We start from the raw sequence: 121,896 nt of genomic DNA, 5'->3' as shown, positions 1-121,896 counted from the left end.
CTGAATGTGCTATACAACTCAGCTATGATCCTTCTTCCTTTAGACTGCAATTTGATTGATAGCAGTTTCAGGATTGAGGAAACCTCATTATAGGACCTCTTAGGATCCCTTAGATTAGAAGGCTATTACATTTTTTGTCTCCTCCCTCAAAGGTTATTTTTTTTCTTGTAACTCAGGTCACAGTGCACCACATCCTGGAATATGTATTTGACTGGCAGTGATGATTCCGATAAGCTTCTGCTTGTTAAATAACTTATGTCCAGATGAGGGCAAAACACCCTCCCCACACACACCCTACTCAATTCAATTAGCAAAAATCTAGCTTGATATTTATTAAACACCAGCACTTAACTGCATCAGAATAGAGTTGGAAAATAGGACACCAGGTGATCCCTCCTCTATTCTGCATAATGAAAGAAATAATTGGTGGAAAGCAATAATATGTTCAACAAAAGAGACCTCATCTCATACACCAAATGACAAACTGGCTAACTGGGTGGATACTTGCAGCATCATGATTAGGAGAAAAATATCTCTAAAAGAAGTTATGCATGCTTTGGAATGATTTTCTTTTTACTAGTAGACTAGACAACCTGTGATTCTTTGGGTCATTCTTCTTTCCACATATTATAATACGGGCTTGTGCTGTTTCTCCTCTCCTCACGACTTCGGGAGAAGCTGCTTCCTCCTTCTCCTTAGCTGACTGTGGAAATGCCTGCCACTTCACTAAGGGAAGTGGAAACAAAGGGAGTGATGAACCATGAGAATAAGTGCACCCCCCCCACTCTCTATTTTGGTATGTCCCCATAGTTCTGTCTCTGAAGGGAAGAAGAAGGCTTACTTGTCACTGGCACTTCCTAGTCAGTCTTCCTTCTCTGTCTCACAGTACTGCATACCACTTTGTGGTGAGCTAGGGGAACAAAAGAGAACAGCAGACTGTGAAGATAACTGCATCCTCACACACACACACACCCATTCCTATGTATCCCAAGGACTTCCTACTGGGAGGAAGAGAGCTCACCCATCAACTGATGGTACCAGCCAGCCAACCCTCCCTATGTTGCTACCCAAGTCACTCCCTGCTTCTCTCCTCACCAGCCATCACCATTAATATATTTTGAATTTTGGCCTCAGTCCAAAGCAGCCAATGGCTGTTTGCCCATAGAGCCTTGCCATCAGCTGATTGGATTGATTGGATTCTGACTGAGTCAGAATGTGGGGATATGCACCACCCATTTTTCCTTACACCATACAGCTTACAGGTTTCTGGGAAGTGTAATCAGAAGATGCGGTTGCGGTGAAGCGGCTACAACTTTGCCAAATTTCAATCCTATAGGAGTCATGGGCCCAGATTTTGGACACATTCTGTAAGTTAGCTCAATTGAGATACATTGATTCAAACATTATTGTTCTATGACACACCATTTTGCCCAACTGAAGGTTACAAAGTATCATACGGACACAAGGGTTTTAGTAGTTTAAAGATAACATATGCAGCTAAGGATCGAGCTGTTGAGCCTTGGTGTTCTCTGAGCTTAGTTGTTTTCCTGCAAACATTTCATTACTCAGCTGAAGATTCTTCTTTTCTCTGCATGAGCCTAGAAGAACTCATACTGACTGGTGCTATCTCTGTGGTAGTACTTCTAAAGTCTTCTATTTGTTAAAAAAGAAAAGCAAGAAAGGGGAAAATAGCTACTTGGACAAAGCCTGAACAGTGTGTGAATGGTTACTGACACAAGTGAGAAACCTGACTACCAATGAATGAATGGAAAGATCAGGAAGCCACTCTATGTTGAAATCCCTATTCCTGGCAGCTGCAGTGCATGCTCTGGATGGAATCTGCTGTCTTCTGTCCTTCACATTTTCCAGAAATGTTCTGATTTTAAACTTGCACTTGTCCAAACATCTCTTCTGTTTCATCTCTGCTTCCTGTCCCCTCCCTTTCCAGCCCCTTGGTGATGCCAAACCTGTTGTGCTGAATGGTCTATTTAGAGCTATTCCAATTGTATAACAAATGTTTCAGAATAAACTTTTCTTGCTGTTTGGAAGCAATGACTTGAATAACATGGAATTCTTTGGCCCCTTGAGTAACATGTCACTTTTGGAAATGTTTGCTTACATACAATAAGTAACAATGACAGAGGCAAGCCAATCACTATGTTAAGAGATCTGCTCAGTGTCAACACTTAGGCACTTAACTGTCCTTGCTGACCCCAACATTTAAGTCAAATGTTAACCAAACTTTAGGCCTGAAATCATCTGCAGATTCTCCAGTCTGCCCTGACACAGCTGAATTTCCTGATGTACTCTTAGGGAATTATAACACCCCAACCCAAGAACTCCTACAGCATTTAACTGTTTAATAATGCACCCCCAAAGCAACAACAACATTAATCCAAACCAAGGTTTGATAAGGACTGTATTAATGCAAACAAAGCTCTTGCTATCAGTTACCAGACTTACGTATCCAATACTACGCCAAGGGCTTCACAGGACCTCCAGCAGAAAAGATATTATAAACAATTGCTGGCATGCAAGAAAAAGAAAGCCATGGAAAACAACTGGACACGACTCATTCAGGCAATCAAATCTAATGATTAGTCAACATATAGGTAGTCCTTGACTTACGATCACAATTAAGCCCAAAATTTATCTTGCTAAGCAAGGCAGTTGTTAAATGGATTTTGCCCCATTTTACAACCTTTCTTTCCACAGTTGTTAAATTAAGCACTTCAGTTGTTAAGTTAGTAACATAGTTGTTAAGTGAATCTGGCTTCCCCATTGACGTTGCTTGTCAGAAGGTCACAAGAGGTGAGCACATGACCCGGTGACCCTGCAAACATCATAAATATGAATCAGTTGTCAAACATCTGATCCATGTGACCCTGGAAATGCTGCAATGGTTGTAAATGTGAAAAACAGTCATAAGTCACTTTTTCAGTGCTAAATGAACTGTTGTAAGTCGGGGGCTACCAATGTGGGCACCAGTGACAAAGATCAAGAATCATGTTGTGAACATCCTTGTCATATAGGACTCATACCAAGCATGAGAGTTTTGGTCAAGCAATCTCCACGAAATTAATTAACAAGTCTCTATCATTTATAAACACACACATGAACACATTAAAAAAATACACATACACAAATATATATTTAAAACGTTTCTTTTAAGAATCATGTATCGATATAAATTGTAGAAAACATTTGCAAAGAAAGCATTTACAACAATAAAAGCCTTTTGGTTATAATAGGTACTTTCTTGTGCTTTCCTAGCTGGGTGGGAACTGGAATGACAACCATTTTTCTGTATTCACAAGTAGCTTCTAAGTTATATGTTTATAACTAGTTAAACCTGATAGAAAGAACAGAAGTTGTCAGTGCTTTCAATCACATAGCATCTAAACTGATGAAGCCAGACATCCTGGCCTCTGTGCAAGGGGATCAGTTCCACAGATCACCAGAGGAGGCCATAGATTGGAATCATTTTGCACCTGCATAGATTATTGCCAATTGGACTGAATCAAGACAGGCAGAAATGGCAAAAGCAATAGGAGAAAGAGGTGAAGCTATTGAAAAAGAGAGCAGTTGAAGCCATTTTGTATATGCTTCATCCCAACATTGAAGCAAACATTGCTTCTAATGCACTGCTGCTCCTAATAAAAATCCTGCATTCAGTAAGCATTTTAGTAGTTTAAACTATTTTTTCCAGGTTGGGGAAAGAGGTAAGAATGGCAGTGTGTGTTTGTGTGTCTGTTTTGTGTGAGCATACATCCATGTGCGTGAGATGCATATATCAATTTTCTCAGGATCTTCTTATATTCTACCTCAAGCTGCCTTTTGATCTTGATTGTGCAAATAGCATAAGTGACCCACCTGTCCTAGCCTGTCTGAACTCAGAAGGTAGACAGTTACAGGCGTAGTTAGTACTTGGATGGAAAACCACCAAGGAATAATACCAAACCTGTAGACTATCCTAAGAGTTAAAAAAAAAGTGTCCCAGAGGAAAACAATGGCCAACTGCTCCCATATTGTCAAGAAAATTAGTAATTAGGAACCGGATTTGAGCTGAGATCATCTATACCAGTGTTTCCCAATCTCAGCAACTTTAAGATGGGTGGACTTCAAACTTTCTGGGAGCTGAAGTCCACCCCCCTTAACGTTGCTGAGGCTGAGGAACACTGATTTATACTGTTTAAAGAGCAGTTTGTAGTTTTTGTTGGCTACATACATTTGAATAAAAAACAAATTCTAGGAAGAGAAGACTAGATTCGCAAACAGGACATATGTACATTTTCCCCTGCACCCATTCTGACTTCTCAAATCCAGACAATTACTATTTCCAAATGATTTTGAAAAATGCACAGTGTGAGAGCCTCAGATTTCATTTAAGAAGTGGATTCTCACACATCCAACAGCAACATGACAATGCAACCTGAGAGCATATTTGGATTATTCTTCATTTATAAAAGGACGACAAGAATAGTACATGAATGACTTTGTATTCTATGCCATCTATTTCAAAGGTATTGCTGTGCATTCAGTTTGGAAAGACTGAATTGAAACACTGGTCTTCTACATGTGTCAACATGGTCAGCTGCTAAAAATGTCTAAACATTATTTTGTGTGTTTCAAGTTCAATCATCAATATTCATACTGGGATTTACTATCTGCTGCAAACAAATATCTGCTGCGAACTCCACGTAGGCATCAGGAAGGGCATCCAGCTAGTAAATGCTCAGCTGTATCCAGTCACTCTGACTCTACCCTGAATTAAGGAACTACAGCAGGGGTGTCAAACTGCCAGCCTGCGGGCTGGATGTATCATGCCAAAACCATGCCCACCCTAGCTCCGGTAATGGGGAAAAAGTCGCGATATGTTGCAACATGTCATGTGATGTGGCGAGTTTGACACCCCTGAACTACAGGGTCACAAAAAGAAAAAAAAAATGGGATTTACTAATTTCTTCCTGTGGGTTGCTAATAACAAAACCTGTTCTTTTTGAAACAGTTACAGGATTAGGATCCTTAGATCTTTTTTCACTTCCAGGTGCATCATGGATTCTGACCATATCAAGAATTTCTAAAGTTTTTTTCTTTTATCTGCTGGCTAAGCAGAGAGAAGTTATCTCAACATGAACTTGTATCTACAGATGCGTAGTGATAAAAAAACAAACAAACAAACAGGGCATGAAAAGTAAACAAAGTTGCATTTGAGAGGAATCACAGATTAGGAGGAATCACTTTATAAAGTAGTTTTTTTTTTCCTGGTCATGTCCCTCTGTGCAGGATTGGACTATTAACTGGCAACTCTGGTCCATTTTGAACTCCAGGAATCATAGAACTGAACAGCAGCCGCAACACTTGGCACAAAGTTTCTTCTTTCTCTTGGGATTGAATATAGTGAGGATTGCTTCATCAAAGACAGCTTTCAGGCCTTTCTGGGTCAAAGCTGAACACTCCAGGTAGCACTGGGCTCCAATCTTGAATGAAAGAGAAAGAGCAAGAATGCTGACAATGAGAAGTAGAAGAAGAGACCTTGCTGGATCAGACTGAAGGCCCACTTAGTCCAGCATCCTGTACCAAATGCCTCTGGGAACCTAGGAGCAAGCCAGGAGGGTGTTACCCCCCACCCCCTTTTTTCCTAATTACGTTTACGTTTACGTTTTACGTTTACGTTTTATTTAATTTATATACCGCCCTTCTCCCTGGGGACTCAGGGCGGTTCACAGGGCATATAAATAAAAATACAATACTATACAAAAGTTAAAACAGAGATTAAATCAATGCCCAATTAAAAAACAATAATACAATCTAAAATAACAATTTAAAACCCAGCTCCCCCATCAGGCCAGACCAGCCAATTCAAACAAATGGGTCTTCAGACCACGACGGAAAGTTCGGAGGTCCGATGCCGTCCGGAGCTCCACCGGCAGTTGGTTCCACAAAGCCGGGGCACCCACAGAGAAGGCTCTCCCCCTGGGGGCCGCCAGTCGGCATTCCCTGACCGGAGGCACCCTGAGGAGGCCCTCTCTGTGGGAACGCACAGGGCGGAGGGGAGTTGAAGCCGGCAGCAGGTGGTCCCCGAGGTACCCCGGACCCATGCCATGTAGGGACTTAAAGATCATAACCAAGACCTTGAACCTCACCCGGAAGACAACTGGTAACCAATGCAGCTCGCGGAGCAAAGGTGTAACATGGGAGTACCGGGAAACTCCCAAGACAACTCTCGCGGCCGCATTCTGTACCAGTTGGAGCCTCCGAGTGGTCTTCAAGGGAAGCCCCATGTAGAGAGCATTACAGTAGTCAAGGCGAGAGGTCACGAGCGCATGAGTGACCGTGCACAGGGCATCCCGGTCCAGATAGGGCCGCAACTGGCGCACCAGGCGAACCTGGGCAAAAGCCCCCCTAGTCACGGCCACTACATGATCTTCTAGGGTAAGCCGTGAATCTAGGAGGACTCCCAAGTTGCGAGCCCTATCCACGGGGGGTAAGAGCTCACCCCCCATAGAAAGAGATGGAACATTTTGAATGTCCCGGGATGCCGGAATGCACAGCCACTCAGTCTTGTCAGGGTTGAGCTGAAGTCTGTTCCTCCCCATCCAGACCCGAACCGCCTCCAGGCAACGGGACATCACAGCGAGGGCATCACTGGGGTGGTTTGGGGTCGAAAAGAAAAGTTGGGTATCATCGGCATATTGATGATACCCAACTCCAAAACCACGAATGATCTCACCCAGCGGTTTCATGTAGATGTTGAACAGGAGAGGCGAGAGAACCGATCCCTGAGGAACTCCACAAACGAGAGACCTAGGGGCCGATCTCTGCCCCCCTGCCAACACCGACTGCGAACGTCCCAGGAGATAGGAGGAGAACCACCGAAGAACCGTGCCTCCCACTCCCAATCCCCTGAGACGCCGCAGCAAGATACCATGGTCGATGGTATCGAAAGCCGCCGAGAGGTCTAATAGGACTAGGACAGAGGAATATCCCCTGTCTCGAGCCCTCCAGAGATCATTCACCAGAGCGACCAATGCCGTCTCCGTGCTGTACCCGGGCCTGAAACCCGATTGGTAGGGGTCCAGATAATCCGCTTCATCCAGGACCAGAGGGAGCCACCACACTCTCAACAACCTTCGCAAGAAAGCGAAGGTTGGAGACTGGACGAAAGTTGTTCAATACAGCTGGGTCCAAGGCAGGCTTCTTGAGGAGAGGTCTCACCACCGCCTCCTTCAAGACGGTGGGGAAATAACCCTCACTCAAAGAAGCAGATATAACCGCCTGGAGCCAGCCTCGTGTCCTCTCCCTAGCTGCATAAACCAGCCAGGAAGGGCACGGATCCAACAAACATGTGGAGGAGCTCAGCCTCCCCATAATCCTGTCCACTTCATCAGGGGTCACAGAATCAAACTCTTCCCAGATAACATTGACAAGACCGTCCGTGTCCTGATCGCCTGACTCTGCCCAGCTGGAGTCCAAACCGGTCCGAATCCGAGCGATTTTATCCGACAGATGTTGACTAAATTCCTCAGCACGACCCTGCAAGGGATCCTCCCTCACCTCCTGATTAAGGAGCGAGCGAGTCACCCTAAACAGGGCGGCCGGGCGATTATCTGCGGACGCAATGAGGGTAGAGAAGTAATTACACCTCGCCACCCTCATCGCTGCGAGATAAGACCTAATATAGGTTCTTAACCGCAACCGGTCGGGTTCGGATCGGCTCGACCTCCAACAGCTCTCTAGGCCCCGTTTCCGATGCTTCATCTCCCGGAGCTCTGCGGAGAACCATGGAGCTCGCTGGGATCTGCGCCGGGTCAGGGGCCGCAAGGGTACAACCCGGTCAAGTGCCTCAGTGGCTGCCCTTTCCCAGGTTTCCACTAAGGCATCCGCCGAGCTGTGAGCAATGGAGGCAGGTGGGGACCCCAGCGCCGCTTGGAATCTATCAGGATCCATTAAGCGTCTGGGACGGTACCATCTAATTGGTTCCGTATCCCCACGGCGGGGGGTGGCAAAACGGAAGACCATCCGCAGGAGATGATGATCGGTCCATGACAGGGGCATAATAAATGGAGAGCCCCCACCAAGATCATCCAACCACCGTCTAGATAAAAAAATCAGGTCAAGAGTGTGGCCTCCCTCATGAGTTGGTTCAGAAATCATCAAAATGTAACTAAGAAATCATCAAAATGTAACTAAGATGTACACAGTGCTGGCTGGGTTTAAATTGACCAGACTACTGAATTTTACTTAACCATGGGCAATAGGAGCACACGCCCCATAGCATCCGAGAATGCAGGCACTTACTCTAGCAGTAGGAATCTCTTCTTCTCATTTGCCCTTTTGAGCCCAGGTTCCTGGGTCTTCATCATTATCCAAGGCTTCCCTGCCTCCTCCCTGTCCCCTGAGGATGTCTTCTACAGAGATCATGGCCAACACAGGAGAGTAATTCTTAGAATGCCACACACTGTACAGTTAAAAATATAGGCATTGTATCAGTGGGTTAGGACGCTGAGCTTGTCGATCGGAAGGTCGGCAGTTTGGCGGGTCGAATCCCGAGTGCCGCGTAACAGAGTGAGTGCCTGTTACTCGTCCCAGCTTCTGCCCACCTAGCAGTTCGAAAGAACGTAAAAATGCAAGTAGAAAAATAGGGACCACTCCGGTGGGAAGGTAACAGTGTTCCGTGGCGCCTTTGGCGTCTAGTCATGCTGGCCACATGACCACGAAGACGTCCTCGGACAAGCGCTGGCTCTTCGGCTTTGAAACGGAGATGAGCACCGGCCCCTAGAGTCGGAAACGACTAGCACGCATGTGCGGGGGAACCTTTACCTTTACCTTTTATTTTAAGGGTCTGTCATAGTTTGTGGTGCTGCCCAACTATCTTAGCCCCAAAGATGCTTTTTCATGAGGCAACTGGATTTTTTTGTTTTTCTTTGAAGACCTTTCGCTTGTCATCCAAGAAACTTCTTCAGCTCTGAGCTGAAGAAGCTTCCTGGATGAGAAGCAAAACATCTTAAAAAACAACAACAAGAAAATCCAACGGCCTCATGAAAAAGCATCTTTTGGACAACTATGACCTGGATGACTGAGAATCTCCATAGATAACTAGCTCAGTGTTTCTAAACTGGTTCCATCCATTTCTTAAACGGAAGAAATGTAACAAAGTAAAATAATTAAAATGTGTGTATCTCTGAAGCTGGGAACCAAGTCTAAAACATAATTGAAATAAATGAGAGGACAATGCTAAAAGTAGGGAAGTTTTTTAAAACTTTCCTCCATATATATTGAGATAACAACAACCCAAATTCCATTGACCAATGTCTAGGAATGCTAAAACTTATTTCTGAAGGCTACCAGTTTGGGGAAGGTTTTCTTAAGGGCCAGCATAGTAAAGACTTTAGATGATGAAAATAAATTATATTATACATTGAATTAAATCAAGATCTGCAAAGACAATGCCCTTAGATATATCTATTGTTTCATATTTCTTAGGGGGCAATGGTGATTGAATGAAATCTCTGGTGTGCTTAGCCCTGAGAAAAAGAGAAAGGCCTTTAGCTTAACTCTGCTGATATCAATTTGGCTACTATTACTGTTGTTGAAGGAAAACAGTACCTCTTTGGCCAATTTGATGCCATGTTCATAAGTCAGGGGCTTCTCTTTCATGTATAATAACCGAGCCAAAGTTCTGGGGTCATCTCGAAGGTCAATCTAGAAATGTATAGACAAACATAAAATGTAAATATCCTTAGAACCCCTGTCTCTAATTCTCAAACAATAAACTTCAGCAGCAAAATGCCCAGAGCTATTTGAGCACATCTCGTAGGTGATATGCTTTTCTTCCATACTGATTTCTACACAAATTTAGGTGCCTCATTTTCAGTACCTCTGAAGGACGCTGAGCTTGTCGATCAGAAGGTCGGCAGTTTGGCCGGTCGAATCCCGAGTGCTGCGTAACAGAGTGAGCGCCTGTTACTCGTCCCAGCTTCTGCCAACCTAGCAGTTCGAAAGCACGTAAAAAATGCAAGTAGAAAAATAGGGACCACTACGGTGGGAAGGTAACAGCGTTCCATGCGCCTTTGGCGTCTAGTCATGCCGGCCACATGACCATGGAGACGTCCTCGGACAAGCGCTGGCTCTTCGGCTTTGAAACGGAGATGAGCACCGGCCCCTAGAGTCGGAAACGACTAGCACGCATGTGCGGGGGAACCTTTACCTTTACCTTTAATATGAGACAAACCACTCAACTCCTTTCATTTTTGGAAGCCTTTGGATACTTTTGTGATGAAATACAATTCATTGTTGGAAAGTTTCCCCAGGTATTGCCCAACTAGTTTGTGTTTCACAGAGTACCCTGGTTTACCGTTGACAAACATTTCCATTGTTTCTTTTTGGTCATTTACCTGTGTTCCTATCAGAACATAAGGCACATGTGGCATGCAGACTTTCAATTCCGGAACCCATTCCTCTTGGACATTGTGATAGGAAGCAGGGTTTACCACAGAGAAACAGATCAAAAACACATCTGTGTTGGCGTAGGAGAGGGGTCTCAGTTGATTGTAGTCCTCCTGTCAGAGCAAACAAGTACACAGGATGAAACCGTGAATTGCTACTCGGTCTTGGTTGCAGTAACTGCTGGGAATTCACTTCTTATTTCAAATATATGAAAGGAAAAGATAGGAAGACTTCAGCATCTTTGAAGATGATCCAAAGCTCCTCAGGCTGTTCAGAAATACTAATATTATGAGGAACATAGCTTTAGAAACAGTCTCTTAAATTAACCAGAAGGTGGTGCTAGTTGCCAGTGTAAACCATGAGACTGGCTCTTTCATATTTTCAAATTGCTACTATTCCATGAGGCAAAAATTGAAATCAATTTAAAAATGTCAGAAACAAAGCTGGCAGGATAAAGTAAGACAATCCATGGCATTGAGATAGTTGTTTTTAATGATATAAGAGGATGACCTCATCAAAGTTTTATTCCAAGCGAAACTTGCAAATCTTTGAGATGTGGGAAACTGGATTTTCTCTAATTATTCATCACATTTGGTATTGTAAGTTTAGGGTGGCAATTATATGACTTTTTTGTAGAATTGTATATATTTCTATAGTTTTACAGAAATGAAAAATGTCTATTTCAGAATGTCATACGGAAAGAAAAACAGCTTTGTGTTTCATGATTGAAAAGTTATGGCCTGAAAATAAATAAACTGGAGATGTATTACCTGTCCGGCTGTGTCATAAAGTCCAAGCAAATGTTGCCTACCTCCGACTGTCACAGTAACTGTAAAAGAAGGAAGAGAAGAAGAGAAAACTATTATTATTTATTAAATTTGTATACTGCCTGACTCCCAATTACTCTAGGTAGTTTAAATATCATTTAAAACATTAAAACAAGATATTAAAATAACAATATACAGGGTAAAAGTGGCAGAGATAGCAAACCCAGATGGGAACAAAGAAAAAGAAGAAAAAGGGGATTCAATCAGCTCATCAAAGGCTTGGGTGAAGAGCCAGGTCTTCAGGGTTTGTCAGGCTAGCCCCCCAAATAACATGAAACAATTCAACCTGAGTTCAGTTTTTTATTTGCTTAGAGGCAACAGATGGAATCTTGCCAGACCAAACACCTAATGGATATAACCTGGGAGATTCTATGGTGTGGCTATATGAAAACTCTTTCTCTGTCTCTTATCCGTCTTCATGCTGTTCTTCCTATTGTCTGTCCTCCCCGCTTTCTAGAATGTACCCTCTCCTTCCTGAGAAACTGTCACCTCACTGTAGTCCTTCACATCAGCTCCCCCTCTATGGCATCATCTCTCACAGGGCCCTTTGAAACACCAGCTGGATGGAGCCATCAGATCTTGAGGTGAACCTCATTTCTCAGTCAGGAACTGCTCCAGAGAAGATACATTTCTGGAGTCTCAATTGTTAGCATTGAATTGATAAGCAAATACGCATCTAGCTGGTGGTCTCTCCCTCTTTTTCCTCCTTATTTTTGGTCGATTTGCAAACTACAGATTTTCCCAAACCAATTTCTTGCTCCTGACTTTGGCTAGATAAGCAAAAACATTGAGTGATGCTGCTTCTGAACATAGATATTCTATCTACAACGTAGCTGTAGAGATCACGAATCTTTATGAATCTACCTATAGAGATCCTATAGAGATTTAACTGTGATGGTTATTAGCAGATTTGTTGTCCAACATAGTTGAAACATAATGTTTGAGGAAAGCCATACATAGAGATATATAGAGTAACACTATGTAAGATTAAGGCAATAGTTGGATATTAACACTTTCTAATGGTCACACACGATCTTTGTTAGAATTTAGTTTAAATAAATGTATCAGATTAGTTTTATTTCTTCCTGGTTTCAATAGCTGATTTAAATGGCCTTGACTGATATTTATTCTGTGATACACCCTTTAGAGCAGTGAGCTGGCTTCAGAGATGTGAGCTATTGTTTTGTCTAACTAGATGTAGTACACGGAGATGTCATTATGAATCAAGGGGAACAGGGCACAGATAAGCCCTTAGATACAAAGCTTGTGAACAAGAGGCTCAAGGTTCAGGTCCTTATCACTCAGCCACTCACACATCATTTCCTTATTTCAGCCAACAGTAGGTGGGAAGAAGACCCTTTTATGGATATTAGTAGGAACTGAGGATGTTACTTTATTCCAGATCGGACTATTTGTTCATTAATGTCTGCAGTTTTCATTCTGACTTGGAATAGTAAAGACTCTTTTCTAGAGCTGAGCTGCAGTGCTATTTTCTACCCATCCTTGAGTTGGCAGGAACCCCCCCCCATATTAGAACCTTATTTATTTCTTCATCATGTCACCTTGGGTGGTCTACAATAAATCCTGCCTCTATTTCTGTTTCTATTCACTGCACTCCTCGGACTTCCTTCCTAAGCCAAAGATTTTCCATGCTTATAGAGGATACCCAAGGGTAGAATTAGAATAAGGAGGAAAACACAATTTTAACAGTGATACAGCTTAAGAATGATTTAAGAATGACTTATGTCTACCTTAGTCTTGGGCTGAGGATGAAATGGAGGCAGCATCATGGGGACACAGCAGACATGGATGTTGCCAAAGCATTTTTGTGCCACGCTTAGGTGCAAAAGAATGTGATTGATTAGCAGCAACCCAGCTGTTGCTATGGTGATATAAAGCCTAGTGCTGTTTTATCACAACATTGGCTAAATGATATCATAAATGGCTAATGTGAATGTTCAGGTTCTTTCTGTTTCATGATCTATTTTTAACTGGGTAGTAAGGACTGAACTTGGGCAGGTGCTTTATTACTGCCCCTTAGGAATTACCTGGGAATCAGGTACTTTTGCTCAACTGCTACAAATCAATCAAACATTTAACAGTCAGGTCCAACTTTCTGCTAAGTTAGAAGTGGGCTTTCTGCCAATTATGAACTTGGGGCGATGGGTTACAGTGGCAAACAGATTAACTGCTCAGCAGGATTCCTGTAGGAATCTGGTAGACAACCCCGGGGCTTTGGCATTTATTTTGCCATCTTGCGAACTGGTATTAGGCCTGCATAAATATTCTTTCTACAGTATAGTAAATTCTGTTCTTCTGCTGGCAGACTAACAAATTGTATTACAAACATGCAACTATTTCCAGTAGAAGAACCCCCAAATTTGCTGCTTCATCCATCTTTAAATTTCATCAACAACAGCTAAAGAGAGAGAGAGAGAGAGATATTGAATGCTTCACAGACTTTTTCCCGCTCACATAGGTCTCTGAAAGTGTGGCTGAAGTTAGTAGAGAAGGAAACAACTCCCTCTCTGTAAAAAAAATAATAATAAAGATTTGTAAGATGTCAAACTCTATTCATCTGTCTCTGGCATGACCAACCAATTCTTGATTATTATTTTTTTTTAAAAAAATATCTCTTGCCATTTTACACTTTCCTCATCTTTACAAAATGATGTCTTGTGTAAATGATCTTTTTTCTCCCCTGCCCCTTTCACCTTTCTTAGCTATGTACAATGGTCCTCAAGAAAGAATTGATCTCTACTTCTGAGCTTTGTTGTCACAAAAATATCTTTATCCTTCATCATCTTGTCTACATTTATCACTCCTTCCTCTCTAGAATAAATCTTCCCTTTGCTTCTCCAGTGCATAGTCCTTATTTATCCATTCTTGACATCCCAAAACAAAACTATCTGCCATTTTGATTCTTCACAATCAACTATAAGTGCACTAAGTGTGCTTAATTGGTGTTAATCTTCTTAATATTTACCACTAATCCAGATTTTTGATTTTCCATTTTTTAATTTCATAATAAGCTCTTCTAGGTTAATTTTGCTTTCATGTAACAATGAAGAGTAATCTGCATATCACAGGTTGTTTCTTGTTTCTGTCAGGCTCCCCAGCTTGAATTGAGCAGAAGTTATCCAGTCAGCTGATCTAGCATGGCTAAGTCTTTTGCATGCTCTAATTCTATAATAAAGTCATTTTAAGAAATTCAGGGTTGTCACATGTGTGTTTGTGTGTATTCTTTTGGGTTTGAAGAAGGCATGTTGTTGTGCAATTTATCTGTTGAAACAAAGGTGGTTTTGTAGACCCAGTCTGGAAGCGCAGAGTCTAGCACAATGGGGATTCTGGAAGTCCATTGTTATAATAAGTGGATGTTATTCTTGATATTGTTCAGGCTTTGGTGGTAGCTGTCTTCAAAGCCTTTGTAGCCTAGGGCTCTCCAGTGAGTTCTGTCATCAGCTTCAGCTTCTAGTTCCTTTGGCCGGATGTCACAATGGCATATGGTTTCCTTCACAGCATCTTTGTATAACTTGCGTGGATGACCTCAAGGTCACTTTTCAGTCTCCAGTACATGCTGGAGGAATTGTGAGACATAGGGTGGTTGGCTATTCTGATGATGTGTCCCACCTATGGTTCTGATAATAAGAGTCTCAATGCTCATGGTCTTTGTGTGATCCAAGACTTCCTGGTTGGAGACACAGTCTTGCCAACAAATAGTGAGGATGGAGTGGGGAAAGCACATGTGAAATTTCTCCAGTTGTTTAATGTGACATTGGTACAGAGTACAGGACATACATCTTTATAAGAGAGAAGGGATAACAACAGCTCTCTGACTTTCAGCTTTGTGGAGATATGCACCAGGACTTCTTGAGAGGGAAGCAGAACTATGTAGTACATTCATTTATTCCAGTAGGTGAGATGTTTTTCAACAGAACATTATGATTCCAAAACCTACTCTGTGAATCTTGTCACTCTGTATTTCCCATTTCCAAATAGCATATATCTACTTGCTGCATCCTGTAACGAACTGTCATCTGAAAGCTTGGTCTGAGCGCAGTAATGTCACTGCTATAATGATGAAGTTTAGCTACTATGCGTGGTGTTTGTCTTTCAAGCCTTGATGCCTTGTCTCTATCCAGCAATCTGTTGATATTCCGGGTTTTGATAATGAGTTTTTTGTGATTTGTTTTTTTTTCTTGATACTCAACTGCTAAGGAGATTATCTACCAGTCACAGTTAGCTAGCCAGATGTTGTAGGGCAAGCAATGTTTAAGGTATCTTTTCTAATCCCCTTCATCATGTGAGGGTGGGCAGTACTATCCTAAAAATGGTTGCCCAGGCACTCTGGATGCTGCTGGATGCTTTTGCTACCATGGGTACTGAGGTAAACAAACATTGATTCAAAGGCAGCCCATGACTGTGAGTACAACTACTCATAGTCATTTTCACTGTTGTTTCATCATTCATCCCCCATAACTGCAGGACTCAATAAATTAAGTTTGGAACTGAAGTGAATTGCAGATGGTTTGTAAATGAAGATGAATTGCACAATAGAAAAAAAGTGCATGGTGGAGTCTTATGTAGAGCAGCCATAGCTCTATGGACTGTCCCACACTCAGGAGAAGAGACCACAAATCCAGGTATAAAGACAACCATTACATCTGGACATCTCTTCTGCTACAGTGGATTACCAGGATGTCTAAGTATCTTGTCACAGAACATCTGCTGGGTCTGGCTTCTTGACTGTTGGAATGTTGATTAGTCTCTCCCATTCAATCTGTCAGGGTCAGACTTCACATGCTGCAATAGAGAGATCTTCTACCTCACTGAAGGTTGAAGACCTGTTGGCAACTCGCACCTGATTTGACTCTTCTGCCAAGATGGTTTACAAGAGAGTGGCTGCTGCATGTGTTATAACTACTTGGAGCCACAGGTAAAAGCTGAGTGCCAAGTAGGGAACAAAGATGAATGAACAGTGCTTCAAACCTACTGTTGTGGCCATCCTGACTTTTTTGACCATACTGTGTGTGAACAACTCTGAAGCAATTGTTTGCCCTCCTATCAATGGGAGATTACAAATGTGTGCAAGACTCAGAGCAGAATCTATAACTCCTTCTTCATTCTTTTCCCTTTCTCAGGTTTAATCCTGAGTGGCACTGGATTATTAACATAACTCCCAAATTAGTTCCAATTCCCCATGTAATTCCTACTACTTTGATAATGTATTTGCTGAAAATAAGACAATCAGATATAAGATAATGTGCATCCTTACTTCCCTTTTTTTTCTTCTATCCTACCCCCTTTCTCCAATTGGGGAAAGCTCCCCAAAAGACTAATCTAATGTTCTGGCACACCCATTAACCTTAGTATGTTCCATGTCCTGGCATGAGTTTTATAACCAAAGGCTTTGCTGTAGTCAGTAAAGTTAATCTGCTTATGTTATCATATACTCTTCCTTTAGCCATTTTTATATCCTTCTTTCTGATCCTTCTCTGCCTTTTCTTTGAAATCTAAGTCTTCATTGTCATTTCATTGCCTTGATCACTCTATTCATCTTTGTAAGATTGTGAGTGTAACTTTGGTTGGGTGAGGAATATGTGCAATAGTTCCATACTTTGTGTATTCTCCATTGTCTTTTCATTTTTCTTTAACCTCCTTTGCTTCTATTAAACTTCTACTGTGTTTATTCTTGATTATAATAAAATTGCTCTTCTATGGACTGGAGTGAAGGAGTGTCCGTTAAATTTGAAGGTTAGTTTTGGACATATGTAATGAATTCAAATTCATGCAGCTTCATGACCGCTATATAAATTTGATGTAATATATGCATGAATTTCATAAAATGTATGAATGCTGATTCATCAAAGAGGGAACTTCATTGTTTAGCAAAATATCTATATTCAGATTTTATTTGTTGCATTCTAAGTCTGTTGATTGTGCCATAATTTTTCTGGTCTTAAAAATCTGTTAAATGTTCTTGTTATTTGCCCACATTTCTTGATACTCAACCTGGATGTCTCATCATTTGGGATCCAAACATGCCTAAATATTTCAGTCTGTCCATGCAGTTGTTTGCAGGTTTAATTGTGGAGTTCCTTCTCTTAGGTGGGTTGGTATCAGCCCTTCAAACTGTCGGAATACCACACAAACTCTTGGAACTCAACTTTATTGTTAAAGGATGTAATAAGCAAAGGCTGACAGATCTTTTCCGCTCCATCTGTTTGATATCAAAGAAAGTCAAGGCAAAGTAATCTCAATTTTTTTTTCATCCTCTCCCATCTTTTGGGGCTAAGTTCATGTTTTCTTAGCAATTGCCCCATACCTTCACCAAGACTATCTCTGTAGTCCTCTACATGTGATTTGCTCAGGCACCTGCCCTTAACCTCACTGTGGATTACTCTTACCTCATTTATTCATGAAGATAGCCTCCTTTCGTCAGATCTTTCTTTCTTTCCTTCTTTCTTTCTTTCTTTCTTTCTTTCTTTCTTTCTTTCTTTCTTTCTTTCTTTCTTTCTTTCTTTCTTTCTTATTTCACAAATAGCTCAAGGCAGCAAATATATCCAACATCCTCTCCCTATTTTCCCCACAACAACCCTGTGAGGTGGGTTTGGCTGAGAGAGTGTAGCTGGCCCAAATTCACCCAATTGATTTTAATGGCTAAGGCAGGACTTGAACTCATGGTCTCCCGCTTTCTAACCTGATGCCTTAATCACTAGACCAAACTGGCTCTGAAGGTCACTCAACTTTACTGTACTTAACTCTGCCATCATTTTCAGAGGAACTGGGAGGAACTCAGTTCCTATCTATTTTGAAATGAATACCAATAATTATTTATTTACACATTTAGGCTGCTTCGCAGTGAAGACTGCCAGTGTGTATCCATCAGCAGTTGCCAATTGTTTACACTTCTTACTTGAATCACTGGACTTTAAACAATTACATGATTTGGTTTGTATTGATCAAATCCACAAAATGTTATCAAAGCATTGCAGGAAGAGAATAGCTTGTCTTACAATTTCAGATAGTTTGCGAACTAGGTGAAGGGGGGGGAAGGGGGGCTCCAGCAAGATGGGGAAACTTGTAAGCCATGAAACAAGTCAATAGTGTGGGAGGGAGATCAATGAGTCTGATATTTCTGCCTCTTATTAAAATGGTCTGGCAATAAATCTAGTTACCAACAATGACCTCTGCTCTTCCAAGAGCCAATGTAAACAGGTTCTAATAAAGATGCCTATGACTTTGTGATAGGCAATTAATGAGCAACCTGTCCCCAGAGAAAGGATTCTTCCTAACTTTAATCAGCTGGAGGTTGACAAGCTGGTAATAGGAATACCACGTACAATGAGTCTGTTCTTTAAATGGTGAAAAAAGGTGAGGGAGGAAGATAAACAGAACAACAGCCCTCTGACATCTTCTTGCGCAAGGTGGAAGAATAATCTTGATTTGTTAAAGGCCTGGAGCAATGCTGATTGACAGGGTTAGTTAGATGTATAGTCCTGTATCTCTGTAAAAAGCTGCCTTTGATTTTGTCTTAGCAGCTGTTCCTCCATTCCAGCAGGCAGTTGCTTACACAGGCCTCACCAGACAGGGCGGCCGGGGGTGGGAGTGTTTATTATTTTAATCTGTCAACTTCAGCATGGATCAGAGATTTTTTTTTCTTTCCTTCCCCCAACAATTCCACTGTTTTGAAAGAGAAAGGCTTACACATGAGCCAAGAAGATGGTCCAGGTTAGCTTTCCTCTGCAGTCGGCCATGAAGAAATAAATAAGCTGCCCCTTTTTGAAGAGGGTTATTTTTCTGTTCTGATGCAGATTTTACTTCAGCAGAAACCAGTGTGGAGGGCATGATATTTCATGTAGCAAGGATACAGTTTTATTTTTTAGCAACTCTGATTAAGAAATAAGCCTGGAAGGACTTTAAGTAAGGGTGAGGCCTAGCATTTCTAACTTAGTTTTGCAGGAAGAGAGCTTCGCTTAAGGGTCTTCATTTAAGGAATAGGCTGGAAAGTCTACTGATACAAAATACATATCTCTCACACAAAGCTTGGGGAATAAAGTTAAATAAAACCTTGGGAGCTGCCTTCCTCTATCACCTTGTATTGTGAACATCTCATGCAAAAATGAGTGGCTTTTGTCAGAGTGATGAAAGCAATATTGCAACATCACACCACAAGTTCTGTACCTTTTGGATATGCCCATGACATCGTGACCGTCATAGGAAAGTGCTAGACTTGCCACAATGCCTGCTTACATCACTCTGACTCCAAATGTTTTCCCTCCCCCATTCAAATGGAAGCTGCTGAATCTAGGGCTCCAAAGGGCATGGCTAAATGTCTCTCTCAATCATCCATGTCATGGTTTGTCCCAAAGATGCTTTTTCTAAAACACAACTGGACTTTCTTGGTTTTTTTTAAATGTTTTGCTTCTCATCCAAGAATCTTCTTCAGTTCATGAAGAAGTTTCTTGGATGAGGAGCAAAATGTTTTCAAAGAAAACACTAAGAAAGTCCAGTTGCCTTTTGGAAAAGAACCCTTTGGGCAGTGCCCCAAAGCCCCCTTGTTGTGATCTTAGCTGACTTCATAATTCTTTGGATCTTAACTTCAATGCCTCCAGCAAAGCATGCCATGCCATACTAAGTTGGCTTCACGTAGAACATACTTAGGAAACAGGTAAGTCTGGGAAGGGCACAAGCAAAAGTTTCTACATTGTTTTAATGTTTTGAAAATTGTTCCTCTTGTCATGAATATCAATTCTTCCCATTCTTCTAAAAAATATTGGTTGCACACAAGACATATTTCTGATCTTCTAAACATTGGACCATGCAGGTCTTCATGTAAAACAAAAATATGAATACATTGTATACAGTTTTTCTTGAGAGTTATGGGCACTCCATAAAAAGGAAATCTGGACAAAGGGGCATTATTATGCTTAACTGAACTATTTTCTTAAGAGTGACATAAATCTTGATACCATGATTGATGCTCTTTACAAAAAGGGATAACATTTGGCAGTTTCTTACTATGAAGATGGAAAATAACAAAAGCTGCTCATTTTACCTGTTATACTTTTCAAATTATAGATAAGTGAGCATACAATGATTTGCAAAGAATTGGGGAAAAGCTGAGCATATTTCAAGAAGTTAATATGGACTCCAAGCTAAGATGATTAAGTTGAAATTCTGGGGCATGTTAGAGGACTTAGCCCTAGACTGCAGATTGTAGGGCTACATAGGCTCATCAATCAGTAAAGGATCCATCCAATTGTGTCCTACCAGAAGCAGAAGCCAGAATATGTTTTGCTTCTCCTCAGCAAAATTAGTCTAGTAAAATTGGCAAAATTAGTCTAGTAAAATTGGCAATTTTACTAGACTAAGCAGAGAAGGTAAAAACCCTGCAGATTAATCCATTAAATAAAATTAGGAAAATTTAAGCTAAACTAATAATTATTAGCAACACAGAAGCAATTAGGCTTAAACCTAAACTCCATTCATGTCCCATGATTAAAACTTTGCTCCAGTTCATTAATCTGCTATCTATTTCCTGATCTGATTAAATTTGGAAGACAGAAAGAATATCTTGAACAAATGTCAGTTGTGCAGGATCTGAAACTGTAATGAAATGTACAACAGATTCCATAAACATGAAGGACAGAGCAGGAATGGAGGGAGTTGGACTATTACAAAAAAGACTTCTTGGTCCTGGGAAGGAAAAAATATGAGAAAGAAAAAGGTATATGTTGAGCAAGAGAATTGTTGGGATAGATTTTCAAGGTTCATTTGGTTACCCTAATAGCAACAAAGTTCTTTCCAGAAATCCAAGTAGGTCTTTTTTTCTGAGTTTGGCAGGACTTGATAGAAATAAAAGGCAGCCCATTGGGCGAGGGTGAAGCTTTTATGAGATTTTCCATTTCATAGCACATATTGTCTTCATTAGGTTATTGCATCAAACATTTAAAGCTGCCTTGATGCAATATACCGAAAAGCTTGGGTCAAGAGCATTAATATGCAGTGTGATAAAATGAAACCGCAGAGTGTAACAGGGTCAAGGAGCCAACTGGCTCAAACCCAGTAACCTTTGCAGTGTATGCCTCCCAGCATACACAAAGGGACAGCACAGCAGGAGGCTGATGGTGCAGATCAGCAGAGGGGCTGGACAGCTCCGGGCGATAACTGCTCACTCAGGATAAGCCTAATGACTTAAGCTGTTGACAGCCCCAGGCATGGTCAGCCTGGTGGGAAGCCAGGATCTACACCCATTGTCACCTGCACTGGCAGGAAGCCCAGGTTTGAACTGATTGGATGCCATCCACCTGGGCAGGTACAAATAGACGCCAGGCTTCCCTGTTTCCCCAGTTCGTTCTGTTCAGAATAAACTCATCTTCACCCCAGCTCTGTGTCCGTCTCTATGTGAAGCACGCGACTTTACAACCTTGATGAGTCTGGTGGATTCACAGAACTTCCCTAGGTAACATGAACTGAAGGAGAAGCCAGAGAGTTCAATTTAAGAGATAAAGTTGTAGGGGGAGGATGGTTTGTTTTCCCTAAGAACAGGAGTTTATATGAGAAAGTTCTGTTAAGTGCAATATGAGCAGTCAACTGTTTAGAGCAGTGGGATTGCAAATTCTGTGCCTGATATTGCTTGTCCAAACTTGTGAAGAGTGGCAAAAATGGGATTAAAATAGATGCTTCAGAAATGGATAAATGTGGACTGGTTGGGTGGCGTTTCTTCCTTCTGAAGAGCTCTATGAGACACAGTACAGGAGAAAACAAGCCATATTATATTGTTTGATTGTATTTAAAAATGGGAATAGGAACAAGAGGCTTTTGAAAGCAAACTGCTACCATTTTTGTCCTTAAATTCCTTAAAATTATCACCTGCCAAAGGGACCATGGCTCATGTGGTTAGAATGCTGAGTGAGAAGACCATTGAGAGGTCAACAGTTCAGCAGTTCAAAACCTGAGAGTGAGCCACATAATGGAATGAGTTCCTGTCAATTTGTCCCAGCTCCTGCCCACCTAGAAGTTTGAAAGCATGCAAATGCAAGTAGATAAATAGGTACCACTCTGGTGGGAAAATACCAGGGACACGAAAGAAGCTTCTTTGGGCATCCCCTAGGCAATGGTGATATCACTGGCTAATCCTTTCAACCTGAAAGGATTACCTCAGTGTCTTTCCACACAAATGGAGTAGTATCACCTGGCCACTTGCTCAACATTGTCTTCAAAATTAATCTATTTTGCTACTAAATTTCAGTATCACAATTTGGGATGCAAACTCAGGATGCTAGAGAAGGGTACAAATGGAAGGTTGATGTGGCTATGGCCCCCAGAGTTTCCACTTGGAACACATTATGGAAATGACTTTTAAACAATAACAATACCAAAACTGACTTCTTATGGCAACATGTTTTATCTGCTGTGTCCCTAAATCACTGCTTTCATTTTGTCCCCAACCTTTGAATGAGGCTGATGTCATTTTGACTGAAGATGGACAGTTGGTAGTTTTTTGAAAGAAATCTTAGGCCAATAACAATTTCTTCTAAAATTCTGCTTAAATGATAAATGCTTTCATTTGAAATCTTGTCCTCAGTACTTATACCACATCAATCATAGTAACACTTTTGGGAGTAAACAACATGTCAGATGCAAAAGAGGAGTCAGAAACTGTAAACCAAAGAAATTAAAAGCATGAGATAAGAAAAAAAGAAAAGAAAACATAGCTAAGTAGTATGATTCTACTACCTCTTTATGCTGCTTTAAATATTTATTTTTATTCTTTAGAATTCACTTTTCTCTTTTTTGAGGATCTCATCAGCTCCTTCCATTACTTTTTTGGTCCTTCCCTTCTTCTGAATCCTTCACTCTTTCTTCAAAATTTTGTTTTGTAACTTAACCCCCATTTATTAAGATAGAGGGGTGTGGAATATTTTTTCAGTCTTAGCGATAACAATAGCCACTGCATCATTCCTAGCTAACTGAAAGGACAGTATCCTAGTGAGTCTGACTCCATTTTAATTGCAATAAGCAATTAAAGCCAGATTTTTCTACAAGCATGTTCTATGCAAGCTAGGATTGTTAACTACTATAGATTACCTATAATAGGTAGACAACAATACTGTTGTCCTCATTCCACAATTAAGATATGCCTGTGGTATACTCATATCCATTCAGATACTATACATGGTGATTACAAAATCCAAAAATAATTATTAATTTAATGTTGCTTTTCTATCACCATATCCTTTAATAAAGGCAGAAAAAAATCAGAATATACAGTAGTGTTGCCCATTGGCCATGTGTCAGTCAGTATGTACTCAGTTTATGCATGTGTGTGCATCTATGTGCCTGTATTGTGGGTATGAATGTAAAACAGTATACTCTGTGTCAAGTAGTTCTTTTAAAGAAATTAAGCCATAGATAAATTGCATCCCTGAATGCCTATTGCTTAGAGGTAAGATGTTTGCACATAAAGCACTGTGCTGACAGTAATTATTATAACTTGTATTCATCTTCATATAAATATTAGCCTACATAAGTGGCCATCTTAGGTTCTTAAGATTGTATGCCTCACATCAGAAATTACCTCATTTTTATTGATTCTTAAGTTAATTTTGAAGCTTTTTCAGTTGATGAATGAATGACAAACACTTTAGACAAGCAAAGCAGCAAATAAACCAGGAAAAGAATAGGGCTTTGGAACAGGATTCAGCTCCAAGCATTACAGTGAACCAGCTCTTGATTTTTTTCATTCTCAAATATGTCTAAATAAATAAATAAAGGAACAAAGAAACAAATTCCTGATTAATATACATTACGGTATGCATTATATTAGTTATTTTGATATATATATTAAGTAACACATATTAGAATTACTGGCACAGAAAGTGGTGAATCAGATACTGTAATAAATATTGTTCTTATGTTGAAAGAAGCTTTGATCTTTGTTTTTAATCTTCTATTGTTGTAAGAGTTTCAAGAATTCAAATCAATTTATGGATATATTATTCTTAATCTGTGTCTGTTCTTTCTCAGTTCTGCGTTTCCAATTTAGGCCAACAACAAATTGCAAGTTGTTGCATGTTCTAAAGATTTAACATCATTTGATACTTGGTTAAATGGAATAAGAATTATGAGAAGAGTAGAAACCCCATTCCTATCATTTGGGCTACACAGAGTATTTTATTTAGGGAAACTGGTCAGTTTCATATTCATGGAAGAAAATAATAGGGTTTTTTTTTGAAATATATTCTGGTCTGAAATATATTCCTGCTACTTATTTTCCTAGCAGGTAATCTGAATTGAAGGAAATCATTTGTATTTGTGAATTAAAAGAAAGGAGATGAAGCCACCTTATATCTGATAAAACTGATATAACTATCTCAGATTAATAAGCCATAATGACTAAATCTTTTGTAAGCAAACCACCCAAAAATATCTTCAATATAGTTCTAGTTCCAAGAAGGGACAAAGGAGGAAACTGTTTATTTTCCACTAAAGATTTTACAGTATATCAGAAATAAAGGGTGCAAGCAGCAATATGATTTGGAGTCTGAGGTTAAATATTTGGCCCATTTGCAGCACAAATAAAAGCAAAAAAACTCCCATAGTACATTCATTCATTCATTCATTCATTCATTCATTCATTCATTCATTCATTCATTCATCTTATTTAGTTGAGATGTAATAATCCAATCTAGCTCAATGTGTGCATGTGGACGTATGTATATGTGGTAGATCTCCTTAAGATGAATCTGGCTTTTCAAAAAAAAGTTTTTGACTCAGTGCAAATTATATGAAAGAAAACATGTTCAGTATTTCCTTCTTTGAGAATTCCAAAAAAGAAGACTGTTGGTAGTTTTCTCATTCATGCTGGCTGGAGAATACTGGAAGATAAAATCCAAATTTCTTAGCATTGTTCAAAAACACTGCTTTAGAACAATCTTCTTTATTGTGGCAGCCCCCAGTGGTGTCGGCTAACTTCCAGCTTCCAGTTGAATAAAGCAGAAATTAAGACTGGGGATAGATGGATGAAGGGTGGGGGTTTTTTTGGTACACCTACTTCCAAGCGAAGTAAGCACACATGCTTTCTCAATATCTCTCAACCAAATGACAAAGCAGCCAATCAATAACCATGAAAAAGTCTAAGCACACAAAAGTAGCGTGATAGAGGATTGAAAGAAATGTAAAATTACCTCAAATTAAGCCAACACCACCTAAAGGAAATAAAAGTTCTCTCATATCATGAATTAGACACTCCAAGATCATCCAAGGGTAAATAAATAAATAAAATTAAAGATGGCAACTGCACCCATGTGATACAACCCCATCCCTTATTTATTTTCATTGTGGTGGGCTTGATTGTATGGTTTTGGTTGCCACCCTGACTTTTTGACATCCCTCTTCCTTGTAGGCAACCCTGAGAGAGTTACTACTTCTAGTTTTCTCCATGACTTTTTAAACTCTTTAGACCAGAATTCTCATCTCAGAAGAGACCAATGGCTTTGTTCTGGAATACTTATTCGTCCCCTAGCTAGCCAGCAGGTCACCCAAAATTAAGAATTTCCTTATCATGGTTTTATCTGTGGTCTCCTTGGAAATAAGGCACAATACTTCTGTACTCTGAACAGATGACATTATTATCTAGACCCGTACCAATCGGGTTTCAGGCCCGGGCACAGCACGAAGATGGCATTGGTCGCGCTGGTGAATGATCTCTGGAGGGCTCGGGACAGGGGTCATTCCTCTGTTCTAGTCCTATTAGACCTCTCAGCGGCTTTCGATACCATCAACCATGGTATCCTGCTGCGGCGTCTCAGGGGATTGGGAGTGGGAGGCACGGTCTTACAGTGGTTCTCCTCCTATCTCCAGGGACACTCGCAGTCGGTGTTGACAGGAGGGCAGAGGTCGACCACGAGGTCTCTCGTTTGTGGAGTTCCTCAGGGGTCGGTCCTCTCGCCTCTCCTGTTCAACATCTACATGAAACCGCTGGGTGAGATCATTCGTGGCTTTGGAGTTGGGTATCATCAGTATGCTGATGATACCCAGCTTTTTCTTTCTACCCCAAACCACCCCAGTGATGCCCTCAACGTGATGTCCCGTTGCCTGGAGGCGGTTCGGGCCTGGATGGGGAGGAACAGACTTCAACTCAACCCCGACAAGACCGAGTGGCTTTGCATACCTTCATCCCGGGTCTATTCGGATATTCCATCTCTTTCTATGGGGGGTGAATTATTACCCCCCGTAGATAGGGCTCGCAACTTGGGAGTCCTCCTAGATTCACGGCTCACCTTGGAAGATCACATGGTGGCTGTGACTAGGGGGGCTTTCGCCCAGGTTCACCTGGTGCGCCAGTTGCGGCCCTATCTAAGCCGGGATGATTTATGCACGGTCACTCATGCGCTTGTGACCTCTCGTCTAGACTACTGCAACGCTCTCTACATGGGGCTTCCCTTGAGGACCACCCGGAGGCTCCAACTGGTACAGAATGCAGCTGCGAGAGTTGTGTTGGGAGTCTCCCGATACTCCCATGTCACACCTCTGCTCCGTGAGCTGCATTGGTTACCAGTTGTCTTCCGGGTGAGAATCAAGGTACTAGTAATGGTGTTTAAAGCCCTACATGGCAGGGGTCCGGAGTACCTTAGGGAACACCTGCTGCCGGCGTCTACTTCCCTCCGCCCTGTGCGTTCCCACAGAGAGGGCCTCCTCAGGGTGCCACCGGTCAGAGAATGTCGACTGGTGGCCCCCAGGGGGAGATCCTTCTCTGTGGGCGCCCCGGAGCTATGGAACCAGTTACCGGTTGAGCTCCAGACGGCGCCTGATCTTAGCTCCTTTCACCGCGATCTAAAAACATACTTGTTCGAGCAAGCCGGCCTGGCCTGAGGGGGGATTGGTGGGGTTTTTATTATTTTTATTGGGTTTTTTAGTAGTATTAATTGTATTTTTTAATTGGGCATGTATTTAATTACTTTTTATCTTTTGTAATTTCTGTGTTTTATTCTTGCCCTGTACACCGCCCTGAGTCCTTCGGGAGAAGGGCGGTATAGAAATATTAATAAATTAAATTAAATTAAATTATTTATTTTGCCTACAAAGCCACTGAACCTTCAAATATCTCTGTAGGACTGCTGGGCTACTTTTTATGATGATGGATACATTTAAGTTTTTTGGAGGTCCAGAAGTCCAGATGCAGGATTGGTTTAGCCCCCTTGGGGCAAATGTTGTAGAATAAAAGCCCCATGGCAATCCATGGAGATGGTGGCCCTGTTACTTTCCTCCATTCGGTCTCTCTCTCTCCATTCAGTCATTGTCTCCTTAAAACCATGGCCAGAGAAATAGATCCTATTGCAATACAAAACAAGAGAGAAGAAACAGGAAGGGCAAGACTTCCATAATTCTTTTCAACTTTTTCCCAAGGAGTGGCCATAGGAAGCCTCTGTGTGGTTTTTCCCCCCCTGTGTAATGAGGTAGCATGTGGTATTTCTGTATGTTTCCACTGTCTCTTTATGTTACCACTTTGTCTATATGTGTACACAGTGAAACTCAGAGCAGCCTGCATATAGTCTTCTTTGGGTCACGTGACCCAGAGGGAAGAGGAAGGGGACTTAGAATGGAGGATTTGGGGGGAGAATTTTTTAGGATCTGTTTTTCTCTGCAACCTCAAGCAGGATCTGGCCCATTTTCAAGCTCAATATTTCTGTTGCTGGCATCTATAAACAAGGATCTATTAACAAAATTAGCAAGAAGGAGGAGGATTTACTGAGGACATTCTGTGCAAATGCCCCTCCAAATATAAAATGAAAGCTGGCCGAAAGTCCTCCCGTTGCTCTTTTATGACTTTCCGATCAGTGGATTATCTCAGTCTGCCAAACGTGCAGCCCCTGCATACAACTTTGCATGGCTGCCTTTTGCCACCTTAATAGAAGCATTGGTTTTGCAATCTATAATATTTTTATTATAGTACAGTGTATACACCTGTGGACTCAGGGTCGATGGATAGTAAATAATCAGGTTTATGTTTATTTTCAGAACTCTATGGAACAAATTGTCTGGTTCTCTTCCTACTACTGGCACAGTTCCAGACAGCTTTGTTAGCAGGAAAATATGTTGTTCTTTCAATCTATTTGCCTCCTCTTAGTCATGGTCAGAGAGCTTTATTGTAAAACGGATCTGCACAAAATATAATCTTCATTAGGTCATACCGGTTAGCAGTATCTATAGCTGTGGATATGCTTTCACATCTTCCTTGCCAAGAAAGATCAGTTTCTACACGCTAAATAAATAAAATTAAATGCATTAGTTTTTGATGGATTTACTAGCCACTGGATCTCTAAGTAGAATGGTGGTACTATAGAATTCTGAAGCTTTCCAGTCCTTTGGAAACATTCCAAAGCTGCCTTTCATGTCAGAAATTTCTCTAAGTGCTGTCAGCTTCTTTCCAGGCTCCTTTCTGAAATGAGGACTAGACACTTGTCCCTGCCTTTTAAAGCTGACTTCTGAATTCAGTTGAGCAGCCTGCAGAGCAGCTTCACAATAGAAAAAGTTCTTGTTTTAAGATGAGTATAATATGGAAGGACTGGAAGAAGTTATGATGTTTCTTAAGTGTTCAGATCCTTCCATGTTTGCGCAAAAGCCTATTCTCTGTTCAGCGAGTAATAATATAGGATATAGTCTTAATATTTTTTGAATGTAATGCATATTAGCATTAGTGTGTGCAAGTCTGTGTACATATGTTTGCTGTGGATGCATTTATACTGGCTTTAGGCCAAAGATCCTGAGCAACCCAACCCAATTTTTCTTTAGGGGAAAAAAATAAATATTGGAGACAAATATGCACCTTTATCAGATTGGACTATTGCAGACAGCTTCCTAACTTCAACAATTTAAAGTTATATAGATTGCACCTCCCAGATTTCCTTAGCCAGCCTGACCATTATAAGAATTCTAGGAGCTGAAGTCCGCACATTTCGAAGTTGCTCAAGTTAGGAAGCATTCTAGTCTAACCTGATAGGAAGTACATTTAAAAACCACTCATGGCTCCAAGGATTACAATCTTTTATATACTTGTTACACCTGCCTTTCCAAGTATAAGTTAGGAAGAGCTCAAGACAGCTTCCATAGAGAACTCTTTTCATTTCATTCCCTCAGCCACAGCAGGCTGAAGTTGGTTGGGCTGAGAGATACAACTAATGAGTTCCCATAATTAAGAATGAACTTCATCCTAGTCTCTCTGATAATTCAACATCTAATCAGTTCACTACACAGGCTCTCCTCCTTACAAAAATCCATTATCAATCAATATTGTCATATGCTGCAATGAGGTTTTATGGTTATGATAAAACAGCTGGCTCATGTTCTTTAGTGCACAAACAGCTTTTTTAATATATAATAAGATACTGCTTTCTTGCCAAGAATAACTTAAATCAATGCATGAATTTATTTGACCTGAAGGATTAGTGAAAGATTTATCCATCAAACTTTGGAGAGCTGAAGGAACTGGGAACATACTCTATTCTTTCATCTTGCATGCTTTATCTTTACAACTTGATCCAGTTTTATTTTGGGGTATGCAAAAGATTGTCAAAGGGGAACTGGCCCTCACATATAGAGGGATGAAATCTTTTTTATCAGAGACTGATAAAGAGAGGGATCTTGAGTCAGGGCAGGCAGCAAAATGAGAAAATAGACCCTGTTACAAAGGAGCTGAATTAGACTATAGTTATATTAAACATTTTATCTCAGTCTATGAATAGATAATGTTTTGGGACAGGCAGGAATAGAATCATGCCCAAAGCATTGGCTGACCCATATCTTACATCAGGTGCTTGATGTAAAGCAACCTCTGGCAGTCCCAGTCATTGAGACTAATGTTGAGGGATTTGCAGGCTAAAGACAGCTGTTATCTAAACGTACTGCAACTGCCTCTGAAAAATCATCCAAATATTTGGCAAATCCAACTAAGCACTGGATAAGAAATTACATATCAGGAGAGCTGTGTCTTAGTCTTGAGTAAAACAGTTGAGTTCTGGTGTAAAATGGAAGAAAAAATAATAATTCAGCCATGATTGGGAGCCATGGGCATGATTCTCTCCTACCTGACTCCTTCCTCAATCAGAGGAAATTCAGCATTGGGGAGTGTTTTAAAAACTTCAAGAACAATTTGGATTATTTCAATCATTTCCTCAGTGGCTTATTTTCTTTTCCACATTCTATTTAGTTAAGGATTCTCAGTGAAGCCAGGGCTTCCAAGCCTGTAGTAAAGGAACTACTTCTCTTTAGCTTTCATCAGACTAATAATGCCAATTTCCCTGGGAGCAATGGCACTTCAGTTATCAAAGTAACCCACGCTCCAGGAAAATATTTCTTTTTCTCTACCTGGTTTACCCACAGATATGTTTACCAAATTACTTAATTTTCTCTTTCCCTCTCTAATCCAGAATTCTGGGGAATCCTGGAAGCTGGAAAACTGATTTAACTCAAATTGGATTTAAATGCATAATTGGGTGCTTTCTTCATATTTAGCACTGAGGTCCACCTTTCCACTTTTCCCCTTAAAATTAACTCTGTTTGATTAGCCTGTTGTTTCTCCAAGGAACTTTTAGTATCAATCTCAGTTTGTAACATTTCATCCATTTTTGTTGTTTTGCAATAAAACCATATGTTCTAGACCAGCATTTCTCAACCTTGGAGAGTTTATGATGTATGGATTTCAACCTCCAGAATTCCCTAGCCAGGATTCAACTCTAGGAGCTGAAGTTCACAGGTCTTAAAAGTTGCCTGGGTTGAGAAACGTCCATGATTCTGTGTTGGACCACACTGACTGTTGACCTCTCCTTGTATAATATAACTTGCATGCTGTAATGATTAGTTTAAAACACCTCCCCCACAACATACATGTATCTATGCATGTACGTGTAAAGAAATGCTACAATAATCTAGGTGTGATGGTTAGAAATATAAAATTCATCCTAAGAATCTTGAGAAGAGATGAAAACATAACTACCAACATCACAATATTTTTCTACAAATTGATCCTCCAGACACACAATGATATTGGACTTTCTGCAAAACAGGCATGATTTGTTATGTCTTTATCCAGGGGTTGGGGACCCCTGATCTGGTGGAATTCCCCTATAAGGGAAGGGTTAACCATTTGAACCTTTTTGGTTTGAAAAAGCCAGTAATAAAAATATTTGTGAGTAATAGGATAAAGACATAACAAATCATGCCTGGTGTGCAGAAAGTGAATAGAGGTTTCCCCACCCTTCTGCATAATTTTTCCTATGATTTTAACCAAGTAGGAATGGAACCATTTTTTTGCATTCATCAGTAATGAATGTGGAGTGTGGGTTCAATGCCTGTGAATGTTTTTCCAGGTAGCTAAAATATTATCTTTTCCAGAAAGAGACAGATTACTTGCTCCTTCTGAATATTTTGATGAGCCCAAAGAATAAATAGTGTCCAGCAATAACAGTTTCTACCAAAAAGATAAAATCCAAAGCAAAATACATAGAGCCTGACTAGATGGGAGAGTGGGCTTAATAATAAACTTTATGCTGCACTGGGGGGAGGGGACAGGGGCTCCATTTTATTGTCTAGGGAAGTGATGGCCTCTCCATCACTGGATGTCTCAAAGTGGAGACAGCCTTCTGCGTAAGATGCCTCAGTACTAAAAAGGGAATTGCACTGATGGTCTCATAGCCCTTTGCAACTTCATCGTTCTTTGAGATGTGACAGGAAACAAGGGAATAAAACTTTTTCTCTCTTGGCATTTTGTGGAGCTATTTCTATAAAGGAGGCAATATCCATCAGTTCTTTGTTGCTTCAAAAAACTGCATTTTATCCCCATTCATGCTTCAGAACAATTCTGGGTCATCCCAAAGCATATTTAAATGCACAGATGTGTGTGTGTGTGTGTGTGTATGTGTAAATGGCATCCCTCTACTGCTAGCTTCCATCTGAGGCATCTGCCAATGAAGGACGTCTTCTCTCCTACTGTTTTTTTTTAAAAATAAAATTACACTGTTACACCACAGAGTTTTTACAGAACACCACAGAAGCAGCACACTCACACTGTGTGTGTGTGTGTGGCAGATGTCAGGCAGGCTTAGAGGCACTGATGCACCAAAGGTCTCTTGACTTATCTCTTGGCAAACTGATTGCATTATGCAAAACAAACTAATCTGACTTGGTACATCTTGACAGAAATGTCTGGTTTTTGTGGTTCTGTAAGATAAATGGGGACACCCATGTTCTTCTTCTTCTGACTGCAGTTACCAAGTCCAGCTAAGAGAAAGGGTTTTTTTTTGGTGTGTGTTCCCATCTTGCCAATAGAGATAACAAAGGAAACAGACTGTGGAGACCGATAGTTAGGGAGTAAGAAGGAGGGGATGGGAGGGGAACATAAATGTTTTCCACAGTTCCATCATAATGAAAGAGACTAATGCCAGAAGAATGTGGAATATGGAAAAATAACTTCCAGTCAACCCCACAGACATAGAACATCAGACTTCTACATACAAACCATTATTTTTCAGTGAGCCCACTGAAGACAAATGATTAATTTTTTGTTGCCCGTGTTTGTTTGGCAGTGATCTCAGAAATCCAATCTATATCTCCAACTGATATCTTTGCAACAACATAAAATAGGCTGCCTTAGAATTGGTCCAAAGCATTTTGCTGTCAGACAGGAAGAGCTTATTTCTTCCTGTTATTTTTTATATATGAATGGATGGAAGGGTCATAAGTTATTTTTTTTCAATGCTATCATGACTTTGAATGTCACTGTACAAATGGTTGTAAGTTGAAGATTATCTGTAGTGAGTTATCTCTAATCATGGAGATAGCAAAAGACCCATCAATTATTCTAACCTCTTTGAATATATCTAGCCTCCCTTTAAAATTGGTGGCCATCACTACATCTTATGATGGAGGATTCCATTGTGTTGAAATATGAAAGATATAAGATATGAAAGGTATCAACAACTAATGGAATTTTTTTTAAGCAACACACACACACATACATATAACAAAAGGCCAAAAGTTAAAAAACGTAGTTTTATATTTCTATAAATCACCTTTAGTCTTAATTGCTCGTACTCTCCAAGGTCATACACAAACCCAACAAACAGGGCTGGATAGTGGAAATGAAGGAAGGAGATATGTTTTCAGCTTCCCTCCTCTAGGATACTAGATATAAAAAAATAAATAAATTGCTAAGGATGATGGATGGCAATCAGTTATACGCAATAAGGAACAATGTTATGGAATAAATTGTAGCTCCTTTTTGTTTCATTCAGAATTTATATGTAGCTGCTTCATTCAGGATTTCTTTTGTTATGTAGCAACTTTCCCCTTGAACCTTGTTCTTTATGATCTCTTGATTTTGTTCTTTATGATCTCTTGATTTCAGCATTAGTAGGAGTGATTCTTATACTGTATATTATATTTATAAATGCTAAGTAAAAAAAACACTTTTCTCTAGAGGTTATTTCTGATTACTCTGTCAGAAGTTCAGTCATCCAAATAAATAGCATCATAAAATATCTGATCTGCTTGGATTGTTTTGTGTTGTGCAATTGAATATAATTTCTTTCTCATCCAATCTTCTGGAATCTGTTTGCAAGCCGGAATTTTTACTGAAACAGCCCCTTTAGCAAAGTAAGTCTATGAAACATACCTTCCCACTTCAGGTAATTTTAAGTTTAATTGCAAATTTCTCAGATTGCAGTAACAGTCAGCAGATTGTGATGGCAACTGCAATCTAAGGAGCACATGGGAAAAATATAAAGGGATGGAGGATTTTTTTCTCCATTTCCCTTCACTCACTGCTCTCTTGCGTTTGAAGCAGTGAAAATGGTGAGACTTCATATATGCCTATATTGCTAAGGGCATTTCCATATCAGCCGATCCTTGTTTTAACTTGTAATTACTTTACCAAAGTTTAGAAATTGTGTTTCAAGTCTAATGCTAGATTTTTATCATGAATTAATTGATAACATTTATTGCTACATATGCCTCCAGGTAATCATTACAATATCTGGAAATCCAGAGGAACTGCCTTTCTTTTCTACAGTGGAAGAATCTCCATAACATTTACAGTAAACCAAGTTGTCCTTAAAAAAAAAGAAGATATCAACCAAAGTGTTATTACCTATGTGGGCCACAACCTGTCTCTAAGTAAATTAAAGATGAAGCAAACGGAGCAGCAGAAGATGGGTGTTGTGTATTTACTTATTATTGTTATATATTCACACATTGTGTTATAATAGAGATTTAACAGGGCTGAGGTAAAAGCCGCGGCAGCTTTTGACAGCTGTCAAAAGCTGCCGGACAGAACTACGCAGGCGCCAACCGACTGACAGCTCGACACGCGCTACCGCTGACAGCTCCGAGCTGTCAAAACCTGCTGGCTCCGATTGGCGGAAACGAATGGCGCGGGAACTGGCTCACCCCTGATTGGCTAAACTGTTGACAGCTGCCAGTATAAATAGATGTCATGTTCTTCTGTTGTTTGCCTGGTTCGGAATAAAAGTTAAGCCGTTTAACTCGCTGTCTCGCCTGCTTCTTAATTAAAGCACTGGCGACGAAGGTGGGATGCCTGCTTGCCTAAGCTGAAGTCACTACCTAAGGGGAGAAGAGATTTTTTCCCTTAGCCCGAGCTAGTCACTCGCTGAAGTCACTCGGAAGCCGAACTTCCATTCAACGCAAGCAGCTGCACCCACAGTTTACAGACAGCATGACGAACCATGGCCACATTCGAGAGTTCAATACCCGCCACCCAGAAGGCTGGGAATCTCATCTGGGCCAGGTAGAAGGATACCTGGTGGTAAAGAAGATTACGGACGACCGGGCCAAGGCAGCCGCCCTCCTCTGGCTCAGCGGGCCCGCTGTCTATGATGCCGCTGTGGGAATCTTCACTCCTGAACCGATCGCCACTATCTCCTACGCCGATCTTACCGAGGGGCTGAGCAAATACTTCATGCCCATCAAGTCAGAACTCTTCTGGAGAGTAAATTTCGCCCGAAAACTACAGCTTCCTGACGAGCCAGCAAATGACTTCATAACCCGGGTCAGACACGCCGCACAATGGTGTCGGTTCCCGGACTTAGAAGACCGAATCCAGGACCAGATCGTCATAGGGCTCAAAGACGAGCGGCTGAGGAAGAAGCTGATTGCCAAGCCAGAAATGACAATGACCGATGTGGCGAGGGAAGTCATTGCATACGAGGACTGCCACGGTGACAACCGACGTTCACCTGACAGCGGGCCCAGTGGGTCCGTGCACCAGGAGGACGGCGGGTTCAGCGGTCCCGAAGATGACGACGTCTCCATGGACATCGATGCGGTACAGCGGCGGTTCGAAAAGCTCAGGCTGCAACGCAACTACAGAGGGGGGCCTGCCAACAATCAGAGGGGCGCTAACTTCCAGCCAAACAGGGCTAAGTGTGCCAGCTGCGGCGGAAGCCACCCGAGAGCAACGTGCCGGTTCCGCAGTGCCAAATGCCATGGGTGCGGAAAGACAGGTCACCTCAAAGTCGTGTGCCGCAGCCGAAGCCGAGAAAATCTGCATGAACTGGAGGTGACACCCGCAGGTATGAGCCAACACACACCCAGAGCCAGGCACAGTCCCAAACCCCTAGTGCTTAATGTGAGGGGAAGGGCGGGGGAATACACAGTCCACAGCACTCTTAAGCCCAAAATCAAGGTGGACGTTCTGATTCAGGGAATCCCCTGTGAGATGGAAGTGGACTCTGGGTCCTCCGTCTCACTCATTTCGTGGCAAACCTACAGGGACATTTGTAACCAAAGTAGAAAACGGCCCGCCCTTCGACCCACCAAACTCCGCCTAGCTGACTTTCAGAAAATGCCCATTAAACTCCGGGGAAAGGCTTCTGTCCCCGTGGAGTTCAAACAATTTAAAGGATCCCTCCCTATACTAGTGACCCAGGAAAACAGAATCAGCCTGCTAGGACTAGACTGGTTCGAGGCACTAGGGATAGCGTTGACAGGCGTCAACGCCATTCAGCTGTCAAACTTAGAATCCGTCTGCCTTCAATTCGCGGACGTCTTTGACAACTCGCTAGTGAAGTACACTGGACCGCCCGTATCGCTTAAACTAAACCCTAATGTAATGCCTGTCAGAATCAAGGCAAGAAGAGTTCCCTTCGCCTTGAGGGAAAAAATAGAAACTGAGCTAGACCGATTAACTAACTTAGGAGTCCTAGAACCAGTAGAAGGGGCAGAGTGGGAGACACCCATAGTGACCCCAATTAAGCCAAATGGCCAAATAAGATTATGTGCCGATTATAAAGCGACCCTCAACCGCGCATTAAATGCACATGCCTACCCGCTCCCTGCTGTCAAAGACATCCTCGCGGCCATTAAGTCAGGCGCCATTTTTGCCAAGCTAGACTTGGCGCAGGCGTATTTACAGCTGCCTGTCACCCCTGACACCGCCTTAGCTCAGACAATCGTCACCCACAAAGGAGCATTTAAAATTAACCGCCTTCAATTCGGCATCTCTGCAGCCCCGGGGATCTTTCAAGAAATCATGGAAAAAACACTTAAAGGGATCCCCGGGGTCTGTCCATATTTTGACGACATCCTAATTGCAGGGGAATCAGAAAAAGACCTAGCTGACAAATTAACAAAGGTGCTCCTTAGATTCAGGGAGGCTGGCCTCAAATTAAAACGAGACAAATGCTCCATCGGGGTGCCTTCAACAGAGTTTTTAGGATTTAAAATTGATGCTAAGGGAATTCACCCCACTGACACAAAAATTAAAGCCATTAAAACAGCACCAACCCCTAAAAATAAACAAGAACTTCAAGCCTTCCTAGGGTTAGTTAACTTTTATCATACCTTCCTGCCTCATAAAGCCTCCATTGCTGAACCCTTACACAGGCTATTAGATAAAGGCAAATCCTGGAACTGGTCATCTGAGCATGATAAAAGTTTTAATCTATTAAAAAACTTACTCACCAGCAATGCAACAGTAGCCCTGTTTAACAAACAGCTGCCCTTATGTCTGGCTTGTGATGCCTCCCCCTACGGCATCGGAGCGGTCCTAAGCCACTTAACTAAGGAAGGAATGCAGACCCCTGTAGCGTTCTATTCCAGAACGCTGTCAAAACCTGAGCGCAATTACGCTCAGATTGACAAAGAGGCTTTAGCTATAGTGGCTAGCGTAAAAAAGTTTCATGACTACCTATACGGCCGACCCTTTACCATTTTTATGGACCATAAGCCCCTATTAGGACTTTTTACAGTAAACAAACTAACCCCACAAATATTATCTCCCCGCATCCTGAGATGGTCTACCTTTCTGTCAGCCTATTCATATAACTTAGAATACAAGCCAGGGAAATCCATGGGCCATGCTGATGGCCTTAGCAGACTGCCCCAACCGATAGTCGACCCAGACCCAGCACCAGCTGGAAGGATACTGGCTATCTCAGACCTGCCAGAATGCCCATTATCTGTTAAAGACATGTCTGCAGCTATGGCTGCAGACAAAATTTTAGGCAGAGTCTTAGGCTATGTCACGTCTGGCTGGCAATGCACACCCCCAGACCCAGAATTCCAACCTTATATTTTAAAGCAAAAGGAATTATCCACCCATCAGGGGTGTCTATTATGGGGCAGCAGGGTAATCATACCCGACAAACACAGACTCAAGGTGTTAGAGAGCCTCCACGAAGGTCACCCTGGGACCGTCAAAATGAAGGCTCTGGCCAGAAGCTATGTCTGGTGGCCAGGATTAGACAAGCAAATTGAAACACATGTAGCCGGCTGCTATTCCTGCCAACTTGTTAGAGCCGCCCAGCCACAGGCTCCCATACACAGATGGGAAACTACAAAGACACCCTGGTCTCGCATCCACATAGATTATGCAGGTCCATTCCAGGGACAATCATTCTTAATAGTCGTGGATAGCTATTCGAAATGGCTAGAGGTGGCACCAGTGACTAGCACAACTTCAACAGCCACAATACAAGTTTTAAGGGGGTTGTTCGCAACACATGGGCTTCCAGATGTTATAGTTTCCGATAACGGCCCCCAATTTACTTCCTACGAATTCCAGAGTTTCACAACGGCGAACTCTATTAGGCACACCACCACGGCTCCATTTCACCCATCCATGAACGGCTTGGCAGAGGTGATGGTGAAATCAACCAAAGAGGCACTGCGGAAAATCATCTCCGGCAACTGGCACCGAAGACTGGCTCAATTCCTTTTATCACAACACACCACCCCATGCACAACTACTGGAAAGTCTCCAGAAGAGCTTCGCTGGGGCAAAAGATTAACTACCAGACTAGACCGTCTACATCCTGACAGATCCCCTCCAGACCCAGAACTACCCCTCCAGCATAGAACTCTCAGCACAGGGCAAGCTGTCTGGGCAAGGAACTACGGGGGGGGCAACAAATGGACACAGGGGGTGATCATTGAACAAACGGGCCCCCTATCATACATCATAGACACTGGACATAATACCCATATCCGCAGACACATCGACCAACTTCGGCGTCGCAGTCCTCAAAACATAGGGGAGAGGGGGAACGACGAAATGCTGACAGAAGCACCGCCGCAAATACTTGCACGCCAAAATCCCCCCAATCTTAATGTACCACTTCAACACCCCGCTCCAAACGACGCTGAACCCTCGGAGCCATGCCCCATGACCCCTGAGCCAGACCTAGAATCGCCTGGGGGAAGGGAACAACCGACCGAGACAACCCCCCGGCGCTCCGAAAGAATAAAAAGACCCCCGGCCTACTTAAAAGACTTCGAATGGGGAAACCCGAAAAAGAAACAGTTGGGGAAACATCAACTCAATCAGAGGGAGGGGTAAGGGGTGTTGTGTATTTACTTATTATTGTTATATATTCACACATTGTGTTATAATAGAGATTTAACAGGGCTGAGGTAAAAGCCGCGGCAGCTTTTGACAGCTGTCAAAAGCTGCCGGACAGAACTACACAGGCGCCAACCGACTGACAGCTCGACACGCGCTACCGCTGACAGCTCCGATCTGTCAAAACCTGCCGGCTCCGATTGGCGGAAACGAACGGCGCGGGAACTGGCTCACCCCTGATTGGCTAAACTGTTGACAGCTGCCAGTATAAATAGATGTCATGTTCTTCTGTTGTTTGCCTGGTTCGGAATAAAAGTTAAGCCGTTTAACTCGCTGTCTCGCCTGCTTCTTAATTAAAGCAATGGATAAGTGGGAATATGCTGAAAATCATCTATCATCTGCTTATTCCAGAAGGCAACTGGACTTTCTTGGGTTTTTTCCTTTGAAAATATTTTGCTTCTCATCCAAGAGGTTTCTTCAGTTCTAACTGAAGAACTGAAGAAACTTCTTGGAAGAGAAATGAAACCCAAGAAAATCCAGTTGCCTTTGGAAAAAGCACCTTTGGGACAACTATAACCTGAATGATAGAGAATCAAAATAATCTAACTCAGGGGTTTGCAACCTTGACAACTTTAAGACTTTAAGCCGTGAAAGTTCGGGACGTCTTGGCCTGCCTTTCCTCTTCTGCCCGCTCGCCGTGGATACCCTCTGCTTGTTCGGAGGGGCAGCGGCGACAATCCCACTGGTTGGAGATTTACCTACAACCATCAGCTGGCAGGCGCCATTTTCGGCGCTGCGGAGCCTTCTTCTCCTCCCGGATGGCGGTAGCGGACTGTGGGCCTGGTCATCGGCCTCGGCGGACATGCTGGCGAATGCCCGGACTCGAGTCAGCTGCTGGGAATGCCTCTCTCCGCCACCGGAAGATCGCTTGGACTGGCGGACGGGCGTTGGGGAGAGAATGCTTTTGCCCTCCCCCCCAGACTGGCGGCGTTGGCCGGCGACGCGAGGATCGACAGAGGCCTGACCTGCCTGTTCTTTGCTTTCTCTGCTGACAGGCAGGCATTATGGCTAGCTCCATGCCTGATGGGAATTAAGACCCCCCTATCGACAGTCCAGTTTGGCTGGGACTTGACCGTGGTGGGAGGACGGTTTTGGACTGGTCAGCGACCACCTCACTGTTGTGAGAGACCAGCTGGGGTGGGCTTGGCTCAGGACCCCCCCTTTTCTCTCTATTCCAGATTGGACTCCTCAGCCGGAGTGAGAGGACGACTGAGGCTGTCCCTTGGACTGCCATCTCAGGTGAGAGCTGAGATGGCCTTGTGGACTAGGAGATATGCCTACTGGACTTCTTTTTCCATCTATATACCATCATTGAGCGACCCTTTGGACATATTTATAACATCTGCCCTAAGAGACTATCCTAGTGCTGTATGGTTTACCTTCGTTACTCCGAAGCGGACCTGTATGCCCTCAGGGGGGTTCCTGCCTCCTGGGTGCGACCTTCCGCCTGTTTCCATACTCCCCTTAATGACGAGCCCAAGCGCTGGGACTCCGAGAGGTGGCTGGGCTTAGATAGGGGCCTCGAGTTGAGACGTGCTAAGAGGCCCCTGATAAAATTTTTAGCCGGTTATTTTAAAAGGTTAGGGAGGGGGAGGGATAGGGGGGTAGGGAGGGAATCTTTAACCGGCACTCAGTCTGGACCTGTTAGGGGTCCTGACGGGACGGGGTCGGGGGAGGTGGCTGCTGGTTCTGGGAATGTGGGGGTGGGGCTTCAAATCCCCACGGCGATAGGGAATGGCAGCAGGTATTTGCGCGGAGGGCCATATCAACACCCGGGATCGCGCCCCCGCTATCTCCGAGCGGTGGCACGCTCCGACCCTCCGGTTAGCACCCTCTTACCCGGGGATGAGGGTGATCAGGTCCCTGAGCTCAGGTTGGTCTATTTTAACGCTAGATCCGTAGTTAACAAAGCTCCCCTCATCCATGATCTGATCGAGGAGGAATGTGCGGATCTAGCGTGTGTCAAAACTCGTCCTGCAACAAGCAGGGCAGGTGCCGAACACAGGAACGAGAGACTTCTGCTGCAGTCAAGAAGCACTTTATTCTTCAGAGCAACAGCCGCAACAAGAAACAAAGCCAGCGTTGGCTGCTACCTGCAACCAACGCTGCTATATACACACCCGAAAACCCCACCCAAACTCCACCCAAACATGCCTCCGCCCTCCCACTCTCTATAACTTCCCCACCCCTCCCCTACAAGGCCTTTCGCCCGTCGCTCAGTCAGGTAAGCCCCCTCCAACGTGTCGCCACCACCGTGCCCTTTCCCCTCACCCACTCCCTGCTGCGCCCACCCCCGAACCCCCCTGTCATCGTCCATGCCCGAAGGCCCCAGCCACCCGGTCACCGCAGCGGGGAGGGACCCATCCCCTAACGGCGTTGCCATACAGTCCTGCGCAGGCATGGCGTCGGAGTCTGACGCAGTCCACCGCGAGGCCGAAGCTCTCGAAGCCTCCCAGGCCGCAGAGACGCTGAGCCGGCTCGGGCCTCCACCGGGCAAGCCGCAGGCCGGGGAACTTCGTGCAAACATGCCACTGGGCGAGCACAGCAGCCGCGGCGCGTCCGGAGGCGGCAGAAGCCGCGGCTCGAGTCCCGGAGCTGCCCGAGCAGAGGAGCCGCGCGCAGACGCGCCGCCGGCCGAGGTCAGCAGCTGCGGCGCGTCCAGAGGCGGCAGAAGAGGCGGCGCGAGTCCTGGAGCCTTCCAAGCCGGGGAGCCGTGTGACGACGCGCCGCCGGGCGAGCACAGCAGCCGCGGCGCGTGTGGAGGCGGCGGGAGAAGCGGCACGGGCCTCAGAACGTTCCGAGCCGCTCTGGAGCCGGGTGAGGTTGGCGGGAGGGAAGCAGGGTGTGCCAGGGGGGTGGAGGGGCCCCCCTTCGAGTGTCGGGCTTCCGAGGCCCGACATGCTGCCCCTTCTACCAAGGCCCCACCTGGAATGCAAGGAGAGAGAGGTGAGCAGTCCGTAACATGATCAGCAGTTCCTCCCTGGGTCTCCCCCAGCTTCCCCGGGTGTTTCCGGTGGAAAGCGCGGAGAAGGCGTGGTGCACACACATCCCCATCCCGTACCCAGGTGGCCTCCTCCATGGGGTACCCCTTCCAGAGCACCAAGTATTGCACCCGCCCCCTCCGTTTCCGGGAGTCCAGGATCTCCTGTACCTCATAGTGGTCACCGTGCACAGGCCCTGGGCTGCCCTCCCCCGCCGCCACAGAGGCAGTTGTAGCAGGCTTCAGCAGGCTACTGTGAAAGACGGGGTGTATCTTCCCAAGTAGGGGGGGTAGCCGAAGTCTGACGGTGACAGGATTCACTACCTGTATAACCCGGAAGGGTCCGAGATATTTGGGCCCTAGCTTTCTACATGGCACTTGTAGCCGCAGGTATTTCGTGGAGAGGTAGACAAGATCACCTACTTTAGGAGGTGCAAACGGCCGTCTCTTCCTGTCTGCTTGCTCTTTGTAAGACCCTGCAGCTCGCTCTAACGCTTTCTTAGCTATCCCCCACACCTCCTCCAACCGGTGCATCCACTCCCCAGGTGTGCAGGATGCCGGGGCCCCCTGGTCGCACCCCGCGATAGGAACGAACTCGTAACCAGAGACCACTTTAAAGGGGGAGAATCCGGTGCTGCTATGTACTGCGTTGTTGTAGGCCACTTCCGCGAAGGATAACAGATCCACCCATTCGGACTGTTGGTATGATACATAACAATGCAGGTATCGCTCCACCGCCGCGTTTGCACGTTCCGCAGCTCCATTTGTGCTTGGGTGGTACGCCGAGCTCAGGCCCTGTGTTGCTCCAATATAACGCACGAAATCCCTCCAGAACCGGGCCGTGAACTGCACGCCACGGTCGGAGATGATACGTCGTGGCACCCCGTGGAGACGATATATATGTTGGACAAACAGCCTGGCCAGCTGACGGGCTGAAGGCAACCCCTTGCAGGGGATAAAGTGGGCTTGTTTCGAGAACAAATCTACTACTGTCCACAAAACGTTATATCCCCTGCTTTCCGGTAGCTCGACCACAAAGTCCATGGCAATGTCCTGCCAAGGTCGTACGGGGTCTGCCACCTGTTGCAGAAGGCCTGCCGGTTTATTAGTAGAGGGCTTGGTGGTTGCGCAAATGCGGCACTTCTGCACGTAGTTTTCAATGTCTCGTCTCATGGTCGGCCACCAGAACTGGCGGCGGGCCAGATGCAGGGTTTTCACGAACCCGTAATGACCTGCCTGCCTAGCGTCATGGCATTGATAGAGTGCTTGATCCCGTGCCGCTGCAGGCACATACAGCCTGGCCCCGTGCCAAGCTAAGCCGTCCCGCAACGAGAGGGTGTCGGGGTGTGCCTGCACCCATTCATCAGTCGCCAATGCTCCCTTACAGGTCCGCAGGAAACCGTCTGTCACGGCGTTGGCCCTGTGCTCCGTCTCCTCCACCGGGCGGGGCGGCGGTACCAATGCCTGTACTACCTCCTCTTTCCGACAATCGTATTGTGGTAGCCGAGACAAGGCGTCCGCCAGGAAATTTCTACCCCCGGGCACATACTTGAGGCGGAACCGGAAGCGTTGAAAATATTGGGCCCACCGTACGTGTTTCGGGGACAGACGGCGAGGTGTTTGCAGGGCTTCCAAGTTTTTATGGTCCGTCCAAACCTCGAACTCCTGGCTAGCCCCCTCCAGAAGGTGTCTCCAAGTCCCCAAGGCCCAGCGGACCGCGAAGGCCTCTTTCTCCCAGATAGCCCAAGCCCTCTCCGCGGTCGTTAGCTTCTTAGAGGCGTAAACGCAGGGCCGCAATCCTCCCATTGCATGCCGTTGCAGAAGGACAGCTCCAACAGCCACGTCGCTCGCATCAGCCTGTACGACGTAGGGCAGGTCAGGGTTCGGGTGTTGCAGGACGGGCTCCTTAGCAAATTGCGCCTTGAGCGCCTCAAAGGCCCGCTGGCATGTAGTGGTCCACGCAAGCTTCTGCCCTGGCCGCGGCAATGTTGCCATCTGTTTAGTCCGCAGTAGATCCGTGAGCGGCAGGGCAATGGAAGCGAAGTGTGGAATAAATTGTCGATAGAAGTTAGCGAAGCCCAGAAAGCTCTGCAACTGTTTCCGGGTCCGCGGGGCCTGCCACTGTTGGATAGCCTCCACCTTCCCCGGGTCCATCTCCACCCCGTTGGAGGACACCCGATATCCCAAATAGTCCAGCCGGGGCTTGTGAAACTCACATTTGGAGAGCTTCACGTATAACTGGGCATCCCTCAGCTTGGTCAGCACACTCTGAACTAAGACGACATGCTCCTCCAGCGTGGGCGTATATATGAGGATGTCATCAAGATAGACTAGGACCCCCCGGTACAAATGGTCATGCAGGACTTCGTTAATCAACTGCATGAAGACTGCGGGGGCTCCTTGCAGTCCAAACGGCATGACCCTAAACTGAAAGCTCCCCAATGGGCAGTTGAAAGCCGTCTTCCATTCATCACCAGCTTTAATCCGGACACGGTAGTACGCCTCCCTGAGGTCTAACTTGGTGAACACCCGGCCCGTAGCCAAATGAGCTAAAAGGTCCTTCACCAAAGGGAGGGGGTACAAGTGCTCTACACATACCGCGTTAACCCCCCGATAATCAACGCACAGTCTTAGGGTCCCGTCTTTCTTCTCCCTGAACAAGACAGGGGCCGCCATCTTAGATCGAGCAGGCTGGATGAACCCCCTCCGCAGGTTCTTGTCTATGTATTGACGAAGCTCCTGCATCTCCCGGGGTGCCATTGCGTACATGCGGGGTTTCGGCAGTTTTGCCCCTGGCTCCAATTCAATAGCGCAGTCCGTGGGGCGGTGGGGTGGCAAGGCATCACACTCCTTCTCATCGAAGACATCTGCAAGATCGCTGTACTCCCGTGGCACCTGTGTCTCAAGCCCAGTACCCACCCCTGCGGCCCCCTCTGGCCCACCAATCCCCTCTGGACCCATGAAGGAATGCTTTTCAGGAGGCTGGGGCCCTGTCCCGAGGCGGAGGTGTCGGCATCCCCCCTCCCACCAAACCGTGGGGCCCCACCTGTCCAACCACGCAAGCCCCAGGATGACCGCCTCCGTCATAGATGGCACCACGACAAACCGGAGAGTCTCCCAGTGTGTACCCAATTCCATTCTCACCGGTGCCGTTACATGCGTAATGGGTGCTCCACCCAAAAGGGACCCGTCTACCTGCTGAAATCGGATAGGTTTGGGAAGCCGCTGAAGGGGGATACCGGCCTCCCTTGCCATCACCAGGCTAATAAGGCAGCGCGTGCTGCCTGTATCAATCAAAGCCTTACACTCCCTCCTCTCACCTGTTCGTGGGCTTATCAATACCACAGGCAGCACAAAAGGGCACACCGGAGCGCTTACCATCGGGTCCTCCTCGTACTCGTGATCCTCAGACCCATCGGATGTGTCAGTCCGTCCATCCGCCAGGCCCACTGGACGGACCGGTGTCGATGTTCGGGGTGTCTTGTCGGCCACCTGGTACGCTGTTCTGGAGCGTTCTGCAGCTCTCCTGGGGGTCGGGACCCGCGCCACCGGAGGGTTGGGCCCCGGTCGTGGCGGAGGTAACGGGCAGTCCACTGCCCGATGGCCCGGTTGGTCACAGCGGAAGCAGCGGATTGTTGGACGGGGCGCCGGTAGGGGGCCGGGTTGTGTCTCCGCCGGCTCGGGCTTCCGGCTCTCGGTCTTCGGCCCCTCCGGGGTCCTCCAGGCTCCAGGGCCCACTACTGGCCTGCCCCGGGTGTCCTGTAACCCAATGTCTAGCTCCACCGCCACCCGGAACCAATCCTGAAGCCGTGCAGGAACCCCCCGCACCACACATGCCCGCCGGAGAGCTCCATCAAGACCGGCCCGGAAGTGGTGCACCAACAAGCGCTCGGGCCACGAGCGTAACCTGCCCGCAACCCTTCGGAACTCGAGCACATACTCCTCTGCCGGCCGTCCCCGCTGCCTGATGGCCAACACTTCAGCTTCTGCGCGATGTAAGCGGGATACGTCCTCGAAGCGGACACGCAGGGCTTCCAGGAACAGCCCCACGTCCCCGAGCTCACGGGCGTGGTCACTGTAGAGGTCCGCTGCCCAGGTTGCAGCCTCTCCCTGAAGGCACGCGGTGACCGCCACCACCATCGCCCACTGTGATGGATAGGCATGGGCATACCCGTCCAGATGGTTAATCACCTGCCCTAGGAACATGGCCAGGCGGTCGGGATGCCCATCATAGGTTGTGGTGAGTGGTGGGGGTCCCCACACCACACCCGGACCCCAATGCCCAACAGGTGGACGGGTCTGAGCCTGGGACACCCCCACCGACCTGGGTGCCGGACGTCCAGGGCCTCGGTCAGGCGTTGGCCAGGCATCACGCCCTCCTTGTGCTCGTGTGGGTGGGCCCCGAACGCCTCCCTCCCCAGGCACCTTGAACTTTGGGCTGGCCAGTCGGTTAACAGGACGTTGCTGACTGACTGGGTGCCCCCCCAAGAGACCACTGTCCCGTGTCTTCTTCAGGGCCCATGGCCACCCAGGAACCGCCGTCACGTGCCCCGACTTCTCCGAACCTATCGCGCAGCACGTCCATAGTCTGGCTCCCGGGTGCGGTTGAATAGCTGTATTCCTCGCCGTCGTCAGCGGTCAGCCGACGCTCACTCCAACCCAGTGGAGCCCCACCGGGCTGGCCCGTTCGTCCTTGCTCAAGCCCCGTGCGCCCCAGGATCGAGCTCAGCCACCACTCCCCCCCCTGGGTCTGGCTACTAGCACCCTGGGACTCCACCGCAGGGTCTGTTGGTGGCACTTCCCGCACTTTAGGCCTCACAGCAGGTTGGACGTCCTCCACGTCCCTCTCCGCAGGGGTTGTCGCCTCCGCCCCGGCCACGCCAGCCTCCTCCGATGCAGTCTCCAAAGCGGCCCCTTGCACACCCTCTGCCATAGCGCACAAACGGAACACAGCAGAAAGGCAGTAAGGCTGCAATGCTAAGGCAACGCTGGCTTTCTGTCAAAACTCGTCCTGCAACAAGCAGGGCAGGTGCCGAACACAGGAACGAGAGACTTCTGCTGCAGTCAAGAAGCACTTTATTCTTCAGAGCAACAGCCGCAACAAGAAACAAAGCCAGCGTTGGCTGCTACCTGCAACCAACGCTGCTATATACACACCCGAAAACCCCACCCAAACTCCACCCAAACATGCCTCCGCCCTCCCACTCTCTATAACTTCCCCACCCCTCCCCTACAAGGCCTTTCGCCCGTCGCTCAGTCAGGTAAGCCCCCTCCAACGTGTCGCCACCACCGTGCCCTTTCCCCTCACCCACTCCCTGCTGCGCCCACCCCCGAACCCCCCTGTCATCGTCCATGCCCGAAGGCCCCAGCCACCCGGTCACCGCAGTGGGGAGGGACCCATCCCCTAACGGCGTTGCCATACAGTCCTGCGCAGGCATGGCGTCGGAGTCTGACGCAGTCCACCGCGAGGCCGAAGCTCTCGAAGCCTCCCAGGCCGCAGAGACGCTGAGCCGGCTCGGGCCTCCACCGGGCAAGCCGCAGGCCGGGGAACTTCGCGCAAACATGCCGCCGGGCGAGCACAGCAGCCGCGGCACGTCCGGAGGCGGCAGAAGCCGCGGCTCGAGTCCCGGAGCCGCCCGAGCCGAGGAGCCGCGCGCAGACGCGCCGCCGGCCGAGGTCAGCAGCTGCGGCGCGTCCGGAGGCGGCAGAAGAGGCGGCGCGAGTCCTGGAGCCTTCCAAGCCGGGGAGCCGTGTGACGACGCGCCGCCGGGCGAGCACAGCAGCCGCGGCGCGTGTGGAGGCGGCGGGAGAAGCGGCACGGGCCTCAGAACGTTCCGAGCCGCTCTGGAGCCGGGTGAGGTCGGCGGGAGGGAAGCAGGGTGTGCCGGGGGGGTGGAGGGGCCCCCCTTTGAGTGTCGGGCTTCCGAGGCCCGACAGCGTGCATCACGGAAACTTGGTTGGGTTCGGAGGGAGGGGTGCCTCTTACCGAGTTATGCCCTCCAGGTTTCCAGGTGCTGCACCAGCCACGGGCTCAGGGCAGGGGTGGTGGGGTGGCAGTGGTTATTCGGGAGACTTTTTGTCCCCGGGAGGCCACCATTGTCCAGATGGCCGGGAGTGAGTCCCTCCTCCTGAGATGTGGTCCTCGGGCTCAGTTGGGCTTGTTGCTTGCATACCTGGCGCCCGGCTGTGTGGCAACAGCCCTGCCTGAGCTGCTCGACACTCTCTCAGGGTTGGCGGTGGAGTTCCCCAGGCTTATAGTCCTGGGTGACTTCAACCTGCCGTCACTGGGAGGGTCGTCGGAGTTAGCTTGGGAGTTCATGGCCTCCATGACGGCCATGGGCCTGACCCAAGTTATTGAGGGCCCGACTCATGTGGGGGATCATACTCTCGACCTGGTGTTCCTATCTGGACAGTGGTTGGATGATCTGGGAGGGGGTTCCCCGTCCATCACCCCTCTGTCATGGTCAGATCACCACCTCCTGAGGCTGGTTTTCCGCTGTGCCACCCCCCGCCGCTGGGCGGCGGAACCGACCAGGTGGTTCCACCCCAGGCGCCTAATGGACCCGGATCGGTTCCAGAGGGCGCTTGGGCCTATACCTATCACCCTTACCCACAGCCCAGTCGATGCTCTGGTGGAGGCCTGGGAAACGGCTGCCGCCAGGGCACTTGACTGCGTTGTTCCCATGCGACCTCTGACCCGGCGCAGATCCCGTTGGGCCCCATGGTTCTCTGTGGAGCTCCGGGAGATGAAGCGTCGGAGACGAGGTCTAGAGAGCGGTTGGAGATCCAGCCGGTCCGAATCCGACCGATTGCAGTTAAGAACCTTTATAAGGTCTTATCTTGCGGCGATAAGGACGGCAAAGTCTAACTACTTTGCCGCCCTTATCGCATCCGCAGATAATCTCCCGGCCGCTCTGTTTAGGGTGACTCGCTCCCTCCTTAACCAGGAGGTGAGAGAGGATCCCTTGCGGGGATGAGCCGAGGAGTTTAGTCATCATCTGGTGGACAAAATCGCTCAGATCCGGACCGGCCTGGACTCTGACTGGGCAGAGTCTGATGTAGAGGAATCGGGCGGTCTTGAGCACGTTATCTGGACTGAGTTCGACCCTGTTTCCCCCGATGATGTGGACAGGATCATGGGGAGACTGAGCACCACCACCTGTTTGTTGGATCCGTGCCCCTCCTGGCTAGCTTATGCGGCTCGGGAGGGAACACGAGGCTGGTTCCATGCAGTAATAACTGCTTCTTTGAAGGAGGGTGTCTTCCCCACCGCCTTGAAGGAGGCGGTAGTGAGACCCCTCCTCAAGAAGCCTGCTTTGGACCCGGCTGTTTTAAACAACTATCGTCCAGTCTCCAACCTTTGCTTTTTGGCGAAGGTTGTTGAGAGTGTGGTGGCGCATCAGCTCCCTCTGTTCCTGGAGGAAACTGATTATCTGGACCCGTACCAATCGGGTTTCAGGCCCGGACACAGCACGGAGACGGCATTGGTCGCGCTGGTGAATGATCTCTGGAGGGCAAGGGACAGGGGTTGTTCCTCTGTCCTGGTCCTATTAGATCTCTCAGCGGCTTTCGATACCATCGACCATGGTATCCTGCTGCGGCGTCTCAGGGGGTTGGGAGTGGGAGGCACCATTTTACGGTGGTTCTCCTCCTACCTCCAGGGCTGCTTGCAGTCGGTGTTGACGGGAGGGCAGAGATCCGCCCCGAGGCCTCTCATTTGTGGAGTCCCTCAGGGGTCGGTTCTCTCGCCTCTCCTGTTCAACATCTATATGAAGCCGCTGGGCGAGATCATTCATGGTTTCGGGGTGGGGTATCATCAGTACGCTGATGATACCCAACTTTTTCTTTCCACCCCGAACCAACCCAGTGATGCCCTCGCCGTGATGTCCCGGTGCCTGGAGGCGGTTCAGGTCTGGATGGGGAGAAACAGGCTTCGTCTCAATCCCGCCAAGACTGAGTGGCTGTGCATATCGGCATCTCGGGCTAACCAGACTATTCCACCTCTAACGATGGGGGTGAGGTGTTACCCCCCGTTGATAGGGCTCGCAACTTGGGCATCCTCCTGGATTCACGACTCAATTTTGAAGATCACATAGGAGCCGTGACCAGGGGGGCTTTTGCACAGGTTCGCCTGGTGCGCCAGTTGCATCCCTATCTGGACCGAGACGCCCTATGCACAGTTACTCATGCGCTCGTGACCTCCCGTTTGGACTACTGTAACGCTCTCTACATGGGGCTGCCCTTGAAGACCACTCAGAGGCTTCAACTGGTGCAGAATGCGGCCGCGCGAGTTGTAATGGGGGTCTCCTGATACTCCCATGTAACACCTCTACTCCGCGAGCTGCATTGGCTTCCGGTTACCCTCCGGGTGAAATTCAAGGTGCTGGTTATTACCTATAAAGCCCTACATGGCCTGGGTCCGGGGTATTTGAGGGAACACCGGCTGCCGGCATCAAATGCCCTTCGCCCAGTGCGCTCCCACAGGGAGGGTCTGCTCAGGGTCCCACCGGTAAGAGATTGCCGGCGGGTGACACCCAGGGATAGGGCCTTCTCAGTGGGGGCACGTGCCCTCTGGAACCAGCTGCCAGTGGAGCTGAGGACTGCCCCCGACCTCCGGTCATTCCGCCGGGGCCTGAAGACCTGGCTCTTCGAGCTCTCGGTCCCAGGCTGAGGAGTAATTTTTTTTAATCGGGGTTTTTTAATTGCACAGGGTTAGTTTAATCTTTTTAAAATTGGTTTTAACTTTTGTATTGCTGGTTTTTTAACTCCCTGTAAACCGCCCTGAGTCCTCAGGGAAAGGGCGGTATATAAATGTAATAAAGTAAATAAATAAATAAATAAATAAATAAATAAATAAATAAATAAATAAATAAATAAGACTTGTGGACTTCAGACCCCTCATCTAACTTGCAGGTTAAGAATCACCCCTGCTTGGCTTTTCAGGCAAGGATGACAGTGCTTCTGGGCTGGCATTGCCTCTGCTCCTTTGCCTTCTAATTACATATAGGTAGTCCTCCTCGACTTACAACAGTTCATTTAGTGACTGTTTGAAGTTACAAAAGTGACTTATGACCATTTTTCACACTTATAAGCATGGCAACATCCCCCTGGTCACATGATCAAAATTCATTCGCTTGGGAACTTCCGCTGGCGGCGCGGCGCCGAAGACAGCCTCCCCTGGCTGCCCGCGGCTCAGCTGTTTGTTTTTTCGCCCGAAACAGCGTCGATCAGCTGTTCGGGCGAAATTGAAGCCCCCTCCTCGGGAGAAGAGGAGGGGGTGAGGCCCCAGGTAGGGGTAGAGTTCTCCGAGGCCGCCTGAGCTTTGAGCTGGGGCGGCTGAAGGATCGAACTCCCCCGAAGCCTGGGTTGCTCCCAGCTGGCCGTCGTCTCTGCTCCGAACTTCCTGGAGCAGAGCCAGGCGTCTGCGAACCATCCCTGCCTGAAGAAAGGACTATGATTTAAAGGAGCAGGCAGAGCGGTACAAGAGGAAAAGGTGGAGAGATGAAGAGGATTATTTTATTTTACTCTCAAGCTTGATGGACTATGCTTAAAACTTAAAGGGAAAGTGCGTCACAATTGTAAGTAAAAGATGGCGGCTAAACCTCCCCCTAGAACTTTTCGGAGTGCTGGAAATTCTCCGGTGCAACAACAATCATTACTGCAGGCGTTGCATTCTCCTGATGTATTGACATCGAAGGATCTTGAAAAACATACCCAGTTAATTTTGGAGTCAATGGGTGTTAAATTTGCACAGATGGAGGAGAAATTGGAGAAATTGGAGCAGAGAATGGAAGAAAGGATGGAGCAGAAACTTAGAGAGATGAAGGTAGACATTTTGTCCTCAGTGCATAAAGTAGCTAAATGTGTGGAGGTGCTGGATGATCAAGTGGAAGACTTGACTCAAAAGAATGCTATATTAGAAGCAAAAGTATTGGAAATTGAAGATTTAAAAGACAAAATGGATAGCGAACAGAGTTTGGCTCAATTTTACCAGATGCAGTTTGCTGTTAGAATTAGAGGCCTAAAAGAGAATATTAAGGAAGATTTAAAGCAGCTGGTTTCTGAGGCTTTTGAGGGGGTATTGAACCATCCAGCATCTGAAATAAAACAAGGCATGGACAAAGTGTTTCGTGTGAATTCGTGGATTGCTAAGCAGAGAAAGTTGCCTAGAGATGTGGTGGTTTATTTTGTAAAAAGGGAAATTAGAGATGAAGTTATACAAGCTGCCTATGATACTAAAGTTGTGATTGCTGGTCAAGAAGTTTTGGTTCTAAAAGAAATTCCTCCAAAGATTTTAAAGAGAAGGAAGGACTTTATATTTCTTGTGCAAGAGCTCAAGCAAAGAGATATAAGGTTCAGATGGGAGATCCCAGCTGGGTTGAGCTTCATGTATGATGGCAAAAGGTACTGTTTGGGTACTGTGAAGCAAGCGCATGATTTTTACAACAATGTTTTAAAAGCAACCCCATCAACACTTCTGGAAGCTGCAGAGGGATCTGGAGAAGGAGAACATCAAGAGGATGAAGATGGACAGATAGACGAGAAGGGTACAGGAGGAGATCAAGCTGCAACTCTTTTGGATGATCCTAGAGAACAGAGGGTGACGCGTGCTGCCTTAAAACGCTCAAAAAAGATTAAAAAATAAGACCAGTAGAAATCTATGGAACTTCCACAATATACTTATAGTCAAGTGGTAGTTGTGTTTTTAAGAGTTTTGGGATGATATGTATGGTAACAGAATGTTCAATTTGGAATTAATGGACAATTTACTACAGAGGAAGAGGAAGAAAGTTTTGTGGGTTAATGCGGGTTAATTTGTGTATGAACTATCTATTATAGCCTATTTTGGCTAGAGAGGTTAATAGGGATAGGTGCTTGTGATGTGTAAGTGAGAATATGTCTAGGTAATAGTGAATTGTGGAAGAAAATAGATGGGAATGATGCTAGTTTTCTTTTATTTTAGTTCTTTATACATATTTAGTATTGTTAAGGATTGGTTTACTCTATATAAGCTAGAGAGTGATGGATTTTAGAGTTTATAATTGTTAGTATATGATTGTTTATGATTGCTTTTTAGATATATACCTTGTATTTTGCTCTGGGAAGTCGGGGGGGGAGGGGGGGAGGAGGGGAAGTAGAGGGGTGGGAGGCAGGGGAGGGAGGAGGGAGAGGGGGAGGGGGGGAGATAGGGGGGAGGTAGGGAGGGGAGGAGGGAGGGGGAAGGGGGGTTTTTCAAAGGAAAATTGTATTTTAAAACTTTTCAATAAAAAAAAAAAATTCATTCGCTTGGCAACTGGTTTATATTTATGATGGTTGCAGTGTCCCGGGGTCATGTGATCACCTTTTGCGACCTTCTGACAAGCAAAGTCAACGGGGAAGCCGGATTCACTCAACAATGGTGTTACTGACTTAACTGCAGTGATTCACTTAACAACTGTGGCAAGAAAAGTCATAAAATGGGGCAAAATCCATTTAACAAAGGTTTTGCTTAGCAACAGAACATTTGGGCTCAGTTGTGGTCGTAATTTGAGGACTACCTGTATTACATCCCTCCAAAGATTTAGAAGATGACCAGTTCTTTGCAAGGAGCCTGAGTCTGAATGTGGTTTGTCCCTGCTCGTGAACAAGAACACCAGGTGGATGTCCACCTCCTGTCCACTGAGGGCAGACACCAAGCTGCTAGTTTAACTACCATGTTCCATGAAATGAACTGGTCAGATCACACCCCTGAGGAAAATATGGTGGTTTACAATTAACACAATTGTTATCAGTGACTGACATGTCTGTGACTGTAGATAGGCAAAAGATAAGGCTAATGCATTGCAGGAACTCCTGGAGGAAAATGAAATGTGCCTCTTTATATAGCCAAGGTGTTCCATTGGCTGGGGGAGCCAGTCATCTTTCCTGTGTCATTGAACAATGACTCACATCCATTCCAGACAGCATGAGTAGTGATGAGAGATGGTGGGAGCTATAATTCAACCAGTTGAGGAAGGCTAGAGGTTTCCACTACTATATTTAATTCGATTCTTGCTATCCTCTCACAGAAGACAGTAGGCCATTTAATGTAGGCTTTCCTCTCATCTCTGTAACGTGCCCAACAGCTCTGTATTCTTTTACTTTAGGAGTGAATGGCATCCATGCATTTCAATGAGATAAAATCCACATTTATGAGGGACACTATTACACTATGAGTTGCAATAATAAATATTGAATAATATTTTTTCGTAACTAAAGATCCACAATCTTGTGAATAGAACTTACCCCGATCAATAAACAGTTCCACCACCACCACTCACTTTTAATTCCCTGACCTTTCAATCGCAGCAAAGAGACAAAGAGGCAGAGTTTAAGAATTGGGTTTGAAGCATCAGTGATTCCTGATTGAAGAATCATACACAGTTTGTTTTTTGGAGGACAAGCAAACTTGACAGCTTCCTTTCTTTCTAATGTTCAGCTATATTCCAGTAGCCTGCATTTAGCAACCACATTATGTGTTTGCAATGGCTTGTGGTTATCCAGTGTGGCAATGGAAAGGAAGTAGCCACAAACCGCAACTTTTTCTCTCCTGGAAATTCAAGTGCACATATTAAAAGAATTATTTTAATCATTCCCCTTTAGAAAGAATAGTCTTAATTTCCATTTTTAAATCACTTATGGTATTTGATCTGCCCACATAACTAAAATTAGAAAGTTAATAAACTGCTACCTCAGCCTGTTCAGATGATTTGACTGTCAAATGTAAGACTGTCTATACTGGGGCTGAGAGCATTTGAAGAATTATGGTGGTGGAAGACTTCATCCAAGTCTTCTCGTAAATGGGTTGAATGTGATCTCTCTCTCTCTCTTGCCAGCTTGGTAAGTATATTCAGGAAGTATTTTTTATGCATCAGGAGGGAATGGCATCCCTAAGCCTGGTGCTGAGAAATCCTGCCTGAACTATGTGCCATCATCTTTCTTTCTTGGTATATTGAGAGATCAAGTAAAATGAATACATTTCATATTTTAATGTATAATTTCAAAATTTGAGGCCAATATGCAAACTGAACATATTTTAGAAGATGCATCTACCATCTATTAGAAGAAGCATTTATTAGAAGATCATCTAGCATCATAGTAGAAGTACCATCTAGTGTCTATTAGAAGAAGCACCTAACATTTATTAGAAGATACTGTACATCCAACATGTTTCTAAGAGGCTGATGTAACTTAGAATGGATCCAGAATCTTTTCCAAACTGATACTTGTTCTGCATGGGTAATCCCAGGCCATTTTCAATATGCAAATCAGTACCTTACCTAAGAACGATAGGAATGAATAGATTTAACTTTGCTAAGTTTGAAGCCAAAAGTAGAGGAGATTTTGATCCCATTTGACTTCCAAATGTTTTTCAAAAATGGAGGGATTCTAGTCTCTCATATTTGGCTAATTGTTTTATGGTCAGATTTGCATTCTGATTTTGTTGTAATATTATTTTTGTCACTGTTATTTATTTGGATATATATATATTCTAAATACAATGTATTAATAAATAAGGATGAGTAAATAAAAAAAAATCTGCCCCATCTCGTATGATTTCCCCCCTCTCCCAAGAATGAATGGCAACTCTCTTTATCTCATGAGGCCATGTTGCTAAATATACCTCCAAGACTGTGATGTGCTCTGACATTAAAATGGACTCTATTCTCAACTAAGCTGCTCAAGCAAAACTTTCCTGTAAAACTGCACAGGCTGCTGATGTTTCTGTTAATAGATTTCTCCTTGCCTGTTAAATTGTATGAAAATGTTCTTTCTTGGATGGTTCAACTCCTAGCAGCCCCAGGACAAACATTATGAATTGAAAGAGGAAAGCAAATAAAACCATAGATTACCTTTATATAGTTTCTTTATTTTGAACACATCAAAATATTTGTAATACTGTAGTGAACTAGTCTAGCATAGTCTCTAAAAGAATTAAACTGTGAACCATAAAGTTCTTTGTTCAGATTTCACCTATGTCAGGGGTCTTAAAACTTGGCCCTTTTATGACTTGTGGAAACTAATCAAGAGAAGCAACCTAGAACTAAGGAGAAACTTCCTGACAGTTAGAACAATTAACCAGTGGAACAACCTGCCTCCAGAAGTGGTGAATGCTCCAACACTGGAAGTTTTTAAGAAGAGACTGGACAGCCATTTGTCCCAAATGGTATAGGGTTTTCTGCCTGAGCAGGGGGTTAGACTAGATGACCTCCAAGGTCCCATCCAACTTTATTATGATGATTATGATTTCCTTTTGGGATCATGGGCCAGATTATTTCAGGTGGTGAGCCACATCCAGTCTGCAGTCCATAGATTGCTGAAGCTTGGTCTACAACAATTTCTTTCTTAACTGTGTTAGTAGCATTTCCTCTTGAATATAGCCAATGGGAAAAGTTTATACGATAATGATTATGATTATCTGACTTTTTATGATAATATAGTAATCCCTGCAGTAGCCTACAAACACTATAAGTAATTGTAAGTGATTGCTTCATAAAAACAAAGTGCCAAGAGATAATATCCCCTTAAATCCCTCACTGAGATATTGTGTGTGTGTGGGGGGGGGGGGGAAGATATGTATAGAGCAGGAAGCAACTCTTTTTCATAATTTCTCCACCTCAGTGGAATAACTTGCCCCCATGTTTACATGCCTCTCTTCCTCTTAGTTTTTTGTGCCTGCTTTGAAAGTAATATTATTGCATGGGCTATTTTAAGTTTAATTTAGGCCTAATTGTTTTTATGGCTGGTTTTAATTAGCTTTGTGGGCTTCAGTTTTATTTTGAAGTATATTGTTTGTTCACTGTTAGACCTATATAAACCACCTGAAATTTATTGAATGGGATGTGATAAAAGCACTTGCAAAAAATAAACAAGAAATAAACGAAGTTTTAAAAAGCAAACTTTTAGTATTGGGAGACAGGAAGGAATGTCCAATGAAGAAGACTTCTGTGTTCCTTGTCTTTTTATCTTGTGATATCTTTTCTTGGGATTTAATGAAAGCATGAGTTGCTGGGGAATGTCTGTAAAGTGAAGTTAAGATAATCACCCAGTTGACTCATCATTAAATAAAATCTTTGAACCTGCCAATATGAGATTTTCTTGTTATTTTTCTAGTTATCCCAATGCAGTGCTATTTATGCATAGAGAGAGACAGACAGATTACACACAGACACGTTTATCAAACAAAAGTAATGTATAGTGATAGCAATATCTACATATTAGCCTTAGGGTGCTAGTATTCCTATCTCTGTGTGATGCACTTTTTGCCACCCTATGTTTATGCATTTCTTTATTCCTTTCTGTGAAATATTTTTTTTTCATTTTGTGGAAATAAAATTTAAAATTCAGTTCTGGTTAACTGCTCTGGTGCAAAGAAAGAGATTTAAATTTCTCTTTCCTTAATGATTAAAGAGTCAATATATAAATATCTGCCATTTTTACTTTCTTTAGAAAGAATTCTTTCTTCCTGTAATCATTTCTGAGCAAATCAAAGTTGGAGGGAAGCTCCATACTTTTCTCACTTTTAAAAAAAATATTTACCTTTTGATAAAAAGCAACTGTAAGGTATGAAGTATACTGCAGATTGAACTTTTTCCTGTAAAGCCCTGCCCAAAATTATTGTTTGTCTATTTAAAAACAAAACAAAGCACAACATCAAATTACACACAATCCTTCCTCCTTGATTTGGTAAATTAGGGGAAGATAACAGCAAGCAATTAGAGTGACTCAAAGCATCAGAGCAGAGTGAAAATTAAAGTTGAGTTAAGCAAGTTGAAGTTATGAGATCTACTATATAACTGGAGGACATCTGGTTTGGGAATGCTACTCTAAGAAATAGTGTTATAACCTTTGCTTGCTAATATCCTCCTCCTCCTGCTTTATTCGTATGGTATGCTTTAGTCATCATTAGATGTAAGCTCAGTATTCTGTTTTATATCATTCTTTTCTAAGGCAATCCTGGTTAACAAGAAATATTCTGCACATGAGTCAGACTTATTTCAGATATCAGCCCACCAGACGAAAATGAAATCATTCCTGGCCATCCTCCCCATTGCTGTATTATGTATAGATAAAGAGGCAAACACTTGTGATATATTATCTAACTTACCAAAACTTTTTTGAACAGGGCTGAAAGTATGTAGTAATTCTATAGCTGTCTATTAACAGAAGGGCCTTCTGTATTGCAGTCAGAACTGGAACATAAGTAAAATGTAATAGCCACAGAACTCAAATTTTTCTGTTGCTAACTGCTAAGAACTAATGTAGGCCACTCAGAGTCACGGCAAATTGGACAACTGTGTAAATTTGTTTAATAAAAATAAATAAATACCTTGCATGCACAATTCATTTCACCTTTTTCAATATAGTAATCTGTCTCCAAATCCACTTTCTATGGCTAACAGGTCTCCAGTTATGCTGCACATAACTGTAGTTTAGAAGGAAGGATCAGGTAACCACAGAATAGAGTAAGTGGAATAATTATAGTGCTTTCCTTCATGTGCTTTAGTAGGTAAAAATTGAGTTAATTGTGCCAGCAATTTAAAACCTTATTTAAGTTGCCAAAATATTTTATTCCCTCCATTACTGCAAAATTATCCAGATTGACTGATTTCCAAGATGGCTTTCTATCTAGTGTAGAAGTCCTAAATAAAGCTGACAGGTTATTTCCATTTAGAGTGTGTTGATTTGGGTTCAGGCCAGAGTTTCTCAACCTTGGCAACCTTTAAGATGTGTGGACTTTAATTCCCAGAATTCTCCAGCCAGTTGAAGTCCACCTAGATTAAAGTCACCAAGGTTGAGAAATGCTGGTCTAGGCAATTTAAATAATTATTTAAATAAGGATATGATCTAAAATTCACAATCTAAATTAAATAAATTTGTTAACTGAAATTAATTCTTCTAGTTAATATATTTATTGCATATGGACATATGATAATTGAATGTTATTGAAAAGTAAATACCCCAGATATAATTAAGAAAGGGGGGGGTCTGGTATGCTATGGTCTATGGGGTTGCAAAAAATCAGACACAACTTACTGACTGAACAACAACAATCCAACTCAAGTAGCTTATTCACCTTTCAATCCATGTTACCGATATTTGTATATGGGAACAATTGTGAAATTCAATCTTTGCTTGCCTCCATATATTAGTAAAATAAGTAAGATCACCACTGTTTATATTTATAGCATATAAATATTGATAATATGCTCTATAAAATAAGCATTTAATGGTTTATATTCCTGTTATTTCACAGGCACAGAAATAATTATTGATTCTTCAGAAATTGCACCTGAACTCAATAACAACTGAATCTTCCCATTAGCTATTCATGTGTTACTGACATCAAGAAATAAGTCATAAAGCTGAATAGGCACACAAATAGGTTATTTGTGGAACTGCTTGTCTCCATTTGTTTCTTCCCATCCTATATGCTCTTGCAGTTCCTACTAAGAAATAATGCTATCTGAGGGGAACCAGGTGACTTTTTTCAATTGTGGTGTCTGCTCTATGGAACGATCTTTCCACTCATGGCAGTATGACAGAACACAATTAATGTTGCTAGTGTCTGGGCAAGATCTATTTAATTTGTACATATTTTAATCTTGTATTTTATATTTTAAATTTTATGTCATATAGTATGCCTTTTTTAAATTGTCATGCTTCTGACAAGAATAAACAACCATATTCTATAGGGCTTATCCAAGGTGTCTGCACATTGAGCAGGATATTTGAAAAGGGGTAGTGCTTGTGTACTATGCACAATTGAGAGCCTTAAGTGGACACAGATTGCATGCATTGCCGTGAGTCTGCTGGTAGATTTGTTATCCAAATGTAATAAGGAAAAGAAGTATAATACACTTTTGCAAGAACTATGAAGAATAAGACCCAACTCTGAGAATCAGCCCTCACTATGTCTTCAGGATGCTGATAAGTATGGAAATCGGAGGTGATACACCAGGAAATGCTTAAATGCAAGGAAAACCTCATCAAGAGTAAACTAATCATTTGATCAATAAAGTGATTAGGTTCTACAGCCTGAAACTTAGAAGTTTTTGTAGAACAGAGAAGGAACTGTGTCAGTACATTGTCTCTTATTTGGTCCTATGTTTCAGATTCCTATAACTTGACTATCAGCATCTCATGCATCAACCTTGCAGTCTGGTTATTTTACTTCACTTATCATCTGATGGTTTTTACTTGAACTTTAAGTAAAAGGCAGAGATTGGCAATCTGTTTATGTGTTGCCATACAGTGTTATAGATGCCCAAATATACTGTAATTTAAAAATGAAATCCCCCCTCTTAGAATCTGAATCCTGGGTTGTTTCCTGTATAGTTTGGATTCTTTGTTCAGCCTTTGATGTGGCAACTCACTTAAAACATCATGCTTTGAGTTTCTGAAATCTTAGCATCCTGACACAAAGTGTTTTAACACTCTAATGGATTCATCTCAGGATACTGTATTGCTAACACAACATAGCTCTGCATCTTCAGGAAATGTCTGAACAGTGCTATGATTTCTCTCTCCTTACAAACCAGCCAGCCATAAGATTATTCAGCATTTGCATAGAATTCTGGCATATATTCCTTACCTTAGACTGAGCCTGGGTCTGGCCAATCTCCAATCAATATGAGTGTAATTAGCAATAATCTTTGGGTTAGTCTTTTCTTATTGATGCTGACGTCTTTTAGAGAACCCTGGTGAAGGAACACAGTTGGCCAAGAACCAGTTTTGTTGGCTCTGCAGAGTCACGTAAAATACAACACGCTTACGTTGGTGCTGAACTTTACAGAATGTTCTTTTTGCTGGAGCCGAGTAAAAGGCCCTTTAGAAAATGGCTCTGTTGTGTTCTGGTTTTTCACGTTTGGTACAAACACCAGTATTGTTCTTGCTACACAAAGCCTGCTTGGATATGAAGAACTGCAGTGTATATTAGAGGTTCACTGGATTGCCATCTGACTATTCTTTATTATCATTAGATGACAGTCAAAGGCTTAGTTCAAAGACACTTACGTGCAGGGGTATACACAGAAAAGTACAATTAATGCAAATTTATCACAATCCACACTTTGAACCATAATGCAACTTTTCCGTGTAATCTACACTTTTCTGGATTTTCTAATACAGATTTAAAATGATGGATCAAATTGTATGCAATACAGAAAAGTATACAAAAATCCACCTATATGTGAGTGAAAAATAAGACACCAAATGCAAAGTAATATAGTTGGACAATTGTTTCATGAGTCACTATAGCGGTGACCTTAGCATTCCAGTGCCTAAATGTCAGAGTTGAATCAATCTGTCCATTTTACTTTCTACAATTTGTCTATTTTCTGCTGCAGAAATTTTTGCTTTCCCCTTTTCTCCATAAATTTATGAGTAGGAGGGAGGAATCTCTATTAAAAATCCACATATTTTCCCTACTGTATGTATGGCTTTCCAGATTTGTGTTTTAAGACAGTTGATCATACCTTTGTTAAAAATAAATAAATATGCGAATAAACAAAATACTACATGGTTTTCTGTTTTTTACAGTTTTTTTGTAATATAATTTGCACACAATTTTTAAATGTACTCCCATTTTATGCACAGATTCTCATACTAGTCTTAAATGAACAATCCATTTTGTTGTAGAAGCCAATTTTTTTCCTCCTCTTTTGGATTATAGCTTTTAGAATGCCCAGCCAGTAGGACATTGGCAGTGGTGACTTTACTTTGTGAATCAGTCTCAAATCTTCTGTAAGGCTCCAGAGAAGGCATACAGTAAACACTTTAATATATGAGAAAACCTCCAGGTTTAATCACTGGTCTAAAACAGAGGAATCAAGACTGGACCACAGGCTAAAAGGTCACTTCCTAAATAAATTCTATAGCTCCCCAGGTTTCCTTATAGCCACACTGATGATCATAATGGCTTTCAGATGAAGGCCTTGCAGGAGACCCATGAAATCACTGAAGCATCTTTGTAAGACTTAGCATTTTATTCTTTGTACAGTAAGAAGGAAGAAGCTCCCAGTGGATTTCCCTTAAAAGATGCAATAGTTTCTATTGAAGAGTGACAATAAATGCTACCTTCAGGCTTCACCTGTAGAGAAAATGGCTCTCAATTGTGGTAAAAACCCTGAAGCAGTGCAAAACAGCAGGTTTTCTTGTGCCTAAACAAGCACCTTCTGCCAGGCTCCAGAAACCAACACAAAGACATAAAATTATTTCTAACCCATTTCCTTTATAGACAGAAATCTTGCCAACCTAAAGCAACTACTTGCATCATTAAAGATAAACTCTGAGATGTTCTAGAGAGGAATATCTTGATCCTTTTTCTCCCAAACTATCTAAACTTTGTTGTCTCCTCATCTTCTGGAATGCAGCCCCTCCCTTCTGGGAATCCAGACTATATTCTACCACACTTTCCACAGCATAATAAATGATACCAAAAGAGTTTGGTGGTGAAATCGGCAGATCTTGCCGAGATGGGTAAACTGGCTTTTTTGGGTAAGATAAAAGACAGTGTCATCATTTATGGGTGACTTCTCTTTTTTGATTTCCTCAGGAATTCCTTCATAGGTACAATTATAGCACATTTCTTTTATAAATCCAAAATAAGAAAATTGTTCGGCTCACTTTTCTAAGTTAACATCCACAGATCCAACTTGTTCTTCTGGTTTAAGTATTGACAGCTCAGCAGTATCATTTGTTGGTCTTGTATAACACTTTTTCAATACCATTCTTATCTCCTGTCAGTTTCAAATCCATATACAAAAGAGCTTGATTTTCAGCTATGTCCTCTTCTATCCTATTTTTATTAGACAGTTAAGAAATAAGTTCTGAACATATTGTTACCAAATATTCTTAAATTCTTCCAGAGTTAAAATATTTTCCTCAATTCTTTATTAGTGGGGGATTCTCCCTTAATTAAAATCTTTAATTCTTTCTGATTGCCTCTAATAACAAACCTTCAAGATCTCCTCTTATGTTTTTCTCTCATCCAGAACATTTCCCACTTAAGCTCAGATCTTCATATATTTTAATAACAAGAAATCTTCTTATAACTTTTTCAATGTCTTGCTTCCAATCAATCTGGCCCTTTAGTTTGATTAAAATCTTTTCAAAATCAATATTCTAATTGCACTTTACTACTTATTTACATTTTTTTAAAAAAGTTTTCCTTAAGTTTTAAACTTACAGTACATAAATCTTCTTTCACTATGGATTGGAAGAAAATCAACTAGTGTAATAAAACTTATCCTTCTGGAGGTTCTTAATACCCAAAAAGCTATTTTAAGCCATTTCCAAAAACAGTGCTTAAGAGGGAAAATGGGCAAACCCAGTGTCTTTGTGAAAGGGACCAAGTACAGCTTGAACAAATTTGTCTCTCCTGACATCCAGCCATTAAAACTTGTAAATAAAATTATATGAAAAAAATGATATCAAGATATAATATGGAAAGAAGGGGGAAAATGAGAAAGCTGCCATGAATATATATTATTGAAATTATATTTAATCCTCCCACCTACCCATTTAGGTTGATTTGAAAAATTATATTGTATTTCTTTCCACAGTTACAAATTTGGTAATATAGGCATCAATAAATCTCCTATGTAAGGAACCCTTTTCTGTTCCCTCCCCCAACTCCATACAGTATTGTGTTATTGTTTTGTACTTGCACTCCGCTCTGTTCTGACTAAACGCAGTACTGAAGCATGCTAGACAAAGTGTGGCCATAATATGGTCAGTTTCTCTAATAAAAGCACTTCTACTAGGCAATAGGTAATGCATGGTTGGTGAAAAATGCTGTTGCTACTGGCAGTTACTTTCCCATCCTTTACTTACAAAAGGGACAACGGTAGGTAGTTTCTATATTGACCTATTGAAGCAGAATCAAGGATCAAGGTTGTCCCATGTTATCTTGCTTCTTCAAGAAATGGTCAAGATGGCACCTGTTAGGCACCAAAAACCAAGAAAGACATGATGTGTTACTTCAGAGCAGTTTCCTTTATTGTTCCTAACCTACAGTCAGAAATCTTGCCAAGCTACTTGCATCATCATTAAAGATGTATTCTGAGAACTCCCAGGAAGAAACTGTCTTGTCCCTCTTCCTCCCAGCCAAACTATCTAAACTTTGCTGTCTCTTGCTCCTCTGGAAAGCAGCCCCTACTGCCTTGGAGTTTAGATTACATTCCACCACATTACCTCTCCCATTACTGACAGCAGCTGAATCTTCCTTGAAAACTGGAGACAGGACTGCATCCTCCACTTCGTAGTCAGCTTACTTAAAAAGCACGTCAGGCCTTTGGCACAGACAGTTCTGGCTTCCAGCATCTTATCTGAGACAGTTACGCCATCCTGACTAATAGCAGTGATGATCTTCTACAGAACTAGATTCATTGGAATCAGATCTGCCCCTAATTTTTTTTTCTGGATAAAAAGTCATAGGCAAAAATCTTACCACTGGTTTTGAAAATCTTGATAATTTCACCAGTATCTGTGCTTGAAGTCAGCATTCTGCTGAATAAGTAATTGTGAAGGATAGGGATGGCTGCAACTTTCAGCTTCAGCTTCTATGCTTCAGCATTTACTAGGTTAGCTATTGTGGGGAGCAAGATTCTGGACTAGATGGATTTGGGATCTGATTCAGCAGTCTTATATTCTTTTGCCCAGTGCACAGTACAGCACTTAATAACTACAGAGTAGTAACTATTCTGGAAAAGTAATGCTTAAAACACCCCTTTCTACTCTATCTTCTGTTATGCAGAAACTTCAGCTCCCAGCATGACCATGAATCAGCACAACCATTGTGGATAATTCTGGGAATTGTCCTTACAGTTGGAGGGTAGAATTTAGAGAATTATTCCCATGTATGAAAAGTCAACTCCATAAAACAGCTGCATCTTATATTCAGAATTGTGCTGCAGCCTGGAAAAAAGTGGGTTGCTTTTAATGAATAGCAAAACAGTGCTATGCCTGCACTTGGATGAGGTCCAAAGCACTTCTTGAGAATTATTTTAAAGCATGCACAACTATAAATAGCATTCAAGCTCAGCTCCTACTTGCTGTTGATAATGCATCAAAGTCCTCCTATTCTTTAATTCCAGAAGGTGGGTTTTTATAGGTGTATTGACATGTCAACATTCAGAATTTTCAGCCACAATGAGTCTTAATTAGCCGAGAATTCTGGAACCTAACAATCCTAGTCTTTAGAGTTTTGTGGAATGCTATATACCCACGAAAGAGAGCTAAAATAAGATGGATCGACAACATCAGAAGTATTGTGGGTCTAATTGCCAAAAGAAAGCTCAGGATTGAATTGATTGGAAACATGCGGAACAGGGCCTCACTCTTCAGTAGCTAGACAATGGCTAAAATGATAATGCTGATGCTGATGCTGTATAGCCAAGAAAAAAAAATCTGCTTGAAATGAATCTTGCTTGTTCTCTATCCTGCCACTGAGTAAGAGAAAATATGCCACTCATCAGTCCATGCATGCCACCCTATAAACTACAGGATTTCCATCTTTATCTAAACACAACAAATTGCATAGTAATTAATAACAAGGTGGCACAGTGGTTACAGTACAATGCAGTACTGCAGGATACTTCTGCTGACTGCCAGCTGCCAGCAGTTTGACAGTTCAAGTCTCAGTGGCTCAAGGTTGACTCAGCCTTCCATCCTTCCGAAGTCAGGAAAATGAGGACCCAGATTGTCAGGGACAATATACTGACTCTGTATTTATTTATTTATTTATTTATTTATTTTTGGGACTTATATGCCGCCCTAATGGCAGAAAGTGAAGAAGAACTAAAGAGCCTCTTGTTGCGGGTGAAGAAGGAGAGTGCAAAACTTGGGTTGAAACTTAACATTAAGAAAACCAAGATCATGGCATCTGGCCCTCTCAATTCCTGGCAAATAGATGGGGAAGAAATGGAGGTAGTGACAGATTTTGTTTTCCTGGACTCCAAGATCACTGCAGATGGGGACTGTAGCCAAGAAATTAAAAGATGCTTGCTCCTGGGAAGGAAAGCCATGGCAAATCTAGACAGCACACTAAAAAGCAGAGACATCACCCTGTCAACAAAAGTGCGTATAGTCAAGGCTATGGTCTTCCCAGTTGCAATGTATGGCAGTGAAAGTTGGACCATAAGAAAGGCTGAGCGCCAAAGAATTGAGGCCTTTGAACTGTGGTGCTGGAGAAGTCTCCTGCGAGTCCCTTGGACTGCAAGGCGATCAAACTGGTCAGTCCTAGAGGAGATCAATCCTGACTGCTCTTTTGAAGGCCAGATCTTGAAGCTAAAACTCAAATACTTTGGCCACCTAATGAGAAAGAAGGACTCACTGGAGAAGAGCCTAATGCTGGGAAAGATCGAGGGCAATAGAAGAAGGGGACGACAGAGAATGAGGTGGCTGGATGGAGTCACTGAAGCAGTAGACGTGAGCTTAAATGGACTCCAGAAGATGGTGGAAGACAGGAAGGCCTGGAGGAACGTTGTCCATAGGGTCGCGATGAGTCGGACACGACTTCGCAGCTAACAACAACAATGCCGCCCTATCTCCTGAAGGACTCAGGGCGGCTAACAACAATAAAATACAGCAATACAAAAGTTAAAAAGAATTAAATTAACAGCCCCAATAAAATAAATTAAAATTAAAAATTAAAAAACATTTTAAAATCCCTGTCGTCAGTCCAGGTCAGCCTGATGGAAAAGGAATGTTTTAAGGCTGCAACGAAAGGACTGGAGATCCGGGGCCACCTGGAGCTCAAGGGGAAGTTGGTTCCATAGGGCTGGCACTCCCACAGAGAAGGCCCTCCCCCTGGGGGTTGCCAGCCGACATTGTCTAGCCGACGGCACCCTGAGGAGGCCCTCTCTGTGTAAGCATACTGGGCGATGGGAGGTCATTCCCGGAAGCAGACGGTCCTGCAAATATCCCGGGCCTAGGCTATGTAGGGCTTTAAATGTAAGTACCAGCACCTTAAATCTCACCCGGAGGACAACCGGTAACCAATGCAGCTCACGCAGGAGGGGTGTAATATGGGAGTATCAGGATGCTCCCATCACTACCCGCATGGCCGCATTCTGCACCAGCTGGAGCCTCTGGGTGGTCTTCAAGGGCAGCCCCATGTAGAGAGCATTGCAGTAATCTATACAGGAGGTAATGAGTGCGTGAGTGACCGTACGTAGGGCATCTCGGTCCAGATAGGGGCACAACTGGAGCACCAGGTGAACCTGGGCAAATGCCCCCCTGGCCACAACTCCTATATGATCTTCAAAACTTAGTCATGAATCCAGAAGGATGCCTAAATTGCATGCCCTATCAACGGGAGGTAACACCTCTCCTCCCATAACCAAAGATGGAACCTCTTGGACTAAACGAGATGCCGGTATGTAAAGCCACTCAGTCTTGGCCGGGTTGAGCTGGAGCCTGTTCTTCCCCATCCAAATCCATACCGCTTCCAGGCAATGGGACATCACGTTGAGGGCATCACTGGGCTGGTTCTGGGTGGAGATGAAAAGCTGGGTATCATCAGCATATTGATGATAGCTCACCCCGAAACCGCGGATGATCTCACCCAGCGGCTTCATATAGATGTTGAACAGGAGGGGCGAGAGTACCGACCCCTGAGGAACCCCACAACTAAGGGGCCTAGGGTTTGACCTCTGCCCTCCTGCTACCACTTAGAGAGGGCTGTAAAGCACTGTGAAGCAGTATATAAGCCTAAGTCTATTGGTGTTGCTAGTGGTGTCCTTAGAGTCTCCTAAAAATATGTGCTGTAAGCAGGAAGATGTTTCTTTTTCTTCTTGATGAATTAATTAGGTATCATAATTCTTATCATTCCAGTGTTCTTAGAGTTTAACAGCATTTTCCAATGAAATGCCTTATGGAAATTATCTACGTTCTTTATTTCTGCATCTGTCTTGCCTGCCTTAATTATGATGAAACATTTGCTGGGACATTAAGAATCTGATTTAGAGTTTACTGTACAAATTTATTTTGTTCAATGAATTAACTTCATAAAATAACAGGTAGTTCAATTGCTTAGCCTAGGGGGAGCAGTGGTGATAGTACAATACTTTTATTCATGTATATGAGCCCACCACAAACAGATCAATAATTTGCAACAAAACATGGATACTTAAATAAATAATCAGAACTTAAAATCACAGGTAATATTAAAAATGTTTAACTAAAACAAAAGCAAGAGTAAATGAAGTATAGGATTGCATTCAAATATCAAAAGTCATTTTAAGCAATTCAATTATTAACATTGTGATATTTTCCAAAATTGTACAAAATTATTTCTTTGACACAGAACCTGTCATTTGGTGTACTCTTCCCCATGAAATCTGAGCAGTCCTACTAAGGTGGCTTGAGGATGTCCATCCCCCTAGCAGGGCATTAGTAATACATTCTCTAACACGATGCTGGCTGAGGAATTCTGGGAGTTGAGGTCCACAAGTCATAAAAGGGCCAAGTTTGAAGACCTCTGCTCTAACACTTTGAATAGCATAAGGAAGCCAATAGACAGCCAGTTTAGAGGCCAGAGCACATGGGTTACATACCTCTGTTGGTTCATACCTCTCAACAAGTGGGCTCTTACATTCTGGATTAATGGAAGCTTCAGTGGCAGACTTGTTTAGATCTTGTGGTACTTCAGACAACTGATGGTGATGGTATGAATCATTACACTGAGATACTCCTCTTCCAGGTAAGGTTGCAACTGACATACCAGCTGAAATTGGGCAAAAAACCCCTTGGCCATAGCCTCTCTTTGCCCAACCAGAAAAAGCTGTGAATCCAGAAGGACTGACTACTAAGTTGATAACCAGCTCCTTCAGAGGCAGTTTCACTCCATCAAGAGATACAACAGACAATGGACATACAGTGGTGTTGACTTTCAGCCTATCTCATCCCAACCATCCCTTGCTGCATCCAGACACTGGATCAAGCCACTGATACCATCCCCAATGCTGACCAGTAAAATAGCATCAGCATATTGTTGATACCAAATCATCAGACAATCTCTCCCAGTGGCTTCATGTAGATGCTTAACAGAAGGAGAAAAAGCACAGGATCTTATGGTACCTTACAAAGGAGAAATTGCTTGGCTGTTTCTACTGCCACATCATCACTGCTTAGAATCAATTACTGAGGAAGGAAAAGAGCCACTGCAATTAGGTAAGCCCTGCAGGTAAGGTATATGATACTACTACTACTACTACTACTACTACTACTACTACTGTTGGAAGGGACCTTGGAAGTCATCTTGTCCAACTCCCTGCTCAGGCAGGAAAGCCTATACCATTTCCAGACAAATGGCTGTCCAGTCTCTTCTTAAAAACTTCCAGTGTTGGAGCACGCACAGTTTCTGGAGGCAGATTGTTCTACTGATTAATTGTTCTAACTGTCAGAAAATTTTTCCTTAGTTCTAGGTTGCTTCTCTCTTTGGTTAGTTTCCATCCATTGCTTCTTCTTGCCCTCAGGTGCTTTGGAGAATAGTTTGACTCCCTCTTCTTTGTGGCAACCCCTGAGATATTAGAACACTGCTATCATGTCCCCCCTCATCCTTCTCTTCATTAAACTAGACATACCCAATTCCAGCAACCATTCCTTATGTTTTAGCCTCCAGTCCCTTAATCATTTTTGTTACTCTTCTCTGTATTCTTTCTAGAGTCTCAACATCTTTTTAATCATGGTGACCAAAACTGGATGCAGTATTCCAAGTGTGGCCTTACCAAGGCATTGTAAAGTGGTATATTAACACTTCATGTGATCTTGATTCTATCCCTCTTTTAATGCAGCCTAGCACTGTGTTGGATTTTTTGGCAGCTGCAGCACACTGCTGGGTCATATTTAAGTGATTGTCCACTAGGACTCCAAGATCCTCTCACAGTTACTACTATTGAGCAAGGTACCATGTAGAACCTTACTTTTTTCACCACTGGTGTCTTCTGCAAATTTGATGAGTTCCCCATGTCTCCCCTCATTCAAATGTTGTATAGTACTTAAAGATGCTAGTATCTTTTAAGTTTTTGATATCCGCTATTTTACTTCTACATCCCCTGCTCATGCGTTGGGTAGTGATTTTTATCATTCTGAGCTAGGATTGGAAATGACAGAGCTTAAAATCAAATACTGTACATCTGGAGGACACCAGATTGGGGAATGATGTAAGTGCAGTTATAATGAATAGCTAATGTACCAAATGAGTAGTTTAATAATGAAGATTAATGGGATGAAATTAAGGGAAAAAATGCCCAGACTGCTCAAAATCCCTGGAAGCCATGAATAACTTAAGAGCATCCAATAAAGCCTACTGGTGGCCGTGACTAGGGGGGCCTTCACCCAGGTTCGCCTGGTGCGCCAGTTGCGGCCCTATCTAGACCAGGATGCCCTGTGTATGGTCACTCATGCGCTCATGACCTCTCATTTGGACTACTGCAACGCTCTCTACATGGGGCTGCCTTTGAGGACCACTCGGAGCCTCCAACTGGTACAGAATGCAGCCGCGAGAGTCGTGTTGGGAGTTTCCCGATACTCCCATGTTACACCTCTACTCCGTGAGCTGCATTGGCTACCAGTTGTCTTCCGAGTGAGATTCAAGGTACTGGTAATGGTGTTCAAGGCCCTACATGGCATGGGTCCGGAGTACCTTAGGGAGCACCTGCTGCCCTTTGTCCTGTGCGTTCCCACAGAGAGGGCCTCCTCAGGGTGCCACCGATCAGAGAATGTCGATTGGTGGCCCCCAGGGGGAGGTCCTTCTCTGTGGGCACCCCGGACCTATGGAATCAGTTGCCGGTTGAGCTCCGGATGGCGCCCGACCTCCGCTCCTTCCGACGCGATCTGAAAACGCATTTGTTTGAACAAGCTGGCTGGCCTGATAAGGGGTGGGTTGGGTTTTTTATTGCTCTTAATATTTGTATTTATCGTTTTTACTTGGGCATTATGTTTAATTCCTTTTAACTTTTGTATTTTTTGTATTTTATACATCTGCCCTGTTCACCGCCCTGAGTCCTTCGGGAGAAGGGCGGTATATAAATAAAATTAATATAATATATAATATAATATAATACTGTTATGAAGGGGCTATTCATGTTAATGGCACTTGCAGAAAGTAGTTTTACAAAGGTCCATTTCTGCAGAATGACCCAAAGCAAAAACTCGCTTGTCTCATTCAATATCTCATCATTTGTGACTTATCACTCAGTAACACTCAACACAATGTTGAAATGTGAGAATTGTTGCCATAAATAGTTTATGATTGAATTGATTACAACTCATATAAAAAAATTTCTAAAGTTGACGTACGTATGAAAGCTTCAACCTTGTCAAACAGATTTTTGCCTTGTTTAGTATTCTGATAAACTGTCAGTTTGCAAGATAAAGATAAAGATAAAGATGTCGATTAAAGTCAAGAAATCCACCACTCCTCACAACGCTTAAGCTGCTGGTCGAACATCAGAGCACTATACAAAAGTGGATGGAAGCATGGAGTAGCTATACCTCCCAAGATATTTCTGAGCATATTAATCCTAATACTATACCTCCAGGATTTAATCTACCCCGACACATATGGGTGACATACAATAGAATTAGAATGACTCATGGGGTGTGTGCCAATTCTCTGTATAAATGGGGAAAGGCACCTTCAGCACAATGTGATTGCGGGGCTCCCCGACAGACCATCCAACATATAGTGAGGGAATGCACTAATAGAAGATACCCAGGAGATTTTAAGGACTTCCTCTGCGTAACAACGGCAGCTACTGACTGGATCTCCAAACTCGACATTAAACTTTGAAATGTTATTTCTGTTTTCCTCTTAGGTTTTTAAATTGCTTCTTTTTTTAAAAAAAAATTGTTTTAACTGTTCTAACTTGTAAATATGAAGTGCTTTTAATTCTGCGTGTGACCAGCCATACGCTAAATAAATAAATAATGCAAGATATATATATATATATATATATATATATATATATATATATATATATATATATATATATATATATATATATATATATATATATATATATATATATAAAAGGAAAGAGAAGGTGAGATAATCCTCTTGTAAATGTTTCATGAGGAAACAAACCCCAAAAGGCTTGTGGAGGTTTGAATTACTGAGGCTGACCTATGAAAAAAGGGAAGAAGCCTGAGCTAATTGTCCATCATGCATTTCTCTGCATCCCAAGTATGTGTGTGTGTGTGTGTGGGGGGAATTAAGGGGTTCTTTGGAATATAGGAAAGGGACGCGGTGGCTCAGTGGGTTAAGATGCTGAGCTTGTCAATCAGAAGGTCGGCAGTTCGGCGGGTCGAATCCCAAGTGCCACGTAACAGAGTGAGCGCCTGTTACTCGTCCCAGCTTCTGCCAACCTAGCAGTTCGAAAGCACGTAAAAAAATGCAAGTAGAAAAATAGGGACCACTACGGTGGGAAGGTAACAGTGTTCCGTGCGCCTTTGGCGTCTAGTCATGTAGGCCACATGACCACGGAGACGTCCTCGTACAAGCGCTGGCTCTTAGACTTTGAAAACAGAGATGAGCACCGGCCCCTAGACTCGGAAACGACTAGCACACATGTGCGGGGGAACCTTTACCTTTACCTTTACCTTGGAATATAGGAATGGTTAGCCAGGAAGCAACTGCTTTGCCTACCTGCTGCTTGTTTTCCTCCCAATTTTCTTCTTTCACAGGAAAAAAATAACTTGTTTTCAGCAGACTCATGTACTTATCTTTTTTTTTTGTTGCTCAAATACAAGGATTGTTACTAAAAGTGTTGCTCCCCATTCTGGAAACCTGGAGTTTGTTTCTTAAACTTAACCTCTTTTGCCTCCTACTCATTTCCCCTGCTGGGAGATCCTATGGAGACTTGCATGCTTTTATAAACACCCACATAAGGGCGATTTCAGTGTCAAAATAATTTTTCAGACGATATTTTTATTACATTCCTTAAAGGACAAACATTTCTAAGGCTTTATTAATATCCACAGATTGTCTAGCCTTGTGATCCAGCTGCTGCTTTCCAAGCAAGACAAGCCCATCATTCTGAGTGTTTGTTCCATGACCGCTGCATTGGTTTGTCAGAGACACAAATAATAAAAAAAATACATGATCTTTCCATCTTTTGAATAGCTGAGTTTGGAGGAAACCCCAGATTAAATGATCTCAACTATTTTTCTCTGGCACCTTGGGAGTACAGTAGTCATTTCTTCAGCCCCTCATTGTTAACTTTTCCCATCCTGTTAGTCTTTCATTCCAGATGGAATGGATGCTTCAACTATTTTACCCAGATGCTAAATTCATGTAGTGGGTAGTATAAACCTCTTTGCGACTGAAAAAGCAGATGTATTTGTCAGTGATGTCAAGTACTGCTCCAGCCTTATCCACTTCTTCAATTTTCTATGAGACTTTTGCTAATTCTTTAAAAAAATGTAGCATGAATAGTTTTGGCGTATTGATCTGTTTTTCATCATTTTTCAAATTAAAAATATGTCTTGCTTGATCACAGCAGGATGGTTATGCACCTTTACACCTAGCTAGTTTCAGGTGGAAACTTGAAGAATTAGATTCTTTTTCCCAGTGTGTAATTCTAATAAAAAAATCATTTATCTGAATGAAAAATACAGATCAGGGTTCTACAATTCTGTCCCCTCAAATCTGTGGTTTCCCCCCTTTTCCTGAGATTTGAAGTCTTTTTATTAGCCGCTAAGTGACAGAAAATGCTTCTTGTTAGCCTCTCGTCTTCCCATACACTAAAACTCTTTTGGGTTTTATTTTGGTGTCTTTAACTTCCCAAATCACACTTTAGATAGTTAGGCAAGATGTAATTATATCTTCAGAAATGTGTACAGTTTTTAAACTAATGGTATGGGTATTAGATGTTAACGTGACCCTCCTTGCTGTCTGTAAAGCTGCTAATTTAAATAGTTTTTCATGGAGAGTTTAAACTTGTTGAAATAAATGAAAAAATAAATGAAAAAAAAAGAAATAAATGAGGATGGGAATGATTGGATTGCAGTTTCTAGATGTAAACCTATGTTGTTGTTGTTGTTAGTTGCGAAGTCGTGTCCAACCCATCACAACCCCATGGACAATGTTCCTCCAGGCCTTCCTGTCCTCTACCATCTTCTGGAGTCCATTTAGGTTCACGCCTATTGCTTCAGTGACTTCATCCAGCCACCTCATTCTCTGTTGTCCCCTTCTTCTATTGCCCTCAATCTTTCCCAGCATTAGGCTCTTCTCCAGTGGGTCCTTCCTTCTCATTAGGTGGCCAAAGTATTTGAGTTTCAACTTCAGGATCTGGCCTTCTAAAGAGCAGTCAGGGTTGATCTCCTCTAGGACTGACCGGTTTGATTGCCTTGCAGTCCAAGGGACTCGCAGGAGTCTTCTCCAGCACCATAGTTCAAAGGCCTCAATTCTTTGGCGCTCAGCCTTTCTTATGGTCCAACTTTCACAGCCCTACATTACAACTGGGAAGACCATAGCCTTGACTATACGCACTTTTGTTGGCAGGGTGATGTCTCTGCTTTTTAGTGTGCTGTCTAGATTTGCCATGGCTTTCCTCCCCAGAAGCAAGCATCTTTTAATTTTTTGGCTGCAGTCCCCGGCTGCGGTGATCTTGGAGCCCAGGAAAATAAAATCTGTCACTACCTCCATTTCTTCCCCATCTATTTGCCAGGAATTGAGAGGGCCAGACGCCATGATCTTGGTTTTCTTAATGTTAAGTTTCAACCCAAGTTTTGCACTCTCCTTCTTCACCCGCAACAAGAGGCTCTTTAGTTCCTCTTCACTTTCTGCCATTAGAGTGGTATTATCTGCATATCTTAGGTTGTTGATATTTGTCCTGGCAATCTTAATTCCAACTTTTGCTTCATCTAGCTCTGTCTTTCTCATACAGATTAGGCAAAACCTGACTTAAAAACAGTAACTGTAAGTTGGACCTTGGAGTCCTAGTGGATGATTACTTAAACATCAGCCAGCAGTGTGTGGCAGCAGTTAAAAAGCAAACTTCCTAACAATGAGGACAATTAACCAGTGGAACAGCCTGCCTTCAGACTTTGTGGGTCCTTCATCACTAGAGGTTTTTAAGAAGAGACTGGACAGTCACTTGTGTGATTCTGATTCTGATTCTGATATTTGTATCAAACTATATATTTTAGCATGTGGTAGCTACATACTCCCATTCATTTCTGAGTACAATGTGAAGGTGCAAAGCAGTCAAGGTGGTTTTTACTTAGTTTCTCACACAAGGATTTCTATATGTTTTTCAAATGTACATCATTAATCAGTGCATTTTTATATATACTTTCTTTAGTGTGGATTTTTTGGGAAACACTTTCAGTTTTTATTATTAATATTATACACCCTTTTAACCATTTTAATATATTCAACTTTAGCTTTTTAAAAAAAATGTGAACTGTGGTCACAAAATCTCCTGTTTAATACAGGAATCCAAATTAAACTGTCCCTGAAAGGTGGATCTTCAGCCTCTGCATGAGCACTTCAAGTGAAAGAAAGTCTATAACCTTTCTAAAAAAAACCTCTCAAAATATTGGGAAATATTTTGTTCTTGCATTTTTGTAAATTAAACCTTTTATGGCATGTCTTGCACTCTGGAACAATAAAAAAAGGTCTTGACCTTCTGTGTGTCACTGTTTCAGGCATTTCGAAAATGCTTTTGTGCTTCCCACAGTCTTCTTATTATTAAAGCTAACTATTTTCAATTCTTTCAATCACTCTTCATAGTTTTTAGTGTCGTTATTGCCTTTCTTTTAAGCTGTTTATTTATCTGAATCCTTTTTAAGTTTGGTGTGCAAGGCTGGATACAAACTCGAGATGGGATCTGAGAAGCATGAAATAAAGTAAAATGATATTAAACCATACTTTTGTTGGTGGAGCGTAAATTCATATTTGCTTTTTTCACAGCCATACTACACTATTGACTCTTATTCAGTTTGTTAACAATTTTAATTCCAAACTCTTTTTCACAAATACTACATCCAAGCAATCTGTTCCCATCCTATGGTTGTACATTTGATTTTTGTTTCTTAAATGAAGGACTACACAATTGTCTGCATTGAATTTCTATCATTTTGCCTATTTCTCACTTTGAATTCTATTTCTGCCTTCTAAGGCATTAACTCTGCTATCTATTATTTTGTCACAAGCATATTTGATATTTTAGAATAGAATAACAGTTGGAAGGGACCTTGGAGGTTTTCTAGTCCAACCCCCTGTTCAGACAAGAAACCCTATACCAGGGGTGTCAAACTGTTGGTCCGTGGGCCGGATGCATCATAGCAAAACCGTGCCCACCCCATTGCTGGCAATGGCAAAAAAAGTCACAATACGTCATGACACGTCACATGACGTTGTGAGTTTGACACCCCAGCCCTATACCATTTCAGACAAATGGCTGTCCAGTCTCTTCTTAAAAACTTCCAGTGTTGGAGCATTCACAGCTTCTGGAGGCAGATTAATTAATTAATAATGATTAATTATTCTAACTGTCAGGAAATTTCTTCTTAGTTCTAGGTTGCTTCTCTCCTTGATTAATTGATTTTGCATTGTCTCTTTATCTTACTTATGAATAAAATGTTTGAGAGTACCAGGCCAGGACTGATCTGTTTGATACTCAAATGCAGACATGATATATACTGTATACATAACAATGCATGCAACATGTTTGACACCTCATTCTAGTAAGTAATGGGCAAAACAGCAAGGAAATTTGAGGCTTATTCTCATGGTTAATCTTGTGAAAAGCTTATGTGCAGAATGTCACATATATTGGCTCTAGACTTGCAATAATGTAGATGCTGACTCATACTGGTGAATGCCACAACTGGACTACAGCTGGTAACCAAAACTGCTAAAAAATTTCCTATGAATTTCATGCTTCCTATGAATTTCATGGTTATGTGAGAAGGGCCCTATTAATCTGGGATGTATACTTGCACTGAACCTGTATATGTCAAAGCTGCAGAATAGATCCATCTCTAGTAGTGAAAATTTGAAATTGATATAATTACACCAACAGTCAACAGATTCCATGATATTGCCCCAAAGTGCATAATTTTACTGATGACAGTAGTTCTATGAGATATGTAGTTCCCACCAGGGACATAATTTATGTAAACTACAATATATTGTAAATTCAAAAATCAAGCTGGGAACTGGGCAATGTAATTGTGTCACTCTTTCTGGACTATGGAATGCAAAAGATGGTAATGCTTCTGAACCTGGAGTGAAATGAACCAAGAAGGATCTGCCAATCTGTAATTTTTAACCTGGCTAAAAGAAGCCAGTTAGTAATGCTCCCAAATGATTAGCCAAGTTCCATTTATCTTCATTATCCCTTGATGGTATTATAAAATTAGCTTTTACGGATACGCGTTGCCTTTTCTTTTACGATAATGGCAATTGTTTGGGGCACCTGCTTATTTCACAGGGACATTTATAAAGAACATTTAGGTTAAAGAGGCCACCACTTTTTTTTGCTGGTTTTAGAATATTGTGTGGTGTTTTTCATCCTTTTTGAGAGAGCAAAAGGTTCAGTGGTAACTCCATCCTAAGTGAAATATTGATACAATCTTAGTTTGTATTTAATTTTCTACTTTAACTCTTTTTGACATGTGGTGCTGGGCTTTATTTGTTAAAAGATATTTACAGTTCTTTATCTCTACTGCAAGATTACACTGTTTGTTCAGATTGCTGTCTTACATTTAACAATAGTAATGAGATTGGTTTTGGTTATATTTATCTTTGTAAATTGTTTATGTGAGCAGCTGCAGAATTATTTATCCTCTTAAGCAATTTCTAATGACAACTGCTAATTTATAATGACCTTTGTATCCCATTCTTCCCTCAAGAAGCTCAGGGCATTCTTTCTTTCTTTCTTTCTTTCTTTCTTTCTTTCTTTCTTTCTTTCTTTCTTTCTTTCTTTCTTTCTTTCTTCTCTGTATCTTCCCAACATATCTTAGAAATAGATTAGGCTAAGACAACTGGACTAATTGGTTCTTAATCATACATTTAGCTGTAAAACCCTGGCCTACAAAAATGACTGAATTTTCAGAATTCACTCCATCTACGTTTCATCTGTAAACTATAGTCTAACAATTTCAGGAAAATCTCCTATTTTCTACCCTAGTTTTATTCCTTTATCTCTCAGAACAACTGCCCACTTATTAAAAAAGGAACCCAGAGAAAAATCAAGGTTAATGAATTTATCCTTCAGATCAGAGTTAGTTCAAATTTGATCAGTACTTTAGTCCCAAACAACCTCTGAAATCTATAGTACCCACTCACCCAGCCACTATTTTTATTTTATTTCTTTACCCCTTGTGGAAAATGATTCAAACCCTGAAAATCATATCTTTTCTCCAAACTAAGTTTTCAGGCGAAGTCACAACTACTTTGTCTAGTCCTTGTGTTAGGGAGTTTCTTAATGTTTTATAATGGATTGGAATCAAGAGCATTCCAGTTAGGTAGTAAATGTTATTAGCATGCAATGTGAGCTTTGGAATAGAATTCAGCTCCTTGGTACTGTGGATGGATTTCCTGCCTTACAGGGGAAAATACCCTGAAAACTTCCTCTATTCCAAGAGTTGTTTAAAGCATAAAAGGGGAAAATATTGGACTGATCAGCAGGCAATCACAGTTGTAGGTTTGCCTACTATGAAGAAATAGTAGGGAATTCTCTATTTCAGTCTGAGCAGCAAGATCTAGTTTTGCATGCATTCATTTTAATAGATATACACAAAGATTATGCAAAATGACACCACACTTTTAATCTTCATTTTAGATTAAACAAATAGCAAGGCTTTCTGTGTCAAACTGCCGGCCTGTGGGAGAGAGATTTTCCATCACCATAACAACCATCCTCTTGAGCTAGGCTGGACTTCTTTTTCATGCCTTGGACAACCCTTGTCTGGGGTCATCTCTTCAAAGAGTAGAAGATGAAAAAATAATAATCATTAATGTAAAAGTTTAGAGCCAGCCAACAGCATTAGATCAGAGTGGTTTAATTACAATGGTCTCACTTTCCAAATTTTATCTCTACCTGCCACAAAATAAATAGTTCATGAGGAAAGGAATGGTAAAGTCCTGGTCTGTTAATTTATTACATATGGGGCTTCTTTGTAGAGGGGATGTTACACAATTACACTCCTTAGGAATCCTACTATCACTGTGTAAGGCATACTTAGCTTTGATAAGGTCTGTGAATGCATGTAAATGCATAGTCATGGGGAGGAAATAGGTTAGCATTTGAACACTTCTGGCAGATATAAGAAAGAGGGATGGGTTATTCTTACCTGCATAGTGGTCAAACACTGTCGGTACATATTCTTCCGGAAATGCATCATTGGCATAACTCATCAGCAGGCAGGTCTTGCCAACAGCGCCATCACCAATCACCACACACTTGAGCATCTTCTTCACGTTGCTATCCGAATAGGTGGGCTCTTCTTCTTTGCCACTCATGCTGGTTGTTCCTGATTTTCTTTTTTCCTTCCAGCTTTTGCAAGCACACCCGAAAGAGCACAGATCCCAAAGGAGAATTCCAGTTGTTGATAGCAGGCTTCTTCTTGAATGAATATTTTTTTTTGTTGCTATTGTTGTTGCTGCATGGCAGGCAATCATGAAATCATAACTTCAGTTTGTACAGTTGATCTTTTCAAGCCACAGAGAAGAACCATGTGAGGGAATAAATAGACAATCGACACGCGTGTCGTTAGTTCAAGTCAGGAAATCTTCATCTTGCATACAGAGACGGTGGTATTTCACACGGCTTAAAAATAGCAGCAATCGGAGGAGCTGAATGTCTGTTCCTCTGCTCTGGTTTGGCCTGAAAAATCAGGGATTCGTGCTAAATCCATTCCATTTTTCCATTGCATTTCCAAAGAGAAAGTGGAAACTGGAACAAATTAATGGAGGGACTCTCTCTGTGTGTCTCTTGTTCTTTTTATTTCGGGCAATCCCTTTATTTTCTCCAGTTTGCTCTATGTCAGGAAATCATGGGTTTCCTGCTGAATTCCATATTAGGATCAGTGGGGCTCGTGAAGGGCTGCAAACAATAGAAGCTCTGTGTGTGTTTATACTTTACAGGAACTCTGCCAGGATGTGGAAGAAGAAAAACACTAGAGGTCTCACTGCAGACTGCAGTTCACAAGCTTCCTGCTCCAAATGATCCATCTGGACATCATCGTCACCCTTCTCTCAGGAGCGCCCACACATAAAATCATTCTTGGTGGGATTGATATTATAATTGAGTTATCCCTGGATTGACCTCTGTGAGAGTGATTGGCAGCATCTGGAACAAATTAAGAATAGTTGTCATCATTTCTGTTTAAAAACACCTCTACCAAACTCTTATAATTTTCACTACTTGGACAGATTGCCCTTCCTCAAATAAATTCCCGGTGAATTTATTTGCTCCTCAATTGCCATCAGTTGGCCACAAAAATATATCTCTGCTTTTTCTTATTCTCCTACCAAGAATGCTGAATGGCTGTATATATATATATTTGTTAAATTACAGGCATGGCTATGAAGAAAATGCTCAGCTGTCCCCTTACTGAGTAGGCAAACATGTGGCACAAGAACCAAACTTCAAGTAATATAATATAAACTTAATACAGTATGTCATTAGCGATGACATTTTAATTGTTTGTCGTTATCCATTCCAGGTTAAACTTCCGTTGGAATTATGTACCTGTTGCCCTATTCTAGCTGCACTGTGATTAGAAAGCAAGGACTGAGATTTCTTAGTTGCATGGAAAAAGATTCAAAATTAAGGGAACAAATTAAGTTGTGTCTAAACCTTAACCTCCACACAGCGGCCTTCTCCAATCTAGCACTGTCAGTGTGTTCAGCACACAGCTCTAAAAAATTGCAGGGCAGAGTAGCCGCTGGGTATTTATTTATTTATTTATTTATTTATTTATTTATTTATTTATTTATTTATTTATGGACTTATATGCCGCCCTATCTCCCAAAGGACTCAGGGCGGCTAACAACAATATCCTAGATGGACATTTGTAAAGCTTTTTGAAGTTATTCCAATAAAGGTAATCCTCAGCATATGACCAAAACTGAGATCAGAATTTCTGTTGCTAAGCAAGGTGGTTAATTAAGTGAGTTGCACCATGGTTGTTAAGTGAATCTGGCTTCCCCAATTGACTTTGCTTGTCACAAACCAGGTGTGAAGGTCACAAATGGCAATCACATGACCCAGGGTGGCTGCAACTGTCACAAACACATGCTAGTTGCCAAGCACTTGAATTTGTTCATGTGACCTTGGGGATGTTGCAACAGTTACTGTAAGTGTGAGGACCGGCTGGAAGTAACTTTTTGTAGTGCAGTTGTAACTTCGTACAGTCACTAAACAAATGTTTGTAAGTCAAGGACTGCCTGCATGGTGCTTTTTCTCTTATCTAAAGGCATTTCCAGATGCAATTTTACACCCTCCTTGCTTGTAGCCTTCTGACCAATTGGCAACTTTGTGGACACTTTCCACTTTCCAGATAGCAGTTTACTCCCCAAACTTCTGATATCGTCACAGGAGGAGGAAGTACAATGGAAAACCTCCAGCAAAATGTTCAATTTATTGGTGGGACAGGGAAATTCTTCAGTTCATTTTTCATGCCACATCTGGTAGGGCTCTAGGTTTTGTTCTGGGATGCTTGCTTTTTAAATGTGAAAATGTTTGTTTTAAGTGTAGTATGAAGTAAAGGAAAATGCTCACTTGGCCAACTCTCCAGTTTACCCTTTGAATCTAGAAATGGACTTATTTTAGCTGATGTCTGTGCAGTAAATTGATTTACAGGACCAGCACCCATCAGTTGACTTCTTCATACAAACACAATCATATATTAACTTATATGTATGCATGTGTGTATAGCGGAACGTTCAGACTTAATATGTTAGAGTTGGGTATTTAGAATAGTATTTCATTACACCAAATTGTGGGTTTTTTCCCAAGCATTTGTTTTAAAAAGGATTTTCCCATTTGAAATTTAAAGGCCTGGAGATTAAAACATGTGAAGATTGGTTGCAGGATTTGGGTATGGCTAGTCTAGAGAAAAGAAGGATTGGGGTAACATGATACTGGTAGTAATAATTCCAGTATTTGAGGGACTGCCACAAAGAAGAGAAGGTCAACTTATTTTCCAAAACACCAGAAGGCAGGACAAGAAACAACAGATGGAAACTAATCAAGGAGAAAAGCCACTTGGAGTTAAGGAGAAACTTCCTAACAGTGAGAACAATTAACTCATGGAACAGTTATGGGTGCTCCATCACTGGAGGTTTTTAAGAAGAGACTAGACAGCCACTTGTCTGAAATGATATAGGGTCTCCTGCTTGAGCAGGGGGCTGGACTAGAAGACTTACAAGGTCCCCTTCAGCTTTATTCTGAATTGAATTGAATTAAAAACAGAACTGTATATAAAGTTAAATTTCTCTTTATCAATTCAATCCATCAACCAAAGTCAGTTTTGATGTAATTACTTTGATGTCTCCAGTCTTGACTAGGCTGCAAGAGTTTGCCAATTCTTTAGTGCTATTATAAGTTGGGGTTCCTGGCAATGATACAATTGGATGGAGACATATGTCTGGCCTATATGCTTTCCACTGGCTTACATTGGCCTGTGTCTTTGCATTGTGTCCAAAGCACACAGGCCAGACATACCTCTTACTCCAATTGTATCATTGCCAGGAACCCCCACCTACAACATTGCTAAAGAATTAACAGAAGGGCTTGGACACCTCACAGAGGGAAGCAAATGCTCTATCAACTCTCCATTTCAGTGCTTCCAAAGTATTAAAGACATGATGATGGATAAAAATGAAATCATGATCTCATTTGATGTCACAGCATGTTTTACATCCAAGGACCAGAATTGACTAGGGAATCCATGACAACACTGCTGCACAGCAGGTAGATTAAACCAAGCACACCAAGATTGAAATACCCAGAATCCTGGATCTTATCAACCTTTGCCTAATCACATACTTTGTTCAATGGACAAATATATCAACAAATCAAAGGAACACCCATGGAATCACTGGTTTGGGGACTGATAACAAAGTTTGTGATGCAGTACCTGGAATCTATAGCACTCCCTTGTATACATCCCAAAGTATAGATCCAATATATAGCTGACACCTTTGTCATAATAAAAAAGGACCAACTGGAGAACACATATGGGACCATAAACAACATCTTCAGGAGAGTGAAATTTACTGGGGAGTAAGAGAACAACAGCATCCTACCCTTTCTGAATGTCCTCATTACTAGAGCAGAGATGGCAATTGGAAACACAGGTCTATCATAGGACTACCTACCCCAACCAGATACTCTACTATCAGGGCAGCAACCCAGCCTCTCATAAAAGAAGCTGGTGAGGGCATTATTTAGATGAATGCAAGCACTCTGGTTACCCTGGGCATCAGAGGGGAGAGGAGACAGATTGTCTATAGAGCATTTTCCAGCAAGATGGATATCCATACAACTTCACCAACATAGCACAGCGAACGTAGGCTGGGATGGGGGTGGCATTGCTATACATTGGGAGCATCTCTGAAACCATCAGCAGATTATTGCAGCCAAATAACATCACTATGGCACACAAGCCAACTGAAGCCCTCCAAAATATCCTAAAGTGAGTTGAAGGACCCAGCAGCCTCAGAGGAAAGATCAAGAGTTATCTACAGCAAGCATTGTAAGCCACTGTGCAGGATAAACAAGCAGAGGACATTCATGAACACCAAACAAGCAGAAGATATGATGAAAGATGCTTAATTTAACAACACATGGGCAGACTTAACCATAGTTTCAACTGGGAAATTGTGAGCATCCTAGACCAAGCCAAGTCTAAAAACAAAATAGAAGCCTGCCACTCACACAAATCAGCTATCAACAAGTGTATGCAGATAAACATCTGCACACCATTCAAAAAATAATAACAAGCTAACAGTAAACAACAGCCCAATCAAGGAACCACCAAGACCACTCCCACCACACTGACAAGGCAAACTATTAGTACATAAAATGAGAGCAAATCCCACTTACTAGCACTGATGATGTTACCTAATTTGGTAATGAAATGTCTGCAAGAAAACAACCAAGTTTAGAGAGCACTAAGGATCCCTGTGTTATAGTATTAACTCAACTTTTAAGGAAAGGCTTAGGTAAGGGTCACGCACTGATTTTGCTTTTTATTCCTGTTAATTAAAGAAGAAGGAAAAAAAAGGTATGGCTGAATTCTGGCATTTTGCTTTCTAATTTTGAGAGCCCTGCTATTTATGGATCTAAGTGTTTGGGCAAATGTGGAGGAGGGCTGCAGCTCCATATGGCCTGCAGTTCACTGGTTAACCCTTCTTATGTCGCAACCTGACGAATCCAGTCCTATAAAGGAAAGCAATTTCTTATAGCATCCAACTCATACAGTACTTGCAGACATACAATTTAGAATTCCTTCATAGAGTGGAATAACAGTGTCGTTTTGCAACTCATCTGATTTACCCTCATCTTTAAACTTGTTTTCTCCCAAAGGCAAATATTGCATAATGCGAATTGCAAAATGATTGCTTACTAATTTGAGTGGGGATTGAAGTGATACTGTATAAAACCAGCGGGGAGAATAGAGAACCTGCCTTATTAATGTGCAGTTATTTCTGAATTATACCGACCATGAACTGTGTCAGGTTACTTGCTCACAAAATACAGCTGTTGCCCCTTAAGCAGAGCAGAATCTTCCAGCTGCTTTGTTCACAGTTTTAATTTTAGTTTTCCATGGCAGATGTGATGACATATTCGGATTTCTGATTGTACACAGTAATTGTGGGAATATCCATGTTCTTGGATTCCCACCAGTGCTCTCAATTCCAGGTTAGCTTCAGACTTATTTCCTCTTTTTATTTTGTTGGATATTCAAATTCTGCAATGAAATGGATGGGAAGCAAATTTAATAAATAAGACACCACCACCACCTTCAGAGTTTACCAATTGATAAAGTAATTTGGCATCACAGCGCTCTAAAATGACCTGTCAGCTAATGTATGATTATATGGCATTCTCCACTCTGGTAAAAGGACAAGGCATAAATCTGCCAGAAGGAAAATCTGCCCTGCAATTTTTAAAAAAGAAATGTGCTGTATTTCACTGATGTACATATTTGTACATATACGCAACATGAGAAGTTTGCAATGGATTGTGCTGTTCTTTTTAATTGAGGGAAGTTTCTAGCTGATGCTGTCCCTTCTCTGGGTCCCTCCAGATGTGTTGGGACTGATACTCTTCTGATTGAGAGTTTGAGGAATTATAATCCCAAAATATCTGGAGAATGTTAGTTTGGGGAAGCTGTTTTAAAGTGTGTAAATTAGATTCCAAAGTAAATGTTTGGCAAAAAATACTTCATATTTTACCACTTCAGACTCTCTCACTTCCTCTTTCATTCTCTTCTTTTGGCATCAAAATTGCCCACTTGGTTTTATGATCAGAACATATACATACATTCTTGGAAATTAAGAATAATAACTGCTTTGCATGGAAAGAAAAGGCTTTGTTCCTTTGCTTCCCTGTACATACAGATAGAAGGCTTTCTGTAGATTTCAAAAGATTGCACATAAAAAAGGCCACACGAATAAGTGGAGAGAATGCTCTCCGCTTTGGAGCACTCACTCATTGAAGAGATCCATTTGGATGGGAATCATTAAGACTGTACTTTGCTTTAGATTCATTTCTAGGGTGAACATAGGGCTTGTCTGCAACACTTTAAAAAACACTTTTCCTGAGATGATATTGTCCAACAGTTTTCAATGATTTCAAGAAACCAATTCTAGATACTACTTAGATGATCTCCAAGGTTATAGATTTTGAGAAGTAACATCATCAGAAGAGAGAAATAGGAAACCAATTTTATACTGTCATATAAAAAAATCCAGCATGAAGTCTTAGGACTCTTTCTTATAACAGGAGTGGGCAATCTTTGGGAGGCCAGGTTCGTTATTCAGTATTTTTCTGGAAAACTGAGAACTGTAGTGAGCATGATGAAGAAGTAAAATAGAAATTTCCTCTTGGCTTTGAGAAGTTTCCTTCAATTATGTTATGCCTATGTAAGATTTTGCACTACAGTGGTACCTTGGTATTTAACTGCTTTGAAACTCATTGAGTACTCAATGCATTTTGACATGAAAAGTTTGTTCTGGTACTCTTGTTTGTTTGGTACTCAATGCACAAGCTAGAACTTGTTGGTGTCAGCTGCCTTGTGATTCATGACATTATTCTTTATGGGGAAAAATCGTTTGGTACTCATTTTTGATATGCATCGTGCCTCTAGGAATCAATTAACAATGAGTACCAAGGTACCACTGTACATTTTTTCAGGTATGTAGGTGCTAAATAATGTGAGTATCTATAGGAGTGCATTTCACTTTGTGTGGTACACAAAAGTCACCATGTCCTCTCCACGTGTTGGGGATAAGGCCATACTTTCCTTTATCAAGAGTTAAATGGGAGTTAAACATCATGAATGCTTGGAGTAGAAGCATACCAAGTACATTATATTTACTGATAGAAGAGAATATTTGTAGCTCAGGACTGTACTATGGGTCCTGGGTGCTCTCCAAACTTGGCTGCTGTCTTGTAGATACTTCATTACCTAACAAGGTAGTATTTTCAGTGCTGGGGCTTGCTATCTGTTTATGTACAATGGGTTGCCCTTTCAGTGTTGGTGAGAATATTGTTTTCTTTCTTAAGCTGTTGTTTACTGTTTGATTGTTTATCTAGGTTGGTAGTTCCTTGATTGGGGTATTATTTACTGCTTGATTGTTGGTCTGGTGTTAATCCCGGTCTTAATCCCTGTTTATCTGGATGTTGATTCCTGGTGAGGAGTGTTTAGATCTTTTTTCCCCCTTTTAACTTTTTAATTGTCTCTTTTGAATGGTAGGTAAACGTGGTTTATGTGCCTGTTAATGGCTGAATATATTATGCCTACCAAGTATCAGCTTGCTTAAGGATTCATGTCACAATATGGAAAGGTTTCAGGGTCTATGGATTGTACAGGTTTAATCCTCCACCCTGCAGCAGCTTTACAGCTCTTATATGGAGCAGAAGTTTGGGGTCTACATTCTATTACTGTATTAGGACAAACACAGTCCTAGCACTTGAGATGTATTCTAGGTGTAAATCTAAGGACATCTTCTGCAGCAATATGAGCTGAATTGGGAATGTATACAATTCATGCACTGTCTAAAATCAGACCATATAACTACTGGAACAAAATTAATGAAATGGAGACTGATGGACTCCCTAAGTTATGTTTACTAGATCAGACAAAAGCACAATTACAAACCTGTTGGTTTATCAAATTGACAAATTTTGTAAGAAGCTGTGGTATTCCTGCCTCTTGTGCAATAGGTGAACAAGCCAAAAAAAAGTTGCTGAAGAAATAATAGGAATACAAGCACAAAATGATATAGCCACTCTTAATAAGGCTGGTAACTTGAAATGGCTGAGTAAATATCAACATACTTTTCAAACAGACAGCTCTTTAAAGTTACAATTGCCAAAATATTTTAGGGAGATATTTATGTGAGCGAGATTCGGACAGCTCGATACAATGGTCAGATATGGGAGGTTCCATTCTACACCCTATGATGGATGTGTCTGAATTTGTGGAGTGGTAGAGATAGAAGATTTGGCTCACATAATATTTGATTGTTGTTTGTATAAGAGGCTGAGAGACAGGTACCTTGGTTCATATATTAAACAAATGACCCATTGGGAACCCCATATTAAAACAACATATTTTTTGTGTGGCCAGAATCTGAAAACAACACTTAACACATCACAGTACTTGAGTAAGATGGTCCAGATAAGATTGGCATATGTGGGACTGATGGGGGTAGATTGTAGGGGTGATACTGAAATATAATTTTATCATATTTTACTTGTCTGTATATTAAATTATTATATTTTACTCCAATTTCACTTTGAATTGTTTTTATATGTTTGGACATCTGTATTTTGATATGGCCTATGGGCCTCTAATCAATAAACTAATTATTATTATTAAATTCACAGTCTTTGAAAGTTAGTAAAATTTGAAGATGAAGGGAAGTATGCCAGATTTTAGGCTTGTGTGATCATTTTTTATGCCAAAGGTGCAATAAGCACTAACTGAGCTTGAAAGGGGTTCACCTGGAAGTCAAAAGCTACATGAGAACTGCCTTCTTGTATTGACTTGGACATTGATCTTTTCTCTAACAAGACATATGACCAATCCCTTGCGCTTATGAAATTGTTTTTAAAAGGAGTAGAAATTTCAGACGACTTCTGCTCTCAAAGTGGTTTGCCTATTTTTCAAAATTATTTTGAATATTTGAAATCAATGCATCCTTTTCTCCTGAAAGGATGAGCTTTTTTCCCTTTTCCCCTTTTCTTTGATCAAACTTATTTGCTGAAGTAATATTTGCTTAACATTTTGTTCATCTGAGCTTTTTAAAATTCCTTTAATGGAAACTAACTTTTCTTTTCCTGTTCTCCCCCGCCCCCCTTGAGGCCAGAGAGATGGCTGCAGAACAGAAGCTCCTAAGGAAACTCTAGAATCGGTTAATGCTGTTTTACTGAAAAAAATCAATCTAAAAATATTCCAAGTCATAAGGCATACATTATTCAGAATTTCATATCTGTAAATAAATGGATATGTGAACCAAGTGTTATGTACACAGTCTGCTTCTATTGATAAAGTTTGGCTTTCAACCAAACAAAAGCAAAAAAGGCAAGTGTAAGCTATGGGAATTTTTTTTAAAATTGTTTGGAACCAAATCTGAATTTTGTTTATAGCTCTAATGCACAACATGGTGTACATTCAGAGATGTAAGATGGAACAATGGCAAAATCACCACTATTTCTTTGGCATTATTATCCTTTTAAAAAAAAAATTGGAAGGGATAATGATTTGTGGTAGATTCCACAAATCAAGACAAAAAACTGGAAGTTGGTGCTCTTGAGAGAACATCAAACGTGAGAGAGGCTTCTCAAGGGAAATTTGGAATGAAAAGTGGGTTAGAAGCCTTATAAATAAATACTACAAAGAAAAATGCAGTCTTCAGTTATTACCACTTTCTGTATAAGGAAAATTCTGAACCATCCCAGAGGTTTCTGCTTTGAAATAAATGAAACCAAGAGGAGGGCGGGGGGGGGGGGGGAGATGGAAAAAAAATTACAGGTTGCAAGGAGAAATCTATAATTGTTTCTTATAGCATTATTTGTGCCTTTGCTGAAATCCCTTTCTTGACCAAAGATTTGGAAAAGAATAAAGCTTAGAAGAAGGAGCATGGTTGTTGCACATTGTATTCTGATGGATTCTGGTGTACATTTCTTTTAAAAATGGTGGCACTTTATTTTTTTCTTCTCCTCTTCCTGTACCATCACCACTTCCTTCTCTTTTATTTTGGTTTTGGAAGACCTTTGTGGGCAAGGTAGTGATGTAATGAAGTTACTAAAAGAGGCAACAACTGAATTTGTGACATTATTTGTTGATTAATTTTGTAAAACATAAGTGAAAAAAATATCTCACTCTAGTTTGATGCTACATTTTAACACGAATGAAGGCAAATACACGTGCCCTACGATAACATTGCAGGATCCGATCTGAGTTAGTCATCGGCACCAGAGGTTTAGTCTTCCGAACTCTCAGACTCAGACAGGAACCCATACTCAGGGAAATTCTTTCTACCAGAATAAATTTTAACAGCACAATTTTGCTGAGTAATTGATTGATTATTGTCATTGTCAGGGAACATAAGATTTTATCCACCATGATGTGTCTTCATTCTTTTGGCCTTCTTGTCAAGTACATTTGGGACATCTATCATGGCTCCAATTACATCAGTGAATGGAAATCTAAACATACTATAAACAAAAGCACAAAGAAAAGTTAGGCTCACCAAATATGACATGCTATTTGATGCTTTTTCATTAAAGTCCTTAATGATATCATTAAGAATTCAAACATTGTTTGATGCTTACCAAGTGAGATAGATTAGATTTTATTTTGGGGGATGATAAGCAATAGTCTTGCATTAAGAAATTAGTATCTATTACTTTCAAACCAAGGCTTACTTTTCCAAAGGATGAAAAAGATGGAAACCATATTTGGTTCTTGACATTTATTCCATTGCTTGTTCACCTTATCTTAAACAAGGGATAAATTTGATTTAATCAGAGGTGGAAACACTGCGGCTGCTGAATGTAGTTTCCAAAAGATCCAACATGGTTTCAGCTCTGTCAAGTTCAGTCTTTACTTAGTAAACTATTTCAATTCCAGTGGATTTCCTGGGTAAAATTTTGAGAGGTTTCATTTCTTTTATTAGGAGGTAGAGAAGGGCACGTATGAATATCATGTCTCTCAGTGCCTCTCACAGCCCAAAACTCTTTACCATTTTATATTTTCCCTAAATTACAAAAGAAGAAATTGTGAGGGAGCATGTCCCACAAGACTTTTTCAGACTGAGGAAATGGGGGAAATCAGAGAGGCTTTAAAATAATGGAAAAGCGTGTAATCGAGAAACCTTAACTGTAAAGTGGATCAAAATCATCCCTAAGAGAAATTCTCAAATGCGCTAAGTATAGGATATTATGGTAGGGTACAAAAGGGTCAAGAAATTACCAGATACACATACTCTATTCATCTCTAAATGACAGTGTCATTTGTTACAGTGCTTTTAGGTAAATAATGCGTGCTTATTTCTAATACATACAGTGGATTTAGCAAAGTATACATTCATTTTTATATAGAGATTTTTACCACTTAAATGTTTCCCTGCCTGATTTTATTCATTATCACTTCTACTACACTGCCTTGAGCAGGTGATAGTGTGTGCACACATACATATCCATACACAAATAATAAGTCCAAATGTTCAGCTTCCTGAGTGGAAAGTCCATTCCTGGATTCCCAGATAGGCTACACCCTTCCCTTTCCTTCTCTTCCCTTCTGAAATATGTTGGCAAACAAATTGAAGCATTGTTAAAAGCTTGTTCTTTAGCTTAGGGTGGTTTCCACAGATACTTGCAAAGATGAATAATAAAAAAAATTCCAGCTTCAATCCAGTAGTGTAGCCCCCCCACTCCCCCTCAAAAAAACAATAGACTATGAAAAATGGGGCTGGAGGAGGAGAAGAAAATGCAATCCCTCTGGCCTATTTTTTAATTAGAAAGTATTTATAATTGCTCTTTGTGGTTGGAAAGGTTGAAACAATCTATGCCACGTTGGCCTTTCTAGAAGTCAGAGTGAACCTTTATACTGAATAGGCAATTTTGGGAGTTAAGGGAACATTTGGTTTCCCGGGTGGATATGACCTGTCAGAAAACAGTCATTTGACTGTTTTGCTTCAAGACAAACTAACTCCACACAATGCTTTTTTTTGCCAGGCTGGTATGACTTTGATTGGCTTCAGGTTGGAGAATCAAGATTTGAGAAAGGTATGATTCAATTTCAGTTTTTGATCTGAGATCTGAAGACGAACACATTTGACTCAAGCTTGCTTTGATATTTGATTTAAAAATGCCCTTAGGGTATAATGAGGAGGGCTCACGGTGCTCACAGCTGCTTCAAAATGGGATGAAAATACTAGGGATGATAGCTCTTTTAGAGGGCATTAGCCCTGCCAAGTGTGAGGATTTCACTATACTAAATTGTTTCTCCTGTGCTTCTTTTAAGGCAGAGATAGAGCTGAGGGAAGGACAGCACAGTAGCCTCCACATTATTTAGTACAAATTGTGTTGATTGAACTGACCCAGAAACTCCAGTGTATAATATAATTTAATTTAATTTAATTTAATTTAATAACATTTATATACCGCCCTTCTCCCTGAGGACTCAGGGCGGTTCACAGGGCAGAATAAAAAACCAATACAAACATTAAAAACAGATTAAACAATTGCCCTAGTTAAAAACAATATAAATACAACGCTAAAAACCCCCAGAAAAATTAAAAAACAAAAGATAAAACAACCCCAACACTCCCCCTCAGGCTAGGCCGGCTTGTACAAACAAAAATGTCTTGAGATCGCAGCGAAAGGAGCGAAGATCGGGCGCCATCCGGAGCTCAACCGGTAGCTGATTCCACAGCTCCGGAGCGCCCACAGAGAAGGATCTCCCCCTGGGGGCCACCAATCGACATTCTCTGATCGGTGGCACCCTGAGGAGGCCCTCTCTGTGGGAACGCACAGGGCGCAGGGAGCTTGATGCCGGCAGCAGATGTTCCCTGAGGTACTCCGGCCCCATGCCATGGAGTGCTTTGAATACCGTTACCAGTACCTTGAATCTCACCCGGAAGACAACTGGCAACCAATGCAGCTCACGGAGCAGAGGTGTAACGTGGGAGTATCGGGAGACTCCCAACACCACTCTCGCGGCTGCATTCTGTACCAGTTGGAGCTTCCGAGTGGTCCTCAAGGGCAGCCCCATGTAGAGAGCGTTGCAGTAGTCCAGACGAGAGGACACGAGCGCATGAGTGACCGTGCACAGATCATCCCGGCTAAGATAGGGCCGCAACTGACGCACCAGGCGAACCTGTGCAAAGGCCCCCCTAGTCACGGCTCCTATATGATCTTCCAAGGTGAGCCGTGAATCTAGGAGGACCCCCAAGTTGCGAGCCCTATCTACGGGGGGTAATAATTCACCCCCCATAGTTAGAGGTGGAATGTCCGAATAAACCCGGGATGAAGATATGCAAAGCCACTCAGTCTTGTCGGGGTTGAGCTGGAGTCTGTTCCTCCCCATCCAGACCCGAACCGCCTCCAGGCAACGGGACATCACGTCGAGGGCATCACTGGGGTGGTTTGGGGTCGAAAAGAAAAGTTGGGTATCATCAGCGTACTGATGATACCCAACTCCAAAGCCACGAATGATCTCACCCAGCGGCTTCATGTAGATGTTGAACAGGAGAGGCGAGAGGACCGACCCCTGAGGAACTCCACAAATGAGAGACCTCGCGGTCGACCTCTGCCCCCCTGCCAACACCGACTGCGAACGTCCCAAGAGATAGGAGGAGAACCACCGTAAAACTGTGCCTCCCACTCCCAATCCCCTGAGACGCCGCAGCAAGATACCATGGTCGATGGTATCGAAAGCCGCCGAGAGGTCTAATAGGACTAGGACAGAGGAATGCCCCCTGTCCCGAGCCCTCCAGAGATCATTCACCAGCGCGACCAATGCCGTCTCCGTGCTGTGCCCGGGCCTGAAACCCGATTGGTACGGGTCTAGATAATCCGCTTCATCCAGGACCAGAGGGAGCTGATGCGCCACCACACTCTCAACAACCTTCGCAAGAAAGCGAAGGTTGGAGACAGGACGAAAGTTATTCAATACAGCCGGGTCCAGGGCAGGCTTCTTGAGGAGAGGCCTCACCACCGCCTCCTTCAAGACGGCGGGGAAGATACCCTCACTCAAAGAAGCCGATATAACTGCCTGGAACCAGCTGCGTGTCCTCTCCCGGGCTGCATAAACCAGCCAGGAAGGGCACGGGTCCAATAAACATGTGGTGGTGCTCAGCCTCCCCATGATCCTGTCCACTTCCTCTGGAGTCACAGAATCAAACTCCTCCCAGATGATATCGACAAGACCACCCGTGTCCTGATCGTCAGACTCTGCCCAGTCAGAGTCCAGACCGGTCCGAATCCGAGCGATTTTGTCCGACAGATGTTGGTTAAACTCCTCGGCACGGCCCTGCAAGGGATCCTCCCTCACCTCCTGATTTAGGAGGGAGCGAGTCACCCTAAACAGGGCGGCCGGGCGATTATCTGCGGACGCGATAAGGGTGGCGAAGTGGTTAGACCTCGCCTCCCTTATCGCAGCGAGATAAGACCTAATGTAGGCTCTTAGTCGCAATCGGTCGGATTCGGATCGGCTGGACCTCCAACCGCTCTCTAGGCCCCGTCTCCGACGCTTCATCTCCCGAAGCTCCGCAGAGAACCATGGAGCTCGACGGGATCTGCACCGGGTCAGGGGCCGCAGGGGTACAACTCGGTCAAGAGCCTCAGTGGCCGTCCTTTCCCAGGCTTCCACTAAGGCATCTGCCGAGCTGTGAGCAAGGGAGGCAGGTGGGGACCCCAGAGCTGTCTGGAACCTCTGGGGATCCATTAAGCGTCTGGGGCGGTACCATTTAATTGGTTCCAAACACCCACGGCGGGGGGTGGCAAAACGGAAGACCAGCCGCAGGAGATGATGATCGGTCCATGACAGGGGCATAATAATTGGAGAGCCCCCACCAAGATCATCTAACCACCGTCCAGATAAGAAAACTAGGTCAAGGGTGTGGCCTCCCTCATGAGTCGGTCCCGAAATTACCTGCGTCAGGTCCATGGCCGTCATGGAAGCCATGAACTCCCGGGCCAACTCAGATGATCCTCCCAGCGATGGTAGGTTGAAATCCCCCAAAACTATAAGTTTCGGGAACTCAATGTCAAAACCTGTTTTGAAAAATAAAGTTTTACTCTTTCACTTGCTTTTTTGGGGTACCAAGTCTTAGTAGGGAACTGAAACTCTTTCTAAGGTAGCTCTGTTGCTTCTGGTAACTGAATTTTATGGGTGCCAAGGGAGTTGGGCACAGAATGGCTTCTTCAGAGAAGGACTCCTCATCATTATTTTCGGTGGAATACCAGCTTGGACAGGACCCAATGACAAAACATGGGCCCCTTCTGGGCAGAACTTATATAACTTCTTGGTTTTTATTGGAAAAAAAAGTCAACTGAGGAACCGAATCCAGTGGACAAAGGGAGAAGTATGGAGACACAAGACTGGATTATTGTAATATATGATTATTGTAAGACTAACAGTTAAATAACTAATTTCATCTTGGTAGCAGGTGTGCTGCAGTCAGTTTGTACTGGCTCATGAGAGCTGAGTGTTAAATTTTCTGGAATTTTGCATGTTGACTATGAACACTGACTCCCACCTAGAACACCAATAAGCTGTTCTTCAGCTTATGGTGGGGTAAATGGTATCCCAATACCTAATTACATTTAAGCTGCATTCACTACCAAACCTCTCATATGAATTTCTTATGGAAATGACAAGCTAGCTAAGGAGATGTTAGCGATTTAGCATGGATGAGTAAACTTGTCAATTTCTGTTTTTCTCCATTTTTCAATTTCTAGCCTTAAATTTGGATTGCTATATTAGTTTACAAATTTTTACCAGGAAGTTAGTACTGATATATGTAAATAATTTTGAGCACATTTCTCCAAAGATAGACATTTTTCACAAATGAAGGCAAATATACATGTCCCAGGATACTGTTGCAGGATTCAATCTCGGTCGGTCACCGGGATCAGAAGTTTAAGTCTTCCAGGTTTTTGGACTGGAGCCCATCTTCAGGGAACTTGTCTCTAGTAGAGCATGTGCTGTTCTTTGTGTGGTATTTATGCTGCCTGTTGTAAGTGACTTTTTAGATGTTGATTGGAGTGTGTTGATGGCTGGCTTTTAAGTTATTAGCTGTCATTTGCTTCTGCTCCCCCCTCCCCTCCTCTTCTAATACTTGATAGGTTGGTGGTAAATCAGATGTTGACTGACAAGAGGCCTGTTTCCCAGACTTCAATCACTTCCTTGGCTGTTTTTGTGCCTGTTTGTCCAGCAATCTTAGTAGCTGCAAAATTGAATGTGTGTCCTTGTTCATTGCAGTATGAGGCTTTCAATGCATTTGGGTCTCCTTGTCTGACCACTTGCTTGTATTCTTGTGATCTAGTAGTTAGTGCAGGAACTAGAACACTGTGCTTCCTCCCCATCTGTCCTACATAGTCACACGGGCATTCCATGCAGGGAATTCGGTAGATTACGTTGGAAGCAATCTTTGCAATGTGTAATTTGTCCTGGTATGATAGCCTCTGGGCAGTGTGCAATGCTTACTTGCAGATCTCGGAAGCTGCATTCTACTGATTCCAAAATGTTTTTGATTTATGGCAGCGTGTGCCATGTAGTTGTTCTTGTATCTTGTTTCTTCCTTTCTTTCCCCACCATGTTGCACAAACACCTTGTGACAAATGAGTGTGGGTGCCCATTCTGCCTGAATTGTTTGTGTAGGTACCTGCTTTCCAGTTATCTAGCTTGCTGGGTACTACAGTGGGTTCTCACCCTGCCATAAGGAGTTCTGATTTGTCTTCCGGTTTTGCATCGCAGCGAGACAGATGCAGAAAGGCAGGGCTCTGCATTCTGTGCCTGATTTTGCCCTGCGGGGGCCCCTGAAAAGGGCCTAAAGTCACCCCAAAGATGCAATGAAGAAGGAGGGGTGCCTTGTCAAGAGATGGCGGTCTTTCTTTTTCTTTTTCTTTCTTTTTTTTTAAAAAACAAGTTTTATTGGTTTTACAATTAAAATCTAGATATTTAGATAGCATCATGGTGACTGGGTAATCAGAAATTCAATAACAGAGTTTTCAGTACATAATTCAGGTTACATTATCAAAATGTCCTTCTCAATTTCCCTTAACATTTCATACAACCAGTTTAAACTAATAAATTTCTAGAAATAGCATGGTCAGTTAAAAAATTTGTCAATTCAATTTCACTGAGATATATCTATCTCCTGTTACTAAATTTTACCTAATTTTGGTTTTAATTATATTATTCAAATTTAGCCTTTAACATCCTGAATAATATTGACAACCCAAATTTCCCTTATTCCATTACAGCAAAAACTATAGCATCTAACATGTATACAGTGGCTGAGTGGCTATGTTCTACCTAATAAACATTGTCTGTTTCACATCATAATACATCACACGTTACTGACAGGACCACAACCTATGTTTATCAGTCTACAACTATTTATACACAAGATTCTGTTTTAAATTTTAGATAATTCTTATTCTGAGTTGTAAATTCTTTAGTTGAAGTCTGGGTTACAGCTTGTAAATTGAAGTTGGCACCTAATTTTCCAGCCTGGAGATAAACATCTCAGAAACTTTATAGATTGTTTCTAATATGAGCTTATAGTCAAGTGAGGACTGTGGCTGATCAGTCTCCATTTTGAAGTAATGGTAAATAGTCCTTAGTGGAGGCTAATTTTTAAACAAAAGTCAGTAAATGTTCACCTCCACAAGCCTTCAGTTCACCCCCAGCTGTTTCAGGTTTTTATCTTTAGCTGATAATGTCAAGGGCAGTTCCAAAATAAACAGGTTTATTTGCCAAAAAGGTCACAAGATGTCCCCTGCATACTTGAAAACTTTTCCAGACAGAGTAAATTTATCAGTTTTGAGTACTTTTAAGTAACTTTTAAGTAATTCTTTTCTCTCTTTTCTCTCTTTTTTTAATCAAATGGACAGAATAGCCAGTTTCTGTAAGGATAGGAGTTTTGGGTCACCAATAATAGAACGGAAGTAAGTAAGGAATTAAACAGTATTATTCTGTTCAAGGTTTTCTTTTTTCTCCCGACGTAATCAAAAACCACCCTTAAGGAGGGTGGAGAAGAAAAAAGCTCCTTCCCTCTCTTCTCTCTGGGGGAAGCAAATTCAGGAAGCTTTTGACAGGAAAAAGTAGGCAATTAGGAAAGGAAGAAGGCAATTCTCACTCAGTTTTCAAGTACTTTCAAGTGCTTTGTTATAATTTTGGCTTCAGCTGGAAAAGGCTAAATGATGGGCCATGGGAGTGGCCAATTCTTTCTTCTTTGGTTCGAAGAGTAGCTCCAAGCTGATGGGAGGGCCGCCACCCTTCTACCACCAACTGGAGAGACCTTTCCCCCACTCATCACCCCTCCAGGGTGACTTTTGACCCCTTTACAGGGGCCCCCCGATGAAGAAATCCAGACGACATGGGGAGCATTCCCTCATGCATCTGGTCTTGCAAAAAACCAGAAACAGAAGCCCAAGAGATGGCGGTCTTTCTGTTTGATCCAAGAAAAGTCCTCTAAACTGGCAGGGGAAAGACTGGCTACATTCCTGTGGCTAGCCATTAGCTGCTGACAGCTGAAGAAGAAAGCACCAATTAACACATCGTAAACAGCATGTTTGGAACTAGGTAAGAATATTGATCATTTCTTTACTATTTTACAACTGAATTTCCTGGGAAAGGCTCCCAAGAAACTAAAAACTTCAGAATGTGAACAGAAGCAGCATTTTAATTTCTATGGGGGACAATACTGAAGTGGAAGTAACATAAAGCTACAGTTTTGATAAATTTGAGAACTGAGATAATTGTTAAGATTTTCTCTTTGGAAAAAAAAACATTGAGGTGAAATATAAGAAATCAATCCTTTGTCTTAAGACCGGAAAATGGATTTTGAATGGCATCTAGTGGTGGTTTTGAGTATAGCATTATAACTAACTTCCTGGCTGCTTGGTGACTCCTAGCTTAAGGGAGAACAGCTGACAATAAAGGAAAATATTTTGGCATACTTATCACCCAGAACCTTTTGGACTATAAACACCTACTGAGCTAGGACCTTTAATCTCAAGAGCTAGTGGGAAAGAAAGAAACATTTGATCTTTGATTACGTCTGGATGGGAAAGACTTTTGGGCTGTTTTCAGGGAGGTTGAACATTTTGAACACTTTGAACATTTTGGATTACAACTATGCCTGACTGATAATTTTTGGATGCCTGAGACAAAGGATCACTATAAAATATTGCTTTGGGGACTGGACCTATATTCTGGAACCTATTGGATCATAAAAACTACATATAAAGACCAGAAAACTAGAGGAAACTTTGTTCTACTCTTACTGAGACTGGTGATATTAGAGGATCTCCAGGAATGATGCCTCAAGAAAAAAATAAATACCTTTCAGAAGGAAATATACTCTACACTACAACTAATTCACCAAACAATTGTTGCATACAAAGAGGACATAAAAAGAAACCATAATGAGACTAAAAATAATCTAGATAATATAAATGAGCAATTCTCCAAATTAAATCTATAACTAGAAAGTTCCCAGACAATGACTACGAAGTATGAACAAATAAACTAGAAATCAGAAGATGAAGCAGGGGAAATGGACCTAGAGATGGAAGAGATAAAACAAGTGAAATATAAACTACCATATACAAATAAAATACTGCAAGATGATGACAATTCCTGGGTGATTCAATTGTCCTGGCTTGGAAAGCTACTTGGCAAAGAAAGAAAGCGAGAGTTAGATTTAAACAATAGAAGATTTCACCAATTAGAGGGAGTATTATATGTTTAAATACTTGAATATGATTAAAAGAATGGATGATCCTTAGATATAATTAGACTTTTATAATGAAAGGTATGATTTAGAATTAAAATAGCATTTTTTTCTTTTTTTATATGGAAAATTTGAAAATAAGAGGAGGCTTGGTATGAATAAAAATTTCAGCAATATAAATGTAATTAATATTGAGAAAATCATAACTGACATAGATATTTCAAATATTGATGGGAAATCAAACTTAAGGCACAAAAAACAGGATATTGATTTAGTAATTGATATTATTGTTATTTGTATAATATTAATAAAATATGATGATGAAGTTTATATCTAACTTTATAATATATCAACAGTACCAAAAATTCTAACTGTGTAATGAAGGGAAAATGGAAAAACATATGGGCAAGAAAGGAGGATCAGAGAAAAAATACTGGATTGTGCAGTACTGAATAGATTTATATTGAAGAAGCTAATGTTAAATATGTGAACCCAGACAACATGTTGTTTACTAAAAACTAAAGATTGTAATTCTTAAAAAATAATAAAACATTTTTAAAAAAAGAGTTCTGATACAACTCTTTTTGTGTGACAATGGATGGTTGTTGAAATTCAGTATGTGTGGTGGCTTGTAATAAACTGTGGTTTCTAAGTTTCCATTCTGTTTGTTGACAAGTACATCTAAAAATGGCAATTCCCTAGCTGTTTCTTTTTCCATTGTGAACTGTATGTCAGGAAAGATGGAGTCCAGTATGGTATGAAAGTTTTTAAATTTATTTATTTATTTAATTTCTATACCGCCCTTCTCCCAAAGGACTCAAGGCAATGTACAGGGCAATAAAATACGATAAAAATACAAAATACAAAAGTTAAGATAAGAATTAAATAAAAGCCCAATTACAATAAAAGTTAATTAAAATTACTATTAAAATACCCAAAACCCATCAGACCAGGCCGGCTTGTTCAAATAGGTGAGTTTTCAGGTCACGGCGGAAGGAGCGAAGGTCAGGAGGCATCCGGAGCTCAACTGGTAAATGATTCCAGAGGTCTGGCGCGCCCACAGAGAACGCCCTCCCCCTGGGGGTCGCCAGCCGACACTCTCTGACTGACGGCACCCTGAGGAGGCCCTCTCTGTGGGAGCGCACTGGACGAAGGGAAGTTGACGCCGGCAGCAGGTGCTCCCGTAAGTAATCCGGACCCATGCCATTTAGGGCTTTATAGGTCATGACCAGCACCTTGAATCTCACCCGGAGGGCAACTGGAAGCCAATGCAGCTCGTGGAGGAGAGGTGTTACATGGGAGTATCGGGAGATCCCCAACACAACTTGCGCGGCCGCATTCTGCACCAGTTGAAGCCTCCGAGTGGTCCTCAAGGGCAGCCCCATGTACAAAGCATTGCAGTAGTCTAAACAAGAGGTCACGAGCACATGATTGACTGTATGCAAGGCATCCCAGTCCAGATAGGGCTGCAACTGGCACACCAGGCGAACCTGGGCAAAGGCCCCCCTAGTCACTGCTCCTATATGATCTTCCAAGGAGAGCTGTGAATCCAGGAGGACACCCAAGTTGTGAGCCCTATCTAGGGGGGGTAATACCTCACCCCCCATGGTTAAAGATGGAATAACCTGAATTTCCCTTGATGATGCATTTCTCTTGATGATGACAAATACAGTACATAATGCATGTAGCAGCACCAGAATTTAGGTGTGTACTTCTGAAATGTACAAGGTTCTAGTTCCTGCGCTAATCACCAGATTGCAAGAACACAAGCGAGCAGTCAGACAAGGAGACCTGAATTCATTGGTAGCCTCATACTGCAATGAACAAGAACACATGTTCAATTTTGCAGCTACTAAGATTGTTGGACAAGCAGGCACAAAAATAGCCAGGGAAGTGATTGAAGTGTGGGAAACAGACAAAGTACTTAGACGGTGAGGGGTGGGCAGCACCAGCAAATGACACATAATAACTTAAAAGCCAGCCATCAACACATCCCAATCTAAAAAGCTACTTTTAACGGGCAGCATAAATACCACACAGAAAACAGCACATACTCTACTAGAGAGAAGTTCCCTGAAGATGGGCTCCAGTCCAAAAGCTTGGAAGACAAAACCTTTGGTCTCAGTGACCGACCCAGATTGGATCCTGCAATAGACATTTTTCTTCACAATTTTTTATAATATATATAGTAAACAATTTTTTAAAAAAATTCTAATGCTTTCTGCACAATTTTATCTACTATATACACTTGATTATTCAAAGATTTTTTTATAAATGATGAATTGTATTTCAACATTAAGAAAAAGATGGATTTCATGAGTTAACATTGTCAGATTTTGTATTGGTTCAACAATATGAACTTGAAGGAATTACACCAGTAAGGTCTGTGATCTTCACAGCCAGGAGGGACACAGCCATTAGGGATCTTGTTTTTGGTGTTATTCTACGGCAATGTATACAGTGTTGGATTGCTGAGGTGAAAATAAGGCTTCAATTGTATGGAGAGTGAATGATGTTGGTACTTTCTCTGCCTTTAATTAGTTTTGCTTCATACTTCTCTCTTTCTGTGCTTTGCATTATGTTGGTACACCAAAAGGAAATTACATCACAGGTATGTCTTTATGTTTTTATCAATAATCTGCTTTTCCAGTCACAGAACAACTAAGGTAGCCTTCAGCACAAATATTTAAAATGCTTAAATTAAGAAAAATTATAATGGACTACTACTATTATGTGCTCCACTGGAGGCTGCCCCTGTAGAGCATTCAGAAGTTATAAATGACTGGCTACTCAACACTGATAGCAGCAGTATTTTGTGAGCTGCCATGGTTGCTAGCACACTTTCACATGCAATTCAAGGTATTGGTTGTTACATTTAAAGCTTTTCATGGCTTGGGACAAGGTTACTTAAGGGACCATCTCTTCCCAATTGTTTTTATCTGTCCTATCTGGTCCAGCAAATGGGCACAGTCCATCACTTAGTTAAAGTTGACTGCTAGGCTCAGAAGCTGAGCTTTTTCTGCCATGGTACTTGCCCTCTAGAATACCATCTCCCAATAAATCAGGATGGCATTAACACTGCTGGCCTTTTGTAAGGCTCAAAGATGGTCCTTTGCAGTGCATTTTTTGTAAAAGAAAAAGGTGCCGGAATTCACACATGTCATACAACCCGCCTTGCCTACCCTACAAGGTTCCATCCAAAAAAGGTGCCGGAACTCCATTCTGAGCGTTCTATGAGAAAAAAAGCAGTGGTCCTTTGTGCTCGGGCCTTAGGCCCTGACTGTATCAAGAGACCCATCTCTGTCTTGTGTTAGTGATTGCTGTATTTTTTTTAATTGCCATGAATTTTAGTTTTTATAGTGATTATAATTGCTTTAGTTTTTATTTTAAATATTGTTTACCAACCAGAGTCATTTACTAAGATAGACATCTACTGTATGTAATTGATTAAATCAATACATAAAGGAATAATCATCATTACACTTTGGAAATACTCAAATCATAATAAATATTAAGAGATTCAGACCATCCTAACATCTAAAGTGCTTAGTAGAGTGGTATTTTGGCAACTGCTCAGAAATACAAGTGAATTAATTTGGCCAAATTAAAGATAAAGAAATTGGGATAAAGAAATAGCAGAATGAATAAAAGCAGTACCGTTGTAGGGTCCACAATCATTTGCCCAACCAAGTAGAAGAAGAGGAAGATGCTTTCTAAAAGTAACCTTTAGCTCTATTAAACAGACATGAAATAGTAGTAACAGAAGTTAGAAGAGTCACAGAGTAATAAAATGGAAGGGAGCTTCAAGATCACCTAGTCCAGCTCCACTGGCCATTATAGGAATTCCCCACTGTATTGCAGCATCCTTGTGACTATCCGTCCTATATTTTAAGGGCTTTCCTTTTAAAGATATTTAAGGGGAATTTTCTGAGAAGGTGGCACCCTGAATTGAACAAAGTATCTTAGGGATTGTTTAATGACTGCATACTGGAGAGGAAGGATTAATTCTCTTGCTCATATTTTGCTAATGTAGCCAGAATTATATTTGGTTTTTTGTTTTGCAGCTGCATCACACTGGGTAACAGAAGAACAAGCTCACTTTTATTTAAGTGTGTGCATGTAAAGCAGTCCTCACTTACTGCTTGTCTCATGTAGCAACTATTCAAAGTGACAATGGTGTACAAAAAAACCACCCCAGACCTCTGACCAATCCTTGCATTAATGACTGTTGCAACATCCCTTGGTCACCATTCCTGTGCTTTGCAACCAGCTTCCTACGAGCAGATTTAATGGATAATGTAAAAAAATCACAAGTCACAGTCACGTGATGCCCCACTTAATGATTGAAATGAATTGCTTAATGACTGAATCTGAATCCCCTTCTGGCATACTTTATGACCAACTGAAGTTTCTGAATGCTTTTTAAAAATTATTCCTACAAAAAGCTGTTGCCACAATATTTTGCTGGAAGAAATTTCTAATTTGGGGATTTTTGAGGCTATATTTTTTGTTCAAGGTAGATTTGCAGTTACATTAGTTAAGTCTAATGATTGGGAGAAGGAGCCTCATTTATCGTTCAGCTAAACTTCGCCCACCCTCAAATGCCCAGATTGCATCAGAGATGGAAATTGCTTTCTGATATGGCATCATTCCCAAAGCATTCTAGGAAGTGTGGCCAACAAAAAACCTGAAAAAAACCCTTGTGCTGCAGTAAGGGATGCAAGTTTTGAAAGAAACGAAAGAACGGATCTTCTGTTTCTATGCCACCATTTTTGAGATGCCCAGCACTTCCAGTTTGGGAGAAGATGTGGAGTAGTTTTGCTCTCACTTGGGAGCATCAGCAGTGATGGTCACTGGCTTCAAAATTCTGAGCAAAACTGGGTGAATAAAATCCCACCCCCTTTAAGTAGATATTGCCTGCACATAAAAAGGGGGGTGGAGCTTCAATTGCCCAGTTCCACCTGCCATTTGGAAGTGAATGACCATCAGGGCAGACCCACCTTCTGCTCTCACCCATACAGAGAAGGTTCAATGTTCAAAGTCTTTTTTATTTATTTATTTATTTATTATTGGGACTTATATGCCGCCCTATCTCTCGAAGGACTCAGGGCGGCTAACAACAATAACATATAATAAATACAGAAGTTAAGATAAAATTAAAATTAAAGGCCTCTGTACAATAAATTAAAATAAATTAAAAATTAGAGTTAAATATTAAAAAAAAAATTGTTGAGACTTTTTGTTGAGACTTGCTTTAACCTCCTTTTTAACAACCCAAAGAAGAAGAAAAAAGTGCTTTGATTTGACCACAAAGTCATCTCCTTATATTTTTTTTAAAAAGAAATTGTCATGGTTGCATATCTCTGTAATCAAAAAGTATTGCAGTTTCTAACAATTAAGGGAGCATCAAACTTCAGATACCCAAATATTAAACAGTTATCAAAAACAGCAGCAGAAAATGTTTGAACCAGCTCAAAATGAATTGTGTAAGAAGTAAAAGAAAATAAAAACAAAAAAGTAGAAGTCAGCTCAGCAATCACTGTGATATTAAAGCTCAAAGCATCCTTTTTCTAACAATGCTTCGGGGTCATTAGGGAATGTCTTAATTTATCCTCTTCCAGATGTTTATGTGGTACTCTAGGGCACAGTGTTTCTGAACATGGAGGTGTTATTATAGTCATACTTAGCTAATGAGGGTTTTAATGTTGCTGAAGGTAGGGGACATCATCACATATTAGGATAAGTATATTATTTAAATACGATAGGGTATATTACAGCTGTCACAAACTGGTGGTAAAATTGCGTGCTGCCCAGAGGTGCTGCACAAAAATAACAGCAGGCAAGTGTGTATGCACACAGCTGCAATATTTTTAAAAATCCTGCTTTTAACAGCAGGTCAGTGCACATGCAGGTGTCTAGAATATTAAAATATGTTCGGGGAAGGGTATTAAGTGGAATTCTGCATCAGGATGTCTTATATGCTAGCAGCACCCCTGCTGTTTTGATTCTTTTATCATGTAACAAAAAAGTACTTATTCCTTAAATGTAATTAAATCTATGGAAAGTCTGTGGGGTTAGTCTCTGTCTCAGCTGAGTTGAAATGGCATTAAGATAAATTAATGGAGGTTAGGTCTACTTGCAGAAATTTGCTCTAGAGCTGTTATTGTGGTGAAATCTGGCACTGAATTACAGGATGGAGGAGTGAAGTGGCAAATCAGCACCGTGTCTTTGGTATGCAGAAAGAGATCCAAAAAAGGGATCTTCCCTAGATCTTCATAATGCTTATCTGATAGTTATGCAGAGTATGCATTAGTCTAGCAAGTTTCCTTTCTATAGGCGAACAACAATGAAGGAACTACCTTGAGTAATTCATTGCATTGTTCTTGGTTTCCCCTGCCTGACAGTTACAGAACATCTGTGTTCAAAGATATTATATCCCCAGAATACATGTGAGGCTTCAGTTCGGAGGTCTGTTATCTTCCTGACCTAATTCTAGGTTTCTCAGAAGGATCTGATTGGATGTTGTGAAAAACAGGAAGTTGGGTTTAGAGAACTTTTGGATGGACTCAGTTGGATTCAGGGAATGAGGAGTCAAATGACTTAATATGGCAATCGCTTAGTTCAAGTTTGGATCTCGCACTTTAAAGCTTCCATCCATTGGTGGAATAGATGCCGTTCTTTGCAGCAATGCAGTTTGGCATCTGAATGGCTAATGGCTGGAATTCTTGATCAACTCTACCATTCTGAGAAAAATAAGAAATCACTCTGAGAATGGCAATGCCAAATTGATTATCTGGCAATGCTAATGGGGAGGAAGAACTGGCAAAAGAACAATGCACATAGCCAGGACCTGAAAATCAAAATTCTCATATTGAGTTGAAATAACCAGCCAAATCTTTGTTGTGAAGCTTTTTGCTTGATAAATGTTTCTAAAAACCAGGCACAGACTTCTGTACACAAAATGACCTTTCAGCTTTTTCTTTTTTTTTTTTTTTTTTTGTTTTTTTTTTTTTTTTTTTTTTTTTTTTTATTGAAAAGTTTTACAATACAATTTTCCATTAAAAACCCCCATCCCCCTCCACCCTCCCCTCCCTACCTCCCCCCTACCTCTTCCCTCCCCCCTTCCCTCCCCCCTTCCCCCCTCCCTCTTCCCTCCCCTCCCTCCCCCCCACCCCCCTCCCCCCCCCCCGGACTTCCCAGAGCTAAATACAAGGTATATATATATAAAAGCAATCATAAGCAACCATATACTAACAACCATAAATTCTAAAATCCATCACTCTCTAACTTATATAAGAACAAACAAAACTTAACATTATTAAATATATATACCTTTCAGCTTTTTCAAGCCTGTATAAGATTCTTGGAAGTAGCAGATGCTAATCATGCCATTTCAACTCCAGTTCTTTGGAGTTGCTGGATTTGGAAGGTGGGGATAGAATTCAGTGGGCACATCTACAAACCAGTACACATAAAAATACAATTACCTAAGTGTAATGTATTGGGCTTTGTCTTGTTAAGGGAACATCATGTGGGTTAATTGCAGCGAAGCTGGCTAATGGCTCCCAGCTCCTCAAACAACCCATCTCCAGTGCTGCCATTGGCTGCCTCTAGGGCAGCAATAGGTTGCTTTAAACCTATTGGCTGCCACCTAGAGGCCAAGGTATAAATTGCTGCATTCACAGCCCTGTTTCTCAGTTCAGTTCCTGCAAGCAATAAACAATGATCTTTGCTGAACTCACTCGCCTCATCTCGTCATTGAAGCCACAAATCCAGTATCTAACACTGGTGATGAAGGTGGGATCCTGCTCCTCCAATTGAGCTGAAGAGTCACTAGGGGAGAGGCTGAGCATGCTTGGTGGGAAAAGCAATCCCCCCCCTATGGTCGGCCTAGCACAGCCACGCTAGCGACCACGCACCCAAAGGACCATTCCCTGGGCAACAGAGGAGCAGGACGTGAAGACATTGAGCCCTAGCCACGAAGACCAGCAGAAATGGCCAAGGTCGGAAAGCTGGAAGAATTCGACATAACTCACCCAGAAAGATGGTCCTTGTATCTATCCAGGGTTGAGAACTATCTTCGCGTGAATCAAGTTGCCGAGGATGGCCTGAAGGCCACCACGCTCCTGTGTGTGTGTGGCCCAGCCACATTTGACACTGCAGAGAACCTGTTCACGCCAATGCCATTGGAGTCTGTAACGTTCATGGACTTGAAGAAGAAGCTCGGAGACCACTTTCAACCCAAGCTGTCAGTAATCACTTGGTGCCATGCATTCAAGCAGAGAGTTCAGCAGCCAGGTGAAACAGCGTCTGAATTCATCACGGCCTTGAGGCAGGCCGCACGCCTGTGCCAGTTCTCTGATATTGAGGAGAGACTATGAGACCGGCTTATCTGTGGTCTCCGGAATCGAGAGTTACAGCAAAAACTCTTCACTAAAGAGACTCTGTTGTTCCCAGATGCGCTGAAAGAAATCATAGTGGACAAGGCCGCTGGCGGGGCCGTACGAGCCATGCAGCCCGCCAAAACAGCTCAACATGCGGAAGGATGCTGAACACACAGAAGATTCCAATGACGACACAGAAGTCGACAAGCTACAAAGACACAACGACCAACAGCGTCACAGCGACAAGCAACAAGGGGCGACTTACAAGGCAGATCCCTTCCTTAGGTGCCCAGGGTGTGGTGACTGCCACCAATGCTTGGACTGTAGGTTCCGGACAGACACGTGCTGGGCCTGTGGAAAGACTGGCCACATCACATCTGTCTGCAGAGGTCACCAGAGGGACTGGCCATCGAATCGCCAGTCAGACATCCTGACCAGGAGAGGTACCGGGGCCCCAGGACAGTATAGCATGGGGTTTTACTCCAGCTGCAGAAGAATTTGCCATGCAGGAGCTCGCCGCCCCATTAAGCCGAAATTTAGACTTCAGGTGGAGTTGCAAGGGGTCCCCTGCAAGATGGAGCTGGACACGGGCTCCACCGTATCTATTATTTCACTAGAGACATTTAATTTTGTCTGTAATCACAATAAGAGATGGGCCAAGCTGAGGCCTTCTGACTTTATACTAACTGATTTCCAGAATGCCAGAGTCACAGTCAAGGGTGAGGCCACACTAGCCGTTAAATTTAAGGGGTTTTCTGGGCACCTGGATGTTGTTGTAGTAGGGGGTCAGAGAACGAGCCTGATTGGGCTCGATTGGTTTGATGCACTAGGCATCCAAGTAACTGGAATCAACCAGACGCAAGTCGCGAGTCTAGCGACAGTATGCGAGGAATTCGCAGATGTGTTTGATTCAGCTCTGGGAACATACATGGGCCCGCCAATAACATTTAAACTAGATCCTACTGTAGTGCCAGTCAGGATTAAACCTCGTAGGGTGCCATTTGCTCTTAAACATAAGATAGACACTGAGTTAGATAAACTTGTTGAACAGGGCATACTGCAGCCAGTAGATGGGGGTGAATGGGAGACCCCAATCGTAACGCCACTAAAAGCCAATGGGGAGGTCAGAATCTGTGCCGATTACAAATGCACAATTAACCATACACTCAAACAGCATGCATACCCGGTGCCAGTAGTAAGCCACGTCCTGGCATCTTTGCAAGGTGGTACCATTTTTGCAAAATTAGATTTGGCTCAGGCCTACCAACAGCTCCCTGTTGATGAGGCCACAGCCATGGCACAGACAATTGTAACACACAGGGGGGCATTTAAAGTAAAGCACCTACAATTTGGGGTCATTGTAGCCCCCAGCATTTTTCAGGACATTATGGAACGGACACTCAAGGGCATTCCGGGGGTTTGTCCCTATTTTGATGACGTGCTCATCACCGGTGAATCCACTGAGGTGCTTGCAAGGAGGCTCAGAGCCGTCCTTTAAAGGCTGTGCAAAGCAGGCCTCAAGCTTAAAAAGAATAAGTGCAGTATTGGAGTCCCTTCAACTGAGTTCTTGGGTTTCTGTATAGATGCTGATGGCATCCATCCTGCCGAGTCTAAAGTAAAAGATAGATGGCACCCAGCCCCAAAACAAAGGGAGAGCTGTGTTCTGTACCAGCCTGCTACCGGCCCTGCAGAAAAGGCAGGGACAACCCCTTTTACAAGAAGGCAAGAGGCTGGAATTACGCCTGCCAAATTTATTACCACAAAAACAAACGGAACAAGAGAAACCAAGAAACAGGAGCTTTAAGAAACATGTACTATCCAAGCGGTTGCCTTCAGCAAACCAGCCCTCCCCACACATTCCCCTTATATAGAGTTCAGGGCGTGGCTTCTCTCTGCCTCCTTCCGAGAAGCCCCATTGCCTTCCTCTGTTTACTCCTAATTGACTGCCTCCTGCATCGGGCGTCCTTGAACAGGGCCAGCTGTGGGTCATCTTCATCCACGCTGTCAGGCTCACACAGCTGGGTCTCCGTGGTGACCAAGTGGGAGGGGCCTGGCTGAGGGCTCTCATCAGCAAGATCTTCAACCCCCTCAGCAAGGTCTTCAACACCCCCCTCCTCCTCCTCTGAGTCGTCCGACCCAACTGCCGAACCCACAGGCTGACCCTGAATCACAACAAGCTGCAGGCATTCCTAGGCCTCCTAAATTTTTACCATGCGTTCCTTCCTGACAAGGCGGCTGTGGCAGAGTCATTACACTGGCTCTTGGACAAAAATGCTGCATGGAAGTGGACTAGTGTTCACGAAAAAAGTTTTCAGGAATTGAAGGCTCTTCTGTCGGTCAGTTCCACGATCACTCAGTTCAAGGAATCAATGCCAGTATGCCTAGCATGTGATGCATCTCCATATGGGGTGGGGGCAGTCCTAAGTCACTTAGAGAGACATGGAACTCAAGTTCCAATTGCTTTTTATTCCAGGACACTGTCCTCCGCCAAGCATAATTACGCTCAAATCGACAAAGAGTCACTGGCTATAGTAGCTGGAGTAAAAAAATTCCACAACTACTTATACGGCAGGGACTTCACGGTCTTCACAGACCATAAACTGCTATTGGGGTTATTCACTACAGAAAGACACCCCACATCTTATCCCCAGAATGCTAAGATGGTCCATTTTTTAATTGGCTTACAGCTTTAAGCTAATTCACAAACCCGGCAAGGATATGGGCCATGCAGATGGCCTGAGCAGGCTTCCACTGCTGCAAATTGAACCAGATCTGGCCCCAGCGGCCTGTGTTTTGTCCATTCAGGATTTGCTGGAGTTTCCCCTCCACGCGGGGGACATAGCTGCTGAAACTGCAGCAGACACAAATCTAAGCAGAGTGCTATTGTGGGTACACATGGGGTGGCTAGATAAAAGCCCAGGTCCTGAGTTTCAGAGCTATTTCACAAGGAGATATGAGCTCTCAGCTCATAAGGGTTGTATTCTTTGGGGGAACAGGGTCATAGTTCCCACTGTTGTGATTCAGCATCAGCCTGTGGTATTGGCATCTGAGTCTGATGATTCTGAAGAGGAGTAGTAGGAGGGGTTTGGAGAGCCTTTGGTATCAGAGGGAGGCTCTGATGCACTGCAGGACTCTCAGCCTGGCCCCTCCCATCATGTTCCTCCTCAGACTCAGCCGTGTGAGCATGAGATATTGGAGATTCACAGCTGGATCTATTCAGGGATGCTAGGAGCTGGAGGCAATCCAGCAGAGCAAAACAGAGGAGGCAACTTGGGAGAAGGCAATGAGGCAACTTGGGAGAAGGCAATGAGAAGCCACGCCTTGGGACTGCTGATAAAAGGGGTAGGTGTGGGAGGTGCTGGTTGCTGAAGGCAACCGTTTGAAGATCTTCTGCTAGAGTCCTGGTCTGTTATTCCTGTTTAACTCTTGTTTGCACTTTTCATTTAACTCTTGTTTGAACTCTTTGTAAATAAATTTGGTTGGGTTTTTTTCCAGCCTGTTGACTATAAAAAGGGGTTGTCCCTGACATTCAAACAGGGCCAGTCATAGGCTGAAACAGAACACCCACCTCATTAAGGGACAGCATTTTGCAATCGCTTCGTGAAGGTCATCTGGGTATTATTCGCATGCAAGCTTTGGGAAGAAGCTATTTATGCTGGCCAGGATTAGATAAAGCCATTGAGGCTCAAGTGCATGGGTGTTATACATGCCAGAAATCAAGGCCTGAAATGCCACATCTCCAGTTCACAGGTGGGAGGAGACACCCCCCCCCCGGTCGAGGATTCATATAGACTTCACTGGGCCCTTTCAGGGACAGCTTTTCCTTATAGTGGTCGACAGCCACTCTAAATGGCTAGAAGTTATACCAATGGCAAACATGACTACTGCTAGGATCATCCAGGTGCTTAGGAAACTCTTTGCAATGCATGGGCTGCCGGACATCATAGTGTCCGATAACTGGGCCAAATTTACTGTGGCAGAATTTCAGGCATTCCTGAGGGCAAACCTATTAGGCATGCTACATCGGCTCCATTTCACCCATCTAGTAATGGTCAAGCCGAATGTATGGTACGTACCACGAAAAAGTCATTGAGGCGTATAGTGACTGGGGACTGGCACCACAGACTGGCTGACTTTTTGCTCTGTCAACATTTCACGCCATGCATGACAACAGGGAAAAGCCCAGCAGAGCTGCTCTGGGGGAGGTGCCTAATCATGAAACCAGACCGTGTGGCAGCTGAGGCCTCTCGCCCAAAACCCCTGAGGGGGCTGCAAGTGGGCGATGGGGTGTGGGCCAGGAACTATGGGCATGGGAACTTTTGGGTGCCAGGGAAAATCACCAAAATGTCAGGCCCTCTCTCATACGAAGTGGGTCTAGAGGGGGGGGGGGCAAGTCATCTGTCGCCATATCGATCAGCTTAGAAAGCGTTTTCCAGAACAGTCACAAAGCGAGGACTTCATCCCAGGTCCCATCCACGGACCGCAAACTGGCAGCCAGGCCAATCAATCCATAGGCTCTGAGGCGCCAAACAGTCAGAGCAATGGGAAGGTGGCCGTAGGGGAGGAAAGCTCAGGAGTGTAACATGGGGCCCCTGACGGAGAAAGCCAACCAGAACACTGCAGCCACTGTGGTAATTCTGCAGAGCAACTGGACTCTGGGGTGGGCCGTCCTGGAAGGGCCAGCCAGACTCGCTTGAACTTACGGACACTGGTCTACCCACCCTGGCAGGCAAGCTGGTAGGTCAGGAAGTGCCTGGGTCTCCCAGGCATTCCATGAGGGTTCGCAAGCCTCCTGCATATTTACAAGATTTTGTTCTGAAATAACTGAGCTATGATGTCTGTATCATTATTGTGCTGCTAGCTAGGAGACCCTCAGTATTAGTCAGTATGGAAAAATGAGTATATTGCACATTACTGTTGTACCTCTGTAAACTCATATTGCTGTAATCATTCTCATTGTTATAATGTTTGTACATTCTAGTGGGGAGGGGTGTAATGTATTGGGCTTTGTCTTGTTAAGGGAACATCATGTGGGTTAATTGCTGGTAGGTTGTTTAAGCAGCAAAGCTGGCTAACAGCTTCCAGCTCCTCAGACACCCCGTCTCCAGTGCCACCATTGGCTGCCTCTAGGGCAGCAATAGGTTGCTTTAAACCTATTGGCCACTGCCTAGAGGCAAGGGTATAAATCGCTGCATTCGCAGCCCTGTTTCTCAGTTCAGTTCCTGCAAGCAATAAACAATGATCTTTGCTGAACTCACATGCCTCATCTTGTCATTGAAGCCATGAACCCACTAAGAATGATCTCATTTCTGCTGTTCACTGTTGGAGGTAGGAGACCATCTGGGCCTTTTTTGATTGGGCTTTAGGTCTGGATAGGGAATCAAAATGGCACAGATTACACTTGTGAATGACCTTTGGCAGGACTATGACTTTTGAAGATCATGATATCCTTTTGGGCAAAACTCTAGAGGTTGGGAGTGGGGGTGCCATCTTGCAGTGGTACTTCTCCTTTCTCCAGGTTATTTCCAGTATGGGAGAGGTTGAGCATGAGGCTCTTGCTTGTAGGGTTCCTCAGGGCTTGATATGGTCCCCACTTTTATTTAGTATCTATCCAAGGCTACCCATTGTTCCTGGAAATAAAAAATTCTTCATAGCAACAGTAGGGTGCCCATGCCCCACATCAAGTGAGGCCATGGGAAAATATGCCCACAATATTTCCACTTGAACTGTCATGGAAAGTAGTGTGGTGGTGCACTTCTATGTGTGGTGATGCTTTCAGGGTTTTTTGTTTTTGGATGGGGGGGTCTTCTTTGCAAATCATTCTCTCTTCTCCTCTTCCCTTTTTTGCTTTATTTTGCTCTGACAGACCTGCTGGATGGTGCACTTTGGAGCTGTCCAGGCTCTATTTATAATTGAGATGGGTCTGAGGTTTTTGTTTTTATTTTCCTCCGAGACTGAGAAACTGCTGACTAGAATATAGGGCAACTCAGAGCATTTCTGATTGCATTTTCCCCTCTCAAAGATGGAAATATTTTTATATCTACGTGGGTGGTTCTTGCTTGGTGCTCAGGCAGACAACTCCATATGTGCCTGTCACACCTTGGCACCCTTGGACATTAATTGGGGTGGTGGGGGAGCACAATAAATAAACACAATTTGAAATAGAAATAGAAAACTGCAGAAAAATATTTACTCTTCCCATTTTACATGGAACTTTTGAAAAGAAATAAAACACATCAAGGTGATGAATGACTATATTTAGATTGATTTATGTAACTGCTCTATTGGTCTTGAATAGTAACCCCACACCTCTCCCTTCAGCCCCATACATTCAGCAACATCTCCCTCCTAAATAAGGCTGTGTCTCTGCTTTAAACTTGTGAAGTCAGGGCCATCTGAGTTTGTCTGCATGCCTAGTTCCAGAGAGCAAGATGGGAGCTATGATGTACATTAAAAAAAAGTGAGGGTTTGATTATGCATCTTGGCTCTCTTTGACATTCCCACCCCCACCAAGAAAATATCCCTGTACAATGTACAAGAAGAGCTTTTCCAAACATGCACAAATGAATTTTCTTTTCTTTTCTTTTCTTTTCTTTTCTTTTCTTTTTTCTTTTCTTTTCTTTTCTTTTCTTTTCTTTTCTTTTCTTTTCTTTTCTTTTCTTTTCTTTTCTTTTCTTTTCTTTTCTTTTTGTCCATCACTGCATCATGGCAGCTTGCTCTCACCCAGAATTATAAGAAGTAAAAAAGAAAAGAAAAGGGGGGGGTATGTTCAGGCTTCTGGTAAGGTTGATTTATGCCACCTTTCTTTTTACAAATCTGCTTTAATAACAAGGTTGGGCAGCACTTCATATCTGAAGAGCGTAGAGTGTGAAACAGTTCTCCTGCAAGAACTGTCTGCCATTTCTTAAAGTAGCTGAGCCGTGTGATTCTGGGAATAGGCGTGTTTGGTTTAAAAGTTTGATGCCAGATATTGTACATGTATCCAAGCATAGTCTGAAAGACACTTTCTCCTTGAAACCCAAAGAATTTCCTAGCCCTACTTGTTAATACTTGGAAAGGATAGTTCCCAACCAGCCAATGCGGTATAGTGGTTGGATTAGGAGCAGAGAAACTCACTAAGTCTTCCCTCAGCTTGGGAAGGAAATTCACAAAGTGACTTTGGGCCAATAATTTGGGCTAGCCTGATTGACCTAATCGGGTTGTTGTGTGGGGGAAAAAAATGAAGAGAGGTTTGTTGTGTATATTGCCTTGAGCAGCTGGAGAGAAAGTGAGAAATTGTAGCAATTTCCCTAGTTTGGTGCGTTCCAGATGTATGGGACTTTAATTTCTGGACAGTGACACTAGTTAGCCTGACTACAGATTTACTATACAGAAGGTTTTTTTTAAGAGGATTTGGCAAGAACAAGATAAAAAGGAAGTGACAGAATCAAATTACTAATATAAATAATGTTTTTCTTTTGGAGAACTTTAGGCATGTCATTTTAAAGCTGTTTATGACCATGTATGGGCATATCTATAATTGACTCTTTAAAATGTGCATCTCATTTCATTTTATCTCGTCTGATTTTAATGTTAAATTTTTATCATACTATGTACAAAAACTTTCATGGATTTTTCTCCTTCATCTGCACCTAATGTTGACCCTAGAATTGGGTATTTGAAGGATGTCTGGTATGCAGGTTCTGAGGTTTTGGTTGATAACAAAATACAGGAAATTGAAAGTTGCCTTCAAGCTTATGTGTTTATTCAGCTGAACAAAGATGGGCTTCTCTAAAAAGAGACAAAAAGCCCCAAATGTACATGGTGTATTATAAGGACTAACAGTTCCGAAGTCCATAAGCCAGGAAATTAGTGATGAGGGGTTCTAATCCTCGTAAAGCCTCCAAGCTAATTGGATATTGACAAATGGAGACTGGCAGTGCATCAGGGTGAAAGACTACTTCCACTGGGACTGGATTAACAGCATGGCCAGGGACCCCCGAATACCATACATTAGGGTTAACAAAGCAATCTAACAAACCAGGACACTCATGTGTATCCTCAGATGAGGAAAGTTGAAGGGTCAGGACATGCCAGGCTTATTCCTTTGTAAAGTCCAAAAGAGTCCATAATAAGCTTGTTGATCTTGATCCATGCCTTTTGAGCATAATCTCCCATAGTTTCAAAAACTTCCAAATCCTGATGCCAGAGAGCATTATACTTAGAGTTTGAATTTTCACATACCAATGGGTTTTGAACTTATCAAAGTGCCTGATAACACACTCAAGGCTGCTGAGGGCACATTTCTTTGTTTTCTTCATTTTAACAGGTTTTCCTTGGGCTGAGCCCATGTGTCTAAATCTCTCACACCACATGCACCACCTGTTGGGCCACAAGAGATCCATCACTTCCCCTTGTGATGTAGGGACCCCCGGTCAACAGTTTAAACTTGCAGGGGCCTATGGGTGGATGGAAGCGGTATCACACCTAGGCCTTGTCAACAGCAGGAAATATATAAGGAGCAACCACAAACCTCAAACCACACACCACTCACAACACGTTGGAGCACAAGAGTACAAGGTTGTACCCCTTGCTTTCTAAAGGCCCCCCTCCAGATATGAGAGGGGGTCTAGGTGCGGCTGGCACAAACCCTTCCATTCAGCTCTGGTCAACGGTGGGAAATGATTCAAGGAAACAGACACGCTTTTACACACAAACACACACACAGACATAGACACACACACATACACACACAGAGAGACACACACACACACCTGGGCAAGCCTTTGCAATAAAGCAATAGAAGCTTACCTTATCTTCAGCCCTCCTGAGTATGCAGGAACCAAGTGAAGGCAACCACCACAACAAAAAGAAAAAAAACTAGTTCCTGTTTAAAAGCCACAGGGAAGAGTCAAGAAGGGGGGCACCTCCAGGAAACCCCAGAGCACGCTTGATGCCTTCCCCCATCCTGAGCCTCCCTAGGACCAAGCACCTCTCCTGCGCCTGAGCTCACTAAAAATGATATGCAGGTTCTGAGGTTTTGCTTGATAACAAAATACAGGAAACCAGAAGTTGCCTTCAAGCTTATGTGTTTATTCAGTGGAACAAAGATGGGCTTCTCTAAAAAGAGACAAAAAGCCCCAAATAGCAGAAATGCCTTATTTTTATACCTACTTTGATTACATAAGCAATTCACCCAGCAAAGCTGACACACATAAGATTAAGACTTCGCCCTTTAGGGCTGGCACACTATAGATAAGAAAGCAGAAGTAGCTAGTATGTTCCCTTTTGGGTGTTTCCCGAGGACACCATCTGTTCACTCTGGTTGTTTACCCAAGACACCAGCTGTTCCCAGATGGTTTATTATATTGGGTGTTTCCTTTGCTGTCCTTTCATGACCCAGCATTCATAGGCCTCCAAGTGACCAGAGAGAGGGGGGCCATCTGGACGTATTTACTATTGATACTGTCCCCTAAGTCCTGGTCATCATGCCCTTCCAATTAGTATCAGGAGAAACAATCTTGTGCCTGAGATGATGATTGATGATGATGATGATGATGATAGTAGTTGTATTAACAACAACAACAACAACAATAATAAATTGGAAGGGACCTTGGAGGTCTTCTAGTCCAACCCCGTTCAGACAGGAAACCCTATACCATTTCAGAAAAATGGTTGTCTAGTCTCTTAAAAACTTCCAGTGTTAGAGCATTCACAACTTCTGGAGGCAGGTTGTACCACTGATTAATTGTTCTAACTGTCAGGAAATATCTCCTTAGTTCTAGGTTGATGCTCATTTCCTATTGCTGTCTTAGATGTGTTGGCCTGTGAGAGTCTTCAAAGTATTAAACTTTGTGTTTGGGGTGACTGTCACGTAAGGCATCACACAATGTGTCTTTCTTAGAGGCAGGGCTTTTTTTCCTCATAGAACGCTCAGAACGGAGTTCCAGCACCTTTTTTGGATGGAACCTTGTAGGATAGGCAAGGTGGGTTGTATGACATGTGTGAGTTCTGGCACCTTTTTCTTTTACAAAAAAAGCACTGCTTAGAGGTAAGGTGAGGTCTGGGCAAAGTTTTCAAAATGTGCTTTAATTCAGTAAAGCAGATGAAGGAGAAAAATCCATGAAAATTTCATACACAGTATGATAAAAATGTAACATTAAAATGAGATGAGATGGACTTGCTTCAGAGCACTGAATCAGATTACATAGCTTTGAAATACTTCCTGATCTTTCTAAGCACTTTGCAGTTTTGGAAACTTTTCTACTGTTTCTGCAGTTGGTATAGACAAATTTCAATGTTGCAATTTAAAACCCTCATTTGAAGAACAATGGGAAAGAGTTGAGTGGTGTGATGAGTCTATTCCTTTGACCCCCTGATTAAGCTCTTTGCCTATCAGAATTCTTTTAGAGTGGAAGAACATTCACCTTCCCTGCTCTCAATTCTTTTTCCCATGCCAACTCCTGCTTTTTACTCTTGGGCTAATGAAATCTCATACTTTTATGCTGGTCTTCTCAAGATAACTGGGAGTTGCCTTGCTTAGCCTGCCTTCCCACCAAGGAGAGTAATGATAAAATCCTCTCTAAGAAAGAACAGCTCCATTTGTACTGAAATTGGACTAAACTGTTTGGACAATTTTTTTGCATGGATTTCTATCAACAAATCTGTACAAATTGATTTGGTTTCCTCTTGAAGCGCAAGCTTGAATGGTTTGAACTTATACTCTCTTCAAGACTTGACTCTCCAATTTAAATGGAATCAGGGCTGATTTAGACAGGCCTAAGAGAGATACGTAGAGAAGGGCTGTCTACAAGGTGAACAGAGATTCTTTTGTTACTAAAGAAGAGTTGATGGAAGGAAAGGACAAGAGTGGGAGCAAAGAGGTAGATTCTTTTTCTGCCTCAGAAAGGATTTTCTTGAACTGCTATCTCTGCAGTGACCAGAGAGTTTCGTACAGCCAAACATGGCTTGGAGCCTACCACATCTATTATGCCTGTTGGGAGAAAAAAAAAGAACTGACAAATCTATCCTTCTCAATCTCTTATATTCAGTTTTTAAAATAAAACAAGCCAGATATTCAACACAAGATGTTCCTAGAAAACTATGAGAATAAAATGAATTTAGTTTGGTTCACTATTAACATCTAGGCAATCAGTAAAAGCTACAAAAAGGAAAAACACAATTCATTGAAAAGCCTTGGAAACTGCATCACAATAGGTACCAACCAATTGAGCCGCCATGTGGAAAGCATTTGATAGCTAGGATGTAACTCTGAGAAGATTGTCACCACTTGTTTCACTTCAGAAGCTGAGTTAATAGCATTTAAAAGGATCTCAGTGTCTGAGAATCTGTGCAACATCAAGAGGACAATTGCTCCTTACTTTCTGCATTCTTTCTCCATTATCTGTCACTTGGCAGCAGCCATTGTCTGTATGAAGCAAGGGAAATCTGTCCAAACTCAGAATTACAAATATTCCAGTTGCCTGTAGGTAAGAATGAATCCCACATGTTGCTTATTCTTTTCTCTCTGTCTCCCATCCATTTTCATTTTCTGCTATGTCTATGAGATTGTAACTCCAAGGGAAGCTTTTTACTAATCTTAAATGTCCTGTCCTAAAAGGGCTTTTTTTGTCATCTTAAGAATGGAGTAAAAATGCTTCAAATAAGGAAAATGACCAAGTAATATGTAACTGCTGTTCTGTAACACTAGCTTTGGCTGGTATAACAAAGGGTTTATTTGTCTCAAAAATGTAATTCCAATCTAACCGTAGATATACAGAACAAAATACAGTAAAAAATACACTGTGTGATTAAAAGTAACTGCTTGCACCTCATATACAACCTTCTTGTTCAGTCTACACGAATGTAATATAAAACACTTAAGTGAGCAGAAGTCCTCACAGGACAATTTTGGAATTTGTGAAAAAGAGGGTCTCCTTTAATTTGTGTCTTGAAAGCCACTCTCTCTAGGACATTTTGGATTTGTCAGAGTGCATACTAAATTCAATGCAATTTGGAGGTTTTTTTAAGTAGGCAAAACATGGAGATGCAGTGTGTCACTGCAAAAATTGTATAACTTATGATACAATAGAATTTGAAAATGTTGTGTTATTTGCTAGATATGCATTACAATTGATGCTGTAAATGTATTTCAGATAATAAAAATACTGTTTATAGCACAATATTAAAGTTTATGTAATTGAGGACACTTAAAAGATAGATTACTGCTAAAGCTATGTGGGCAAGGATTAAATTAGAGATTGATATATTCTGTAATTAAGACCTAGAAAATATCTAAGGAAAGATTCCACTGTCTGTGGGAAAATGTCCAATATTCTAGTAAACATAATTAAACATATTAATTAATGTTTAAGCATATGCTTGATGCCAAATCATTCAATTGAAGGACCTTCTGGAGGCAATAGTAAGTAAAATATAATTTCAGTGCTGATTGAGATATTATTGTGATATCAGTAATGATATCAATGGTTGTACTTTGTTTCACCCCCTTTTCCATGCTTAAACTTCCCAACAGCGCATTGGGCCCTGCTGTGAAAAGTCTCCAAAAACTCTTTCTAGATCCAGCTTAATATGTCCTTCCACACAAAGAACAATGAGTGGCTGCTTGAGAGTTGCCCTTACTGCAATGCTGCCTCTTAGCTTTGGAGTGCTCTTCCTAAAAGTGCTCACCTGGTACCTGCTTTGTTGACTTTTGGATTCCAGGCAAAGATGTTTCCAGATGCAGCAGCATCTAAAGGGATAACACAAAAGACTGAATCCTTTATCACCCTAGAATGCAGGAACAGCATAATGGATTTAAGTTATAGATAGGCAGATTCAATTGTATACTTGAAAAATAAAAAGACTGAGTAGAGCAGACATGTCAAACACAAGGCCCGGGGGCCAGATCCGGCCCGCGAAGTGGTTTCATGTGGCCCGCGAAGCCATCCTGGAAACAGTGAGAGAACGGCCCTCACTGCCTTGGCCCTGGCCCAGAGACCCTCCTTCTGCCAGAGATCCTCAGATCTGTCCCACTCCTGCCCAGGCCCCCATAGGTACCCTTGATGCGAACGATGTAGAGCTGGCCACGCCCACCCAGTAGGCCATACGCACTCTAGCCATGCCCACCCAATAGGCCACGCCCACCCAGGCCATACCCACCCGGCCCCCTGAGGGCAACTGCAAAGCTGATGCGGCCCTCAATGAAATTGAGTTTGACACCCCTGGAGTAGAGGAACCAATTCCTGTATTCAAGCACAAGTTAAATAAGGAAAGCAGACAACGGAGAACTGGAAACCTGTGTCTACCACCAACCCACGCACACAGACCAGATCCTCAGCTTCTCAAGCAACCACCTCACCGCACACAAAAGAAGCTATGTCCAGAGCCTCTGCAGCACAACAACACTAAGAAAAGCAGAAGAGAAACAGCTGCTTGGTATCTTTCTCCATAACAGCTATCCCAAAAACTTCATCTTCCAACACACAGCACCCAAATCACACCACACCTCACTGTCAACTACCATGCAAAAACTAAGCCTACCATACACAAAAGTGGTGTCAGAAATGACTGCCAGAATTCTCCAGACCCTAGGAATAGCAATAGCCCACAAACACTCAGCCATACTCCACCAGGAATTTATTTATTTATTATTTATTTATTATTTAATCCTTTGCACATGCCCAAGATGGCGGACGTGCTTGGCTGAGCTCCGCGAGGAGCTCTGGCAATTTTAGCGACCCTGGGAGCCCCACAGGAATGTCATTCTCTCTGTGTCGGGGGTCTGGATTAGGGTCGAGGAAAGCTTCTGGTAGTTACTCCTGGAGCTGCTGTGCTGCTTGTCTGGCTTTTCGGAGGGCCCCGGCTGTTCGGAGGAGCTTGGGAGAGCTGTGCAGGCCCGGAAGAACTGGCTGAGCCCCGTGCTGTGCTTTGCGGCGCCGACCAGCTGACTGTGCTCTGCGGCGCTGACCAGCTGTTTGTCGGGGCCGCGGGAGCTCAGCGGAGCCAGAGGGAGCGGCTGTGCTGTTTGCCGTCGGCTCTCTGGGTCTGGCGTTTCGGAGGTTCGGGGGAGCTGTGCAGGCCCGGAAGAACTGGCTGAGCCCCGTGCTGTGCTTTGCGGCGCCGACCAGCTGACTGTGCTCTGCGGCACCGACCAGCTGTTTGTC

At 42.7% G+C, this 121,896-nt stretch overlaps 1 protein-coding gene across 1 annotated transcript; it reads right to left on the bottom strand.

Moving 5' to 3' along the window:
- Window positions 1-3,148: 3,148 nt before the first annotated feature.
- On the bottom strand, window positions 3,149-80,052 carry RHOJ (ras homolog family member J). The gene is given in 7 exon segments (XM_083359459.1): window positions 3,149-5,480; window positions 9,610-9,705; window positions 10,398-10,562; window positions 11,220-11,278; window positions 79,508-79,698; window positions 79,700-79,736; window positions 79,739-80,052. Coding segments are annotated over 7 exon segments (792 nt in total). The 5' UTR covers window positions 79,836-80,052; the 3' UTR covers window positions 3,149-5,333.
- Window positions 80,053-121,896: the final 41,844 nt, after the last annotated feature.

This window comes from Vipera ursinii (genome assembly GCF_947247035.1).
Source record: "Vipera ursinii genome assembly, chromosome: 1".
NCBI lineage: Eukaryota > Metazoa > Chordata > Lepidosauria > Squamata > Viperidae > Vipera > Vipera ursinii.
The sequence above is the reverse complement of the archived record's forward strand: the minus strand, read 5'-3'. Positions and strand labels throughout refer to the sequence as shown.